Below are 114,363 nucleotides of genomic sequence, written 5' to 3'. Positions count from 1 at the left end.
CCTGAGAACAGCCTGGCTCCATCCTCTCTGCACCCTCCCTTCAGACACTGACAGACATTGGTGAGGTTCCCTCTCAGTCATCTCTTCCAGAGGCAGAAGAGGTCCAGCTCCCACAGCCTTTCCTTGAAACAGAGATGCTCCAGTCCCTTAATGATCTTTGTAGCCCTTGCTGGACCTGCTCCAGGAGCTCCACGTGTCCCTTGTGCTGAGAAGCCCAGATTGGGACACACTGCTTTTATATCTACCAAAAATCTGTTTTGACCCAAAACATTCTCTTTATGATACCTGCTGTCCTTTAGGGCAGCACTGTTGCATAATATAAAAAGAGCTCCCATGGAATTACCAGCCCACACACTTTTTAGCTGCTTGCCAGCCCTTTCTCCTTGTTTTAAAAAGAACTGTGTTCCTTTTTCATCTTGTTCTCTTTTGTGGGAAAAACCCAGGTATGTTCTTACCCACTGTTCTTACCACTGCCTGTAGGACACTGAAAAGCAAACACTTGACATGCTGAAATTAGGAGGAGCAATAGCAAGCTGAAGAATGAAGTGACTTTAAGAAGAAATATGAGGCCTTCCTCTTGGTACCCAATGGGGTGTCACCCCTGTGGGAAATGGGATGGGGTTTTAACTTCTGTCCTCCTCTGTGTGTTTCTACAGCAGAAGATGCAGACAGCTCCGGCAGCTCCTGCTGCAGAGCCCCTGGGAAGCTGCAGGAGTCCTGACTCACTTGCAGGAGCAAAGCAGCCTCACCACTCCTCAGGACCCTCTGTAGCCACTGACTTCTTTGCTGTTTGTGGTCTTCTCCTCAATGTATCTGCCATTTTTATGGGCCATGGCTTGCTTCAAAGACTGATAAACAAAATTCTCAATTTCTATCTTTGTGGGCCCTTAAAACTACTTTTTAATTCTTTTTTCTTTTTTGTTCTGGAGAAACCCCTTTCACATTCTCCTGGAACAGGAATTTCTGCTGTTGTTCCTGCAAGAGAGACTGAGCTGACAACAGGTAATCAGAAGGAGGATTATGGAGTTGCAAAACAACTAGAAAAGAAAACAAAACAGACACAAAAACCAAAGAGGAGAGAGAAAATTTGTTTTAAATCACAATAAAACTATTGCTACAAATGTAGTACATGACATGCATCTGGTGGTACTCAATGAAATATTAATGTTACCTTCTAACATTTTGCAAGGTTTGACTATGGCCATGCTCCAGTTCTGCAGCAGCACAACACGAACACCATCCAGCTGGCTGCCCCATGAGGGACTGCAATCACATACTGCCCATTCTTCAGAAAATTCTGCCCAAATCATTTGTTCCCACAGGTGGATAGTGAGGTTTTTTTGAGGATGCTTGTGCATACACATTCAGAGGATGCAAAAGGAATTGCACTAAGTATAACATATCTGGAGAGCTGATCAAAAGCAAACTTACAGCCAGTTTTTCTCTCTACAGGCAGCTTCAGCCTTGGGCTCTTTCCCAGGGATCATTTAACTCCTGTTGCTTGCCAATTTTGTCCTAAATCTTCTATGTGTTATTTAGATATGCTTTCCTTAGTATTCCAGTAACTTTAAGGTTGTCTATAAATAGCAAAATCACTAGGAACTGCCCTAATTTTAGGGTGACATTTTTACTGATCTGAAAATTTAACAGTAAAATAATTATGAGTGGATGAACAATTTACTAAAACAATGTATATTATGTAAGCATTTACAATCAGTTACCTAGCTGCCCATAGTAGTAGGCACTGTACAACTCTGAATGGTGCCCTGTGCTGCTGTACACTTAGATTTCAGAGCAGTGCCAGAAACCCTGACAGAGAGCTTACAGTCTGAAAAATGTACATGTGCAGGGATGAAGGACTTCATTTTTTGGAGGCATGGTGACAGGTATTCTCTGTTTGCAATGTTTTATTGAAAACCAAAATTTTTTTTTTGTTTTGGTTAATTTTTATTTGGTTTTTTGGTTAATTTTTTATTTGGTTTTGGTTAATTTTTATTTAAATACAGTTTGTCATTTTGACTTTGTCACTCCTGTTCCAACTGGCCAAGAATTAAACATGTAGAAAAGAGAAAAAAAATTAAGAAGCTTGAGGAAGAAGCTAAATTTCAGATCTTATTACTGATACATTTTCTAGGCTTTTGAAGTTTAATGTTGAAGTTTAGTGTAGTCTAATACTTTTTAAATAACTGTTTATATACGACCTACGTGAAAGTTGTTTGGGGCTCCTACACAATAGTTTGAAAGCCATTCTTTTGGGCTAATTTATGAGCAAGTTTTACTACTAAATAGCTTGAACAATACAGCAGCCAGATGGTATTTGATAAAACATTAATGAAACCAGATGGTTTCTAATAAACTATTATGGAAGGCTTTTGAGATGTGCAAGAAACGTTATCTATTCCTAAGTCTTCATTTATCACTGTTGTAAAAGAAATAAAGTTTTGTGGCTGCCATCGAATCTACAATTTCAAGTTAGAAGCACCAAGTTTATGCAAATTCATGCAAATTGTTCTCCATATTATTATTGGAGACATCACAGAATCATCGCATGGTTGGACAGAGGGGAGCCCTGTGCCACAACCTGTGCACTAGAGAAAGGAAGTGTGGCACTACTCCCCCCATGCCAACATGAGAGCTGAAGGCAGAGCTCTGACTGAGCTACAGCAAACAGGTTGTACTGAACACGTCTGTCTCCTTCTGCATCTCACCATGGCACTCTCCAGTGGTCTTTTCAAGGGACTAGAAGGTCCAGAAGTGAACTCTGTTTTCCTCATATTGGTCTGTAAAGGTAGCAGAGTTGAACCTGGTAATACAAGATAGCCTCTAAAGAGTGGCCAAACTCATCTCACAGCAAAATCTTCAGATGGGTAAAGATGTCACCTTCCCATCATCAAGAGCAGAATGCACAGAAGCTCAGAGGAACAGGTAGGGGAGCACACAGAATGGATTTTCTGGATGTTCTGAACTCACACAGCCCCTCCTGGCTCATTGCACCCTCCCACTCATCTCCCCTTCTCAGGACACCATCCCTTGCTAAGCCTGTCACTTGCTGCTGGCACGGTGGCAGGGCTGTGACAGCCGTAACAGCAGGAGAGGGAGAAAGCTGTTGTGTGCAACAGGAAATGTTTCAGAGGACACAATGGTAGAGGCAAAAAGTACAGAGCATCCCAGCAAAATAGGACATGAATTTCAATGTGGAAGAAAAATGAGGCTGGTTAGTTGATTTGAAAGAAATGCAGAAACAAACAAAAACTGTTGCTCAGATCTTTTATTCTTACAAAAGGAAGTGGAGGGAAAAAAAAAAGAAATTAATTCTTTTGCTGGTGATTTGGCTTATGTTGCTGGACACCTTTTAAAAGATTTGCTACCCCAAATATCCTTCTCTTGTAAATAGAAACCCAAAATAGCTTCACACTTTCTTCCTACTTCCTCCACTAAGGTCAGCAGAGCCTTCTCCAGCCAGCATGAGGGTTTTATAAAGGCCTAGCATGCAGCAGCAGAGAGCTCTGGATGACCTCTGGACACCTTAATATACAGGCACAATTTTAGCGAGCGTTTTCTAGCCAGGCTGGATGCAGCCTGAAACAACACATTGATGGCTACAAGGTATTATTGGCCATTAGTACTGCTGTTCATGCTGTGAAAGCATTTTTTAAAGTTTTTAAGATAGAGTTAATTCAAAAAAGCCATTTAAGAAGTTCTCACTGGCAACTAAATTTGGAATGACATCATAGTGTCAACGGTTGAAAAAATAAGGCCAGATTATGCCATCATACAAAAACAATTAAATCTAATACCAAATGCATATAGGATGCAAAAACCTTTTCTGTTTCTGGCAAGAATAACCATTCTGCAATGCTGACATCTTGTGGTGGCATGCTCAGTGATTTTTTAAATGTCATACCTGAGGAATTTCACACAGCCATACTCAAAAAGCATACAGCTATTTTGCTGGGATCTTTTTTCCCTTTCAGATTATCTTTTGTGTTATTACTCACTTATTATGTGCATTACTCATTTTTAAAATTGTGGCTGTGAAGCCACTTGCCTCACTTCACTTATTTAAGAGGTAGCCAGAACTTGTCCCATACCAAGAGCAGTTTGTTCCAGAGGCAAAAGTTTCTGGTTTTCTCCCTCTGCTCTTTCTGCAAGATGATGTTCTCAGGCAGGAGCAATGCAGAAGGATCTACTAACACAGCAGTGATGCACTTGATGCTTCAGCTCAGGAGATGGAGTCTGTGGCTGACAGACCACGCTGAGATTGTGTATTCCTCTGACTCAACATTCTCCCTGCTGGCATCCCAGCTGGTCATGGAGTAACCATGGGCTGGGAATTTTGACTGTGCAGTGCACCTGAAGAGCATTTCCACGAAGACTGAATGCTCAAGGTGGGTGTTCAGTCCTAAATGTCTCTCATTTGCAAGCCAGTTTCTGTGACAGACTTTGAAGCCTCAAAGTTAATTGCTGCATAGCCCCAAAACTGTTTGCTAACAACCTGTGTTTCTGTTTCTTCTAGTCAATTATACGCATCTGAAAATTACCCTGTATCAGCTGGTGCCATTCAGATGGAGAGACTTCTGTTGAAGACTTTTTCTTAAAAACATTTAAATATTCCTGGTGTGGATACCCTCTATTTGGTGTACATGCAACTGCTGGTAGTGTCCTTAAAATTACCAGCAAGTTACACTAGTTTTATTTAAGTCCTACCTCCCCAGTGGATATTTCCATAGCAATGTGGTTCAGTGCAACTTCCTCCCTTATTTCTCAAAATATGCTTTAGCAGGCTCTTGCATTTGAAATGATCACACATTGCCACTCCCTGGAAAAACACATGATAGCTTATGAAACGTGTGCTATTACTGGCCAGATTATTACTGGAGCTAGCAATTCTGCAGCTCAGTGCTGATCCTAAAAAAGAGATCTCCCGAGGATGTGTGGGTACTTTTTCTCAGGCAGGGACTGAATGGAGATTTATAAATTTCATTAGTTCATAAAATTTAAGTTATCACAAATACAGGTACTTAGTTCCGTTCTGGCTATTTGTTCAAATTTCTGTATGCAGGTACAACCCCAGAATGAGGATGTTTTATCATTGAATCAATAAGGATGTCACCTGGGGAAATCAGGAAGGGGTGATAGATTAAAATCAGCTGAAATTCATTGGAAGGTTTGGATGCTGCATGTAGCTAAATGGAAGAAATGGATCTACTTTACTGCTATTTTTCACCCAGAACTGTTCATTTAAAGACATTAAGCTTTCACCTTCCCTTTGTTCTGAAGCCAGGGTGTTAGCCCATTAAGGTCTGCTGATGTGACATTTGTGACTTTACCCCAGCCTCAAATGCTCTCTGTTCAAACCACAGGGGAAGGTACCCAGCCTGTGGCATGGTTCACTTGAAAAAGATATATTTGATATTTATTATCGTGAAAAAAAATACTCTTTGGGTTTTTGCAGACTCATCTGTTTCTCACTGGATCGCTCCTTTGGCATCATGAACAACCAAGTTTTTTCATTGTGTTTTCAGACGGCCGAGATACTGTGACAGCGCCCATTATTTCACACTGTGGTTCACCAACCTGCCCCAGGCTCCACTGACCACACTTCTCATTTTCCACAGTGCTGCCGTTCAAGGTCCCTGGACTGGGGACCTTGACTTGGGAGCTCCCGTTCGGTGCACGGCGGCTTCACAAGGCCCGCAGTGCCAACCCAGAGCTGCAAACTCGCAGCCAAAATCGTGGCAGGGCTGGTGCTTCCAGCGGACACGGCACCGGCCCCGTGCACTGCTGACCACGGGCGAACCGAGCCGGGCTAGAGAGGCTGTCACAAAGATGTCCTTGTCGCTCGTGTCCTAGCACATCGCTGTCACGCAATTACCTGGAGGGAAAGACACCTGCCAGTGTTATCTGCCAGGGTGCAGCCATACAAAACCGTCTGTCCCATCCCAGGGGGAATTCTCCACTCACAGGGCTGCCCCACACGACACCTGCCGCAGGGGCCCTGTGCCGGGCCACGCCTCACGCAGAGGGACACCTGCAGCCCTTCGTTCTAACCCTCACGGCAGGACGGTCAGCGCCCGAGGGAGCTCAGGCAGATGGGCGGGATGGCGAGGGAGGCAGAAGCCGCCCCGAGGGCTCGCAGAGCCGCGGGCAGCGCCCCGGCCCCCGCCCTGCGCTGGGCGGCGGCTCCGCGCCTCAGCATGGCGGAGGCGCCCCGGGAGCGGCTCCCGCCCGCCCGCACGGCCCGGGCACCCGGGCGGGGCCTGCGCTCCCCCCGCCGCGCCCTCCCAGCACAGAGCCCCCGCTGCTGCGGGACCCGCTCGCTGAGCTTCGCCCGCGGCCCCTCGCCTGGGGCGCGGCGGGCTCGTCACGCCTCGCGGGCGGAGTGCGCCGCATCCCCGGTAGCGGCGGCGGGGAGCGCAGGGAATGCCGTGAGTACGGGAGCGGGAGCAGGCCCGGGGCGGCGGCGCGGCCCGGCCCTGCCCGCCTCCCCCGGCCGCTGCCACTCCGCCCTTCCGCGGCGTACGAGCAGCGGCTGCGGCCTCCGTGCCGCGCCCCGCTGTCCCCCCGCCCCGCGGGGAGCGGAATGGCCGCGGTGCCCGTGCGGGGCTCCGAGCGGTGGCACGGCGGGGCCATGCTCCCCTGCCCGAGCCGCTCCCGGAGAGGCGGGCGGGACCCAGCGCCGCGGCAGCGCCGGGCCTTCCCTCAGCCCTGGCAGCCCGCAGGACGGCGGCACGGCCGGGGAAAGGCAGGCGCCGCCTGTCTCCGGGGTGCCCGAGGCTGCGGCACCGGCGTGTGGAGGCACGTGCTGCAGAGCCCTCGAGGAACAAACAGAGGGCTTCAGCCAGGGCTAAAACCTTTGGAGGTGTTTTTGGGGACTACGTGCGTTCAAAACCTGTAACGCATTGTGTGGGCAGCCCAGCTAGGCTTTGTTTATTAGCTCTTACGGGTGTTTGTTTTTGTTTTTTTTTCTTTATAATTTTAAGTATCTGGAGAGAAGGTGAAAGTAACTGTGATGTTCTTAATGAAACATGTAACATGCATGTCGTCACTTCATGCTCCCGTTCCCTTCCGATACGGACTCATACTCCTTTAGGATTCCAAGGCCATTACCACTCCTACACAGTGGTTAATGCCTAACAGCCCTTCTTAAGCTAAGGCTTTAGTCTTAAAAAAGCTTCCTCTTTGGCTTTTAGACATCGCATTTCCTTACAACTTGGGTCTTAGGTTAAATGCAAAAAAAAAACATATTTGAAAGATACAGAATGTAAGAAATATCAGGCAACTATTTGCTTTCTTTTGTACTGACAGAGGCAAACAGCAATTGCTCATTAAATGTCACTTTGGGTTTAATGTCCTACTATACTGAGTTAGGGAGCTGTAAAGTAACGAAGCAGGGATGAGATTTGTTTGTTTAGGTTAACGGTGAAATTGGTTTCATTGCCTTCATTTGTTCTCATTCTTGCCATTAAATTATCCTCCTGTAGTCCAGATTCAGGCTAATTTTAGATTTTGTGGTAGGCAAGGAAGGGACTCTTCTTTTTCATGCCTAGCTATCTGCAAGAGTGAATTCACTCTGATGGGCATTTCCTACCAGCTTGATACCTTCCCTTTTATTTCTGTCAAACCAAGCACAGCTCTATTAAAATTTGCAGAGGAACAAACTCCCAAGGCAGAGCTTTCTTTAAGCTGGGTCTGTAACTACTCCCTGTCCATTGGTTCAGGATGGCACTGAGCCTTGGGCTGTATTAACTCCCTGATGTTTGGGGGCATAATTGCTCTGTGTCTTTGTTCTGGGAAGAAGTGAAGCAAGGTATTTGGAGGCATTGTCAAATTTGTGTTAAAGGTGCTATATCCAAAGATAAACAGGGATTTGGATAGAATATTCTTGATTTGCAGGTACATCTACACCAGCAAAATATGCTCCCTGCAAAGACATTACCAGCACAGCAAAGTGTGGGAGACACTGCCGTAATTTTGAGTGTGAAATCTCCCCCATCTCTCCTGTCTGGTGAGTGTTGCTAGTCCTCAGAAGCACTCTATCCTCTTCCCTGGATGTTCCTTTGGCTAGTCAAGAGCGGTGATGGGAAATGAAGGCAAAACACTATGAACTGGAAGTTTTACAGACCAGTGCAGTGGTTCCTCTCATGAGATTTAGTGAGTTTGTAAGAATATTAGTACCTGGTTTTGCAATTTGTTTTATGATATACTCAGAAATTGGTGGCCTTTTTAATTTTTTTTTTTCCCCAGAGACTATGCCTATGTGAGCTGGCTATGTAGCAAGGGGATCAGGGTGAGTGAGCTGTCATGTAAAATACAAAAATGTTTGTAGAAGGTTTTGCTGGGCAAAGGTAGCTAATGCAGACAGTGAGAATTTTTTTGGTGGTCCTCTACATAACAAATCAGTCACTGTCTGGCTGTTTGCAAAATACAGACACTCCTGCAAAAGAAGTCCTGTGGATAAAGGAAACTAGTTTTGGTTTGAAGTTATATTTGGGCTTTTTTCCTTTTCTGCTGCAGTGGATCTGCACTGCTTTATTCTGTTAAAAGTGTTCTCACTAAGATTAAAACCAGGGAGATTAAGGAGGAGACATAAGAATGTAAAAAATCAGTCTGAGTTCAGTTTAAGAGGTCAGAGAGCAAGAAGTCACTGGAAATATTCCCGGTGCCCACAGCTGAGATTGTGCTGCAGGGTTTGCTGCACTTACAGTGAAAGCCCCAGAAGACTTTTCAGTAAAATGCTATGTGACTTAGACACTGCTTAAATCCTTTTGATGCAGGTATTGTTGGAAAACACCTTTTATTTGTTACACAGACTAGGCTGTAGATGATTCATGAGGAGGTAAATACCTCATCATGAATTAGTAAATACTGTGTGGAATATCTGAAATGGGATTTGGGAAAAACTAATGAAAAGGTTAAGTTTGCTTCTTCAAAAGGGCTTTTTTTGCTAACAATAAAATACTGAGCCTGTGGTCCAAGCACTAATAATCTGTATTCAGGTTATTGTTTTCTGTCAATAATCCTGAGTGCTCACTGCAGTATCAGTTTTTGTTTGAAGTCTGTCCTGCCTTACTCTAGTCTGTGTTTGTAAATGAGAAATCTAAGATCTGTGTGGAGCAAGACAGGTAATTAATCATGGAAGTGTGAATACCCTGCTGAGACGTCTTGTGATCGTAGTTGAACTTTCTGGTCAGTGCCAGCTGGGGGACTTAAAGGAATGCTGCTGGATTTAAAAACTGATTTAATTCTGGAGATATCATTAGCTCAGATAACACAGAGTTGAAAAACTAGAAAGATTCTTTAAAAATATCAAATATTAATTTATTAGAATTGTTTGTTTGGCACCTGTGAATGGTTGTTTTTACCATTTATTCTGTGACTTCAGCCAGACTCCCTTACTGGAAGACATTCCTTGTAAATACAGTAAAATACATTCCCAGGGATAAGGAAAACCTTACTTTATAAGAGATGCTGGTAATTTTTAATTAAAATCATTGCAAAGCAACAGTAAGATAATGTATGTAGTTGTGTAGGGGATATGAATAACAGTTGCACATAATGTATGTTTAATTTAGCTGTAGTTATGCAAATGAAAAATAGAAAATTGGAAAACATTGAAGGTAAAAAAGAGTTCATAAATAAAAAAATTAATTGGAACTTTCCAGGGGTGTAGTTCAGAAACAAAATTTAGTAACAAGGGTGCCAGCTTGGTGCTTTTTATAGAACAGTTGTTATTATCCATCCATGTGTTTATACTCCCTATTAAAAAGATCAAGATAATTTGTGTGAGTAATACCTAATTGCCTTATGTGGAGTAAGTTTTATGTTAGGTAATAAAAGAAGGATCCTGTAGGGAGGCTGAAATCCTTTGCCATTGCTCCAGTGCTCTCCTCATCACAGCTGGTCTCTACGGGGTGCTCATTAGTAGATGCTTTTTCATAGAATTTCAGGTAAGCTGTGTAAGTTTTTCCTCCCTAACAGATTAGTAACCTGTGAATGTCCCTCTTAACTAGAGTTCTTTTATTAGTTACTGAGAAAACTTGCACTGGGACAAGTAATTGGAACTCCTTCCCAGCTCAGAGTGGAGAAGATAAGTTGAAAACACCATGGTGTTCCTTTGTTAATACCAATTCTGTGAAGGACTTCTTAAAAGGACAATGTAAATATTTATACTTTCCAACTGTAGTTGTTTAAAAACAGATGTATTCTTTCAGGCTTTAACTGATTCCCCACGATGTTTGCAAAAGCAACGAAGAATTTCGTGAGAGAAACTGACAGTGGAGGTGACCTGATCCCTGTCTCCCACTTGAACGCCTCAGACAAGCTGCAGCTTTTGAGCTTAGTTACGAAGAGGAGGAAATTCTGGTGCTGGCAGAAGCCCAAGTATCATTTCTTGACAGTCACCCTGAGTGATGTGCTTACTGAAGACAAACCAATAAAACCAGGTAAAGCCATACTTGGGCAGCACTATTGGTGCAGATAAAAACAGTACAATCCCTAACCTGTTCTGTTATTATTCTCAATTATGTTATTAGAGGGCTCCTTTCAGAGAAATGTTCTGAAGGAATCATCCATCCAGGAATGAGACGAATGGATCTTTTCTCACTTGACCATTTATGTTTTAGTTACCATTTATGTAACTAAAACTGGTAGTAATAAATGTTGGTTAAAAAAAGAAGAAAGTTTTGCCTGGGTAGAGTTATTAAATTAAGTGCTGAATGTTGTCAGGCTGTATAGTCCCGCTGTTTAATAACAGTAGCTGTCTTGCAGCTACAGGAATATCCCTAAAATATTATAGGGGGCTGTATGTCATAGTAGTGTGAAACTGTACTGTGCTTCAGGTCAAAAGCAGTGAATAAACAGTGTCTTGTTGATGTTAGTAGCCCAGGGAATGCTTCCAGGCCAGGCCAGATGAGTTTTACCACCCATTCTGTTTGTCTTGCTCAGACTGTTAAAAAAGGTTGACCCTTGTACTTTTTTCTTCATCCAACTATAGCAGTCCCACCCATGTTTTAAGATTATTGAGAAGGAATCCCATATTTCTGGACATGTCATAATTCCATACAGTAAAGTAGATAACTCCCTAACCTAAGATCTTAATTGTAGCTGGCTTGGAAATACAGCTGATTCCAAGTTGGCGCTCTGCTTTTTAGGTATATAAAATTCAGAGTTGTTTTAAACCAGTCAGATTTTTCCATTGGTTTTCAGTGAGCTTTGGGACAGCCCTATGATGAGTTGTGTCAAAATAATGCCAAAATACTAGCACTATTGTACAAGCAGGTCTGCTTTGTAGTTTTCTTTGTAGCTGAAATAAATTTCAATCATTCTTTATAAATATTTCATAGTGTCTGAGTTCAGCACTTCAGTCACCTTATGTTTTCCTAAAATGGCAAAATTTTAAAAGATAAAGATAGTAGGGCAAAGATGATGAAAACATGAAGAGAGCAGATGCAAGAGTTGCAGAGATGTAAATTTTATTATTTACCTCTTCATACTGTTCCTTACCTTTCCTAACTTGTCATATTTTCTGTAAGTATCTGTTCCTCCAATCACTTATGGACAGTTTCAGCACTTCTCTTCACAGAAATTACTGTTATTGCTTTCCTAGTGATTGTGGAGTCTGACTTTGCAAAATATATGGGGAAGTTTGAAGATTTTGTTCAAGGAAGTATTGAAACATCATTTGTGAAGTTCAGCCTGGGAGCTGGAGGGAAAGGTTTTGTGGAAAACCAGTCCTCATTTGGAAACCTGAGGAAGCAGGAGGTTGACTTGCAGCAGCTTATGAAAGATGTCAAGGACAGGTATGTTTCTAATGTGAATGTTGTAGTGGCCAAGAGAGATTACTGAGCTCAAAAGAGTTGGGCCAGCTGTGGTCACTCACCAGTTAATTCTGTAGTGTTGCCACAGTTTGAAAATTATTTTTATTGTAAGCTTTCATATTCATGACAAATCATATATACAAAAATTAAATTCTCCATATTTTGAAATCTTGTTAGACTTTTCTCTTTCTTGTTTTAAAAACATCTCTCTGTTATTTCATTTTACATTTTTGCATGAATTACTACCTGGGACAAGAGCCAAATCCTCCCTTCTTTGGGGGACTGTACTGAGGTAACAATCTGGAAAAAAAATCAGTTCTCTGTGTTACTGGGGCATTGAATATAGAAATTGAATTCAGAACTGCTAATGTTCTTGTAAGCAGGCTTTGTAAGTTTGTGTGTGTGAGTGACCATGTTAGAAAATGAGATTATTTGAAGTTAAAGGAATAGCAGAGGTGAGCAAGCATAGTCAAGGCATATTCTACCAGCTGAATAAAATATAAATATGTTGCTTCCTGTTATACACTGTATTAACTGAGGGGAACCATGTTCTTTATTTTCCGAGATATGCAACACTTCTCGCTTCCTGTCCTACTCTGAAATGGGATCTATTTAATGTTGCAGTGGGAGTGTCATGTACCAAAGCCTGTTTGGCAACCAGCTGCCAAGTCAGGGGTCTGCTCTCTATTGCAGGTCGAGGCTCAGTGGGAGATGAGGGTGCTTTATTTGTGACAGCATTGTACTCTAGATCTGTAGCAGAGGCTGTAATGAATTTAAATAGCCTTTGCTGATGCTCTGAGGATAAAGATGATAGGTTTTTGCTATCAGTGCAGAAGTTGTCAGAAGCAATGTAAATTTGCTTTAGATACACTGATGTTCTAGAAATAATCGATTCTCCATTTTCATGGGAACAAATGGCTGGTGTTTCTTTTATTGTGAGCATTCACAAGTCAACAAATTTATTTTAATAAGGCACCTTGCTCTCTTTGTTCTAAGTGCTTTATTAAAAGCAGAAAATACTGGGCCAAATGTGTGTACCAAGCCAGTAAAATTAATCTGCATCTAATACCAAGACAATAGTATTAGTCAAGATTTAGAGTCTTGTTTGTAGCACTAGGTAGAGTCTTATGGAGAAACAAACTACAGTAACTTTGGTTTAGGATCAGTAAGCTTTTGCTTGAAGTTACCGACTCTGTTCACAAAAAGAATCCTCCCACAGCAAATCAGCACATCTTGGAGTTCCAATCCTTTATGTAACTAAATACTCAAAAATACATTACCTTCTTTTGAGTGTTGAAAATCAGTAGCTCTACACTGATCTGTGTGTGACTGTTAACTGAAGTTGATGTGCATGCTACTTTATGCAAGGCAGTAGGTCTTAGTTCATACAAAAGATGCTCATAGCTTATTAAAGCTTATGATGTACAGTGTGTAATTGAAACTGAGTCATTTTACCTTCTGCCAGGTCACTGAAAATGATGAGGAGAGCAGAATTTTTATTTTTTTCTCCAGTGTAATGCAGAGGCTCACTGGAAATCGTTGGCAATGCCTTATAGATGAAATTCTACTTACTCGTTCATAAATATTCTATGATTTATGATTGATTGTGTCCAAGTTTCAAACTTTCATCTCGTTCATGAGTACTGTGTGAAATTCAGGAGTGCTGATGCCTACAAGTTAGTGATTTTTGGATGCAAAACATTACAGTATTTACAAGAGAATGTTTACCTGTCAGGCCTTGTGAATTGAAAGGCAGCAAACTGATCTTGATGTCATTTAACAACATGTGGTGCTTTTGCTTGTTTGATCAATCATTGTTTCATTTATTATTTCTACATATATAACCTAATTAAATTGCATTTTTTAAATGTTCTTCTATTAGGCTGATTAAGTCAAAGCTGCAGATTAGTAGCAGTAAAATCTAAAAAGTCAAAGCTGATGTGCCTTTTAAAATAAGTTACGTGAGTCTTCAGTGTTGAGCAAGCTGAAAGTGCTCAGTGGCAGGAAATCAGTTTCCTGTCACTTCTTAAGTGAACCTTCTGAAGGAGAATCCTACTGATCTCCTGATTAGATTCCAGGTGCTGCATTTGCTCCTTTTTCTGAAAAAGAGTGAAAGCTGAATGATGTGGGATGAGATGCTTCCTGGTTTGCAGAAGCAGTGACATTGTAAATGCAGAACACAATAATTAACATAATAAGTAATACCTAAAATAAAGTTAAACAATAGTTTTAGGTATACAAACTTGGCATACTTGCCTTTACATTATTTTTGATTTTGTATTACATAGTGCTTGCTAGTTCACAGAGCACTGTAACATGCTGATACATGACTTGGGGCAGAGTCCTGTGCCTTTAGCTCAATTGGTTTGCTATGGATTTAAGATATTATATTCCATCTTCTATTTTAAGGTTTTCAGTACTGTTTGCCATAAGGTCCTCTTAGAGTAGTTGATGAAGTATGGGCTGGATGAGCCACTTTTCAGTGGTGCCCAGAGACAGAGCAGAAAGCAGTAGGCACCATCTGGGACACAGGAGGCTCTGTCTGAACATGAGGAAACTCTTTTTCACTGTGAGGGTGGCTGAGCACAGGTTGCCTGAGGAGGCTGTGGAGTTCCCCACCTTGGAGACATGATCCTAGGCAGACTGCTCCAGTGGCCTTGCTAAAGCAGGGAGGCTAGACCAGATGACTGTCCAACCTCACCCATTCTGTCTTCTTCCCAACCTCAACCATTCTTCTTCTTCCCTCCAGTAAAAAGATTTATGAGGATATTATGATCTCTGTACTTCTCATATATTAACAAATTTGCTTGTTTGTTTTTTACCATTTCACTAAAAGTCATGGAAGGTTATTGAATGAGAAATTCTGAGAGAACAGGGATAGCAGTCAGTTCACGTCAGCTGCAGAAAAAATTGCCTATCACACTTCCATCATTTTGTGTGAATGATTCCTAACTCTGTCATTAGCATATTAGGAAAAGAGTTGTCTTTTTAACAGCATGCTCTGGCATGCTGAAAGATACTTTCATACTGTTGCATACTTCATTTTAGTTGAATTAGTGAAACTGCATGGTATTGTCCATCCTGAGACAAAAATAAATGTCTATTCTTAATCTGAGTACAGTGGAAATTCAGACTATTTTGTGATATATTGTTTAAAACTCCTTGAGCATTTATGAGCATGATGAGAAAACCATTCAGTTTTCTACGTAAGCTGCTACATGAGATAACATGAAGTCACAAAGTGTTGTGAGACAGGATTGAATAAAAGCAATTGTGTGTGCCTGTGATTTAAAAAATAAGGAGCATGTCAGATAGAAAATAGAGAAAATACCTTGCAGTCTGAGATGTTTCTGTTATTCTTAAGGAAGATGTTCTGTGAAGTACGTGTCAGGTTATTCTGTAGGGAAAATAGTGAAATGCTATCAGTGAAGCTGACTATTGCAGATGCTGTGTTCTGTAAGAAGTAGGTCAGAGAGGTTATATTTGAAGTGGGTTAACAAAAGAAATATGCATCTGTGCTTGGTGGAAAATGGCAGAGTGAGATTTTACTCTCTGACACTCGTCTCTATTAGAGCAGGAACAAAGCTGGGTGAAGGCTCTCACTTGCAAAAAGCACTATTTGTATGGCAGACATCAGACTACAGCACATTATAAATGAAGTGGAGAAGAAGCTGTGAGCATGAGCTGCCTGTGTCTCTGCAGCTGGGAGAGGAGGTGTGTTGAGGTGACATTGCCCAGTACAGGACTGAAAAGGTTTTTTACTTGTAAGTAGTTTGGACCAGTGAAAATTTGTGCAGAGAGGCAGCAGTGCTGATTTCAATGTGAGGATGGAGAGTACGCACAACAATACCCATTCTCCTTGGTAATTGTAGGAAATTGACAAGTACCTTGCTTTGAGGATTTGTGGGTGGGTTACTGAGCTGGTTAGACAGGATTTGATGGGAAATGGTCCTGTGGCCTCTCCTTTGTGGGAAATTAAGTCAAATTCCATGCCCAAAGGATAGACCCTCGGTCTCAGCGCTGGAGTTTAGAGCAGGCTCGTGCTCTCTACTTTAGCTGTGAGAGCCTGCTATGTTGCCAGGTGTCTGGTTTTTCTTGTCTTTATTTGGTTTCTACTTTTCTCTTTTCTTTTCTGACTCCAGTCTGCAGCAAATTGCCTTTATGCCTCTATTGTCCACTGCTTTCCTAATGTAAGAAGAAAAATACTGAATGAAGGTGAAAGAAGTCTTTGCATTATGAGAGAAAAGAAGTGTTTAATCTAGTTAAATGTGGAGTGAGACCAAAACTCAAAGAAATTCTTTTATTTACATGTTTGACCTGTAAAGCTTCCAGCATAGTAAATCATTAACCTCAGGAAGGTTGTTTATGCAGAACAAATAATCAAGCAAAACCCCTAATTTGTATTTTTAAAATAATTTTTATTTATACAGGCTTTTACTCTGTGTGTTGATAATGGGACTTGGCAGACCAACATCTCATTATATTTTCTGTAGTGTTATTTTTGAGTGCTTCAACTCAGCTCCTTGGGGTGGTAATGGCAATGGTGATGTAGTACAAATGGCACAGGTTTGGTGGGGGCTCTCGTATAGTACAGAGTGAAAGAGATGGTAAGAGCCATGGTTGTAGAACAGAAGTAAAAGCTCTGAAACATGACCTGTAAAATAAAAAAAAATCAATGCAATTTATGTGCCTTGCATGCATGTGTTCTCAGGGATTTAACTTGGTCATCTTGTGTTACTCAGATATTTTCTTATATTCAGCGTTATGCTGGCAAGTAAATTCAGTTCTTGCAAAAATACAGTCATAGACTCAGCAGCCATTGCCCTGCAATACTTGAAGGCCTGCTCTGATTATCAAACTTTAACCCTGTTGTGGATTGCTCTTGATGACTGTTTTCAGTGATAATTTAGATAAGATACTTGCTTACCTCGTGTTATCATCTCCTGTTTGAGTTGCTGAGGAGAGCAGAATATTTTGCCTTCAACAGGCTGTGCCCCAGTAATAACTCATGATGTGCCCACATGCAACCCCAGAGTTCTGTTTTACGATGGAAAGTTCAGTGCCAGAAGTCTAGAGGCGAGCACTTTACTGTGCTGTCCTCAAAGAGCAGCTTTCTGTTGCTGTGGGCAAGGCTGTGTGTTTGAAAGCTCTGAATTTAGAGCTCACTGAACTTACTGGGCAGAGGAGAACAGTTCTGACAGCTTTACAATGGGACACATCCCACTGAAGTCATTTGAACCTTGGGGCTGTGACAGTGGCTGGCACACATTCAGCTCTGTGCAGGGGATCCCAGGTCACCTCTGGGCACTGCCTTGGGGGTGTGCTGCTGCAGCAGGTAGCTCTGTGTCCCTGTGTGTCCCTGTGTGTCCCTGTCACTCCATAGCCCTCAGTGCTGCAGCAGCTCCTCCAGCGTTGCCTCCAGGATTTGTTCACTGCCCCTCTCTGCAAGTTAACATCTTCTGACTCTGCTGCTGCTTCTGCATCTGGGCCTCAAAGCCAGGACTGTGACAGGGTTGGAGCCAGTCCTGCCTCAGGCAGAATACTGTAGAAGCAGGTGGAAGAAAAAGTCTCTTGAATTTGTTTGGCAATTCATTTGCATAGGTCATGTTCTTTAGGTTTCTTCAATTAACACTTATTCAGAAATAGCAAATCTTTATTTAATAGGTGTTTTTCTACCTTTGTTTGAGGGGCTTTTTTTCTTGTAAATTTTGGAGATATCCAGTAAGTTTGTCATCCTCTTAAACAGTCAAAAAATACATGTGAAAGCAAATGACAAATTATTTTTGTGCTTCTTCATTGTTATTTTTCCCCTGTGGCTCCCTAGGTCAAATGTTAAAACTGCAAGTTCTTAGTGCATTCACTTGTATTTTCAGGATGCTTAGCACACCACTTTGAAAACATAAATAATTATTGTGAAGTATATGATAGGCTTGATAGACTGTAACTAATGGCCCTGGTTTGGCAGACAGCTCTGGGAATGGTGAGGTTTGTGGTTGCTTCATGTTTCTTGAATTTTTGCTTAATCCAAAGGTTCATTGCATTCCAAGCATAAAGCATGACTTTGCACCAAATGAAAAAAGGTTATATTAATAATCTCAGGAATGTTTGGGGCTGCTGCATTGCTTCAGAGGTATTTTCTTTCCCTTGTCTAAACAATCAACTTTAAGGTTTTCAGACAGTTCATTCCAACTGATTGAACTTTCATATAAGCATGTAACTCTCCAAAGATCAAAAATTGCCTGAGGACGTTTTAAATTCAATAAAAACCCCAGCTGACTTCAGACTTACACAGACTGTATAAATTCAGAGCTCCAGAATCTAATAAATCTAAAACTTTTTAATTAAAACTGGAGATATCTCGATTTAAATGAATTGGAGTCAGACATGTCTTTCTGTCACATTTTTGGGAAATTGCCACTTAGCTCGATGAATAGCCATTTAGAATAAAAGGGAGGAGAAAAGACTGAATAATTTGAGTCAGGGATAGCAGTCCTTTAATCTTCCAACAGTTTTGCTAGATTACCTGTTCATAAAAAATAAAATATCTCATCTGAGGACCTCCAGTGAATATTTTGCAAAAGTGTAATATAATTGACACATTTTAATCAATTAAATACAATTAAGAAATTGCTTTAACTGTTACCAGAAAGTCTGTTAACACCCCAAAAGACAAGGTGGGGTAGATTTTGTAACATTTTCTTAGAAAACTAACCTCCTGTAATGTTTCTGGAGTTCACTTTCTGTCTTCTGCTCATTCTAAGAAGAACCTAACGTTAGAACCGTTTCCAGCAGCATTTAACCAGATGCTGAATTGTGCTGTGGAGTAGGGATGGTTTATTAAGTTGGTGCCTGAGCTAAGTTTTGAGCTCCCCCCCGCCAAGTTAGTTTTTCTTTTGACTGTGGCAGTCCTGATCACCAATTTTGAATTTTGCGTCTATACCAATGAATAACACAGGACTTGGAAGCAGGTGGGTCAATGAAGTCTTCTGTTTCCTTATTCAGCCCTTTGAAGCAGTGGGGTCAGTGTTGATCCCACTCAGCCTGTTTGGGGTTTAGGTGAGGGCTGAAACAGATCCATAGCAAGCAGTGGAGGTTGGCACCGGGGCATTGCTGTCCTTGTGTCCCCCAGCCAGCACCCCCTGCCATGGCCATGGCAATGTCAGTGCGAGCTCACAGTAGGAGAGGATTCAGTCCAGTGTCCAAGAGCCTGACTGGTTGGTTTTGTATTACCCAGGAAACTTAAAGTTGCCTTTGCTTCCCTCTTGCTTTTTTCTTTGCTTAGAAAGTATCCAGACAACTTCCATTTTTGGTCAGAGTAGGGAATCAAGAATTCAGTATATATTCAATATGTATGTGAGGATTTACTGGGGAAAACAAATATTCACTGCTGCCAAATAACAAAAGAGGACATCATAATTTTGAGGAGGCTGCTCATACAGAAACCATTGTCATTTTTGCAATAAAACCTTCTTCAAGCAATTTAGAAAATGTGGTTGGTCTTGTTTTTTGGGGTTTTTCTTTCACAATTATAGTATCGTTAATGGTGTTTTTTTCTTTTTCAGAACAATAGATCTAAATAGTAGTTTGCTGCAACAAGTAATAGAAAGAAAACGTGAAGTGTTGTGCATCTTGAGAGAAAAGATAATCACAACTCAGAAGTGTACAATATCTGAACATATCCAGACAGAAGAAAAAGTCAGTGGTGTGATGGGATGCACTGCAAAAACAATAAGGGTAAAAGTTCCTAAAAATCTGCAAGGAATAGAATGTTTGCATATTATCTGAGAAGAAGTTATTTCTCCAAATGGACTTGAGAGTAATTTTCGTGCTTTTTTAATGTGCTGAACAAACTGCAGTGCTTGGTTGTAAAAATTCTGTATGGTAAAATGCTTTTTCCACTGCCTTTCTGGCAAAAGGTGCCGTATTTTTGTATGAGCCTGGAATGTAGTTTCCATCAATACTATCAAATTGTGATTCCATTTCTCTGTAGATTCCTGCCTACAGCAGAACATGAAGCAAACCTAAAACAATTCATTGCAATTGAATAGCAAAATGCATTGCTGAATCACATTTATTTTAAAAGCCAAGTAATCATTCATCACAAATGGTTGCAGTGTCTACTGAGTTTTCATATTTATTGGGAAACTATTTGTTTTTGATCATGGGAGTAGAGATTAACTGCATTATGAGGCTATCTGAAAAATTGCCTGTGAATTGAGAAGGAATTACTGAAGTCAAAACATGCTCATTCACTGCAAGTTGTTGTTTGTTTTTTTTTTTAAGCAGGAAATCACTTCTGTGTGCAGTGAGTCTCCAGTTGCAGGGATCCAGGAATTGCAGTGTAACAACCCCCTTTGCAAGTGCCACCTTCCTGGTACCAGCATCCAGCTGGGCAAAAGAAATGTCACAGTAGAATTGGGCAAGGCAGGACACTGAAGTGGGTGCCCATTTCCCATTTCCATGACATGGGGCTTCATCTGTGACAGAATCTATGCCTGGAGCTCAACTTTGTGCTAGGACAGGGTAGCTAAGAGCATGAGAACTGCTCTTGCCACTGTGTTTCTACCTCATTCTTCATCTTGTTCCTTTCTTAGATGCCAGATGGAAGGTGTAACACTTTGATGAGACATCATGAAGAATAAAGGATATTCTCCCTCTGTATTTTTCACCTTAATTACATGTTTAAGCTATGCAGTAGCTGAATCAGATAAATGGTGAATAAATCTGTCTTGTAGGTTTCAGTAAGTGAGAATGGAAGTCTGATGAAGGATTCTAGTGTGATCCTTGAAATTCCTCCTGCAACCACTATTGCCTATGGTGTAATTGAACTGTTTATAAAGCACAATGGCCAGTTTGGTAAGTGAAAAACTCTTTTTTTGTGGCCCACAGTTCAACTGTGGACAAAGCTGTTTGTCAGACAATGATTTTTGTGTTTCCCTGTGTGTGAAGGTGATTATGTTGTATGGTGTCCTTTGCCTTGATAGTTATTTGTGCTAGAAATGCAGATTTAGTAAGTTTAAAACTTCGATATGGTAATGCTTTTTCAGTGGCTTGAATACACTGTAAACTCAGAGTGACTTAGGTTTCAGGGAACCACAGGAGATTGTGTAGCTTGAGCCTCTGCTTAAGACAAGGCCAACTTTTGAACTTTGATCTAAGTTCAGTTAGATCAGATTGCTCATATCCTTATCTATTATAAAGTTTTGATTTATCTTCAGAGACAGATTCCATCACTCCTCTGGACAGCCTGTTACCATGTTTGACCACCATGGTAGTGAAGTTATTTTCCTCAGTATCTGCTGTTTGCTAGATAGCTCCAGTCTGTGAATGTGCAGCTTGTTCTCAAGAGTCCAAAACTGGACATAGCACTCTGAATGCACTTTCCCAAGTTGAAAATTCAGTTCCATCAATCCACCAGCTACAGTCTTGTCAGTGCAGCCCAGTATGCAGCTGTTCTGGTTTAGGGCAAATTTGGGAGCAAACTTCAATAACTGCAAGGGCAAGCTACTGATCCTCTTGGATTTATTGTCCGTGTCTTTCACTGCAATTTTGCTTCCAGCCAGCTGGCCCTTGGCCTGGGCTATTCCCTTTGCCTGTTGCAGAGAGTGACCTGACTGTAAATCAGATATCAACCAGGAGTGTTTAGACAACAGTCATGTTAAAAACAGAATCCTACATTCGGGACTGGAATTTAAACTTCTCTAGCTTACACTTTCATCTAAAGATTGCCCTCAGAGTGGTTGCAGAAATGCCCTTGTAGTGTTGTCTGGTCATGCTTTACTTACGTCAAGTCGAATATTTTTCAGGTTAAAAAAATGTTGAAATTGGCTTTGGGGGGAGTTGTATCTCTGCTCTGCACAATCACTTGGATTTTTCTTTCTTGTCTATCCTCATTTAAACTCATGGACCTAAAGGAGGTTTCAGAGGATGTTATGCAAGGAGGAATAAAATCAGATAGTAGAGGTGGAAGATGGGAAGGACTGATGTGGAGAGAAACAGGAGATACATTGAAGAAATAATTGGAGTAGAGTTGAGATTTAAATCCAGGATGTGCTTTACTTGGATGAGAAATGCTGAAGATTAACTCTCCATCATACTCCTTCTGATATAAAGAAGTCTGTAGGCTCAAGAATAGAAGTAAATATTATGTAACCTGTAAAAAGTTTCTGAAAAGTGGAATTGCTCTGATGTAGCCCGAACACAGAGATAGTAGCAGAGGATGTTGACGTCATGGTTATAATGGAGCTGTAATTCAGAGTAATGAGGTGCAATTAAGGCTGTCTGACTGCATAGGTATATAACTGATAGCCTACTTAGATGATTTCTACATGAAATTATGATGTCCTGCTAGCTAAGAATACATAGGTCTTGTTAATGATCTGTATTTCTCTGTTTTTTCTACTTCTGCTGCTTTTTCCACTTTTTTTTCATATTTAATATTAACATCTTTTAAGCTTCAACACCAGTTTGTTTCATGTTTTGTCTTAAACAATCTATGTCCTGCCTCTTTTCTTTTTTAATTTGTGCTATTTTCCCTTGCCGGAATGGCATTGAGAAGGTAAAGGAGAGGAACTGACAATAAAATTAGGGCTTTGCCAGCGAGAGTAAGTATGGTGGAGCCTAAACTTCAGCTTGTTAATGTCTGAGAGCAGGGATCAGTGTCTGTTTATGGGAAAGAAAAAGCCTTTGAAGTTAAATCCAAGGAGTAATGTAGTCCTTTCTCGTGAGACTGAAAGTGACCAATAGCAGGTGTAACCTAGTGGGATTCTCTTGTTAGATAATTATGGAGTAAGATGCATGTAAGCTTTTTCTTGTTCCTTTTTCTTTTCCACTGCCAGTACCTGACTTACTCTGTTAGGAAGAATGGTATATATTTCTTCTAAATGTTTTGACTTGTGCAACTAGACGTATTTGGATATTTTTATAAATAAAATAAATTTTAAAAAAATTAAAAGGATCTAATACTTTTCTGATCCATTTACCATTGTGTTTTCCTGTAATCATTCTGTTTGATTTCTACAGGCTAATTTTTCACTCCATGTAAAAGCTGTTTCTGCTTAAGGCTTTGCAGTTTTGTGTCTCTAAAGTTGTGTTGAAGTGCCTCTTGTTCATACTTTACAAATCGGGGGATATAAAAGCACCCAGCTGGTTTGATTTGTTCTGTTCATGGCTATATGTGTGGGGTTTGCTTTTTCTTAAATGTCTGTAAATTAAGCAGTCCCAATATATCCACTTTTCCACATAAAGGAGTCTCTTTGATTGTTTTTGTAGATCATCTCTGGTTTTCTTGCATTTTTGTTAACATTTCTGAGTAACTAACAAGCTCTAACTGCACTGTTGGATGTTTGTCATTGATGAATGTAATAGAATTCAATACAGAATTTATTAACAGTCCTCTTATACAGAATTTTGAGTCCTGTGTTTTCCTGTGAATTGAGTTCTGCTACAAGATTAAACAACATGATCTGAAAAGTTCTATTTCCCTTATTAGCATCCTTTTGCCTCAGGAGGGGAGGCAGTGTATTAGCACAGTTTTCCTCCTCAGGGTTCTTGTGAGAGGCTTGTTCTTTTCAATGACAGTAACATGAATGAGTTGGCCTTGCGGTACCTCAGCTGCTGTCCAGAGTCTTGTTGCTTTGGGAAGTTCTTAGCTTGTGTTAATCACTTTCTGCTCCTCTGTAGCTCCTTCTTCTCCATGAAGGGTTATGCAAGCATAAAGGTCTGTCATCTTTCTTTCTCTATGGGCAGGGATTTCTTTGTCTGCTTTCCCTTTGAAAAAGCTTTTTGCTGATGGAGTGCTCTCCATGCTTTCTCATCTGCTTTGAATGTCCTTAATTTAGTAAGACAGACTCTTACAACTGCAGAAAGGTTATATTTAGGTTTTGTTCCTGGTACATCTGAGCACTGTGCTTGATTAGTTACATTTTTTTCACTTTGCTGTCAGGTATTACTTTAAAATTGAGTTTCTCTTGCTAGCTTGCCTCTGTTTTCCTCAGACCCACTGCAAAGTGCCATAGGTACACATTCAAGTCTTGCATTTGAGCCAATAAAAAATGATCAGAATCTGCACAGGGCTTTGACTGTATTCTGCATCTTTAGGGCACGGTGTTGGACACATGAGCCCAGAATTTGATACTCCAGATTTCTCAGTATAACTCTTACAAAGGCTCCTTGTACCTTCCAGGAAGCCCTTAACTTCTGGCTGGGGGCACTGGGATGGCAGGATAAGGGCAGTCCTGTTTGGGTGAGTTTGGCCAGTGCTTGTCACAAAGATGAGGCAGAAAGAGTAATCCAGCCAGGGTGTGTTATTTCCTCTGTGATGTTACTGAAGAGAGACAGTTACTGCAGAGTGATTCTCTTAGGAAACATCCCTGGGTGATGTCCTTTAGAGGCTCTCAGAAGTCTCCTGTTGTCCACTTACCTGGAGGACTTGAGAATGGACCTGTGGCTTGGCTGAGAAAGAGGAGTCTGTCAGTGCCATGACCAACAGAAGCTCTGTGAAGGACTCTCAAGAGTTTTTACAAGTCTCAGAGAGTACTTTCATGTGTCACCTTCATGAGTGGATCCCCTTGCCTGCATTACAGCGTGTCTCTTAGAGGTAGAAAAAGTACAGAGTGGGGAATGAGAAGCTGGAGAGCAGTGCTGTGGAAAGGGACCAGGGGGTACTGGGCAGGGCAAGGTGAATCTGACTCCCAGTGCCCTGGCAGCCAGGAGGGCCAATGCTGTCCTGGGTGTGTGAGGCACAGAATCCCCAGCTGGGCAAGGGAGGGGATTGTCCCACTCTGCTCTGAGCTGGGGCAGCCTCACCTCATGTGCTGGGGGCAGTTTTGGGTGCCACAATGTAAAAAAACTCCTGGAGAGTACCCAAAGGAGGGCAGTGAAGATGGTGAAGGGCCTTGAGGGGAAGCTGTATGAGGGGCAGCTGAGGACACTTGGGCTGATCAGCCAAGTGCCCTGAAGGGACACTTCAGGGCACTTGGCTGATCAGAGAAGAGGAGACTGAGGGGAGACCTCACTGCAGTTACAACTTCCTTGTGAGGGGAGAAGGGGGCAGATGCTGATCTCTTCTCTGTGGTGACCAGAAACAAGGAATGGCCTGAAGCTGACTCAGGGAAGGTTTAGGTTGGATATCAGGAAAAGGTTCTTTACCCAGAGAGTGGCTGGGCACTGGAATGGGCTCCCCAGAGAAGTGGTCACAGCACAAACCTGACAGAGTTCAAGAAGCATTTGAACAGCACTCTCAGGCACATGGTGTGACTCTTGGGGATGGTGCTGTGTGGGACCAGGAGTTGGATGTGATGGTCTTTGAGGGCCCCTTCCAACTCAGCTTATTCTGTGATTCTGTGAAAACATCAAGAATTCCTGCCTGCATCTCCTGTCTGCAGCATTCTGGTTTACAGTGTCAGCAGGAAGTTTTCATGTTATTTTCTGTCTGCATTAATTTAGTTCACAGGAGCTGGTGTCATGTTCTGTAGGAGGCAGCTGCACCACAGGTCTTGTCTGTACACACTGTACCAAACATCAGGGCTGCAGGAATGCTCAATAATTCACATGCACAGCAACCCCTGGCATTCTCTCCATCTGGGAGAGACAAGACATGGAGAAATAACATGCAAGAACACTAGAAAAGACAAGCTATCATCTCATTCAGTAATTGCTCGTCTATTTTATTAATTATTGTTTTTGATTGAATTTCTAATTCCAGAGTTCTGTCTGCTAGATGAACAGCAAGGAGGTTTTGAAAAAGAAAGTACAGAAGGCTCAGCTTCTCCCCATTCAGTTCAATTCAGAGATGCTTCGTTCCTCTATCAGCCAGATGCTGTTGATAATGAGATGTACTCTGGGGCTAAAAACCTCGTTCCCAGTGATGCTTCTATAACTATATTGAAACAAGGTATTACCAGAAATGCTTTGCATGATTATATTACAGTGCATTAAATAACCTGATAGGCAGAAATAATCTGGTACAATAGTAAGTAAGAAATCTTGTTAGTTCATTTTAATAGCTCTTATCAGGAACTCTTGGGGGAATGCACTGAAAGAGTATAAAAAAATCAGTTTGCAGTGAGTGTATGCAGTGGACTCTTTCTGTGAAGTTTCTGAATCCATCTGTCATAAATACCATCTTACAAAGCCAGATGGCTCTTTTGCATTCCAGATAACCTCTGCAAGTTTAGTGATGATACATGCTTTCATTCAGAAGGGGTCACTGAAAATAGTTTCTCATTATTTGAAAAATACTCTCAGTAAAGCTTCTCAGTTACAGGTTAAGTCTCAGAAATAGACATCTCCCTTGCCTTCACTTAGCCTCATTATTTTCTGAGAAGCATTGTAACTGAGAAAATCAAAATGTGGTTTAAATGGAGATTTGCAAATGGGTATAATGGCCCAGGTACAAGTTTTTATTGTAGGAATGTGGAAAGAAGAGGCAGGAATGTTACTGGTGGAATGGAATGGAAAAAGGGAAAACCAGTCAAGGTCTCAGAACACGCTGTGCTTTTCCTCAGTTCTTGGTGGAGTTCTTACAGCTGGTTCTCCTGATGAATATCATCCTCTTGTCTCTAAGTTTCCCCCTTGATAAATAAACAATATGTAAAAAACACTTGTGAAAGAATGGTATGCCCTGTTCTATTTTTTGTTTTAGTTTGACAGACCTATTTGCTTTTCTTGCTTAAAAGGCTTGGAGATTTCTTAAATTAATTTAACCTCTGCTGTCTCTTGGAAAATGAAGAAGCTAAAAAAAATTGGTTTTACTAAAGAATTTGGAAGTACATTTCATTTTATGTTATTTGTATAGACAAATTCATACCATTGCATCAGATAAACAAAATATCTGCCTGTGGCTGGGCTTTTTTTTCCCCAGTGAAGTAATTTTTTAGTTATAAAGGACATCTTTAAACAGAGTGTGTTTCTTGACTGGAGTGACGTGAAGGAAAATTTCTTTTAAACAAATTTGAGAACACTTATATGCCCACATTTTTGGAATGTGGAAAAAAGAGCCATTCCAACCTTCCAGTTGGCATTATTGATTTGAAAGCTTCATTTTTTTTTAGCAACATGGTAATTTGATGTCACAGAAGATTTAATTTCAGTATCATAGTTGAATTGTGAGAAAATGAATGCAGAGCATTCCCTTGTACTTAATGAGTACTCTTCATTCTGCCATATAAATGAACATTCTCTGGAGATAAACTTCAAAGCGGAAGACTTAAGATGTAGTTAGTTTGTTAACATTAAAGTATTGAATTTCAAAATATTAAAAATACTGTACACCAAAATCTTGATTCTTGGAAGCTGTTCTTCTTTCTTAATGTTTGCATTGAGGTTTCATTAGCTACTTAGGAAATAAAATCAGATCTGTTCAAACCTTACCTTATAACTTGTACTGGTGAAAATCAGGATGTCAGGGATGTCAAGGTGTGGTGACAGATGAGCTTGTGAAACACACAGCAAAATGTTATCTGGTTTTACTGGCATTTTTGTAGAAATACTTAGTTTTATTTTCCACTGCTTTCTTGGGAAAGATCTGTCACGGTTGAAGACCCAGTTCCAGCCCTTTGTGAAGCTTCCTGAAGACAAGCAAAGAGCTTTATATAAAACCCTTTGTGAACTCTTGCTCCATGAAGAAATGGTGACTGCCCTGGGGGACATGGTAAGATCAAGAACCTTTGTATTTCTTCCTAAAAGTAATTTCAGAATAGTACTAGCATTCCCTTTTGCTTGGATTTTTCTCTTTTCAAGAAGTTTTGCTTATTCTTTTGCTTTCAGTTCGATGATATCTGCACAGGAGACAAGCCAGATCTGGAGGAGTTAAAACTTGAAGAACAAAGAGACCTCCTTGACTTCTTGCAGCTCTTAGGGTGCAGTTTAAAGAGTGAGCTGTTGTTGCAGAAATATCGGCCTCAGGATGAAGAACTTTTCTCAGCTGCTCACCTTCTTATCAGTGCTATATCTGGTATGTTGTGAAAAGCCCTTTTAAAAATTGTATTTTCCTTTTAGAAGCTCCCTCCATGTTAAAGCTTTTATGGCTTTCTTTGAGCAGTTGGTGAGCTGCATGAACATAAATTTTTCTGTTCCCTTTTTATGAGTTTGGTATACTATGCTTAGCATTCCTGGCTGTGAATTAAATTCAGCCCTCAATCACTGACAGATTTTGTGTGTAAATTGCACATTCCCCCAAGACTGCTCAACTTTGCTTCTGCTGAGTGTGAGCATTTGCAGTTTGGCAAGCTAATTTCTGTACTTATTGCCTGCCAGAGTCCTTCCTGCTTAAAGGCTGAGAATTACAAATTAGGTGTTGTCTCCTGTGTAACAATGTATGTATATTGTTCAAGTGCAAACTAAATTTAGCAAAAATGAGTTTAACACAGAGACACTGCATTTAGAGGGCAGCTGCTGAAACAGGAGATTAAACATAAATGTCAAACAAATGCCATCCTCACAATCTAGTTAGCCCCACAGTGTTAATTAAAAGCTACCTGCAAAGTCCAAGACAGACTTCCCTGGATTTTTCTCTTCTGTCTTGTATGTAAAGAATTCCTTGACATTAAGATAACGAAGGAAAGTCCTGTGTAAATTGTGGCACTGTGCAGCAGAATGTCAGTGTGCATCCATATATGCACAGGACCCAGGTGGGAGAGCTTAACTCATTTGTGGAGAGAGAAAAGAAATGGAAAACAGAAACCTGCTGATGTGGTATCAATTGTCAGATGCCATTAACAGCAGGGCACAGTTAATTGAGTGTGTTGCATTATCACCTGACTTTGGACATAATGTCTGCTACTAAAGTCCAGACATAAGTGTAGCTGGATCTAGATTCAAAAGCTGTCTTATGCTTGTTGCATGTGGTAGGAATTACAGCCTTTTTGTTCCAGAGTTGAAGGGCACCACAGGGATCAGCTAGTCCATCTCTCAAGACAGACTCAGCTATGCCATTCCTCTCAAATTGGGCTTTGCAGAAGTTAGCATCACCTATGGATTTGGGAGCGTAGGTTCTTGATTTATTCAAGGCTTAAGTCATTCATCCAGCCTCCAGACTCAGAGTTAAACACTGAGGAGATACTTAGGGAGAGGCAAGGTGAGGGGGAGGAAACCCCCTTTCCTACAAATGCCTTTTCTCAAGGACAGAGATAGTCAGACCCTCTGCCCATCCCATTCTGTTCTGCTGGCAGGAAGGGGCTGGATCAGCCTCTTCCAAACATCCAGCTGAGGAGGACCTGCTAGCTCCCTGATGAGGCTCCTGTTCCAGCAGCCGGCCTGGTGCAGGGCTGCTCACTGGAAATGACCTTGTCTGTGCATGTGTCCTCCACAGAGCTGCCTGCTGACACCCTTGTCCTGCTGCGTGCCTGCTGCGATCTTCAGGTTGTTCCAGCCTTGTGTTGTTTGGTGAGTAATGGAGATGAGATGTGCTCGTGGGCACAGCAGCAGGAGTGGCTGTGTCCTCTGCCATTTTTCTCCCCAATAAAGGAGGAGATGTCAAGCTCCAGTGGGAATTTCAGCTGTAGGCAGTGCTTAGCCAAGGTCAGAATCTGACGTGGCAAATGCAGCACGTAATTTACTGCACGTGGCTATCTAACTTCTGATCATTGCTGTATTTGGGAGATTTCATGGTTCAGGAGCAAAAGAAAATTGTGGCTTAAGCTCTGTTTTTCTAATAGTCTCACTGTTTTAAAGTCTCAGTAACAGTAAATCATCTATCCTTGGGAAACAAATTTTGCTTTGATAGCAACAGTGCTTGAGCCTTGGCAAACCCTGAAGTCTCAAAACTCTGAGGCCATTTATTGTAACAGCTGAAGGAATGGTGCAGGGCATTAGAGTAATGCAGCACCTCTCCTGTGAGGAAAGAGTAAGAGAATTGGATTTGTTTAGCCTGGAGAAGAGAAGGCTTCGGGGTGACCTAATTGTAGCCTCCCAGTACCTGAAGGAAACTTACAAAAAAGATGGAGAGAGACTTTTTACAAGAGCAGGTAGTGACAGGACAAGAAGGACCGGATTCAAACTGAAGGAGGGTAGGTTTAGATGGGAAGAAGCTCTTTACTAGCAAAGTGGTGAGGCACTGGAACAGGTTGCCCAAAGAAGTTGTGGATGCCCCAGCCCTGGAAGTGTTAAAGGCCAGGTTGGATGGGGCTTTGAATAATCTGGTCTAGTGAAAAGTGTCCTTGCCTGTGGCAGGGGGGATTGGAACTGAATGATCTTTTAAGGTCCCTTCCAACCCAAAACATTTTCTATGATTCTGTGATTTTTCTAAGCTTTTAAAGTCACTTTAAAAAACAATAGTAAAATCCTTTAAATATGTAGGAGCAGGGGGAGTTCTTTTGTTTGCTCAGAGTGGTAGGTAAGTGTGATGTGCAGTGAGAGAAGTGGAACTCAGGGAATGACACAGTAGGAGAGATGTTTCCCCTTAAATTGTGTCATGGAGCTTTGGTTGTGGATCAGTACGTCGTACTTGTCAGGGCTAATAGCAAAGGGAATCTTGACCTTTTGCTGCTGCCTTGTCAGCTCTCCTGTGGTTTTATATGAAACTGAGCTGTGCAGTGGCAGGAACAGCAGTGCCTGGAAAATGTTTTAATGTCTCTGTCTTTTGCTGTCTCTCATGAATGCAGCCTAACGTCGCTTCAGCCGATGGCACTGTGGCGCTGAGCAGTCCTTTGGTGGCCACTCTGGCTGACAGAGGAAGATTTGAGGTCGTGCAAAGGCTGTTTGCTTCATCAAACATCAATCTGGAAATGACAGAGTCTTCTGTAAGAGCTGTAACCATGAAAGAACCAAGATTCTTCCCACTTGTTCTTTATGTTGCATTGTATGGATTTCATGCTTTAGGTGGGAATGTATAGGAGCTGTACTGAGTATCCAGTTTTTGCTGTAGCCTGTTGCTTCTTTTGTAGCTCTGTAATTTTGCTATGTTTGGGATCAGCAGTAGAGCTCTTCTGTTGGTACTTAAGGCAGCACAGCCAGGAATTAGGGTGACCAGGGGACTCTGCAGATTCAGTGAAAAATACATAAATAAGGGATGAAGGGGAGAAATTAAAAAAGAGAGCCATGGGAGAGAAACTGAACATAGCTGCTCTGGTAGGTGTCAGATCTGCAGGGCAGTGAAAGCCTGATTGCTTGCATTAATATGCATGGGAGAAAGCAGCTAAGTACAAACTCTTTTTGTAAGCAAGCAAACAGGCAGACCCTGGAAACCCAGGGTTCTGCAATGCAGCAACTGCTTTTCTCCTTAAGCTTGGGTGTGCAGAATGCCTTCACTCTGGAGCAAGTGCAATGGAGGGCTCTTAAAAGGTACTCGATTAGATTCTCTTAATTATTGACTTTTATGGATATGAACTGCACACTGCAGGAAATAACAAAGCCTCTTTTTCAACCACCAAGACCCACTTTAGGGATTCATACCTCTGTACAGCATTCTGTTTTCTGGTATGTTTTTACTTGTGTTAGCAAGTTTCAGCTGCATTCTGAACTTTGGCATGGCAATCCCTTCTGGTGTGTGCACATGAAGGGTCCCTGCTGCACACCACAGAAATGATCATTTTACCCATATGACATTTTCAATGCAGGTATTTTGCTTGTTTCTTTGACTAACAGAAAAGTATTAGTAAAGCACTGTGTGCTTGAACTATTTTGCCTGTTTTTTCATCATAATTTTTTATAATCATGGATGGTACAGAAATGCAGCAGAGATCACTGTAAATGTGGGCTTGGGAAGATGTTCCAAGTAGGTGGAGTATCAGTTGAGATGGCTGAGAGACAAACAAGCAGGCACCTGTGTGGGGGTGATCAGTAACCAGGCCCTGCAGCGTAGCTGGTGGGTAGGAGTTCTGCTCACTTTCCTGCTCTATTCCCACATGGCCTTGAGCAGATTGTCTAAGCAGCCTTTAAAAAGTCACGTCAGTTCAGCTTTCCCTGAGGACATGGACTTTGCAGAAAAGCACCACGGTGCCTTCCCACTGCCTGAGAGCTCAGGATAGCTCTGCACGCTGGGCCGTGGGTGGTTCTGCAGCTCATCTGTTCAGTGAAGCTGATGGTGTTGCCTGAACTTTGTGCTGGTGTAGAAGGAAAGATCCTTGAGGAGCTGAAGCGTGGAACTCTGCTTCTGGGAGCCGTGTGTAAGTGGGACAGTTGTCTTTTACCTATCACTACTAAAAGTCACCTCTGTAATGAGTTTATGAAAACTTTCTATTAAATGCTATAGAAAAAATCAATAGAGTAACTTACATGTCATTTCCATTGTTTTTCTTTTGGGGACTACATCTTTGACAAACAAGTGACTCCAGGCTAGCCTCACAGGGAAAATGCTTTTTCAAGCTTAGATGTGGTCTTCCCTAGCAAAGGAGGTGGTAAAAGACCCATAGAATGCTTCAGAGGAGGCTGAAGCTTGTCTGATGAAGGGTGTGATTTCACACCCTGATTTAACCTCCCCAGAATAGTGCTTCCCTTTGCCTTGCCCAGGAGGAAGGTTGGAGAATCCATACCTTTGCAATACAGGAGGAGGTCAGCAGCCTTTCAAGAGTATGTGCTACCTGCAGAGGCCAGCAGGCTCTGCCTTGCAGCCAGTTCCCAGTTCCTTCCAGCTGCCCAAATCCCTGGGCTTTGTCCACTGGCCCATTCCAGTGTGGGCCCAGGAGATCAACTCCCTTTGAGCTGCAGTGCTCCGAAAATCAGGTGCCCAGCTTCAGCAATGATGACATTCCCAGGGTGGCTCAAGAGTCCCCAAGGTCTCCCTGTGCATGGAAAGGGGATTTGGCACATTCATGAACAGGGAGATAAACAAGACTAACTGAAAAGCTGCTTTTATGTAGGTGGAGCACCAAAATCCAAAGATAAAAGGCAGATTCAAAGACTGGTCCTTGATAGATTATGTGGCTCAAATGCAGACTATGACCAAAAAAAATCAGAAAAAAGCCAATTACATTTTTTCAATATTAAATCTTTATTATATACAAAAATATTTTGTTGGGAATTAACAGAATTTCATCATTTGTACATTAACATTTTTATGTTTGGCTGTGTTTATTGTGAAAATACTAGCTGTGAAAAAGACAAGGTGGGGGGGGTCTTAGAAAACAAGTCACAATTTAAAAACATCCCACATAGTAGCTGACTTTATCAGTATGAAGTCACAATGCTAACAAGTCCCATATCCTAGGCCTGCTCTACAGTACTGTATTCAAATAATTAGGTACTAAATAATTTCCAGGTTTATATTAAAAAATTCAGCTAATTCAGGTTAAGATTTTTCTTGTAGGAAGTTTTCAGCTAAAGAAACTATTTTTTACAGGAGAGCAGTTTTGAAAGTTTTACAAATTCAAATCCAGGTTAATTTAATATACTGTAGAGATAAAAAACAAAACAGAAAACCATGAGAGCTTCCAACTGGCAAAACCAGTTGTGAGAAAAGCAAGGTAAGGAAATTCCTGGTGACAGAGCTCTAATACACATTTAAACCCAAACACAAGCAAGATCCTACAGTTCTTAGCCCGGTGTGAGGGTGGAAAGCAGCAACTTTCTTGTGTTTTAAACCCCACAGAAGCAGTTCCCCTCCCTACACCACAGTGCACAAATGTTACACATGGGCAAACATGGGGAGTGGGGAAGGGATGCTCAACATGCATTTTCCTAGGGGGAAACAATATATTTCAACAGTTATCTCCACACATAATTGTGTACAAGACCTAAACCCACAAAAATCAATCAAAACCTTTTTTTTGCCTGTACAAAGCAGCACTGTTCATTTTGCTTTATGCTATGGATCATGTGAAAGGTCAGGTAACAGAGAGACTGCGTTTTTGGAAGAGGCTCTGCTGTATTCAGGTAAATGTTGGCTGCTTGTGGAGTAACCAACAGCTGGCTCAGCCATGGGAACAACCAAAATTGCATGGAAAAGTATTAGCATGGAGCTACCGACATAAAAAAGAAGAGGCTAAATGGGAGAAAGTGTTTCCAGGACTACTTTAACTCTGTTACCTGACCACTGTCCTAGCAGCAAAAAGAACTCCATACCCAATGAGCATAAGAAACAGTTCCAAATACCAAGAAAAAAATGACTCCAAGTGTCACTTATTCTATAAAATATAAATATTGCTGAACCCCTGCTAAATAAATTCCATTTGTAGGTGAAGCTACATCACAGCTGTCACCAAGCTGGGGTTTGTTTTTAGGCCTGTACCAGTAAATCCCAGCTACAGTACCAGCAAATGAACTGAGAATTCAGCAGCTGGCAATGTAACTGTGGAACGGTATCCCACTGCAGAGAATTCAGGTAATTCAGTAGACACTGCCTGAATTATTTGCAGCATTACCATGAAGCTTTATATATGTATATATATGGGTGTTTGTGTGTGTGGGCACAAGCACGCTTTTTTAATATGATCAGAAGCCAAAGCTGCCTGTAAAAATAACCAAAACTGATTATTTTACAAGTGTTTTCTATTTTTACTTTTAGGATCTGTCTTGGGCCTAAAACCAGTGAGTTATACAAGTCCTAAATACTGATGTTTTTGTTAAAATACTATTTCCTCTATAAGACACAAATTGAGAATCCCGGACAATTTCCACCAGCAAGCCTGTTAAACATATGTGAAAACTAGGAAGTACAGGCCAAAAAAGAAGAAACCCAGGGAAAATAAAAAGAAGGGCCAGGACTTCAGCACTGTCAGTCACAACAGTCCACCAGAGAAAGTAAATTAAAGTAGCCTTAAGGATAGAACCCCTTTCAGTGGCCCAGGAGAGGTTTTTATTGCAGGGAGAGGAGGGTGCTGGGAGCTGAGGGGTATTTAAGGCAAGAGGCCCAGCAGACTGCGAGTCTTTGATCCAGTACCCACCACACAGACACCAATAAAATGATCTCACCACTTCTGCAAAGGAGCATCATGAAGTTTGGCAATAACCATGTGGTACTTGAACTCTTTGGAATTTGGGTGAGGCAGGGAACCCCGCAGGAAGCAAACAGCCTGTACAGATGTGCAGGACATGGGACAGAGCCCCAGCCGTTGGTTATCCGAGAGCTGCACCCACAGGCACAATGGACAACGGGGCAGCTGCTGCAGGAGGCACTATCCATGCACTGGGACACGGCCTCAAGGTTCAGTGGGAGCAGAGAAGCAACCTACAGGAAGCCTGGCTGGGAAACCATGGGAGAGGTGAAGGGAGTTTATATTCACAAGATTGGCTCACGTGTAAGGACAGGTAAGAACCCAGTTCCTGATCTCTGGAGCACTCTGCTTCATTGCTCTCCACTGGTCCTTGAGCATTACAGAGGCCCACTGGGCTCAAGGGGGTACCTAGCCAGGGATTTTCTGTGTTTCAAAGAGAAAGAAGTTTCCTATTTCTTAGCTGAATCACCCTCTTCAAAAAACAAAACCAAACCCAGGTGACTTCCTGAGCACTGAGCTGCAGGCAATTTGTAAGCAAGTCACTTACTTAGGTATGATTTTAGAAGATGCAGCGAGTAGAGAGGATGAAGGAAGAAACGTCACAATTTGAGCTCAGCCAAGATGTGACAGTTTATATAAACAGAAATTCAAAAGCAATGAGCTGATCTGCCATCCTGCTCCACAAAGCTTTTGTACAACTAAGTACACAGAGCTGCCCTGAGCCGAGAACACGGCACAAGTCACAGATACTGCCTTGGTTATGAACTTGATTTTCCTTGCCTACAAAGATCTGTGATTCTGCTCTGTGTTTACCTTCGTTGCAAAGGGTTGCAGAACATTTTGAAAGACCTTTATAAATCTATGCAAGATGATGTATTCCATTATAATTATCCCACTAAACTTGGACTGCATCTTGATGCAGAACCTAAAGCAGACCTGCTATAACACTTAGAGACAGCAGGTCATCACCTGGGTACACAATGCACCACAGTATTTACAGGAGAGTTGAGACTGGTGCACGCTTAAGTGAATTTTTGGTGAATTCAGGGAAATAACTTACAGGTCTTGGCATACTCACTGTACTTCTATGTATAACTTTTCATTCACAGGGCAACTACAGTGTTTCTTCTATAAGTCTCTATATGTACAGAATTTTACAGCACCTCATGCACTGTCCAAAACAAATAGAAATTACAGATAAATATAGGGTTTTTTTTAGATTGAAATATCTGTATATTTAGAAAAATATACATTAGTAAACACAATAAACCAGGTAGAGAAGTGTACCAGTTCTAAAGTCTTACATGCAGGTAACATTTCTGGATTAAGTCGTGGTAGCTTAGTAATGTGATAACCAACATGAGCATTTTTTGTTTTACCATCCACATACATATACACAGACAACTATTTGATAATTTACTTTTCCTAAACTACTTAAATATTTATCTTGTGATACATACCACATATCTTAAACATTTAGCAGCATCTTCACCTCGCTCAGACACACCTATTGTACTCTTTAACAGTCAATGTAAAGTTTTCCTGTTAGTATCTGGAAAATGAATGTTTAGTACAGAATGAGATAACATGAAATCCCAGTTATTTTAACTCCTCCAAAATACTCCAAACAGGTGTTTTATGAAATGTTTTTGCTTGCTCAAAATGAGCCTCTCATAGTGTCTTCTTCCCTAATTGCACAATGTACAACAGCTGATGCAGCACACCCTGGCAGGTACGGACCATCACAGCTGTGGATGGGACTGAAACAACACCAGCATTTCAAGAACCTCCAAGAACATTCTTTTCAAAAAATAGTAACTATTTTTCTCATTCCAGTCATTCTACCAGGTGGGGACAAACTAAGCAAAGTATCTGATGAAAATCTGACTATGCCAAAACCCAAAACTACCACAAAGAAACAAAGCAATCTCCCTCCCCCTCTCACCATTAAACAATCCAATGTGAACACTCAAGATTTAACACACAGATGCACAGGGTGTGCTGTTTGGGTTTGGGTTTTTTTCCCCCCCAACCTGGCACACACACAACCAAATCAGACCTGCAGATACTTCCACACCATCTTTGTGCCACCCCAAGCAAGTCACCTTCTCTTACTGCTTCAGAACTGCACTGCAGAATTGCTCACTGCCATCTACATCACCACCACCACCACCCAAAGCTCAGCCACAACACTCCACCACCTGACTTAAACCCACAGAGTGAACCTGAAGCAAACATTCAAGCTTTAGGCTTTAGCAAATATGTGACTATTCTGGAGATTGCTAACTAGGGAGACTCTCTTGATAGTATTCTCCCTGGGATGGAAACAGAATGAGAAGAGAGAAGCTTTCCTGACTACACCTTGGTGGCTGTGTTTCATGTGTTTGGTTCAGTAAATTTACAGAAAAAAGATGAAAATAAGTGATGCTTGCAATATGAAGTACTGAGGTGTGTAAACTGAAGAATCTTTTCATTCCATTCATTGGGGAAGAGTGAAGTCAGCCCACTTTTGGCATCAGAAATAAGGGTATATTTCTAACTCATAATGAAAAGGCATCTTATCTGTCCAGACAGCATATCTTATTTACAGCATATGGAGGACTCCCATGACACAGTACACAAACACAGCTCAGCCATGTTCAGCACAGAGTGCCAAAAGCAAACCACTGAAATAGCCAAGCAACAGCCCTGCTGTCATTTGCTGCTACACACCACACTCCAGCCACTTCTCAAGGCAGCCTCTGAGCAACAGGATCACAGAACGTGTCTCCTGGGAAAGAAAACTACAAGTCCCATGCTGGTGCCACAACTGAGAGCTCTGCCAAACTTAAAAAAAAAAAAAAAAAAACAGAGAAAACACACCCTGGAAAGCATAACAATAAAAAAGCAGTGGTACAAATTTTCCTTGGAGAATTTCATATTCCCTCTGAAAAACATTTTGAAATCTCAGTATTAAGAGCCAAGAAGACCTCCTATGTTACACACAAGTTTAACTAACATTTCCCACACACACACACTGGGATTTCAAGCCTCCTCTGTCCCTCTTTCCCCACAACAACCAACTTTACAGGCTGTGTAAAAACCATCTGTTGCATACGGGTGTTTTGAGTTTTTTTCAAACAGTTTTCCTCTACTGCATCCACTCAATTTTTTCTTTATCTTGTGCACATAAAAGTCTTTTGAGAGCCACAGGAAGCAATGCTGTTTTACAGTGCCTAAGCCTGTCTTCCTCCAGAAATAGTTCTGAGGAAGATGTCTTTTGAGAGCATTCCGGGTCACACTTTGGTGTTGAAAAGGAATCCAGAGCCAGGTGCCTGTCACCAGATGGAAGAGGAATTAAACAGATGACTTCAGTTTAGACACCTAACCCAGTATGTGATGGTGAATGTGGCTATATACAACAGCTGACAGTGTCATATAAAACATGGTCACAAAAAGAGCTCATCTGAGCAAGAAGCTGTATTTTCCTTCTGTTCCCATTAATTTACATCAGCTTAAGTTTTGATCAATGAACCTGAACCTAACCTAATATGAATTATATCAATGAGTGTACTGAGGGGAGAATTGTCACTGAAAAGGAAATACACTGTAAACGAAAAAACCTATAAACAACATTGCTTTTTAGCAGTAAGCTTCCAATTCACAAGCTATCTAATGAAAAATGCAATTAAAAGCAATGTAAGAAAAAGCACAGAAATGCCATTACACAACACTCAAAATACAGCAATTAATCACACACAAATATTTAAAAGATAATTTAGAACCCAGCTAGAAATCACAGGAAATGAAGCCACAGATCACTACACAAATACAGAACAATGGCCTAAGAAAAGAAAATGTCTTTTTTTGTCTTTTTTTAAGCAATGTGTTTTCACAAGTATGAATAAATAGTCCTAAACATTAAGTGTCACCTACAAGGCTCCACATTATCAGGTTCTCTCTCAAGCTACTTCACCATTATTCAAATTGCACTGAATTACCTTGCGTATGACTTTCTAATGTCAGTACTTCAACTGTGATGGGCTAACAGGTTGGCTCCCAAGAAAGCATAATAAGCAGCTTGCAAGGTATTGCTCTATGTTATTTTAGGAGACAGATAGAAGGGAATCTACACAAAAGTTATCTAAATCAAGAGATATCAAGAATTTTTGAAACATCAGGAATGCACCAACATTAAGCTGAAAGCAGCTGGAGCAAAGGACCTGTGTTTTTGTTACTGCTTTTAATATTTAAAATTCTGCTCCCATGAAATTATTATTTTTTGAAGAAGAAAAAAACCTAAAAGAAATTAGTGTTCTTTCCTAATAAGAGCTATAGACTTTTGATCAGTTAAACACTGACATTAACAAATTTTACAAAAATTGTTTCAAGTATCCTTTTTTAATCACAGTGAAAATGTAAGACCAAGATGTAAATGTTGAAGTGAATGAAAGTTTCTTAGATGAAAAAGGCAAAGATACGAAATCAAAACATAGAAAAATGCTTAAACGCATTTCCTTCATGTGATATGAATAGAAAGGTTATCTGTAAAAAGTTAGAAAAATTAAAATAAATTACATATTTAAGTACACTTTCTCTTCAACATTTTTATAAAAATTCAGAACAGTGTACTTTTGAATATACACAGAGTAAAAATGCACAGGTGCTGTAGGTTATCATCAGTATCTACACGTCACGTTTGCTGTTGCTGACTTTATTTGTTACTGAAGCTCCCTCTGGAACACTCAGTAGACCCAGCTGATGGGGACCCACTGGGGCTCCAGCCTCAGTCTCTCGATGGCCGTCTGCAGCTTCTCAAAGGCTTTGTCCAGGTTGTCATTTACAATGGTCAGGTCAAAGTAGTGGTTGTACGCTCGCTGGATCCGGGCACTCTCATCCACTGTTTTTTTCAGATCAGTGTCCTGTGCAAGAGATTTTTAAGGATTAGCGAATCTAAATCTTACTAAAGATTTAAAGATAAGACTTGGCAAATCCTTAGAGATGCAGAAGAAGATCCCTTCAGTATATACTGCAACTGACTATTTAAAGCTAGATACCATATACATTTTAAAAATAAGGAAAGTTTTCATTTATAATGCATTCACACAGAAATTGAGCTAAAATACATTGAAAGGGCTCAGAAAGTTCTGAGTGGTGTCAGTAACGTTAAATATGGCAAGCAAATGTTTGCCAATCTTACAATTTTGAAGAAAATCAATAGAAGCACGTGAACTTGGGCTGCTGTGCACGGGGAGCAGTTAATCACTTTGTAAGGGCAAGTGATGATCCAACCAGAATAAAATTAATGCTTTAGGAATGACTGAGTCAATCAGTTTTGTAAATATATTTGTGTCCCTTTTATTTCCACAGAAGACACCAAAAATCCAAGATTTTAAATTAGGATGAAATGAAAGACAATTTCTAGCAGAATAAAGCTCTAGAATACTTTACGGCTCTTAGAGACAACATTTTAGCCTAGCTCATCTGACATCAGTCCCTCATTTGTAAACTACTGCTACATTACTGTAGTCCTGACCTGAGCTGCAAAATATGCAGGAAATTTATATTCCTACATGATGAAGCCTTCATAAAGTGCCTCTGAGCACGTTTTTGTGTTCTGCTAGTCCTACATTCTTTAAAAATTCCTCTCAATTTTTGTGCAACATCAGTTTTTTGGAACTCATTATGAGATTTGTCTCCCTTTACAGTAATTATTTCAGTATTTGCAAGTCCTTATACAGCTGTCAATATAAAAACCAAAATGAAAAACTAAGTTTGTCAATAGCCTTTCCTTCACAGTGAATGAAGGAAACAAGTAAATGTATGAACCCAAGAGCCAGCCTTTTTGTAATGGAATGGGTTAGGATGCTAGAAGTAATACAGCCAGGTCTAACAAACTGTAATACTTTAAATGACATTTGTTTTTCATTTGTTCAGGAAGCACAAGAATATGAAATAGCAAGTCATACTCCATATACATGTGCAGGGATGCGATGCAGAATCCATAAAAACACATAAATGCATATCTGAAATTTAACGAACCTCTCTATTACTTGTAAGAAGTAATACAGACCCAAAGACATCCCTTAGGGAATCAAATATTAGGAAGTGCAGGAAATTATTTTTACACTTGTCTGGATAGTTTAAACCTTGCCTTCTTGTATATGCACCATAAAATTCAGGGTTCATTTGGAGCAGGAAAGAGGGATGACTGACTGAGCATCCACAGAGATACTAGAATGCATAATAACTAGAAGCCATGACTAAAAATTATACACTCATTTAAGTGGAAATACTAAACCACCACCACCACCCCCCCCCCCCCCCATTTTATAGCTTTGAGTGCCCTGTCAGCGTTTATTCAAGATATTCCTATGAAGCTGCAGCACTGTCATTATGAGCCATCAGCAAAACACAGCTTTTTTTCTGTTGGGGAGCTGAACTGCTTCATCTGGCTTTTTTTTCTTTGCTCCTGAAGCTGGCAAAGTTCATGCCCACACAGAGTATTTATACTTAGCTGCATTGGAGGAATCGTCTTATTTCCCTCTGCTACACACAGTGTCTCAAGGAAAGGAGGGAAGATCTAATGAACAAAACATACCACTTCACTTTATATGACAAATCCAAGGAACAACAGGGGAAGCTGTTCAACACTTCCTATTCTGGCAGCTGTCAGCCACTCTCAGTGCAGCACATGATGCTGCAGCAGTGAAAACAAGGACAACCTGCATTCCTGGGGTTTTTTCTGGGTTTTTTTTTTGCAGGGGGGGGTTGATGGTTTGTTGGTTAGTGAGATTTTTTTGCTTTTTCCTTTTTTGACACAAGCTGCAATATCTTTCCCAAGCATTACAGATTCCATTTTTAAAGCACACACATATTATAGGACAAACAGGAACAAAAATTTCGGTGGGGAGGGAGATGGGAAAGTCAAGGAAAGACATCTGCATAAAAGAACAATTGCAACCACGAAATATCTACCATTTGCTGCAAATAATCAAAGGTGACAGTTCCCAAAGTACACATTACAAGTAATTTTTGTAATCAACACTTCTCTGTAAGAGGTCTATTTTTAAGAAAGAAGCAATCTCCCTTATACATAACATTTGATTAACTTCTACTAAGTAATCAGCAAAAGTCTTGCCTAGCTTTTCTAAGAGACATTTGTTTCAGAACAAATTCCACCTAAAATGAATAATAAAGAATTTTTAAAAGATCTAAGAACATCTTGTTCAAAGAAAACTAAATAGGAAATGATCTGCTTACAGTGAGAAGTTTGGTTGTAATTCCAGCATCTACCACAGCCTTGTGCATAGCTCGCAAAGTCTCTAACTCTGGAGCAGCAATAAACACCACATAGGGCATGAATTCTGAAGTCCTCAGAATTTTTAGAGCCTAGAGGCAAAGAAAAAGAAAAAAAATTAAGAAACCACCAAAGTTTGAGAGTGACTCACCACATCTCCTCCTTACTTAAGGGACACAACAAAACTCAGCATGCTGCCCATGATGATGGGCAGCAATACATAAGTGAAGATTCTTATTTCTATTTTGGAAATTCCTACATTATCTTTTGAAATGCTGAGCATCATTCTTTCCTTGGCTAAAAAGATTATTTATCACTCTGCAAGACTCCTCTTTCATGCAAAATTTAAGTTGGGTATTTTCCATCTTTCTAATCCATTCCAAGTAAGTGCCACAAACACAGAAATCCAGCTGATAATTGTAACTTTGAAACCAGATAAGAAGCCTTCAAATTTGAAGGCATCTCTCTTCACCTCTTCAACATTATAATCCCACACATGTTATAATAATAACATTATAAATCATATACCTGTGGATTTACATCCAAGATGCAGGTCCTTCCTGTCTGAACAACTTCAAGGATGGAATCAATTTTGGTGCCATAAAGATTTCCTTCATATTCTCCATGCTCTAAGTATCTGCCAGCTTTAATATCCGTCTCCATTTCAGCTCGTGACACAAATCTGTACGCTTGCCCGTCTTTTTCATCATCCCTTGGCTTCCGTGAAGTAACTAAACAAAAAATTAAAAATATAAATTGAATGTTTTCATTTTATATTTGGAATATAAATATGAAACTGGACTGCCTATTAAGTAGGGAGACTATAATACACATTGTTATACAGTTGTAATTGTTCCATGTACATGTTTATTCTTCATTCTAGATATATTTTAGAACTGAGCACAGCCCCTCCTGTTCCCTTTATTTATACTGTTTCCTATGTGGTGCTTACCCACCCATTTGCCTGTTTCTTTTGCCTACTCCTTCACACCATATACAATACTCATTCATGCAATCTTTTTAAGTAATCACTTAATAAAATACTTATTTAAGTGACTTGGAAATCAAATGGAAGTTTAACTCCCAAATGCCAAATGTACTTCTGAAAATAGCTGAGCACAACAAGATCCGCCCCATCCCACCCCCAAAACCTTTGCTCTCTGTATTTGTCCTGTTGTTCAGGGTAGAATTACATGAACTAGCTATAAAGAAAGTTAGTTTAAATATCAGAAGCAGCCCAGCCACCATAGCAGAATCCTAGTGGAAGCCAGCTAATGCTGCTTTCCAGACAACTTCCCTTTTAAAGCAAGGTAAATTCCCTGCAGAAAAATTAAAGCCAGTATTTGAGTAAATCATTATCAGCTATCTTGGGTATTGGCTACACTGTGCAGTACAGACATTACTTAAGCAAAAAAAAAAAAATAAGAATTTAAAAAAGTAAAATAAAATATAAGATTATATTATTATTGACTTTGCTGCCCTATCCCCATATTAACTACCTGCTACTTATATTTAATTAGATTTGAACTCTAGAACATATTAAACCTGAAGTCAGTGCATTTCTTTGGTAATACTTCTATCATCACTTGGTGCAACTTGCTGAGACAAGTGGAAAGCAATCCTTCCCTTCCAGTAATTCCTATTCTCTTCAATCTTATAGAAAACACAAATGCCAGGAAAAATGATCATCTGAAGCTGTTAAGAATAAACAAATTACTAGAACATCTAGTTTTAGTCAAGATTTTATGGAAAGATTAAAGCTATAGTGGTTAATACAATACATTAAGAAGAATTACATATCAGTTTGCAATTAATTTTGGAGAGTAAGCTTTAACATCTTACAGCTAAGAGATGATTTAACAGTTCAGTTATTCACACTGAAGAAAACCACAGCACCACGTGCTGGATTAGAACTCAACACCAAGAACATGCTTCTCCCCGTAGAGCACTGGATCAATTTCATCCATTTCCCACCTCCCAAAACACATCCTACACAAATCTGTTTATGAATAATCTGGAGAATTTTCTTCTAATCAAAGACCAACTAAGTTTACTGATTCTCCCACTTAAAATCTGAAGTAGAAAAAAAGGTTCTACATACAATAAACTGGGTATTGCATGTGCATGATTAGACTAGCAGATTGGGGAAAGTTTACTTTTATGCCTTTGAAGAATGTTCAACAACTGTGCTGCATTACTTACATATATTCAAGCATCTATATAGCATTTTAGAGAAATAAGTAATTCTGAAGGCTTTTTTGAAATAGAGTAAGAATTTTAGAAGCAATAAAAAGCCTCTTACTATTTCGCCAATATAAAATAATGGAATTCCCAAGAGAAGATTCCTTTTTAAAAGTAACACAGAGAAGTCAACCTTGTTATCAGGCCCATCAAACAATTTTAAGGGCCCTGGCCAGTTTTGATGCTAGAGATTCAGCAAATGAGAGAGACTGGTTCTCTCATCTTGCACAATGCATCTTTCAGACCTGTCCCTCCCTCCTATTATTATCAGATCTATTTCTTGCCCACTGGAAACAGAAGGGAACAGACTGTTTTCGAAATTCTGAAAAGTACATGTCAGGAGAATAATAATGTAGCTAGAGTGGGCTTCTCTGATCAGCAGCCAAACAGGAGGGAGGGGTTAAAAAAAAAGGTTAATGAGCAAAGCATCTGAAAGAAAGGCAAGAAAACATGCTTCAGGTAAAATAAGTTTTTTTCTGCTATTTATAGGGGGGGAAATAAAAGATCATGTGCTTAAGGCTAGATATATTAAAATACAGTTATACAAATCTTGGAGATCACAAACACTTCAGTTTTATTGGATGTTTGCTGCTTTTCTCTACATTTCTAAACTAAGCAACAATTTATAATGCCTAGTCCACAGGTGGAAAACTAAAAGGCAGACCTGAGAAACTCCACTGGCCGTTCATTACAGAAGGCTACTGGGAACTTATGGAATGACTTCAGTAATGGATGGCGACTGACACTGAGGAAACCCAGACTGAAATACTGCACAGACAAAAACTGGTATTCTGCAGCATCAGTACCATTTGAGTGCTAGTTACAAATGTTTTCATGGTCATATGTTAGTTCAGTTTTCTGAAAACAGGAAGAGCCTTTTGTTTTCCCACTCTATACAATTTTTATGCTCTGACAAAATGACTCCAACACTGAATCACAAGGATGAACATCACATACTTTCCAGTTAATCAAAGGATGATATTACGTTCGGAATCCTGAGAACTTACATGGCACTGTAGTTCCAAATCGAGTAGGATTCAGCACAATAAACCTGTTCTTCAAACTCCTTCGCCCCACTCCTTGGGCCCCAATCAAGACCAGGGTTTTCCTCTGAAAAGGAGGCATTTTGGCTACTTCCTCATATATCTGGATTTCATGGCGATCAAATTCTATATTGAGAAACGTACAAAAAACTTTAATACGCACTCAGGGCTGTAAGAAAAAAAAAATTAAGTAGTCCTGTTTATCAACAGACCCCATTTGAATACAAACAGTGCTCAGAGGGCAGTAAGCTTGACACAAGACTTCTAGCTTTAAATTGGTTTGGGAATAAAATAGTTATTTCTCCATGGACAACATAAGGTCAGGTTCTCTCTTTTACTTCCAAGGAGAAAGTCTGTGTTTGATCAGAAGGGGAAAACTGTGACTGACAATTAGTGAACTTCCACAGAATCATGGGATGGTTGAGGTTGGAAGGTACCTCTGGAAGGCATCTGGTCCACCCCAATACCCAGGACCACATGCAGACACTTGTTGATTATCTCTAGGGAGGACAACTCCACAACCTCTGTGGATAACCTGTGCCATTGCTCAGTCACCCTCACAGTGGAAAAGGTGTTTTCTGATGTTCAGAGCCTGTGTTGCTTGTTGGCTCTTGCCCTGTCACTGGGCTACTCTGCAAACAGCCCACCCAGCTCCATCCTCTTTGCACCCTCCCTTCAGGTATTTGTACACATTGGTGAGAGCTGCCCTGAGCCTCCTCTTCTCCAGATTGAATATTCCCAGCTGTCTCAACTTTTTCTCATGGGTGAGATGCTCCAGTCCTTTCAACATCTTTGAATGTCCACATCTCCCTTGCACTGTGGAGGTGCCCACTCTTAGGTGTGGCCTCACCAATGCTGAACAGAAGCAAAAAATCACATCCCCTCAGGCCACTGGCAACAAACATTTCACTGTTTTTTCTTAACATCCAGTTTTTCTCTGATTTCCACCCACCAAATGATGTACTCAGCACAGCCATGTCTGCACTGGTCGCTATTGTTTTTAAACCATAAAAACTATCTATCAAACTTATAATCTATCAAACTTATAATCAAATATTTTACTGCAAATCTTTAGCTTTGGATACACTACACTCTGTGAGTTTTGACACCTAAAGAACATTGACTTTCATGTAGTATTAAGAGATACCTGCATTTCTTGTAGTGAGATACATCATCTTTTTCTTTTTTTTGCTGCTGATTGTTCCACAGAAAGGCCCTAAAAATAAAAAACTAGATGAACTCACAATTTCTGTTAATTTCTAAAACTTATTTATATGAATACATGATATTTTAGATTAATACATTTATAAGGACTATTCTAGAATTGTATATATCCTAGGGCAAGAAATTACATCTATTTACAAACCCATCAAATGGTACAGGAACAACTGAACACATAAAAAAATATTTTCCTAGAAATGAAAGCAGTTGAAAAATTCATGTTTAGCTTATTAACTTTCCGTGCATACCATATACAAAATTTTTAAAAAGTGCACACTGCCTGTCCCACCTCATTCAGCTTTTCATCACCAGGTGGCAAAACTGATTCATATATCTTTGAACACTAAACAGAGACTTCACCCTTTGTCCTTCAGCAAAAGCCAAAATACGAAATTCAGCATTTCACAATAATCTGTGTAATCTCACACAGCAGTTTTTCTATGATTTATGAAGGTGGGAAAAGCAAAACAAATGGAGTCAGAGCAAAATCTACTCCTGAAATTTATTAAATCTCACCTGAGTTGTCCCAGTCCCTCCTAACAAAAGCCTTCCTCTTCTCTTCCAGGAACTGGCTAGGAATTAGACCTGCACTTCCTCCTTCTTTGACATGACTAGCCTGGGAGAGGAAAAAAAAAAACCAAACAAATAATTATATTTAACTTGCAAGAAGCATTTTTCTCATCAAGATGGTGTTGACTGACTTCCTCATTGCCAGTTTCTCAGTGGTGAGTGTTGATACATTTACTACTGAGACTTAAAACTTCAGAGTCAGATGTAAATATTAAAATTCTCTTTTACAGGAATAGTGTCTTGATATTGAGTATTAAAATTTAGAAAACGTAAGTAAAATAGATGCAAGTTCCATCACTGGTTCTCATTATGTTAGTAAGCTCCTCCAGACATAAAACATTGGCATAAAATTCCCAAGTGGAATTCCCTGGCTCCAGACACTGAAGTCTCAGGTGACAAAAGTCAAGATTGCTAGTATACAGTATACTTATTTTATATTCTTGAGCTGCTCCAAACAGGCTTCAGTACAGTTTATTAACTGTCATTTCCCAGTGAATGCCAGTAACACATCCCTAATCATGCCTTCAAGCTTTCTGCACTAAGCAACTACATATTTAAAATCTTAGTAACTTAAGCATTCCCAGTAATGAATTGGCTAAAATACTCTATAAAATCATTTCATGGCAAGCTCAATTCTCAACAAGCTTAACACACACAAACACAGTTATGAAGTGTCTAATTCTCCATAAATCTTTTGCTTGCAATAAATCCTTCTTTTGCTAACAGGAGATGTTTGCTTTTCAACTTGTATGCTTTTATCTATGACTAACTGATTTTTTACAGTATGAAGTTTTCATTAACAGTCCAGCATTTCTAGAAAGCATGAGGAAAAACTAAACTTCTTTTTCCTGGGGCATGATCTGCATAGCAATACACTATATTGATTTAACACATTTCAATTTTGCCAGATTGAGTGTTGAAGATTTATTTCTCCTGGACTCCCACAAGTTACAACTGGAGAGACTGAAAGGCAATACAGAAGTCAGCATGAGAGCTAAACATCAAATTCCTCCAGAGTTTTGGAGTGTCTACTTCTGAAACTAATTAAGTTGGCAGCAATAAATTCTCAGCCTTTCCTCACACTTTTTATTGTCTTTCTTTCTGTTATTACTGTCACTGAGAAGCAACGAAATTCAGCAGCTGCTTAGGTATGTTGGAATCTTTCTGTTGCTCTTAAAGAAGTCATAAATCTTGTTCTCAGGTAGTCTGGCTCTCTTCTGCTTGTTACCTTGCAAAGGGTGAGCAATGTGGGGGTCGAAAGGGAAATTAATAATGCTATACTCTTTGCCAGTTTTGAGGATCTCAGTTGAGAAAAGGGTCTTAGAAGTTCACAAAAGAGTCTTAAAAGTTCACTTGTCCCATTTTCAGAGGCACTGATAATGTTTAATTCTGTGAATAGTGTCTTGTAAAAAATAAACATAGCATAAGCACTGGATTACATTTCTACTGCAGGACTGAATGTAGAAATACCACCTTAAAGCAGGATGAGCTGTTAATACTTGAAACAGTGCCAAACACTGTGACTATGAGCATGCATGATGCACAGCTCACAGACACTGACCACTGTAGAAATAAAACATACAGCCTCTCCAGACAGCTATTCTCACCCCCTTCAAATCCACAGGATTAATTTCTCTCTCTGCATCTCTGAGCACTCAGGAAGGGGTCCACGTCTTCCACAGCTGCTGTCAGGGAAGGCTTACCAGAATTATAGTCAAACTAAGACTTTTTTTCTAGAAATTGTCCACCTAAATTTATTTGTGGGAATGTCCAGGCTTATGATACAAGAACAAAGACAAATAAACACAACTAATAGTAAAATAAGTGTTACATATACAATTTAAAACATTACTATTCCTTTAGTATTTCAACTTCATATCTTTATATTAGCTTGAAATTGGATTGAAATATAAATTTTTTTCATGTATCTACTGTTAAATGGAAGTAGATCATAATTTAAAGAGTTTATTAGTAAGGCACCTACTGATGCTTTTCAGTTTTTTATTTTACTTATTTTAATCTTTTTACCAACCTGCCACCAATTCGGATCTTCCCGGTTTACAATCTGAAGAATTTCTCCTTTAGAAAATTTCAAACCTGCTTCTTTGCATGGGATGAGGTTGTCATTATATGGATTATAATCAAAATGACACTTCACAAAAACCTGAAATATGTAAAAAGTAACAAAGCTTAAGCATTATAAAATACATTCTGACTAATCTATCTGTCAAACTGAAGTAATGTCTTTACCTACAGCATAAAAACCTTGACATGATCCAAGCTGCATTTGGCATGTAAAACACAATCTAGGGGGAAAAAGTTATTCACCAACTGGGACAGAATAATCAATGGTGCAAGCCTTGGCTGAAGTAGCTTCATGATAAAAATTAAAAAACTCTGTTCCATTTGGACATGGTATTACAAAATGCTCATTTTTGCATTTCAGTGTATACAACTCAATTAGAATTCTAACTTTTAACTACTTAAAAATACAAACAAATTATTGGAATGTGAGCACTGTATTTAAGGCTTGTAGAATCTTAACAATTACTTTTAAATCATTGAGTTCATGGCAAAAATAACAGGAGATGCAGCTGCTTAAGACTCAAATTTGATGCAGGGGAAGAAACAGTAGTTTGCATGACTGAACTGAAAACAGCTTTGACTCTCTTTGTACCAGGCTGGGGAGCAAAGGAAGCCCTGCACCTGCCTCAGTAGAGCACATTCCCTCAGCCTCTATTCAGTGGAAGTCACATTAAGACCCACTACTTGGAGGAGCATCTTATAGGGTGTTTCAAAGGACTGATTCAGCTCAGGAAGTCACTTCTGCCATGGAGAAATTGACAGCCTACAGCAACAACAAAAGGATAAGGAACAGCCACCATCCAAGTTCCCACTGAAGTCAGAGAGTTCAAAAGCCTGTCTGTTGAATTAAATATGTTTCTGAATTCTGTTAAACTGATTATTTTGACACTAACCACATTATAAACACACACACACACTTCACTGCATGAAGTGTGACTGTGGTCAGGTCATCAGAGATCACCTAAGGTCAAAGAAATGTGCTTTATATGTAGCGTACAAATGCCTAACAATTTTAAACACTAATTTAAGTTTTTCAGGCAGGCATATTAGGTGAACAAACTCATTTCTAAAATGTAATTAAAGGTAAATACTGGTATCTAAATTTTACTCTTCCTCCTAGCATTATATTCATATGTCTAATCCAGAATCTTAGAGAATCTTACACAATAAAGTACTAAGCAGAAGTTCTTTTCACAGAATCATCAGAAATGTGCTACTGACCTGTTGAGGAATGACAGTGTCTCTGTAGCTGGGGAGAATTTTCAAAGTGACACTTCCACTGATGTTTTTCAGCAGTTCTTGCAGTTCTTTTGGGTTGTTTCCAACCTCGTGGCCATTCACCTCTTTAATAATGTCCCCTACATGCAGAAGACCTTGCCGATCTATCATTCCTCCATGAAGAATTCGGGCTATTACCAGATCGTTGTTCTCCACTCTGAATGTGACTCCCTGAAAGAGGTACAGGTCACTCAGTTTACCACTGTTGGAACTTCAGTTTCATTTTACCATTACCTCAAGCACAAATACACAGCTGTGGGATATTCCACTCACTCCAATGAAAACAGTTACAGCTACTACAGTGTTAGAGCTCCTGATATAGAGAAGCATCAGGTGACAGAAGTGCTTTCACACAAGATTTTCATAAGACTGAAAAATTACTGCTGTTTTGATTGCATGCAATCCTTTCATCTCATATCAAGATGTTGTGTTAGTCAGTTTTGCCAGCAGTCATTCAGGCCAGTGACTGCCTAATCACTGTCCCATTACTTCTTAGAGAGAATGGGAAGGAGTACATGAAAGTATCTTCCTATTTCAACCTCTCAATACTGAGCTTATCACCCATTAAATTACACAACATAATGAAAACACTTAAAACATAATGCAAGAAATCAGATATGTGCAAACATTTTCACTAGCATTTTAAAGACACACTCACCCTCAATTACTTACCAGTGGCTCTCCTGCTCTTTTGTGAATTCCAAGGATACGAATAGCATCTACTGGAACAACCTGGTTGTTCACAGAAGAATTATTGACTTCTGGGCTAGAAGGAGGGGAATCATAACATTTTGAAGCCACAATATCATGTGCTTCCAAGAGTGACTGCAAAGGAACAGAAAAAAATCTTTTTTATAGTCATGAAATAACTGTTTGTGAAAGGATTTAGTGCTGAATAACCACTGAATCTGTCCTTTTGGGATCAGGTCATAATACCATTACTTCACATGAAATAAAGCAAAAACGGACACAATAAATGCTCACATGAACTGATAAGCCTATTGCCTTGGCAAATACCCTATCTTGTACAGAAAAATGCTGCTTCTTAAGGAAATATAGGAGAAATGTAACTAAACTGGGAGGAATGTGTGATGTTACAAGGGAAGAAGACACAAAAAGGAGTACCTAAAATAGTCTTCCACCTAATGAGACAGTATCTGAGCAAATGGTTACAGTAAATGAACAGCCCACTGCAAAAAAATGACGATAACTCATCATTGGATACTTGTGTTTAATGCAATAAAATTTTCCTCCACAGTAATTTGGATAATGACAAGTATGCAAGGATTTCTAGCTATTTGCAGAATGAGTGCTTCCTGCTTGCATAAAGCCAAGGCAGAATTCTAGTAACAAATGAATCCAAGCTTACAGAGTTTACTTTCTGGAAGACAGGAGCTCAGACCTTAGAGTTAACAGTGTTTTCTCCAGTCCATATACGTCAATACAAGGTAGAAGGAAGAGATCCAAATGAATATAATCATGTTTGGAAGACAATGTAATTTAGGCATGATTTTTTCATAAAAAATATCTTAGGATAAAGAAAAGTGTGTACAGCAACACATACAGGTAAAGCAAGATCAAACTTGTGCACTAAGACAGTGGAGACTTTCAGACTTTCTGTCTTTCTGTCACCCTCTAGTGTAAGGTGTCCCTGCCCATGGTGGGGGATCTGGAACAAGATGATCTTAAAGGTCCCTTCCAACCCAAACCATTCTGCAGTTCTATGAGAGGAACAGGGACACCTGATAGCCATCATACACAGTAGTCCAAAGCATCCTACAGCACAGGGAGTCACGCTGACAGATACACAGAGAGCAGCAGCAAGCAGAAGAGATGCCTACTGGGCCTCCAACTACACAGCTTTGTTTCCAACGGTAACTGGTCAGATATGGTCTAAAGGCAGGTTACTGACTGTGTCACAGAAGTAGCTAAAAAAAAAGACACCATGGGACTATGACTGATACTGACATGCACATGCCAGAGGAAGACAGCAAACTACCAGAAAGCAGAGTAGGCGAGCAGGTAAGAGTCATGATTTGCTATGCAGTCTGCTCCATCCTTCTGTAAGCCACCTCTAAGCTAAAGGCTGTGCAACCACATTAGGTTAGTGCTAAGCTCAGCATGCAAGCCCTCAAAATGTCACAAACCTGAACAGTCATTTTAATCTGCCCATTACACGATGAACCTGCTGATATTTCAACTTGAGGTTAGAAGGAAGTATTAATTCACCGATTTTGCCCCTTCCATTAAGACTGTAAAGACAGCTGCTTATTGTGGCTGCTCTGATACTGTGGACACAAACCAAATCAAATTAAATAGGAAAAACAATCATTTATTTAAATCAAGCAGCTGTCAGATGGTAGCAATTTCTAATTCTTCACTGTCCAAGATACATCCAATCCAGAAACCAGGAGAATAGATCTCTCTGCCAATGTTTGCAAGCAACATATTTTTGGCTCTTTCTGCATTTCCAAAATGAAACTAATTTGCATCAGCAACACATTTTTACAGATTAGCAATCATAAAACCAGGTAGATGCAGTGGTTTGAAACTTCCAGTTTTCTTCTGGTCACATGCTAGAACAAATTGTCCCTGAAGCTTCTGACCACAACTCACTATACTTCTCATAAAGCCTCACACAGCTGCCTGGACAGGTCTCTGCCCTTTAATGGTAATGCAATTTATAGATTATAATCTGATCCAAAAAGCCTACTAAGATAACAGTCTGTGTCATCCTTTTCAAATTAAAATGCTCCATAAAATTCTTCAGTTCTTAAATCTGATCCCATTTCACATTCTGATCCTTTTTAACCACTCAGTTTTATGGATAAGCATGAATTCATACAACTGCTACTTAACCATCTCTCAGTCAAAGGATCTTTTTCCTATTTCCTTTTACACAATGCCTGAGTCACAGAAGGACTATCAGGGACTGCTCACAACTTTAAAGTGTTTTCTTTAAGAAAAGTAGTTCATGGGTTTCCTGGAGGCACAGTTAACTTATTACTGTCCCACACCTAACTCTCAGGTCTGAAACTCAAGAATCTGTACCAGTTTTATGAGCCTGTTTCCAGCCAGCCAGGTCATGACCTACAGTCCTGAAGAACACTTAAGTACACGCACCTGGCAACGGGGCCTTGCGTCTGTGCCACTGCCAGACTACTTGCCAACATTTTGTGTCTTATTTGGGGAACATGGCTGAGGGAACTGAGAAATACAGTTACATGAACTTCTCTTGTTTCTTTCTTGTGATACCCAAAAAAGTGATATCCTGTGCTCCTGCAACTCCAGAGCTCCACTGGAATCTGACCTTTCCATACTGGTGCTGGAACACGTATAAAACCACTGCCAAAGTCTGCAAAACAACAAGGACTGATCAACAACCATAGAACGGTTCAAAGTTTCCTCCATACAAAATTTCCTCCTGTAAACAGGATCAGCTGATTATCCAAGACTGGATAGCTGTAGAAAGGTTCTCATGAAAAAATGCCAATATTGTCAAAAAAAGGCATTTAGGAGAACTGCTACAAATCATAAGAAGTAATACACAGTCCAGTGGAAACACAGACCTGTGACAGACAGTATGGTCTCTTTATGCAAGACACTGTCAAAAAACAATTCATAAACTTAGAAGATATTGATCTCTTTACAGTAGTTTTCTGTGGCTGCATATATTTTGACAGGTAAAAAATATTTTAAAACATAATTGAAAATTCAGTAAACAGAGAACCATTAAACACGCAAGGCTCCCTGCAGTACTGAAGTCAAGCTCAAACTCAACATTTGTTTCTCATTAAAAAAATTCTCAACACAATCAAAACATGTTATGAAGCACTGCCCTAAATAAAAGAATGACCATTTCTCCAATTCTGATCCAAAAGAACAATTAAATTACAAACTGGGGGCTGTGGTGGGAGGGAATACACAAGAGTAGAATGACTCTATAGTCTTCAATTCAGGCCTACTTTCCTAACATTTTAGGCCTAGAAGTATCTAAAATATTTCCTTTCCTCTCTCATGCACTAAATGTGTGCTAGTCTTCCCTGATAACCTTGTTTAAATATTAGAACTTAATAAATAGACTAGAGACTCCTAATGTTCATGTGAAAAGAACACATTTTAAAGGCTCTCCTGGAAAAGTGAGGGAATCATTTATGACCCTAGAAAAATCAGAAGGGATGATAAGAACACAGGAATATGTAGGGAAAATAACCCTATATATTAATATCTGTCTAGGAGACAATTTAAGATCACGTTTTCTAAATGAAACGTTTTAAAGGTATGATCAGCCCTTAAAAAGCTAACTAGTAGAACACAATACTGGCTGCTTTTCAGATTAAGTATTTTACTGCCAGCAGAATCTATTTAGGATGAATGGTTTAGCTAATTCTTGAAAGGTGAAAGTAACAGAACAAGCTCTTCCAAGAGGAAGTAGAAGTGATTCTTCTGCATGTTTAACCACTCCAACAGTATGAAAATTTTTAACTGCTGTTTCTTTCCTCAAGGCAACCTCTCTTACCACTCCTGTGTTCTGCTCTCCAGCTACTGCCTGGTAAGATTTGCTACAGCATTTTCCATGTGCAGCACGTGCCAGCTGGCTCTCCAACACATACTGACCTACTGGCCAGCCATCAATACTATGAAACTCATTAGAACTTTCACACTTTGACCTCTAAAAAGTTCAGTTAAAACTAAAAGGGGTAAAGAGTGGAAGGGATGAAAAAACAAGGAAACAAGAGGAGAAAAGAAAGGGAATAATAATACAGCCAGGCATGCACCTGTACTCCAGAGTTAGTCCTTCCCAAATGCTCTTCTACAAAAATGTGTAGAAAAAATGAAGTCCTGTAATTTGGTATTTCTAGCACTAAATGACACATGCAAACAAACTACTGCACTGATGCCTTGTATATCCACATTTTATACTTGTATGCCAAGGCAGGTTACAACTGTAAGGTGAGACTGTGATAAAGTGGAACCATTCATTTGTAAAATACAGTCAGCCTCTAAACCAATTACACAGTCGTGTTCATAGAACTTTTAAAGAGTCAGGTTGGATTGTTTGTACTTTTATAGAACTGGAGAAAGGATGCAAATTACTTTTTCTATAAATGCAATTGACATTGTATTTTTACTCTTTCCCTTCATGCAGGATTTGGAATATGCCTACTTGCACCAAATAAGGCAGAAATGATAGCACTTATTTATTGAGTATTTAGGTAATTTTCTGTTTCCTTTTTGCAGAAGAAGACACACAGCTTTCCCAAGCCTTAAAAAAAGATACCATATCTACATTTTGGTCTGCAATTTGACCCAGAAGTACTTCTAGAATGGTCTTAACTATGATATCAGTTCAATAAAAAATAGTACTTTGACCTCAGCTGATTTTGTTGCTTGCACATGGGTAATGGAAGTGCAAAATTAAGGGCTGAAAATTCTCCCTAATTTTTGGCTTCAGAAATGAATCACAGCAGATATACTTTGAAGAAGTAAGTAGCAAGGTGCTTTTGCCCATACACAGCAGCCAAAACTGCTCATTGTTTCTGCAAATGAGACTGAATGCCTCACAACAGGCACACAGAAAATAAATTTTAAAAATACAAATTAAAACTTCTTCAGACTTTTTTTTTAATGAATTCCAATTCTGACAGAGTGATGAATAGGCCAGTTCCCCAGGGCAGCATTTAACTATCTTAACCACCTATTTTCTCTTCCTTTCACACTTTTTTGTCCTTTTTATACAATCCAGACTTTGCAGCAAACAAAGTTGCACTGCATTTTTCTTACATGCCCATGACTCACCCAACACTACAGGGAAAGAAGCAGCATATAAGCAATAACCATGACATGAATATTTAAACTAGGTTCCAAGGAAGAGTCAACAAACTGCAAAACTAAGTGTGACGCTGATACTAAACAAATCAGAAGTTTCCATAAAACCCAGAGTGACTGGACAAAATGGATCATGGGAAAGCATCAACATGCTTAATAAAGGAAGTTATGCTTCTCAAATCTAGTCAGATTCCTTGGAAGAGTCACCAACAAGCATGGCAACAAGGCAGTTAGAGTTGTTAATGTAGAACAACTTCCATAGCCCTTTGGCAGAAGTCTTTCAGAAAAACAAAACTATAACAGGATAAGCAGTAAGGCTTTCAAATGGAAGAAAATATTGGTTAAAGACAGAAAAATCGGTGCCAGGAATATGGTATTTTTAGTCTTCAGAATTCATGTCATCAGGTGATTTCCACAGGCATCTGGGCTCAGTTCTACACCTGCCAATATACTGACATGTCAGATAAATGGCCTAGGAAATGGGGATGAGAAGTGAAATGACAGTTTGCTGATGCTGATGAACTACTCAAGGACTAAACAACTGCCTGTAACCTGCAGAGGCACCTTATTTGCAATACACTGAGAACAAGGCAAATTAATTCAACACAGACTACAAAAGAAAACACAATCCTAGCTTAATGTATTAACTGAAAGACTCAGAAATGGTATCTCAAAGATGTAAACAATACAAAACCAAACTGAGCCTAACAAGCAATCCACCTCTACTCTCCCTGAGCCTAGAGGTACCTCTTCCTTACTGACCGGGTGGTCAAACACTGGAACAGGCTCCTAAAGAGGTGGCTGATGCCCCATGTCTGTCAGTGTTTAACAAGCATTTGGACAAAACCCTTAATAACAGCCTTTAATTTTCAGCCAGCTCTGAATTGGTAAGGCAGCTGGAGTGGATGATCACTGTAGGTCCCTTCTAACTGAACTGCTCTGTTCTATTCATCAGCTGTTAAATAGGCAAACCAAATACTAGGAACTTTTAGGCCATGAGTAGGAAATGCAATGTAAATTATGACACTATTTTAGAAATCCATGCTGCATACAGCTTTGCTTCCCTTCATTTTATTTATATGACACAGAGAGACACAATGAGGTCTCTCAAACCACAAGTAACATGGAAAAGCTGATTAAGAAAAACTGTTCACTTTCTTCCTACACAAGAGGACGGGAATATTAAGTGAAATTGACAGGAGACAGTCTCAAAACCAAAAGAGCACAGTCTCCACTCAGATGGGGGATGCCGTGAATGACAGATTTTCATATGGGTTGAAAAAAACAACTGAATAAGCTCATGGAAGAGAACCACAGGTGGATGGCACTACTTCTCACTCAGAAGTCTTAGCAACAATCACTATATCTTCACCACACATTTTGGAAGGTATCATTGTTGGCTTGTTCTAGCCTTACAGCCTTCACTAGACACCTACTGCAGAGATAGGGAAGGAAAACAGAAGAGATGTTTGCTAAATGAACCTTCAACATACAATTAGGAAGCACTAAAACTGAACAAAACTGTAAAGCTAAGATAGCATATATGCAGTTCCATGTGTGCTCCTTATATATCAAGCAACAGAAAAGGTACAAGAAAGAGCATAAATACTGACACTCCAGTTCACCAGCTATTTTGGAACTTTCACATTACATGTTTAAGTTGCTCAAGCCTGAACTAATGAAGTATCTGACACCAGCAGCACATTCTGCCTCTCTGTAGATCTGACCACAGAACAGGAATAAATGCTGGGTTTGCCTTAGTGTTGGCTATTCACCCAGTAATTCTTAGATGATTCTTAGTCACCCAAAAATTCTTATTTGATCTGTCTCCTACAGGCCATCTCCAGTTTCCACCCCAAAGATCCTTTTCCCAAGCTTGTCTCTGGCCTTTGCCATCTCTCTCCAGAGATCATTGCTACTGAGCCTTTCAAAGTGCAGCACTTCAATTGTTATGCCCTTTTCATCTTTTGATTCATCATCCTCTTTGACTTTCAGCTTTATTTTCTCTCTCTAACACAATGGAGCATTGTCAGGTCTGTCAGTGCACAGGTGGCCCTCAGTTCTAGTCCTTGTGCATTTTAACTATCAATTCCTCCAAACTCATCCAGTCCTTTTCAAGTACCAATTTTTTCTATGGGATCAAAGACTGATGTGCAGGTTTATGCACCAGTAAGTCTCCAATCATAGTTTTTCATCACTCTGCTTTTCTTTCTTTTCTTTCTTTTGCTTTTTCATCACTTGCCTTTCTGGACAAGTAAGAGCACAAGGGACACCAACACAGGAGAGGCAGAGGAATTGTCAGTACTCAGAAAAGCCACTGCCCCAAAAGCTGAGTTCTTGAAGCGATTCCTTTCCCAATAGGACACAGTACAACCAAAAGCATTTTCACTGTTTATCCATGTTAAACAGTAATATATCTCACTGCTATGTTTGTAAAACATGTAATGAAAAACCTGGGGGGAAAGTGTGTTTAAACTCATCTATCCCAAAAATGCCTATGACTTCATAGCTGTCTGCCAAAAGAAACCCACTTATACTATGGCAAAAAGTTGTTTATGTTCTTCTACAGAATACCTTTAGCTTAGTAGCAGTCCACTAAAGTAGCAAAGTCCACTGAACCCTACCTAGAAAGGCCAGAATCTACAAAGGATTTTCAAACCTTGATCTTTGAGGTTCAGTACAGAAGCTAGTCATAGAAACAGCAAAATGGAAAAACATCTGCTTTTGACAAGCACATGTCAACACTTCCCTTAAGCAGAGCAACAGTGAGAGGGCTGCAGAGTCTCAGCTTCAGCTGCAGTGCAGATCAGCTCACAGAAGAATCACGTTCATTCAACTCTGCAAACCATACATCTTACATACGAGTATGAGTGCAAACAGCTGAACTGAAATGGACAATGTTCATGATCAGGAACTGAGATCACCTGAAAATGTTATGGATGAAGCAAGCCTTTGGGGAATTTTTATGGGAACTCCACTCATACAGGAAGTAAAAGCTTGTCCAAGATTTATAACAGAAACTCCAGTTAGAATTTAATACAGTGAGTAAAGGTGTTTTTGAAATTATATCAAAAAATAAAATCATGTTTATTTTTAACATGGCTTCTGATTTACCTTTTATTTGAAGTAAAATCCTACATATTACATTTTATTATAGTTCAGGTTTTGTTTCATTGTTATTCCTAAATCTGTATGTGGACACTGATACAGTAAGTTGGTAACATACAGTAAAAAGGTGGCACCTGAAAATGAGGCTCCTTGAGTATTCCAACCAATTCTGCAACATTTTCATCCTTATTTACTAAGGGACTGATGTCTTCAAGAATTTCATTCACCAGCTCCAGGTTGTTGTCACTGACAGCCTCAAGTTTAGAATCTTCCAGTCGCTCGTGAGCCTGTAAGATTAAATACACGAGACTATAATGTAAATAAGTTTCGAGTGGTTCAAATCTATAAACTTTTCAAGTAATTTCTCAGTGCAACATTCAGCAGCAAAGTCAGAAAAATTATATATAGGATAACCTGATTAACTGCTGAAGGATTTTGCATGCTCAACTACAGGATCCAATAAACTTTATAAGCAGCACATACCAGAGAGGCTTTTAAGTGCATATTTCCTCTATGCTATACACACCAAGCACTGCTCTATCAACAGTACAGCACCTCAGGACCTTCCCTGCTTTGGAACCCTGGACAAGTACACCTTCTAGAAGCAGGGCATAAAAGGAACTATGGGATCTTTTCAGAGTCTGCAAGAAAAACATTTACCTCAGACTCCTCCCATTCAAACACCTTCTGAACAGCACATTCTACCTGCTAAAATCTGCCTAACTGAAGGAAATGCTAAAGAAAAGTTGAGGTCAAAGGCAGCCAGCAGTATCCTGGGCTGCATTAAAAGTGTTACTGGAATAGTGAGTGTTACTCAGCACTAGTGAGGCCACACCTGGAACACTCTGGACATTCTGGAAAGAGCTCAGTGAAGGGCCACAAATATGATGAAGGGTCTGGAGCACCTCACATTTCAGGAAAGGTTCATCAAGCTGGGACTGTTCTGCCCAGAAAAGAGAAGGCTCAGGGAAATTTCATCAATGTGTATAAAAGGTATACTATGCAAAGAGAACAGGGACAGCCTGTTTCCAGTGGTGAATGGTGACAGGACAGCAGGCAGTGGGCATAAAATGAAACTAAGGAAGCTCTGTCTGAACATCAGGATACACTTTTTCCAGTGTGAGGGTGACTGAGCTCAGAGCAGATGGGATTTTCCCTCCTTGGAGATACTCAAAAGCTGTCTGGATGTGGTCCTGAGCAACCATCTCCAGGCGGCCCTGCTTGAGTAGGGAGAGTTGGACCAAATGCCCTCCAGAGGTCCCTTACAGCCTCAGCCATCCTGTGATTCTTTGATAACATTTCATCTATTTCTAGAGCTATTCCTGCAGACATAATCATTTCCTGAACTCTGCAGATACTGAAATTCATTGAAAGGTAGGTGCTTTGAGCAGGAAGAGAAGCATCTCTGAATGCTTAATTTATTTATTACAGACAGGGCTCTATCACAGAACTAGGGAATAAGAGGAGGCAAAAAATAACACAGATTCTCAATTAAAAGTTATTTTCAACACTGTAGCAACAAGAAATTTACAAAGGAGCAATTACTTTGGCATACAGAAGCCAAATACATAATAGATATAATTCAGAGTCAGCTAAATATACTTCCCACAGATAAAATTTGAAGGTATGTGAGCACTTCTGCTCTCTTATTACTGCTTTAAAACTGACAATAAAATAAAATTTTGGTAAAAGCAGAGAACTTTGCTTCCTAAATCATCTAAGTATTAAATTGTACTTCATATCTATAAAATGCTATTTCTGCAGGCCTGATGGCCAAACTCTGGAAAGGTTAACTTAACAGAAGGGCATTTCAAACATTCCCCAACACCAACACACACAAACCAAACAACTGTAATTACAAAGTTATAGGAAACTCGGCACCTACACACATTCTCCTTTATAAGGGAATGCTATTTTGTACAGAGCACATACAGTAAACAATATCCTTCTTTTACAATTTAGTTCTTTTACAGCAAGTAAAAACATAAATCTAGTGATTTTTAGATATAACCCAACTGCAAAACCTTTTTAAGATTAGAGAATATGCGTTACCTTTTTTCTCACTCCTTGTTTTCAAAAAACCACCACTAACACTAAGTGATATAATCTAAATACAAATTTTCTCACCCTCCACTCCAGAATCAAGGCCATGTATATACTGGGGAACATAAAGTTTTATCAGTAAACAATCTCTGATCCTGTAATATGTTGAGGAGTAACAGGATATGGAATGGTATGAATAAGTTAAAAACCAAACAAATAGGAATAACTAACTTGGATATTGCAATTTTTTTTTTCATTTCAACAGAACATTTCAGAAATACTGATGCTGACTTTAACCTTTCTGTGCATTCAGTATATATCATACCTGCCAAATGTTCAAATAGTAAGGCTTTTACCTCCAACAATCTGACATCTTAAATACTGGACTAAATGCTTTTAGATTACTCCCAAGATGTTTCCTTCGCCTGGGGTGGGCATTCACCTGGTCTCCTGTAGGCTGTGATATAATGCTAAAAGCAGTAGTGTAACAGCAGAAAGAAGATAAAGTTTTGAGGTTTGAGAGAATAGTTAACAATCCAGGAGAAGAGAATTTTGATACCATAGCTCCGCAGCAAAACTGAGGAAAATTCATGCTTGTTTAAAGTTCAACAGTTATTTTCCAAAAAGCATATTAATTCTAAAGACTAGTTAGGATTGAACACAAACATCAGCATAAGAAAGATATGGAGTTGGGGCTGTTAAGTCTGGAAAAGAGAAGACTCTGTGAAGACCTTATAGCAGTCCTTCAATACTTAAAGGGAGGAACTTACAAGAAAGATGGGAACAAATTTTTAGTAGGGCCTTTAGCAATAGGGCAGGGCATCATGATTTTAAACTAAAAGAAGGTAGATTGGGACTAGATATAAGGAAGAAAAGTTGTAGGATGGTTGTGGTAAAACACTGCAATAGGTTGCCCAGAAAGGTTGTAAACACTCCATCCCTGGAAACAATCAAGGTCAGGCTGGACGGGGCGCTGAGCAACCTGATCTAGTTGAAGATGTCCCTGGCTCATTGTAAGGGGGTTAGACAAGGTGACCTTTAAAGGCCACTTCTAACCAAAACTACTCTATGATTTTATAAACACCAGTGACAGGAAAAAACATTTTACAATGATAACAGTTCTCCTTTCCTCTACCACCTACTGAAAAGTGGAAAGGTTCAGTGAAAGAACCCTATCCAAAAAAACCCCTGTAATTTCTACCTTATTACCTTTATTCTATACAGGAAAAGTGTGAAATGAATGTAACCCAGTTTTAAAAGATCAGCCAAAATGCACTGCGAAATACTGCAAACTAACTACTATACTTATTGTTCACCTTCATTTATTTAAGGACCAAAAGGAGAAAACAAGTTTGTATAGCTTTTGGCACATTTCCCCAAGTTTCTTATTGTCCTTTTTGGTGTACTTTACATAATGATTAGTCTTAATAACTGGCTAATAAAGGAAAATGAAAAAGCTTTTGCATTTCTGGCCTGCTTTGAAATGATTCTGCTGTAACAATGTAACCATCTCAGAGAACTGAGATGACTGAGAACTGAGAACCAGCTCTTCTAATAGAAAAGCAAGTTTATGTATTTTTAGGGACAAATATGTGAATTACATACTCTTCACCAAATGTGTTTTGCTCTTATCCTTATTTAGCACTGCTTGTTAAGACTGAGGATTTTTCCAAAATAATTACTAAGAAAATATGAGTGCAGTCACACCATGTGAAAACAATTAAAACCTTTAAGCATTCTAGATAAAGCATGTGTATAGTTAAGAATCTGTTTCTGTTACAAGCACTTTTTTTACATCTGCTAGTCATTAAATTCCACCTAATTGTTAGTGGCCATTAAAGCACAAATTCTTTATAAGAAAAAAAGGCTTTGCAGTGAACATTTTCTTCGTGATAAATATTAAAGATGACTTATGCAGCAGACACTTAAAGTTGTTCCCATTGTCAGTAAAAAAATGCTTTTACTTACTCTAGTAAATTTAGTACACAAATCTTTCTCTCTGCAGTCATCTCACCAGCAGATAACACACTTCCATTACTTCTAAGTTTATTACTGTGCCATGTCTTCAACTTAAAACCAATTTTTTTAACAGCTAAACAGAAGTAGATTCTTACATGAATTCTCATGAGAAGTTTTCCTTTCCAGATTTTTATACTGAACAAAATCCATTGGCAACAATCCTTTAGCTTTACAGAGGATTTCATGCCTGCCCAGAGGGCACTGCTTTCAGATGTCTATTCCTATTAAAGAGACAGCTGTATTTAAGTTAACTGGGTTTTCCTCATGAAAGGAGCTTATTTTTATGAAGTAAGATTAAGAACATATATAAGTGATGTGCAGTATTTGTCTGCATTTCCTACTGGTAAGGCCAGCTACATTTTAATTAAAGAGTCCAAAGATTTTTTTGCAAATATCACCTTACATATTTATAATTGATTGCTACCACCCATACATAAAAGATTTTTGTAATCCAAGAACAAAAACTTAGGATAATCCATGTTTTAGAGAGCTGACAATCAAAGATAAAATTATTAGTCTGAGATCCAGGAAAGGGCATGGAGAGAATATTTTCCTGGCATATCAGAAAGTAGTTTTGAGCTAAAGATGAAAAGAAAACATTTTTATGCCACAGGATAATGAAGGTGACTGCTCTCACTTTTCATCTCTGGCAAAACCACTAAAAGTCAGAAGGCATATGGGTTATGCACACAACAGCGGTTACAAGACTACATTAAAATCAACTGCTTCTAATTCCAAATATTATGATTTTTCCTCATAAATAATGTAACCACATTATTTCTCTAATCTTTGAATTTTTTATCTTCCTCTAGATTTTTCCATATAACTATTAACCAGCATGCAGAGAAGTTATGAACTCTTCACCTTCAAGCCTGTCTTCAAGTCTTTTAATAAGATGAACCAACAACGCGTTGTGGATACCTCAATCCACACTCAATGTTCACAAAATAATGTAAGAGTTAAAACATTTCCAGATTCTACTCAAAGCAGCAAATTTAAATACCTTAGCAAGCGATCTTACGATGGGGTTTTCCATAATTCCTTTAAGAAAAATCAGGTCTATTTCTTCAGCACCTGTCGATGTCGGCAGATCGGTAAGGTTGTCTAAGACCTGCTGCATGGCTGCTGACAAAACAAAAACAAAAAGTAAATACTGACCAAAACAGGCTTCCATAAGGAGCAAAAGCTCTAGGAAACACCACAACATTAACTTTAAAGATGTTAAGCAGTCAAATACATTTACTGAGAATAAAGGGACAGAACAGAAAAAGAACTTTGTGTGTGTGTCTGAAAATGAAATACAGGTTGCATCCAACTGAATCCAGGCCCAGCACATTCCTTCCAAGATTTGCTACTAAGGATTGAAAAAACAAGTATAAACTATGTATAAAGTATGCATAATCTTCCAAATACAATAAAATCAAGTCCTTCAGTACTCTTTTTATTTCATAATTTTCAGAAGTTTTCAGCCCTCATACCTACAGCAACCCACAAGTTTTACAATGCCTGGAGAGGCAGATTCACTGTTGTAAAAATGACCACACAGTTCCAAACCAATTTTTTTAAATCAAAAATTTGCTTCCAAGGCAGCTCTTACTGTGGGAACACTTGTGTCCACCCCAGCAGTCCTTCACAGCCAGTCCTGACCCACTGCACTCTAGCACTAAGTGCACTAACACCAGCCTGGTCCCACAGCACACTGCAGTGGGAAGCACACCCTACAATGAGAAATGCATCATGCCTGCCCAGTACCCTCAGACTTGCTGAGAGAACCACTCTTGGCTGAGAGTCAACAATGCTGCCTCAAGAAATGTCAGGAAATGCCACCATCCCAGCTGTCTGATCCCCTGAAGTCATCAAGGTGAGTTAAGAGAATTTGTTCTTGTTCTTAACTTTACTCTTTTAAACTCCTGCCAAGCTATATATGCATGCTCAAATAGACACACACACAGAGGTGTATTAACAAAATCTCCTGCTGAGATCCCCAACAAGCCCAGAAGCCTTGGAATAACCACTGTCTTCTGCAATGCTCTGCATGTTGCAGAGTAGTATATATCAAGAAAATTAGAAAAGCCTATATATGCCTCTTCTCCCACACAGGAATTAACCTTTAAATTTCCTCACTGCTTTATAATGAAAGCTATTATGAAACTGCACAGTAACAGAACAAACTGCATTTCTCAACACCTACTTTCTGATTCTAATTCTTCCTAGAAAATTCCATCAGAAGAAAAAAATTTCAGGCCATTCTTTCTGTTGAGTGGAACTGACTTTTTAACAAGTAAATCAACTCACATGCAACATTTTAACTACAGCAGTGCATGTCAAAAGACCTGTACTATGTTAAATCTTTTAACTACACTTTTCGTTTCAAAAAAAGTGAATTTTCTGTGAAACCATGAGTAGGAGGGAAAATAACACTTTATGTTTTCAGATTTTGAAGCAGCATTATTTCTATTTTGTAACAGACAAAGTCCTGTCAGCAACCATACATTATATAAAGTCACAAAATTACCATGCAAACAGTCCACAACTTCCCCAGACTAGGTAGGTCCTACATCCTGACTAGTTCAGCTGCAGATGAAACTGCCTTCTTCATATTTTCTCAATTCCTAGTTTCAGACTCGTGACTTTTAAAGTAGTCATAAGCTGTACTATCTGCAGAAGTGGGCAGATGTTTCTGGCCAATTTATGTCATAGGTGCTGCATAATAATGCAAGTGTTAGAATAAGAAGCTTTCTTTACATTTTTAACAGTTATGCAAATTCTTTTTTAAGGAATTTCAGGTTAGCACTTTTTCTCCTACAAATAATTGGAGAAAATGCAAAGCTTCCTTGAAGCCAAAGTATGCATCTCAACTACCAGCTGCAATTCCAGCATCTTTGGTCATATTATCTCCATGACATTATCCTGTTTCTTACTTAAGCTTTTCAGAATTCTGCCTTAGATCAAATTTTAAAAAATAGTCCCTAATAGTCCCTTTATCATCAAAAAGAAAATGTTAATAGCAATGTTAAGCTTCAGAAAAATGTCTTCATGCAAGTAGTCAGGGTATTTTCAAATTAATATTTTATTCAATAAAGGTTCCACAAACATCTAGCATCAGAACTACTTAAGTATATTTCAGCATTTTTAGAAAACAGCAACCAGCTTTATCAACATGCAGAGATCAAAATATTCACAAAGGCAGACTTGCATTCCAGGTCATCAAAACCAAAACCAGCTGTTCTCAGAAACAGCTTCCTACAGTCGTGTGTTGGCTGTCTCATGGCACAGCCATCACAGCAAGAGTTTCTTAGCTATAAATAGTGTTGTCTCAATATTAGAAAGCAAACCAAAAATGCAGGATAAGGCACCTTTACCCATGCTGTATTGTTTATGTTTAAACACAGTATGAGGCTCAATATTGCCTCAGTGTAGATAGTTCCCCATCTTAAAGGGAAAATTTTTCTAAGTAGTTGAATAAAAAATAATACCTTCAAGTATCCCTGTGTTTTAGTCAGTTACAATGTTAAGCAAAAAAATTTTAGACTGAGAGAAAGGTTAAGCTTCAACAGTCTTTGCACCTGTTACCTAGCACAGGGTAGGCAGAGGAGCATTTATATGCCTCACCATGTTTCACTGCTTTACACTCACCTGGCAAAATATTCAGAACATGATCGAATGTTATTTGCCAAAAAAAAATATCAAGTGCATATTCCAACAGGAATTATGTCTGCTGGTTTATTCAAAAAGAATAGACCACAAATATATGGATACTTTTTTTGATGGACTAGACAAAGCATTTTAATCTCAGTGTTTTGTGTGTATTATACAAGTCATGAGCCTCTTTCAAATATAGTTCCTGTTGACTGTGAAAAGCTGGTCTTTGTTCACATGTGAAAATAGCTTTGAAAGTCTAAGCAATATACTGACTACATATGCCTTAGATATTCATACATGTACTTCAAAAAAATTTGATTTATCTAAAGACTAAGGGCAGAAGTGGGAGGAGGGGAAGACACTTTGGGAAATGTATTATGGAACCGTTTCTGCTGTATCTATTCAAGAGGCTATCATTTACTCATTTCTAGGGTCTATTAGACAACAAACAACAGGAGATACTTTGTTTCCAGGCTTAATTATAATGATCTTTCAGAATAATGTAGATTCACATGGAATTTCAAGTAGCACTCATTTAAACAATTTCACTTTTTTCTTTTCAGGGATAAAGCCACCTTAGCACTTTTGAAAAAGCATCTTCTTCTCTTATTCCTGAGCAGCAGGAATGAAAGCAGAAGATGAAAGTACTTAGGTAGGAAAGTTTTACTTAAAAGATCAGCTCCTACCAAGCAAGAAACAGATGGAACTGAGGAGTTTTGAGGCTACCAAATCTAAATATCCCATCAAGAATTTCCTTTTGAGGTTCACATCTCTTTTGAGGTGAATCTGCCCCTGAAATGTTGATAGAACTTACTGAGGGGTAGAAAGTGCTGTAGAACTTACATTCAAGTCAGGCATACTGAAGAACTAAGGACTACATGAACAAACTGCATAAACCAGGTTGTCAGAAGTCCTTATTATTATTGTGTACTTTGGTGTACAATAAAGAGAAAATGTGTGCTTTTCCAGTGGAAAACTAATTGGGCCTCTCTTCCCTCTCTTGTCCCATTTTTACAGGAAAATAATAAGACTCTAGTGACTTTCGAGCTCTACCATTCACCTCCCTCTCTCTGAAGACAAGACTGTTTCTATATTCAATGACCCATCTGGGGAAAATGTTAAACTCATCACAACACATAAGGATTTGTTTTAGTGAGGACACCATGAGACAGGCATGGCTGACTACAGTGGTTAACAAAACCAATGAGGAACACACATGTATTACAAGAAACCCACTGACAACAGCCTCCAGACACGCCAGGAGGAACTGGGTGGCAGAAACAAACTCTCAGTTGAGGCGAGGTGCTGAAATACAGGGATTCTTAGGAAAGGGTGACAACAGAACTGAGTCTGAGCTGGGACTCCTAAGAAAAATGAGATTACAACTCCAGCCCCCGGCTTTCGTGACAGGGAATACACACAGAATTAATTTCCACAGTCAATTTTCAAAGAACATCTTCATAACCGCAGCAAGTTTAAAGCCTCAAGCAAGACTCAGCAGGAACATTCTGGTCTGCTGTGTACATGCACTGAGCAATTTATTCCTACTATACATATGACCCCACATTCAGGCAAACTAGTTTGTCATTTGAACCCCATTTCAAAAAGGGAAAGGGGCCAAAGAGATGTTAATTGATCTCTGTGGCAAACAGCATGCATCCTGAGGTGTGGGAATACAGAAATCCCACTTCCTAATGCAAAATTTACTAACCAGAATTAAATCCTCCTAATTCCCACATAGTTCTTCAGACAACCAAAGGATGTTTCAAAGGTTTAATCTACACATCGTACCTTACAATAGTAAGTTCAGATCAAACAGATGTAAAAGATACCCTGATAACTCCTTTCTTCTTGTAATTGTAAGAAAGAGGCAAGTTTTCACCAAGCTCTCAGCTGTGATCCTTCTACCAAATTTGATTTTTATTCTTTCTTTCAGTGCCTAATTCTTGACTGCATTAATTCTATGTAGAGGAAAGAGGAAGCATACATTTAAATAAATTTTCCAGATTTGCAGACAGAAGACAAATGTGTCACTCACTGGGGAAAATTAAAGCTTTTCAGAATGAATATTTTGCACAATTTTTTTTAGCTCAGCTTCATTTTATTAGTCTCCAAGCTTACAAAATAACAGGAATGAAAAGAAAATTATGTATAATATATTTAAATAAACATGCATATTTATTTCCACATGGCCTACTCATCTGGATAGAAAGTTATAATAAATACCTCAAGGACTACTGGAGAGGCAGGTACTCCACACAAAGTCTAGAAAGTTAGATTAAAATCTTGTCACATACATAAACTTCAGAAATAGTCTCTTGTGTAATTTAAAACCTTTTCAAGAGGGATATATTGAAGTTTCACAAGCCACACAATAAGCTCAGACAAAAGATTAATTTTTAACTTCGCCAGCCCTTAACCAATGACAACTCTGTAATTTTTTTCCCATTTCTGTCTAAGGTTTTTAAATAATGATCATTATGCTTAAATAAAAGGCAAAGGAAAAAACAAAGCTATTTTGTCTTGGCCACTTCTCTCCCCACTCACAAATTATAGCATTTTTGGCAGTCTAGAACACAGAAAAGGAGTACCTATGAACAAGTTAACATTCTGAGAATATTTCATGAGTTCATTCACAAACAGGCTATTGACCAAGACGATATGAAAGGCTGACAAAGCTGTCTTACTACTGCTAGAGTACATTTCAGAAGCCATATTTTCAGATAGAAGTCTCTAGGGAAGCACTATGCAGTGAGCACATGCAACATTATGTTTGTGTTTTCCCAGCCAGCAGCTGCATGCACTGAGCAGGATCACTCTCAGCAGCAGCTCCAGAGCAGCGAGTGCTACAGGAGTGGTGGAGCTCTGCAGTTCCACCCCAGGCTCCTCTGCAAATCAGGCACCTGCTCCACAGCCACTGCTGACTGCAGCAGGGTGCAATGACAGTCCTTCAAACACCCAGTCACACACCTTGCATCTCTATCTGACAGACACTGCCAAGCAGGGAGCGCTGGGCCAGCCCTGGACAGCCACCTGAACTCAGACATTCCTGGGCAGGGTTCCATTGTAACATCACTCAGGCACCTCTCCTAAACGGGACCCCTTCCTCAGGCTGCAAACATAGCAGATCTCCTCTAAAAACACAGAAAGATCGATTAATGAAGAAACCTGTTGTCTGCAGCATGAACACTTTACTGACTGCAGAATCATACATGGCAATGAATTTTTAAAGGAAGAAGGAGAAGTCTAATTGATAAGAATGAATGTTCCTCTGGATATTCAAATTCTGCCCACTAAATTTCTGCACATTGAAAAGAAAGAACGTAAGTGCTTAGAAAAGTTTATTAATTTTTTTTACTTCATTTTCTCCAAGTCTACTGCCAAGCCAAGATGGAACTATTTTAACATACCTATAAATAGAGGCTCAAGCAGTCCCTACCCTTATCAAACCTGGCTCAACTATATCTTTCATGCCCATGTTTCATGACTGTGAAGGTCACAAAAGCTATAGGGAAGAGCCAACAATCCTTTCCCAGCTTGAACACTGCAGACATACTTCTTTCAGGCTGCGAAGATTGTCTAAAAAAAGACGAAGCACAAATTTTCTGATGAACAGATGGACCTCACAGCTGCATCTTTAGAAAAAATAAATGCACTATTTAAAAGTAATCTCAGCAAAGATAAAAAGGGAACAAAACATCAAAACTCCAAAACTAGCATATTAAAAAGCTTAAGTCTTATTTAAAATACATATATCATGACCAACAGCAAGACATTGAGGATAGATACACTAAAATCTAGTTTTAAGGAAATTATGTCAGACTTCTCTTTCTTAAAGGATTGCCAAGAAAAATATTTCATAAAGTACAAAGGCAATTAACTTCATGCTAACTAAGCTTGATGCTTTGAAGATAAGCCTATGTAAGTGTTAGGTATTACCAAGTTTTCTGACCTTTTTTAATTAGAGGAAGAATGATGCAAGCTTCAGGCACAGAAATTATTAACTGAGGAAGGACACACACGCACACAACAGACAAGAATACAGAAAAAAAAATCTTTAAGCACCATACAGCACAAAGCAGAGCATGTACGAGCAAGTCAACTAAAAGTTTTTTAAAAGGTTGAATTTAAAATTTTATTTGTCTGTTTTTACTTTTTCTCTATGGATATTAGGAAAGTATACACTGATGTCACGCAAAGAGTACTGTACGTTAAATGAGTACTAGGACATGCCCCAGGAGAATTTTCAATTTTGGTGAAGAAAGACTGTACTACCCTTAGTTCTTCAACTACCTTGGTAGTTCAGGTACTGGAGAAATATATTTGAACAGATTTTTAAATGAAGGCAAAACATTCAGTGGATCAGCAGTCTAAGATTCTACTTTGTAGTCAAAAGTTACAGGAGAAATTCAACAAAGTTTCAGAATGCATCCTGCACTGCACTCAAGTTATACAAGAGGCTGAGCTTATTGCACACATCCATCATTCTCCCCGGTATTTTGCAAACAGTAGCTGGATGAAGAAACCTGCATTCTCTGCAGACCTCTGGTAATTAATGCCAGTTTTTATGAAGTCTAAAATGCCAGCAAAAGAGATACAACAACCTAAGTACACCTTTTGAAGTATTGCTTTCTCTAATGCGCACTCTTCCAAATGAATCAAAAGCTTTGTATCTGCATTTCTGCCACAGTACTCAGTATTATTTATTTGTTGCAGTACTACAGAGCCTGAAGAAAGCAGGACTGAAAAAATGCTAATATAAGTAAAGAAGACAGTTATATAGCAAGGAAGAAGTCATGTGTAACAAACAAACAAACCCAAACAAATGTAAGAATCAGTTTACTGTACCACTTTTCTTGGTGAAACACTTGATGGAAAGCCATGCAGAACCACCTATTGCTTTATCCTATTCACAAATTCAGCCTAAGGACAGCTGGAAATCAATTAAGATTTCTTCCTCAATTAAATCTCTTCTTCACAAAAGTAAAAAAATTAGACCTGAAGAGAAAATAATGAACACCCTTCCAAAGGGATAGCAGACTTCCACTCCAAGAACATGCTTTCATCTTGTTGCTGGTCTCCAATCAACACTGTCATAGTGGATACGGCAAGCTGCATGTTGTGTCCCACTTCTGAGACCAGGAACCCCAGGAGCAACTGGCCCAAGCTTGGCCATCAAGCATCTTTTTCCAGCCATTTGCACTTTCATCTAGGAACACTGGATAGGCATTTTTTCAAAGAAAGGTAAAAGTCACAAGGCTTGTAATGTACTCTATTGTCAGTGTAAATGAAACGGTTCAGAACATTAGTTACAGAGCTGTTCCATAGCGTGCTTTGTGCACGTCTGCAAAAAAGACAAGGTACTTCAAATAAACAAAATTAGATACTCCACTGTGTAGCAAAGTAACAACACTGCACCTCCAGAGATCTGTGATGCATCTTATTACCAGAGATGATGTTGGTTTCACTGCAGTTTGCATCCCAGGGGTGTCTGCATCCTTGTGTCTGAAAGCACCTGATCACTCAACAGAGTATCAGGAGGATATCATTAAAAACAATCCACACTTCAGATACCTGGGCATTTCCTTAACCTTGGTTAATCGAAAATCTAGATTAAACAATTGTTTCTGCTCCCTGTTCTTAATCCAATGTTTTTAACATCTAGAAAGCACAATGTCTCAGTTTCCATTATTGGACAAGAGTCTCGTGAGTGCCTTGCCTGACACCATTAATACTTCCCTCTCTAGTGATAGGGAGAGATAATGAGATCTATTTTGACCTTCTTACAGTTACATCATACTGTCAGCTCAATCTACTGGTCTGTCACAAAACAGTACAAAGGTACACTTTAAACATCACTCTCCTCCAAAATTAAAAACTGTAACTGAACAAAAAGTCCTCTTTCTTCAGTGAAAATACTTCACATATATTTTGTCCCACTGCTATTACTCCAGGCTTCAAATTAGTTTTTGGCACTTTGTTTTTGTGTTTTGGCACTTTTGCTTTAGTGAAAATGCTTAGACAAGGAAATGCACCAGAAACCACATATCATCCAGATACTACTGTTGCTTTTAACACTACTTCCTTTTACAGCTTCAAGCGTAGGAGACACTCAGGAATTCTAACAAATAAGAATTTTATAATGAAGTTTTGATATCAAGTGAAATAACACTGTCATGACATATTCTCAGAGTTATTTTATAACAGCAGAATGCTTTTTTAAATGAAAGCATCCAAACTCAGCACTTTCAAAATCTGATTGCTCCATTATGATGTAGCTGTAAAAAACTACACCTCTGCCCTTTTACCAGTCACACCCATATGTTAACATTTCATGCATTCACTGTTTCAAGCCTCTGCTACTGTGAAGTATTTATTGAATTATCCCTTCCAAGTTAATACACTGAAGTATTTAAATTAGAGCTGTACCAGTGCAGACATAAAATTATTTTTGAGGTTCCACTATGGATGCTACACAAGCATTTAAAAGTTGCTCAAAAAAATTATATGGAGAAAACAGAAATACATGACAGCTTCTTGGAGCACAAAATAGGTTAAAGCACTTTAGAAAATATTTAGACTATGTCAACATATTCTTTAATAAAAAAGGAAAAAGATATTTAATTACACTATTATTATACCTAGCCCATTTTTCTATTGAAAGAAAAAGAACCACTATGAAATGCTTCCATAGGGAAGTGTTCACTTAATTTCACTCAATTTTCTACTGCATCCCAGCCTGAAGAAAAAAAATTTAGCACAGGAGTGAATCTGCAAACAGGAGTGAATCTGCAAAATTTATAACATTTAAATTAAATTATCTCTGTCCCAGGACCTCAGTTTTCAATTTTACATGATCACCTAATACATTTTCCAAAAATTTCACTTGAAGTTCATCCCTAAACTCTAATGCTCCCACTTCCACTAAACTAATCTCTCTCATGCACACACCCTAATTTCTGCCCAACAAACTTATTTGGAAGCAGTAAATGCAATTCACTAAATGAATAATGGTCTAGTTCAGGGTGACTTGCAACAGAAAAACAAAAAAACCCCATTTACTTCACTACCTTTGTCATATGACACAGTTCTTGCTTATTTTAAGAATACAGCTAAAGCTTTACCCACAAAGAAAATTTCCATAACACAGTTGGAATGTTAGTAGTGATATAGTGGATAGAAAATGGCTTTTTCAAACTTGTTTGCCAAATAACACAGCTTTATCTTTTTAAATAGTGAAAAATACCACATAAAAACTTTGTGTTTTAATAAAGAAATGGCAAAATATGGCCATGTTAAAGGCTTACTTGACCTTCAGGAATGCTCAAAATACATCTCCATCACTCCTAGTGAAGAGACTCCACTCTAAACCTTTCTTTCAGTTCGATGCAGTCAAGATTTACACAATTGCCTATTCATTACCCTCAACAGTTATGTTTCTTTAGTCCTTAGAAGGCTGTGTTCAAGAACCCTGGAAAAGGAATAAAAAGATCAGCTTGACACTTGTATTTTGAAGGGAACTGAAAAACTTCATGGAGTAAGTCACACTGCCCTTAGTCATGTGTTTTACCTCCTGGACTACTTCCCCACGTTATGTTACCAGGATTTATTCACAATTGCCAATGTTTAATGAAAAGTGGGAAATCTAATTTCAATTTAAGAATATCTAGGCACAATAACATCAGGAAAAATTTATTTCTAGTGGTCTTGGGGCAGCTTGGATTAAGAACTACATGCTTTTAAGGAAACTGCCACTTTGAATGCTCTCTTTGAATGTTTGCCACCTTCATTTTAAAGTTAAAGTTACTGCTGTAAACCCTGAAGACAGTGTTCTGTCTTGTATAAGGTGGGCACAGGCAGTGAAACAGCAAAGGCTGTCTTCAAAACTGTATGTCAGGCATACTGACATGTTTGAAATTTTCTACTCCATTTCCTCAGAACACCAAGTTGGATTTCATTAAGTTTTGCTAAGAACTTCTGAATTTTCAGTCATGTACCCCACCACTCCAACTCAAGCAAAACCAGAGATCTTTCAAGTAAATTTTGCACATTTTTCAGTTAAAATGTCTTGGTTTAGTTTTTTTTTGGCTGGGGGGGGAAGGGTTGGTTGTTTGTTTGTTTGTTTTCAAAAGAAGCACTGGCAAATGCAAAGACAGCCAAACTTTTCTTCTTGAACAGTTCACACCACTGCAAAATTCAGTGAAGAATAATATCTGTCAGGGCTTTTCATCCTTTTCTGAAACAGGCAAATTGCTGTAAATCTGAAAGGTTTGAATCGACAACTTTTACTGATATGACATCATCTTTTATAATGGCTTCTCTTGTGAAAGTTCCATGATGGAACTTGCTTTCTGACTGCATCTGAGCCATGAGAAAGCCTACAGAGGGGGGAAAAAATTGTGAGATAATGATTTTCTCGACTTCAAACTGCAATTGCTGTTTCTTAAAAGCAGTTCATACACATCCTCATATGCTAACTGTCTTCAAACCTCTTTATGCTGAAACAATAAAAGCCACATTATCTTAATTTTCACTCAAGTCCTTTGTTCTTTTGTTTCCGCACTTCTTAGGTGTCTCAGAGAAAGGAGTTGGGAGAAGAGAGGAGGGTACTAGTACAAACAAGTACTAGTACAACACTTGTTGGGTTTTGACTATAAAACCTCTCAGATCTGCACAAATTTTAAGACCCAGTCACCTGGGTAGCAGCAGTCAGGACCACTTCTAATGCCATCCACAGAAAAGAAGAGGATTCCCAAAATAGCCTATTGAAGTCCTCCATGTACAATCAGAAATGGTAGGTTAGGGATCATGAGTCTCTGTCCTCAGCCTTGGAATTTCACTACAATCGATAAATAATAATTCCATGTTAGAGCTTTTCCCCAAGAAGGTTTTATGAAGTCCAGGTCCTGACCTGGAAAAGAGCAATTGCTTTACCAGCCACCATCAGTGTGGCACTTGAGAGGACTGTCTCATCACACCAAATGAGTTCTCAGAGCAGTCAGTCCCATCCATGGTTGTTTCTGCTTATCTTACTCCCCACTGAATTCCTCTTTCCCTGAAGAGTACTGGGCTTGAAAACAATATAAAAAAGAGAGCAATGTAACCTCCTATGGATAAATTGGTTCTTTGGATACAACTAGTTTTAAGATTGTGGAATAATTTAACATGAAATTACCTTCAAGTTCCCAAGAAAACTTGAAAGGGCTAAGATGTCTTTTTACATAACTTTCTGGGTGTTACAAGGTCAAAATCACATTGTTGCCAGTATTTTTGAATGTTATTTAAAAAAAACCCAAGTCCTATCTCAGCAGACAGGTTATACAGCACGCAAGGTAGCAAAAAATAGATGGAGTAGTCATTGTCTCCACAAACTTGACACATAAGTGAAATGGCCCCATTCCTCCTCAAGATTTTGAAAGGTCTGAAACAACATAGTCTAGGGATGCATTTTCAGAAGTATAAATTCCTCTTTGCAGAAAGAATATCAACCTGTTTACTTATTTTTTCAAATAATTATCTCTATTTCTTTCACTTTTCACTATACTTTTCTTTAAGTTGTGCCCAACACCAAATGGAACTTTGATCCTGTTTCAATTTCTCAGAAACCCTATCAACACAGCCCCTAGAAGACCTGCACACATTCCACTTGTCGTGTGAGAGAAGAAAAGTCCTAGACTCAGGACAGAACCTGGCTGACAGTTGATAATTGAGAGCAGCTGATAATTTTAAGCAGCCCAGGCTTGCACTTCCCTAAGTCAACAGATCCCGATTCCTCAGCTACATGTATCCTAAGAGTCAGCTACACTTGTGTGCAAAGTTTTAAAGACTGCTGGCCTGCAAGGACACATGCTGGACTTTAGCTTGCTTTTTGGTCCAGTGAGGAAGGAAAAACAGCTTGAAGAAACAGATCTAATAAAGTAAACCACATGCAGGTAGACTCCCAAACACCTGTCCCTGGACAGATCCAGTGGCACACAAAAAAAGACGTTGGCCGAGCACCCTGGTAAGCACTTACTGGATTGCTGATCCAGCCTACTGGCATTAGTTTGTACATTGAGACATCCTTTAGAAACATCAGATCGTTGGGCCCAAACTTCCTTCGGAATAATGTTTGTAACAAACCTCAGCAGTACTAACTCCATATTGCTTGGAAAGGGACCTTTCTATCTTCATTAATACCCTTTCCACAAATCAAACTTACTGATGGCACCGAGTATTCCTCTACACTAACCTGCCATACAGCAATCCCATTTGATCCTGTAAGAAGGAATTTGTGTTCAATGACTGAAGCATTTGAAACATGAAAGAAGCTTTCTCAGCTGCAGAAAATCCGGCAGATATTCTGTTTTTCCAAAGACAGTGTCAGGATTTAAATACCACATCACTTCTCAGCGTAAGTTTTCAGACCCAGACAAGCCAACTTTCACGCAGAAGGAATCAACACTTGTTTTTTAATACCAGAGAGACTGCTTTGAATCAGCTCCTGCCAGTAGTTCAAAAAAGAAGTCAAGTCTCTGCACTGAAAAAATCTTTTCACAAATTAATTACCATGCCTCTGTCCAGAACAATGGACATCAAGAGCTATGAAGGATAAAGATTCAATCAGGCATGCATTATGTTGGCTCAATATGGGATTAAATTATGGCTGAAAGGGTAGAAAATTAAATAGTCTCATGGCAATTTTTTGATATACACTCTAAGTACTTGAAATTCACTATACAGTTACATAAATTTCACATGTGCTCAAAACTGTGATCTTCCTGTGCTTAATAAATGAATTGTTAGCATGTCAAACAAGTTAAAACAGAGGACTCCAAGAAGACCTGCAATTTCCTGGTCTCGTGTACCAACCAGAATCTTAAACATGAACAGAAAAACATTCTCATCCATGCCAAATACCAGCAGGATGCTGCAGAACCCTTCCTCTAAAGGATTTTTACCAGACTTACACTGTTCATCAGTTTTCCTAATTCTTTAAATAAAGTCCATCACTCTGCAGGCAGTTCTTGTTCCAGAGAGATACCTGAACCTGAACAGGTATCTTTTTGTGAGAAAGGAACACTTACACAGTGCTTTATCACAGTGCACACATCAGATCTCTCATTTTAAATTATCAGGAAGACTATCTTAAGTTCAAGACTTAATAAAATTAATAAATCAGTATAGTAATTCTATCAGTCTCAGTTCTGAGGCTTTCCAAGAACAGGTGGATACAGATTTTTCTGTATGACAGATACAGAAAAACAATGCAAAGATTGATGAAATGATAAGTTTATAGCACAGCACAAATCTGCTTCATGCAGCAGAGTTGGAAGACTCCACCATAAATTTGAAGCATGGAAATATCACTGCAACTGCATCCCAGTCATTCTTGCTTCACTGAACATTTTTACTTGAATCTACTGTGCTAACAGCACAGCAAAGCCATACAATACACAATGTCCTATGACTTTCAAGATTCCATAAAGACACACACATAACAGCATCCCAAACATATTCACAGCACTTCCAACGTCATCTACAAATAATCCTCTATAAAAACTCGCTGACTTTAATTCTCTGAAGACTTTTGTTGGATTATATTTTTGGAGGGGTAGAAAATATATTCCAGTGAGTTTAATCACCACCAAAACGTACAAATTCAAGATCATCTCAAATGTCAGATTATCTCTCATGGGTTTTTTGCAGTCATCATACCAGCCATCAGAACACAGGCCTGTGCACATACCCCAACATCAGAGTTCAAATCATTTAGCCAAAGACCCTACCATACACAGAGGAGTTGGTCATCTCTCCAACACCCATATAAAAGTAAAATTTTGGTTGAGTCCTGAACACCTATGTAATAGTAAATTATTTGAAAATGTATCTAATAAAAGGGAAAAATGGCTGGAAAGTAGGCAACACATTATAATGAACTTAGAAAAACTAGATACAGCAAAGGAGTAGCTCAGTAGGAAAAACAAAAAAATGTGAAATGTCTTCTATATTCCAGCTAATGGCCCAGGAAACCACACCTCATCTGTCATTTCTGTACGCAATCTAGCACTACCACATGGTGCTTACACCGTGCTGGAAGGGGTAGCGTTTAAATGGAACTGTCACCTGCTCCACCTGTCTTCATGTACACAGACTGGCACTTCTGCCCGGAAGATAACACGGTGCTTATTCATTGATGCCAAAGAGAGGCAGGTTCCCAATGCTGAGTCCCTCACTGTGCCTCTCTTTCAGCCTGCTGCCTGTAAAAAAGTTTGTTAGACAATATTCCAGAGAAGTAGAATTTGCAAAAATATTACTGAAAAGGATTTAAGTGTAAACTTAGCTGAAAGCAGGTAACCAGCCCCAGTGACTTCCAAGTTAATGCATCAGTTAAAGTTGGTTTGGGAATTATGTAAAAAAAAAAGAATAAAATGGAAGTGACCTACTTGAATGAAAGACTCATTCAGAGGTTTATATGTTCAGATCCCTCAAAACAGGCTGACAAGAGGTATTTGCATATATTTCATTAAGTACAAACTGTGAAATGTCACACAGTATAATTCTTGATTAATCCATTAGGTTCATACAGACTCGAGATTTTTCCACTATCATTTTATTCACTGCCTATTTCTGTTTACACAAGAAAGTACCCCTTCTGTTTCCTAAGTATACCCAAATGTTCAAGAATCAGAGTAGATACTAAAACCAAAATGGCAGCTTAGCTGCAAAAAAAGAATTAGTAGCTTGAATAAAAGCAACCTGTGCTATAGACATTCAGAGATCTTCCTAACATTTTGGAAGTCTAATTTAAAATAGGATGGCCAAGATCTCAAGAGTCTCCTTATGAGTCTTCACTTCTTTAGCCTTTCTTCATCCTTTTAATTCACTCAGAAGCTGCCAATGAACTCTAAAAACTACATAACAGAAGCTTTAGCAGGATTCTAATTTTGGTCACAGATAACTAAGTAGAGCAATTCTAGATAATATTAGCTGAGATTTATGATGCATTCACTATCTTCAGATGCACAAGAGTATTTTTGGGCATCACTTGGAAAGACAATATTCAATGTACAGCTGGTAAATTTTATTCCTTTTTTTCTCCTATTTCTATACAAGAAGCATATTCATGCTGCACTTTTTTTTTTTTTTTCCAAAGGATCTATTTCTTCAGCAAGAGAAAACACAAGTCTGGTCAAGCCTCACTTTCTACATATCAAGATGATGAAATTACAGCCGGTTTTGAGAGTAGAAGTTAGATAAACCTTTGTCACTTCTCTGAGCAAGATGTACCAATAGAGGAAGACCTGCCCTCTTGGTGCAACTCGGGATAAGAAAGGTCAGTCAATTTTTTCTCAACTCCACATATGTTGTGTTATATCTTTTCCATTTCTTGTTGCATTATTACTAAAATAAATAAATAAAAAAGCCTTTACATAATTGTTTGTTTTACCTACCACTATGAAAATCTCTTCTCCAAAGAAGCAAGACCATCTATAGAAGCCTAGATCAAGTTCTTGGTAATGGAACTGTTCTTATTTTTTTACACTTCCCAATTTCTGTCAAGCCTGAGAGCTTCCACATTCCACTCAGACCAAACTAGGGATTTGTCAGTGATTACACTTCCTATTAAAATATAATAAGAAAGTCACCTTGAAAAAGTATTTTTTAAAATCTTTCTAGAGAACTGTCTTGGGACATTGCTTCGTTATTGCCTCTTTAAACGACACAACGATCAAACATGAGAACTGTGACTTTTACCAATGAGTGAGAAGATGACAGACTGGAAAGTAAAGGGGAAAGAGCTCTTTTCATCTCTCTGAATCCTTGGCACCACATTTCCAGCAGGTAGTACAAACTATTCCTATAACACTAAGCCTTTAGTTTGTATGGAAATCACTGCTTGGATTCTAAGATCTCCTATCAAGCTGATTTTGATTGAAAACACATCTCCAGTTCACTGCTAACACAGGATGATCTAGAACACCTGACTCCATTCCTCCTCCTTACATCACAAGACTGAACCTAGAAGCTTTAAAGCCCTTGCTTATTGCTGTAAAACTGGAAGTGTTTTCCAAGTGGTACCAAATCTAAAAAACTGCTAGCTACCTGTAGAATGACTGAAGTGAGTGAGGGAAAGATGAGCCAGCTGCTTCAGCTTGTTCCCAGTTCTGCATGTAGATATAGGACAATGTGAAGGAGGATGTTAGGAAGGATGTTTTTTAATCACAGCAATTGAGACAGTGATGTTTCCTTATTATCAATGCATTTCCACAGATCAGTTGAACATGCTTCCAGGTACAGGATACCATACTGTCAGACTAACTTGAAAGAGCATTTCTATTGCTAATTGAGAACTCTCCCCTTTAGCTTCAGACGACCACCTTTTATCAGCTCACATACGTAAGTTCAAAGGACTCAGTGACCAAACAATCCAAAATTCAAGCTATTAGAATGTTCTTCCTTTAGTCCCAACACACTTTATCTTTCTGTGTTTATTAAAACCCCACACTAAAGGCAGAAAACCCTTAAAGCCACACCAAGATATTTGCCAAGGCTAGGTTCACCTTATTCAAGGTGCCTGTGTGGAAGCCAGCATCAGAAGGAACATGTCACAGGGCAGCAGTCAGATTTCTAGAGAGCAGGTGAATATGTAACAGGCCTGCAAGCTCCAGTGTTTGGAGGCTAAACATCTATTTCTGTTGTTTCACCTGGACACATCATTAGGCAGAATGGAGCAATGGCCCACCAAAGACCAACCTATGGATATCCTGGTCAGTCTGACATGCTTCCTAAACTAAAAGATGGGTAATCATTAATCTGCTGCAAACTTGCCACCAGCTCTGTTACCAAAACAAGAACTAGTACTGGTTCAATCTTCACAGAAGGCTACAATGCTGCACGTATCATATCTCAGTTATCAAGCACTTCAGTGAAAATCTATTGTCAATTATTTAAAGAAACTAAACAGTAATCCAATCCAAGGATAAGAGTTTCTCATGTTTAATCAAACAGGTCTCCAGTGCACACTAGCAATTTATGTATGAATACAGTCCATTAAGGAGTTGAAACCAGCTTTGAAATTGAAGCATCTTGAATGGTAAAAGCACCCAAACCAAATTACAAAAATAATCCACAACCTAATTTAATTTAAAAAATCTTCAGGTTAAATGTTAGCCAGATTCTGGGAGATTACCTAGAGAAAATGTCATGTATGTGTACTTTGTATTTATGCTTTCCTAGACAGTTTATGGATGTTGGGCTTTCTGTTTACAGACAAGCGTTCTTTTTTTTAAGATACATATGTATGCATACATATACACCCACATACATCTTAACACACACATATAAAATACTGCATTTTATTAAAAATTCCTTCTTTTTCTGTATGTTTCCATTTATGTATGGAGTTGCATGCACGCACACAAACAAAATAAAACATATGTATTTTTAAAAGACAGACTGCAACTTCCAATCCATTACTGGCATCAACCCTGTCCAGTTCAAATGGGTAATATCCTAACACAGAGGAAGATCACACCAAGCAAGAGAAAGATCCTGATCTTTCCTGATCCAGGGTCTTTCTTCAGTGCAATATTAGAGAGTAGGAATCTTCTTCTAACAGGTAGCCACACTCACAGCTGCTAACATGTGCCTGGTATTTCAGGTCATCCTCTTGCATTTATACTGGCTCCCTAATGACTTGCAGAAGAGCAAGAGAAAAAAAAGAGTGGCAAATGCATAATCTCTTCTCTACTCAGAGATGGACTTCCTGGAGCCCTTCAAGTCTTACGCCTTTAGCATTATCAATCATTCTGGTGTCTTAGTTTTCAATCCCCTCTGCAAAGCTGTAAGATCATTTTGGAAGCTGCTAATTTGCAGGCCCAGGGCAATTACATAAGATGTTATTTTAGTCATGAACAACACACTAAATTTTGGAATCTGCTGCTGTTGCACATTAGCACAATGAATTCTTCATTGGTTTTTGGGTAATGATGTCTAGGCACTTGGGGACCATGCTATGCTTCTTTATGCCTATCTGTAAGCTGAATTTAAGGTTATCCAGACACTAACTCTTCTGGCCCCAGCATCTTCTCATTAAGACACATCCATGTCTTCTGTCTTCTTGAAAATCTGCTCAGGGATAACACTAATAGGAGCTCCTGACAGATTCTGCACGGTTTCAGATGCTGCACTGCATGTTAGAAAAACGAGCTTGATGGAACTTCAGTCTGACCCAACGACAGAACTTACTATTTGAAAACCTACTGTATTCAATGGGACCCAAGTACTTTCAGGTTTGCAATGGACTTACATGTTACTTTGCTAGGCTGTAGGACTTCACTGACAACACAGGTAACAAGTTTTTACCCTTTAACATTGTACTACTTTTGCATTAGTACACAATACTCCCGCACTTGGATACCAGATGCCAACTACAGAACTAAAATTACTGCCTCTACAGATATCCGGGCTGGTCCTGTATTCAACACAAACAGGAAGTCATATTCTGAGACCTCAAAACACCAAAGATTTCCTTCTATTTCAAAACAGCACTGTATTATTAGAAGATTAATTTGCAAATTAATCTCTGTAGTCTTCTCTCATCTACTGCTTTAAGTGCATTGCTGCTTCTTAAAGTAAGTAAAATCCAAATACAAACAGGTCATTTATATAAATGCATTTGCATCCAGTCGTGGTTCACTATCATCTATCCAGAGATTTGCCCTTCCTGCTGAAGTTCATGAAAAAAATAGGAAAAACATTTTCCTGACTATCTCCCCTGACTAACTCTGCTCCTCTGTTTATTTCACACTAACTGGCTTTCTGTCCAAACATTTTGTAACAGAGGTAAAAGTAGTAACTTGCTTTATTCATGAAGCTTACTGCCAAACTACTGGAAAGATTTCAAACCCAGAACTCTGGAAATACAGATTTAACAAAAACATTGCTCTAGCTAGACTTGGTTAAATGTCACAGTTGAAAGATTTAGTGTGCTTACTCTCTGCTTATTAAGTCAATATTTCCAGTATTTCCAAATTAAGAAACTCTACAACTCAGACTAACTGAACACAGCATGAGCTGTATGAAGTTGAGGAGCAGAACAGATACCTACCTGAAGGAAATTAAGTTATAGATGAAAAAAAGTTAATGTCATCCCCTCAAATGCAAGTATTCTTAACTTTCTCAGTCTAGTTATAAGGAAGAATAGTAAGCCTTAAAAGTGATCTAAATTTTGAAGTAATTACAGAAAAATAAAACTCAATGTATTAACTCACCCTGGAGGAAAAAACAGAGTAATCTAATTCAAACTAGTCTATGGCTGTCCAGAGAGATTACCTCCTGGAAGTACAGTAATTATATTTGTAAAGTAAAATCATTTATGCCTGGGGTAGGGAAGCCCAAGGGATTTTATTTTTTTATTATTATTTGAAATGTATAAAAGCTTTATAGTGACATCCATAGTGAGGAAAGTGCTTTGTGCACAAAAGTACACATTCTGTGTAATGGGTTCATCAGAAGTGGTGAACAGATAACTGGGGTGACTGTATCACACCAGATGTCACATATGAACAGATATACAATTGCACTTTTCCATATAGGGCCCATACATTCTAAGCTAAGTAGCAGACTTCTGAAACTTATTACACATGCATTTTTTGCCAAATTTGTAATTAGACTAATTCTTACAACTCTTAAAAAAGGATTCTTAATGGTTTCACTAAATATTCCTCTATGTAGTTTTTTTGCTAGTACTTTACAAATAAAATTACTTCGAAAAATCCAACCAAACACTACATTCTTAGGAGCTCAAACTTACTTCAAGTGTCTTAATTTAACAACTCCAGTTAACAGCAAGACCCAACAGCACCATTCTGACAGTCACACTGTCATATAAAATACTTGTGGTTTTTGGAGAAACAAGGCGTGTGGTCAAACAAGGGCTAACTTAGGTCTTGTCTACAAAAGAGAGCCCTACCAGGAGCCAAAAGTTCACGGTTTGAACAGTTAAAGACAGCTAAAGTAAAATACTAGAAACTTGAAGTCATCTATGAAGCAGTTATCTCAGAAATTTCAAATTACACAATGCACCTTGAGACCTTCCACTTTATGATGAGTCCATCTGCTGAACAGTTCACCCTTCTCTTTTCCATTTCCTATTCATTAATGCCAATGAAGTTCTTCCTTCTGAAGGCCACGGCTGCTTTCCTGAACAGCATGGAATCTGATGTAAGACAGAGAACTGTGTGCTAAACTTGTTAAGAACTACACGTTTCTTTCTGCTGCTGTTTAGTTAGTCTGTGCTGTTTGCAGAGCTATTTGCCAAGATTTGACACAGTTAAATGCGCACACTTCAATTCATAGCTAATAAATTCCATTCAGCAGTAAACCTGCCTGCTTCCAGGCGTCAGCACAAAAAATCCCAGCAGAGACTGCAGCAATCTCCCCATTTAATAGACTGCTGGATGGGACAGTCCTTTTTTGACCCAGCTACCAGAGCAAGATTCCTAACTGAATCAATTTTTGGCAACATTGGCAACAGCAGATTAATCTTTTCTTTAAAAGCCACTTATTTGTTAAGAAGCACCAGCTTATTTATCAGTGTGCTCAGCAAAGCACGCAGCCATCCGCACGACAGGAGCTGGCTTCTGTCACTCAGCCGGCGCGGCGGCCCCGACGGCCCCCAGCCCATCCCGGCGCCGCTGTCCCTCTGTGGCCACTGGAGAGCGCGCTTGAGCCGCCTTTCCGAGCCGACCCGGCGCGTTCGGGCTCCGCATTTCAACTTGCAAATCATTCCATACAAAACCCTTTTCTGCCCCTTTTTAACAACAGCCAAAGCCTCTTACATTCTCACCAGTGTATACACCCAGTTAACCTCCCATTCCAATAGCAGGATTTCTAACAATGTCTGGATCCCTAAGCCTTACCCGTTGTGTGTGTGTGTGTGTGGCAGACGCAAAGACCAATGGATGGATGGATTTTTTTTTCCTATAAAATTATATGTAAAACTCAAGACACGATTCAACTCTCCAGTGCTCCCATACCCCTTTCTCTTTGTGTATTTATAGCCTGTCCTCAAAACTGCCCAAACGTTTCTCCCCTGCAGCAACAGGAACATGAAACAGATGTGAGGGCTCTCAACCATCAGTGAGAGCAATTCAAGCACAGTCATTACTGCCCTGTGACCAGGTAATGTTACAGCAGTGCTGATTAAAACCCAGCAACACAAGTTACCAGTTTATCTTGCTTCTCAAAGCACAATGACTTAAAGGTAGTGTGTCCATTTGATCCCTCCTGCGACAAGACACCTGTGAGATTATTGCAGAGCTAATGATGGACAACTCCTCTCACACAACAGGTTTACACCAAGGTTGAATTTTATCCATGCAGCAAGTGGGCCACCCCACGTAAAGCTATGAAAGAATAAAACAAAATTCACAGAACTGAAACCAAGTGTTTCACTTGATAAATAAGCTGCAGTTGAACACTGCCTTAAATACCACACATAGCAATGTACACCCAGAGTTTGTCCTCAGGGAAGAGCATGTAAAACAAATGCCAACTGCAACAAGTTCCTGGAAGTTGTTAAAATACTACAAAGAATAAATCTGTATAAAGGAGCTTCACTGATCAGAAGTGACTGAATCAAGCACTGCTCATCCCATTTTGCTGTTCCATACCAAATGTAGCGTAAGCAGCAGAGCCGTGCCGGTAGATCTGAGAAGAGAGACTGACTGTCTGTCCGATTTGAGTTCAGATGATTGAATGCCCGACTGCCACACACTCCATGAACATGAAGTTTCACTTACCAACTTCTCCCTGCCTGCATGCTCTCTACCAAAGAATGCGTAAACTGAACTTTCAGTTGTTAATTACAGCTCCTTCTAATGATCTGAAGAATGCGTGAGAAGCTGTAAGCAGTACTATGACTACAGCAAAATTAATAACATTCAAGCAATTTCTGTGCAGCAGCCCTGTCCTTTGCAACAGCACAACAAATCACAATACAGTAAGCCAGAATAACTTGGAAAGGAGAAATTAACTTTTCTCTCACTTCATTTACTAGAACATAGTCTGTCTTCCCAGTCTGAGAACTTCTGCTGCATAAGCAGTTTCATCTTGCCAAAAAGATCTCTGTAAACTTCAACAGAGGATCAGAAAAGGAATGGGATGGAATTTTAATAAGATATGTAAAGGCTGACTTACCAACTGGCCCACTGACTTGTTAAAAAATAAATCAACATCACATAAAAAGTTGTTGACACATTTTACATGCAAAGCCTTTGACATGATCCTTGCAGTCAGATCTCTGAACAATTAATGAATGAATATGGAATAAAATATTTTTTAAAAAATTTATCATGGAATGGAATAACACGGCCAGAATGACTGATACATCTTTCTTTTATTCTCCTGCTAATTTACTTGAGGGGTCCCCTACCTTGTGTTACTAGTCTTAAGAAAAAACTTCATCCAATCTTTTTACCCTCAGTCTATTTACCCTCAATCTACTTTCCTCCATCCTGTGTTTGGATATTTTAAAAGGTATCACTTAAACTTTTCATCAATGCATATTTGACCAGTGGGTGGAGATAATTAGAAAATTAAACCCAAACTATTTGAGCAGCCACTCTTAATACAGAAGCAATATTTGAATGCCACAGCTCTTTCAGTAAGAGCCTTAAGAGTGAACTATCTTAAAATAAAAATTTAAACATTTTCTTACATCCTAATTTTCATTATTTTAAGAGTATCTCGATAAAATGTTTGCAATCAAAATGTAAAGGCTTAAGCTTATTTCAAATCAACAATTGTCTCCACCTACTGGAAAAGTGAATTTAACTGAAACAGTAATTTGATCCTTTGGGATTTGGGTAAGCAGAAGCTGCAAGAGGAGCAATGTTTTTGTGTTACATACAAAGAATTTGTGTGTGTGTGTCATGTGTCATCATGTTTTGTGTCCCTCTCCCCCAAAAACAAGTTTGTAGAAACCACATTCTCTGCAGTAAGCATGGATTACACTGAGTCCCTGCTCTCAAACAATTCTTTGTCAGAATGTAAAACTAATCAATACTCTTAAAAATCATGTAGAGGTAATTTATCAAATTTGTTCCTAGTAAATCTGAAATGTCATCTGATTTCAGTATCTTTCTAATTGCCACCATGGTTTCATGAGACCTGGGCACTAGAATGAGTTCTTTAAATAACTGATGTGTAAAACCCATGGAATAGTTGCTAATATGAAATATTGTTACGTTACAAAACACTGTATGAAACACCTTTTTCTTTTAAGCCACAGACATTGAAAATAATTAGAACATGATGATAAGAGTAGATAACATCCCATTTTTCAATTCTTCTTGTTATTATTTATCAAAGGTCGTGAAATTACTGTAACTTCAAAGACTCTAATTAACCCAAAATAAGAATGTAAGTGTTCACATATGGAAGAACCCCATCCTAACTTCTCTTTCTATCTTCTTTTTGGTCTCTATTATTCTTGTAAGAGTGACATCTGCCATAACTACATAATTCAGGTGTGCTTTATTCTGAAAAAAAGCAATTTTAAGCCCCAGGATAGCACATTACCAACACCATGCTTTGTTGCACTACAGTACTGCTGTAGTATAAGCTGAGATCCACCTGCAGATGCTTATAATGACCACAGAACCATACAAGCCCTGTAACAGAATCTGTGAGCAGCACATCTGTATTTCAGCCTGTCTCTCACATGTCACACCCAACTAAACTCACTCCTCTCCAGCACCCTCTACGAGCTCCTTCTCTTGTGGGGGACAGCAAAACCACTCTTCCCTCTCACAGACTTGTTCTTAACCCTGCCAGCATATTCTGTGTCATATTTCCACACAAATAAGTCCAATAGTGTTTGTACCGCTCCAGTTGCAGGATGCTTCTAAAAATTCATGTTTTTACCACAAGTGCAAGGCCAAGCCTTCCAGGTTTTATCCATTTTTAGTTTAAGCACACAACATGATGGAGCATTTTATTTTAACATATGTGAGCTTCTCCTCCTTTCAGATCTTGAGAGTCTTATTCCTTCCACATCTGCACAGAGACTGTCACAATCCCAAGTGCATACCTGTCTCTTGAGCAAAAAGAAATTCCTCCCGCTCCTTCAGCATGAGAAAAGATTGACTGATCAGTGTCCTAAACAGAGGATCAAAGGGCACTCACAAGCCTGGGACAGTCACACTCAGTGAGAACTTTAAATCACTCAGCAAAAAGTATGGGTTTAAAGCAGGACACTGAACTTCTAGAAAATGGCATTCAACCTACAGTTTCGACAAACAAATACCTTTAGAACAACACAAGAATTCAGAGACTGAGTCACTCTACAAAGACACTCCTACTAAAGAGTCTTTTGCTTGTCATTTTCGTATTAGAAAGTTTTCTGCAGATCACTGACCTCTGTTTCTGCACACAAAAATACCAAACACATGGACTTAACAGCAAGCTGGATCTTGATGCTGACCAAAGATACCCAGTGTCTGAGGATAATGCTCTGATCACATCCTTAACAACTTAAAATAAAGCCAAATTATTTGATCAATTACTTGGTTTTCCTGCTTTTACTATGGTTAAATATCAACTAAAAATGCCAAAACTAGTAAGTCATACTGCCAAGATTTCTTATCCTTTCTGCCTCCCTGAGGTTTACAAAACCTTTCCTTTTCCTGTTTTTACAAAAAAAAAAAAAGGTAAACAAAGATCAGATTAAAATTTTATGCTCTAAATAAGAAATGTCCTAAAAGTCAGGGTTCTTGCAGATATTCATCCCATTAGTGTTTAAGAATCTTTTGTATTATTCAGGTACATTTTCATTACTTCCTTTCTTATTTTTCTTTTATTAAAAAAAAAAAGTAAAAAGAAACCATCATGATTTAATAGCTTCTACTATTTTTTGAAAGGGAAAAAGGGCACAAGAAAGAGGCAGCTCAAAAAAAGGTCCAATTGCACATATGTTGCAACAGCTTTTCAATCATTTTAGAGATTTGAGAGTATGCAGTTGGCCCACTAATAGAGCAGCAGAACGGATACCATTCCACAGAGCTAGTACAGCATATTTGTCAATAATTTCCATATTAATTAGTTCTCAACAAGACAAGCTGAAAGAGCAGTGATCCATAAGATCTAAAATAAATGCAAGCATCCTGAATTCAAGGAATATACACCCTTTTGGTTAGGTGTCAAATATTCCATTAAAAAAAAAAAAAGAATAAACAAAAAACTCCAAAACCTAAACAACAAAATAAAAACCTAGCAGTGCTACCAGCATTGTGATGCCATACCTCAGTACTGCAGATTTTTCACAGCAACAGAGATCTCAGGTAATCTATCCAGTGCAATACTTTGAGAACAAATTAAGGACAGAAGAGCATCAATTCCAAGCATTTCAAGGGAGGGAAGAGGAAACTAAAGATTTCTCTGAAGGGTCATTTAAAAACCCCATTTAAATGAGCTCAAACTAGACTTCAATTGTCAGCACTTCATTTAAATGAGAATTTTCTCTATGTCCTTTTCAGGAAGAATTTTTTGGCAGATGTTGTATGGTCCGGTCAAAGTGTTAAAAGCCAACCACCTCAGCAGAAATAAAAGGAAACGTTATGATGCTAGTGTCAAAAGCACCAGCCAGTTTAACAGACACTATCTGTTCAGAAGCAGCATGCTAAGATTTGAAAGCCTCCTCTAGTCCGACATCTATTTATAGGTGCCCAGTCTCCATACAATTTCTCACAGCCTCTTCTCTTCTCAAAGCCAAATGGAAGAAGTTTAATGGATATAATCCTGGGCCTTGTGCTGCAAGATGGCCAGAAGATCTGCAAGTCTCCTCCAGCAAACCCCTGTGCAGGGAGACCAGGTGTTAGGAGAGAGACTGGTCGAACCTACGCAGGAGTCAAACACATAGGATAAACCTTCCCTCTCCATTTTAGGAACACACGCATTTTTCCTCAGCCAGCAAGTTGACAGTAAAGAACCACATCAGCATCAGAGCTTCAGCAAAAGATACCAGCCTGCTTCCTCCTCAACACCAAGCAACAGCCTAAACCAGCTGCCTTTCAAGCCAAGACAGAAGCTACTCAAGCCAGCTCTGACCCCCGAACAGCAGCAATGTCATCCAAGCACCCTCCCACCTACAATGCTACTACTGTACATTGCACCCTCCTCAAAGAAACTCAGAGGCTGCTGGCTTTTTTTCCGTGCAGCCTCTACCACCCAGCACCCATGCACGTTTTTTTAAAGCACTGATCCAGGTCGGCTCTCCTTCATCTCCACCAGATGTAACATCGCAGGAAGGGTGCAGATATTTTCCTGCATAGGGAGCACAACGCCACAGGCTGAACTCTGGTCCAAGCTCCGCACATCCATCCCTACTGCCTCCTCTCCTACACCTACATCCACTTGCCTGTAGTACTCGTACAACGACCGAGGAGATGACAGCACTGCTGGAAACTCCTGCCCACCTGATCACAACCACATTTTCGCCCCTTTCCCCAGTCAGAGGCAGACGGAAGGGGAGGGTTGACTTCCTCAGGTAGAAAATAGGCAGGGAAAGGCCGGGGCAGAGATCAGGAGAGGAAGAATCACCCCAAAGGGAGAGCAGATAATCCCCGAGAGGCGAGGCTGCGGAGGAGCATAAACGCGGAGGGAGGGACAGCGAACTGGGGGGATAATCCGGCAGAGAAGGGGGGAGATAATCCCCTCGGAGGGGGGGAGGTGGAGGATCCCGGAGAGGGAGGGGCGGGAAACCTGATAATCTCCAGGAGGAGAGAAAATACCGGGAAAGAGGGTGGGGGGAAGGGGGTGGGCGGGTGGATAATCCGGAGCGGCAGATGAAGCGCGAGTCTCCCGGGGACGCATCCGGAGGCGGGAGGAGGAGGGTTAATCCCCGCTCTAGGGGCAAAAATCCCTCTTCCCGGACTCCGGCGCTGCCATGTTCGCTCCCCTGCAGGCCCGCCCGGCCCCGCTACCTGCGGACGGCTCTTCCCGCCTCACGCCACACGCACACGCGGCGCCCCCGCTCCCGCCGCCGGGTCGAGGGGCTCGGCCGGGATGGCAGCGGGACCCCGCCTCCCACCACCATTTCCCCGCCGGCTGGGAGGGACGGGAGAAGCGAGTAGCCGGGCGGGCGAACCGTCCCTCCCCCCCTGCGCACGCGACCTCCCTGCCGGTACGGGAACTCACCGGCCGGCACCGACTCCCGCTGCTCCCCGTCCCCTCCTCCCTCAGCGGGCGCCGCTCGGCCCCATGGACGATCCCGGGCGCGCGGGGCTGCCGGAGGGACGGCGCGAGCCGGAGGTGCCGCCGCCGCTGCTCTGCGCCCGCCTCGGCGCGCGCCGCCGGCGTGGCTGTAGCACGCGCTCCCGCCGCCGCTCCTCTGCCCCGCCCACCCCCGGCCTGCGCGAGCGCGCGCGCGCGCGCGCGGCCTCCGCGGCAGTGGCGCGCGAGCGCCTCCCCCGCCCGGAGGGAGCGCGCTCGCGCCTTTGCCTCAGCCCCCCCCGCCCTTCTCTCCGTGAGTGTGAGTGAGGGAGTGAGTGTGAGAGTGAGTGAGAGTTGAGAGTGTGAGGGGGCGAGAGGGGTCGGCGAGGGTGAGAGAGCGAGCGCGAGTGCGTGGGAGTGCGCGTGACTGCGCGTGTCACCGCGTGTGCAAGCGCGCGCGTGTGCGAGGCGGCGGTGGGGGGGGCGGGGCCGTGCGGGGACACGCGCGCGTTCGTGTCGCGGCACGCGCGTGTGAGGGCCGCCGTGGGTGGGTGCTGAGCGAGTGAGGCGGCAGCGAGCGAGGGTGCGAGGCGTCCTCTCGCCGTGTCCCCGCCGCTGCCCCCGGACGGCATTCGGGCTCCCCCCGACTCGTGCCCGGGACCCGGTCCCGATTCGGGCTCGCCCCGGTCCCGAGTCCCACGAGGGGACACGTGGCGCTGCCTGCTCAGTCGCCGAGTGCGAGAAATGCCAGCCGAGAAATCTCACATTTCACTGGGGAAAGAGAAAGTGGGGAGTTTCCCCTGATGCCAATAACCTGCAAGACCACTCAAATGGAAATAACACTGGGAAAGCCATTTCCCCGCACTTCTGGTCACTGTTCAAACATTTCGTGTGTTTTGAGCAATGATTACAGAGCAGCTCTTGCTTTTTTTTTTTTTTTTTTCCCCAGGAGAGACTCTCACCTTTGGATACTCATGGATTTAGGAAAATTTGGGTTGCACACAGTCAGTCCTGCATGCAGAATTCTCACTAACTAAAGATGGACTTTTTTGGTTTTCACCTAAGGGTAAAATTTGCTCCAGAAACGAAATGCTCATATCCAAAACAATCTGTCATTCCTCAACTTGTTTTCATTCCTCCTCATACCGACTTTTCCTGGAAATTTTTGAATCCAAGCATATACTTCAATTGCAATCTGTATAATTATGCTGTTTTAAGAATACCCGGTAGCCCAGTGTGACATAAGGTAAACCTGCATAACAAGCTGTCTGCAATTCATGCTGGCTTTTTCTTTGGGACCCAGTGGAGAAAAGGGAAAGCCAGAGCTATGAGGGGGCAGAGTTCTAACAGAAAATCCACTCGTTACCCATTTTTATCTTAATGGGTTCAGATTCTGCTCTCCTACCAGATAATGACTAAACTGATTTCTATGCCACCAACAACATCAAAAAAGCAGCTGATATTTATGATGGGCATAATTGCAGAAACTGTGGAACAGCAGCCAGCCGGTGAAAAACCTCTCTCAGATTTTCCAATAAAGTTGCATCAAGTAAATGAGGTCTTGTGCACCTCATCTTAGGAAAAATGTGTGTAAAATTCCTTTAGGAATTATTTTTACTTACTCTTCAAATTACAGTAGCTACCCTGTGCTGAGAGCTTCATAGGCATGTGGAATTATACATCCCCAGGTCCAAAGAGCTTACAGCCCTCCTGCAATTTCTCAGTAAAAAGTCCAAATTGAACATATTTTTGGTAAATTGCTTCACAAACAGTTATCTTTTCCTTGTTAAACTGAAAGGAAACTTAAAATGGCATGAAGGATTCTAGGCAACATAATGACCTGAACCACCCTTTTGGTGTTTGAACCCCTGCAGCTACAATGGAAAAACTGACAGGCATAAAAAATCCTCATTCCCCAAAAAATAACTTTAGGTCATTTTCTCTCCTTTGCCTGTAATTTAGTTTTTTGGTGATGTTCTAATTGAGCCAGAGCCACAAAACCCATAAGTGCCATCTCATCCTGTATTTCGCAACTCAACATCTTGTTGACTTCTTCTCTCACAGTCTCTGCATTTGTGAAAACTGAACATTATTCTATTAAGGAGAAAGGATTGTAGCAATTTATGCTGACATCTTTCATGATATCCTGACTTTACCTTCCTGGCCAATGAAAGAAAATTGCTTCACTGCAAAACAGAGGTTCCTTATTACAGTTCAGCTCAGAGCTTGAATCCAAACCTGTGAAATACAAGAGCCCATTTTTGGCTGCAACATAAATATCTAAACACAAAGTAATTTGACTGCTCCACAGTCTTGAGTGTCTTCCATTCTGGCCTCTGCAGCTGCTATTTGGCTATTAAAGCCCTCTAGGGAATGTGTCCCAAATGCTCACACACCATTTTTTGCCCACTATTTAATCCATTTGATCCATTAGGGTCAAGGAAGAAATAGAGATGTATTGTTTTAGAGAAGAACTTAGAAATTGATGTTTACCCTCTGTCAGGAATTACCATATCCTTTGGGCTTTTTGCTACTTATATTTGCATGCTGCTCATCGCAGAATTCCCCCGTACAAGGATGGTCCTTAGGACCCTGCTGGTGCTGTTCAATCGGAGAGCTTTGAACCATTCCCGCAGCGCAAAAACGACAGTAAATCTCTTTTGTCCATTTAATGGGCAATTACTGCACTTCAGCCAAGCCTCACCCTGTTCCCAGTTTGTGGTAGAGAAGGCAGGACCTGGCCAGGGCTAACTTATGTCCCAGCAATTTCTGGCTGGTGATCATGGTCAGCCAGGCATAGGTTAGAAGAGTGCCAAACCCGACTTTCTTGATGCCAGGGATTATCTCAGTCTCTGTCTAACCACAGGATTCAGGCAGCGTAAGGACTGTATGGTAGGGCAGCCCCAGCCCTGACACTTTTGTGCTGATTGATTTGCATTCACTGGAACTGGAGTTTATGACTCCTCAGAGCTTTGAACTCAGCCTTTGATGATACAGATCTCACTTGAGCGCTTTTGCTGTTAAATCTTCTGCTCCTTTTTGTAAAACTTCAGGGACCAGGGTGCCTAACATTCTGTCTGTTCTCTTCTGATGCTACAAGCAACAAGGTAGCGGTCTTTCTCCAGGGTCTTTTGGTTTTGCTAGAGCTCTTACCCTGAATTTAGAGGAGTTAGAGGAGCAGACATTCCAGTTTACAGGATGTGGAAAGGAGGATGTGGTTTTCAGTCCTGTTATAGTTCTGGATGTACACAAAAACAAAAACCTGTAATTACCACAGCACTGCCACAATAGTGGAGAGGTTATCTGCTGGCTGGTGTCAACTGTGCTGAAATTTTCTTTGTCTTATTCTCTGCAGAACTCTGGGTTTGAATTCCAAATTCTCTATCACTGTTCTGATGACTATTTTAATGACAAAATGAGCAGTTGTACCCACAGATGGGGTACTTCTTACAGTTCATTCCCCTGTCCATGCTTATTGTGGCAAACTGGTGTTGAGTGAAGGTCTTTGGGGTGGTGTATTTTTTTTAAAGGAGGTTTTAAGCTGATTGCTGGCACACTCAGTAAGTCCAGTGTTCTGCACACTTTGGTGAAGCAGTGTCTAATTTGGATAATCATTTATTATGATCGGTCTCAAGAGAGACCTAACTTTAGACTACTTCTTTATTTGATAAGCACCAAAATATGCTGTCTTCATAATCTGAAAAAATTAAGACAATGAAATGTCAGTTTCTTTGCTGTATTTATCACTATTTGGAGATCTTATGAAAATGACTTATGTATAACTTGTTTATGGATGGTATTTACATACCATCCAAAATATTTTTTACTAAGTTTTTTTGTAGCAAAGAAACAATCTAGGGAATTTTTAATTATCATTATCATTATTCTTATTTATTTTTGTATGTAGTTTGTTTTCATTTCTGCATGCAAGACATCATAGAACTTTTTTTTTTTAAATCCATCAAATACAGCAAAATTTCTAAGAGATTATACCATTTTCCAAGCTATGAGTTGCTCCAGAGTAACTCATTAAAAGATCACATAGGTAATTACAAATATTGATGGTAAAATAAAACCAGGTTTCTTTCAGGAGCTGGTGATCAAACCCACAATATTTAGGAGAATATCGATTTATATGGAAAGGTGGTATGAAAGAATAAAAGAAAACAGTACCTACAGAGTTAAAAGGCTACATGTGTAATTCCTGTGCTATTTTGATCACTGAGGTCTGTATACATGTGGAATTCAACTCCATAGAAGGAGATAATGAAGACAAATAGTATGGCTTTATTTTTAAAAGGGGTGGATAATTTCATGGCAGCTTACAGCATTGGTAACTGGGCAGGCTAAGATAATAAGGCTAATCAAATCTCATGCTTCACAGCACTTGCTCCCTGCGGGGTCAGGAAAAATCTTTCCACTGTATACAACACTATACAATTAGCAAGGTTATTATTGGGGAGCAGAGGTACAGCCTTCTAAAGCAACAAGCTTTTGCCATTATCAGAGAACAGAGGCTGTACTTGACCCAACAGAAAAGAAGCATTATTTTCTTGTGCCACTTCTGCTTCTCTACACTGACAGAGTTTTGTAATTATAATTCTTTTTAAAAAAAATTCCTGGAACATGATTACCTAAGGGCATTACTGTCTGAAATCTGTCAAATACTCTTCCACCTGTGACTGCTTGCCCAATTCAAAAATAGTTGCCACTGACTGGACTCAGGAATCATATTGATTACGCTGTTGTGGGTTGCAAGTGCGCATTTCCTTCTCATTAGGTCAGTAACGTTACAGAATTTGCATCTTTGCAGCAGTGTAGGCAGAAAGACGTAGTCCCAAATGATGATGGGTTTTTAGCTAGGAGCTGAAATGACATATTTTTTGAATATTTAGTTTGGGAAGTACCCTTCATTTTCTTTAATTGCCTGAACATATTGTTGTAGGTGTTCTGTGTGTATACTTGTATTTTATTTCCCATCAGTGTGTGCATCGGAGAAATTATATTAGATGCAATTGAAAATATTTAGCTATTTTTTCTGCAAAATTTATTTCTTTGTATGATACTCTTTATGAGTTGGTGGGGTTTTTTCCTCCCAAGGTGGAGGAAGCATGACAGCAGAACAGCATTCTTTAAAAACCCATGTTATGAAAACAAGTCTCTTTTTATGAGCTATACCTCAAACACAAAGACAGTTATTTCAGAAGTGCTAATTATTTTCAGGTGACCTATACTTTTTCCCTGTGCACAACTTATATGTATTCTCAACTCTCAGCCCACACACTGTTCAGAGCAGGGAAAAAATCCACCAAAACACAACCTCATCCCCATCTTGAAATTTGGGCTAAATGAAGAAAATCTAAAAACGTAAGAGCTTGCATAAAAACCATTTCAAGACTTCTTCACAGGTGCAAAAGTGCTTATCTTTCTTATATAAAGAATATCCAACTCCTTTCTTTCACTAGAATGTGTGGCCATGAGCTGTAGAAGGCTCAGCTAAATGAAATTGAATCAAAAATAAAATTGTTGTTTCCTCCTTGAGTCTCAGTAACAAGTTCACTAAAGGTTCTACTGTCTACAGTATCCTCCTGAATACAGTTAGGCATAAATAGAGCTGAACCATGACAATGTTCTGTTACTGAGTAATGGGTGATTTTGTGATGGCAGACACAGCTGTTTTAGGTGCTCAATGCCTTTTTTCCTTCATTCTTCACTAGCAAGGTCTCCCAGGCTTCTGTGCGAGGAAAAAGAGAAGTACCAGCAGTAGATGAATATCATGAGAGGGATTACTTGCAAGAACTCAGCTCATGCAACCCAGATGGTTTGAACCTGAAAGAGCTGAGTGGGCTGGCTGGTGTCTTTACAAGGCTGCTCTCTGCAATGTTTGAAAAGTAATAGAGATCAAAGAAGGTCCTTGACAACCAAAGAAAAGACAAATTTGCACCCATCTTCAGAAAAGTCCAAGAGGGAGATTTGGGAAACTACTGGAGGGCCGGACTCATTTAGGTAACTGGTAAAGTCCAGGAGCAAGTCGTCTCGGAACACATTTCTAAACACATGGAGAAGGTGACCAGAAACAGCATGGATTTACAAAGAGTAAATTATGTCTAACTGGCCTGAAACATTTCTATGGTTAAATGGCCGGATTTGTGGACGTCAAAACCTAAGCAAGGCAGAAAAACCTTAATAAACTACAGCAAGACTTCTGACACTGACTCTGACAATGTCCTTTTACCCAAATTCACAGGTTTCAGTCTGGATGAGTGGACAACGGGATGGATTGGATGGTCGGGCCAAGAGGGCAGTGGTTAGTGGACCATGAGGACAGTAGCAAGAACAACAAGTACAGCATCACAAGGGTCTGTTCTGGAACATGTCCTGTTTCACATCATTGACAATGACCTAGAGGAAATGTCACAGTGATGGTTGCTCAGTGGATTTACACATGAGAGCAGGTTGGGGTACAATTAAAATGCTGAGTGGGAGGGCTGCCCTCCAGGAAGACCTTTGCATGCTGAAGGAATGGGCCAACACAAACCTCATGAAATTCAGCAAGGACAAAAGCCGAGTCCTGTATCAGAGGTAGACCAACCGTTTGCACTGATTCAGGCTGGGGGAAAATGTGTCTGCATGGTTGGACAGCAGCTGTTCTGAAAAGGCCCAGGGGTGTTGGTAGACAGCAATCTGAACATGAGCCAGCGGTGTCCTCTGGCAGCAAAAAAGATCAACAGAAACCAAGGCTTTATTAATGTAAGAGGAAAGTCTGCAAATTATTGCCCCATTATCTTTGCTAGACTACCTTTAAATACTGCACCCACCTGGGGCACTTTGGGACCCCCACTAGAGGAAAGACATTGAATGAAGTGAATCGAGTTCAGCAGAGGGCTACCAAGATGGTTGGAGGCTGGAGCACTTGGCCAGTGAGGAGAAGCTGAGGGATCTGGGCTTGTTCAGTCTGGAGAAAGGATGGCTTTGAGGGGGACATGACACTAGTCTGGCAGTGCCTGCAAGGAGGTTACTGGGGAGATGGAGCCAGGCTCCTCAGTGGTGCATGACTGAAGGATAAGAAAAAATAGATAAAATGAAACCAAGAGGAATTCATTCTGTAGACAAAACCTGTTTCACAACAGGAAGCAGTAGAAGTGGTTGCCAAAATAAGTCATACATTCTCCATCCTTGGAGGCTTTAAAGACTCAGCTGGATAAAAGTGTCGAGTAACATGGTGTGCTCTCACACTTGTGCTTTCTTGGACCATCAGGTTGAGCTAGAGACCCCCTGAGCTCCCTTCCTATCTGAATTACTCAATGATACAATGACTCAAATAGTTCACAGAAACTATTTCTACCGTGAATAAAGTTCTGGTACATATGGGGTTTTCAATACAATGATAAATCTTAAATTATACTGGGAGCATGTACCAGAATCCAAGCCACAGCTGCCCAGCTGTGCAGTAACAAGCTGGCTGGAGTTCCATACTCCCCACTGTTTGCTCTCCTCCTGGCCTCACCAACTGTGCACTTTTGGTTGCTCTGCTTTAGGAAGAAAGCTTGCATACTTGGAGTCTTTTTTGGACATGAGAAAATGTCTTAGTTTTTCCATTTCCATAGCCTCATTCCCAGAAAAGGGGGCCCCCAAAGTGAAAGAGAAAAATGACAAGATTATGAAAATAATGCTTATGAGATGTCTTGACAAGATACTCATATCTGAAAATAATTTCTTGGAAGAAAATGTAGAAATTCTCCTATTTTGCCATCTTGCCTTCAGTCCAGGCACACAAAAATGAAATTCCAGAAAAACAGAATACAGACATTCTCATTTTCCCAAAGGATTCCTTTACATTGCTAAAATGATGTCATTTTACACACTCTTAAAAGTTAATTTACACTATGTGATAGCTGTAAAGGGACTGTAGTTTAAAGAAAAATCAAGTCCCAAGAAATTTTTGTCACATTCAATAAAATCAGAGTACCAATGAAGAGGATTTTAATTAAAAACTTCAAATAAACTCCAGGGAATCAAATCATTTGTGAACCTAACCATATCAGAAAAGCCACAGCTCAGCAGCCTACATGAGTAGACTCAGCTTATTTCCTAACAGTGTTCTACTTACACAAAATGTTGCCAGAAAGGCTCTGTATCCTCATGCTTCAAGGCCAAATTAATAGTCAGCTGAGTGCAGAAAGAGCCATCCCTTACAATAGAGAAATTAATTTTAAATTAGCAGCTTCTACTGAAAAGTGCTCTTCCCTAAATTGTTGTTGCTCTGTAGCTACAAAAACACCTGTAGCCCTGGCTACAAAAGACAGCTCTTTCCCCAAACCCTTTGTCTGCAAATCTTCTCAAGATAAAATACACTGCTATTCATGCCTCCAGCTCAGTGGGATGCCAGCAAAAAATTGTCTCCAGTGAAAATCTAGTAGAAGATAAACAGTGTCAGTAGGAAGCACTGCTGCCTGTTCCCTTCTATCTGCCATAGCAAATTCATTTCACAGAACCCACAGGTCAGTCAGGCAACGATGACAGCAGCATCAGAAGACACTTTGCTGTCTGAATGGGAGAATAAAGACCAAGTACTGAAGAACAAAATATGAGGTGCTTTTAAAAGATACATGGATTGGAAAGGAGAACAAAGAGGAAAATAACTGCTGATTAGGTATTTTTCTTTTTAGAAAGGACTCATTTTACTTAGAACCATATTTGTAGATCAAATTCTTGTGACAAATATGATACCATGGGAAGAGCAGTTCAGGAATTGTTCTGCCAGTATTGATCTTACATAACTTCCATTTCCTCTTTAATTTTCAAATGCTTGTAAGACTATAATATGTAATTTTAAGAAATGGAGCCAATCCTAAAAGTCCTAAAAGTATTTGAAAGAAATCTAATTATGGGCACTACAGCAAACCAGGCTTTTTAAAAAACAATTTACTCTGGCGCATGTAACATAATATCTCCATTTAAAGACTAATTACTTGTACTGCATGATCTAAACAGACCCCAAATTTGTATTTTTTGTTCCTGCAGTTAATTTCTTTCACAAAATTGCTTATCATTTGAGAAAAGTTGGCTTGTAGGACTAATGGCATCTTTTTGTTCTGAATTTTATGTCCAGTCAAAACACCATTTTTGCTGTGGAGTGGATTTTGTAAAGCCAAGGGAAAGTATGGCCTCCTGAACCTCTCTGTGCAATTTACTTTGGTGAATGGGGATGGTTAGCATACAGATGTATGGAGTTGTAAAATACAAATCTATCTGTGGGAGCTACAGAAAAAAAACTCTTATTTACTTTGCATCCGACAAATTTCTGGCAAAGGAGGCAAATAAGAGCAAGCTGACTAATATGGGGCTGCACCTGCCAAAGGGGAAGTACAGGCTAGTTACTTCATGCTTCTCACAGGACAAAGGCTGTTGGCAGGATTGATTTTCTGTTCATTGTCTACAGGGTTCTCATTTTTGTTTTGACTTTCAATTTTAGGAGACCCCTTCCTAGGTGTTCTATAGCATTTTTATGCCTTTCAAAATCTATGTACATATCACAGGGCTTCTTCTCTAGTTCTTTAATATTTTACTAAGAATCTAATAGTGGAAGTTCAGGATTCTTTTTCAAAGCAAAATTTAGAAGCATCAATGTCTGGAATACACAGCTGAGTTAGTCCTGTCAGATAAGGGTAAAAATCCCTTATTTTTTCTATTAACAGACTGCCATGGATTTTTAATAGCACTTTTTCTATCTGGTTAAGATTTTTAGCAGCACTTTTTCCTATCTGGTTACTCATTAAAGAAAAAAACCCCAAAGCAAACAAAAATTAAATAAGCCTTTGATCAAAATTGGAAGTTGGCAGCAGTACTTTCCCAGGCATAAGATTACTCAAAACAAAGGTAAATAATAGTGGTAGGTGCCTGCAACCTCTTGGGGTATTGGACTTCCACCTTCTACGATCCTAATTACTTCATGAACTCTCATACATGTTTTTCAGCTATACTATTTGTCTATTAGTCAAACACTGGAATCTGGAAGGGGGAAGGGAGAAGGAAAGAGGACATGCCATTGATATTCAACAGTGCACAGCTGTTTCAGAAAAAAAATTGAGCGAAGAAGTAAAGTATTCAGCTCTAGGCTGAATTTTTGAAGGTGGTGTACACAGAATTTGGCCAGGTCACAAGGCCATGTGATTTCTTCTAATCACAAGCTGATTGTTGTTTCAGGTTTCTGAATTTTTATCTCATCTAGATTCCTATCTGTGTCTGAAGAATGCAAGACAAGGCTCAAAGGTAGGACAGAAGTGACTTATAGCAAAGCCAGGTACTACCATTCTACAGACACATCCACTCTCAAATCACCAGTACCATTGCTTACAAGAGTTCATGTTTACACTCTCTACTACTGGTAAAGCCAGTGGTTGAGGTTGTGTGACAGATAAAATGCTCGTTCCTCAAGCTGGAAATTAATTGGGTTTAATTAAATGCAAAGCAGTCAATGTCAAAATCAGGCTGACAATGCCAAACTCCAAATGAAGGTATCAGCTCCTAAAGAATATTGAAATAAGTTCTTAGAAGTTTGAGTCCATCCAAGGTTCACATTCTTTCCCCAATGGTGAAGGCTGACCTCTGCCACTTAGAGCAAACAGAGCCCTTTTCTGTGCCCTTCAACAGTCTCAGGAGTAAGACCAACTTTAGGAAGAAAGGAGTGTCAAATCATCATAGGGAGTATGACATAAATTATCCCTTCCAGGGTAAGAGAAGTGTTTCTATCTGGAACCAAAAGCCAGCACGGAGCTGTCAGTCCCCACTGGGGATCCACCCTGTTGCCACAATATGCAGCTGTCTTCTCTCTTCCACTCAGAGAAGCAGAAGGGAGCATATGGTTTTGTACATTTATCTTCTGTGGCATGACCTTTTTACCTCTGCATAAGGGAAAAGGAATGTTGAGAAAATTCTACCTTTTTAGTGCTGTATTAATCACCAAGTGCACATTTGCAATCATCTAAACTAAACACTTGAGTTTGATTTCTATTTAACAGAAATTTTAGCCCAGCAAATATGATCTCTGATTATCACTTACATTTCCAGGGTACTATTTTAAAATGACAGCTTTGAAATATCATTATTGAGTGCACTAGAAGCCCTCTCCTTTTATAGAAATCTATTTTTCCATAAATAGGAGTATAAATTCATTGAAATAGATTTCATTAAAATGCATGTTTATTGATAAATATTACAGAACCAAATTACTATAGGAATAGCACACAATAAGGCATGTATTACTTGACCATTAGTACAGTTTTGAGTAGCTGAACTGTCCCAGTCTGGAGCTTTTTGAAGCACAGTAGGTGCATTTTAATAGGCCATTGAAACATGGCATCTTGTGTCTTTCTGCAGTATATTATGGAGTGCATTTCACTGAGAACATATTGACTGCTTTTGGCCTAAAAAATGGATGAGAACACTGTGTTCCATACATGTTAGGAGAACTGGCAAATTGTGGCATTTCTCCCTGATGACACAGAACTTCATGGGAAGTTGTGAGTCATATGAGGTAGGAATCTTGCCTAAACTAAGACATTTTTGACACTGCAGGCAGCCTGCATGGTGTCCAACTGTCTCTCCAGAAGGTGCCAGCCTCTTCTAGATCTTCCTTCATCTTCACTGTCATTTCTACACAGATGTCTCACATACTTGGTGTCATCTGGTGGACTTCATATGCCTACTTGTTGGCATCTGAACGGCTGCCATTACAACCTCTACCTCCCATAATAACCCAGCTAGACTAGCACAGAAATACTTCAGCCATGAGCTAGGGATAGAGAGACATATGGATAGACAGCTGGATAGGTAAGCTCTCTCCAGACTTTCCATGGAGCTTTGCTGTTGAGGTATTCTTGTTCTTCCCAGATGATGGGAAATCAGTAACAGAGCAGCTGAGTCAGCTGAGCCAGCTGATGCATTTCTCACCAAGAGCTTCTGCAGCCACAAAGATTAGTTCCTGCAAGGCCTTCTCCCTGAGCTCTTTGGCTTTTCTTCAGAAGGGGCAGAACTAAGAAGAACTGCCTACTAACACCTCACAAATCTTCTCAAGTATCTCAAGTGTCCTCTCTGTGGATATCTAACAATGATAGCAGTTTCAACCCAATGCATTGAGATTTCCTCATCCAGTCATGAGATGGGAAAAGAAGGGAAAAACTAAATATTAAGCCAGAACAGATTAATTTAGAAATGTTCTAAATGTGCCCACTACTCTATTGGTCTCAATATTTATTTTTTGTTTGTTTGTTTAGTGTATTAACTTTTAGATGTTTATATTTGTGTCTAGTACTTTATCAGATCTTAATGAGCATATAACAATAAATTATCCCAAACTTGTATGCTGTGATAACTTAAAAGTATGGCAAGGCTTTTGAGTTTTCTAGTGCATTAAAAAAAGATTACATTAGTGCTTCAAAAATAGAGTGAAGTAAATAAGTTCTGACAGTATAAAGAAATGTTGGAGAGAATAGAATCAAGTTTGTAAAAGAGCATCTCTGTTTATTCAGAGCAGAGTTTGATGTGCTAACTGTTAAACATTAATGTATTATCTTGATGGATTTTGTACCTACACACTATAACATCACAGATGAAAAAGCTTTAAAAATAGCTCACTGTAATATGTGCTTCGTTTATTAAAAATGTATGGGCAAAATAGATTGCATTTTTCATCGTCTTCACATTCTTGTCATTGTTCTCACAGTGAAAATCACAAATTCTGTTTTGAAGCTGAAAATGAATTGCAGTTGTCATTAAATGTGGGTGTTTACAGATGTTATTAATTGACAAAATAGTACACTGTTCTCAGCAAGAGAATGCTCCATTTATACTCTAGAGAGCTGAAAGCTGTCCAAAAAAGGAGAGAAGAGCACTTAGAAGCTTTTGAGACATGAAGAACATGGCACATGGACATTATCTGTTTCTTGCCTTTTTTATTGATAACCTGCAATAGTTTTTACTGTGTTTCAAATGTCTTTTATCAAGTTTCACCAATAACTTTGGCAGCCAAAACATGGTTCTAATCCTTCTGTTTTTATCATACCTCTTATGAAATCTTGAAAACTGGCAATATTCAAGCTAGATAAGATGAACAGCATCCAAAAGCTTCTACACCCTGTGTTCCCCTTCTAATTCTGCTAGAGGCCTAATCCATGGAGTCACAGACTCACAGAGGCACAAAATTTCCATCAGCTTTCATTAAATTCAGTAGGATATTCAAACTCCATCCATTTTTCAGGATCAGGAAATTAATTTCCACCAGAAATATCTTATGTAAAATATATCTGCTCTAAAAGAATCTTTCCTATTTAAGAAGTATTTTCTCTGAAATTTTTTTAACTGCTTTGCATCAGTGGAAATCAAAATTAAATGAGTTTTAAATTATGATAGGAAACTATGAGTTTTAAATTATGGAAGGCAAGACTGACCTGTAATTATCTTGCTCCTTCCAAAATAATCTGAATCTTAATAACACACAATTGACTGATCTTTCAGGAATCAAAATACTGGTGATTAAGACAGACATTCCAGTTAAACAACTATGTATGTAGATTCTGGTAGGTAATAAAAATGGGCAAAGCACAGAATGAACAATGCCTATGTTTAATTTTCAAATTAACCTGTTAAAATTTTTCAAAATGTTTCTGTAGTTTTAATAGGAAAATATAGCATGAGTGTTGTGGTCAAAACATTAACTTTTAATTCCCTAGTATGGTATCCTAAGCCAGCATATTTTAGTAGTAATATTACTTATTCTCTATAGATTTCAGTAGCACCAAATAGCATTACTCTGACAAAAACATATACCAAGATGTCCCTCACAATTTTTTCTAATATGTGTTTTTGTTGTGTCTTAATACTTTTTGGAAGACAAATATAAAGGCAAAAAGTGGTCTATGTAAAAATAACCAAATGAGTAAAAAAAAATGATACTTCAGCTGAGATGTATAGCTCATATCTGCACTGCTTCACACTGCAGAACCACTTTCCAGCATCATGGTGTTTTATAAATATGTGTTTGACAGCTCAGTAGCAAAGTATATTCCCACTTTGGGTGGAACATTGCAATTCTGCAGGATGTTGATTCATTGTGAGTTAGTCCAGTTGGCAAGTTAATTAATGTCAGTCAAAAAGAAGAGTTATAAATATCTCCATACACTCTGCTCTTCCTTTTGCTTCTTCAGCCCTACTACATATGATGGTTTTGACCCAGGCATGATCGTTAGGTTAGCTTGAATTGTACCTTGCTTAAGTTGATCTTTTGAACAGTTTACCCTTGCTTTAACACAGCAGCTCCTTGCTAAAGGACACCTCAAAGCAGAACCCTTTGAGACTCAGCAGGAGCTTACAGGCAGATGGTGAGTGCTTTTGTGCTGAAAAATGCTTGAAAACAATCACACAACAGACTGCTTAGACTAAGATTCTACCTTAGTCACACCATATTTCTTACAGGATTTTTCAAAAATATTTTCCAAATTGGGGGTCTGCTGAACATTGTCAGGAAATGAGTCTATTGGGTTTGCAAAACGCTGGAAAAGAAATGTGATTGCACCAGAGCAGAGTATTCTTCTCAGATAAGATGCCAGCAGCACAGTGCTTGTAGGGCTGGAGAGGGAGGAGCCCTGCAATCATGTTTGTGCAGCAGCAGCACTGCAAACATCTTCTATTTTCATTTGACAGTTTGCAGGTCTTTGATCCATACCAGCATCTGCAGATGACATGTGCATGGTTCTGTGCCCCCGAGGGAGTAGGTGCCAGCTGAGAGCTCTACAACTGCACCCCTGAGCTCAGCCAGCTTGGGCTTTGCTTCAGCTTTGCTGAAAGTGACCATTGAAGTCTTCCTACATCCTGTCTGAGAACCCACAGTGAGCTTTTTTAGCTGGGTTCTTTCAACTGAGACTTTCCACAAATTGTTTTCTTCCTGGTACCCCTGTCTTGTTGTAATGGAAAATACCAGGTGCTGCTCATGTCCCTGTAAACCAGCCAGAGACACCCAGGCAAGGGATGTGAGCATGTGGTGAGAAAGACTGGTGCATGGCCCGAGCATTTCCCATCAGGTGCCTTCCAGCTCTCTGTTTACTGCTGCAAATCCTCTCCTAGCAAGCCATGTCTGCCCCCACACTGACTTTAGGAGCTCAGGTGTTTATCACAGAGCACACTGCTTATCACAGAGCACAGCCTCCCACTCTCTGGGCCAAGTTCAGGAAAAACAGACATTTCAATGCCTCAGCTTAATTACACACATTATTTATTGGCTCCCACATCTTTCCATTGATTGTTATGTCAGAACCTAATTTAACAGTAGTGGAGTGGCAAGGAACAGAGGGCACCCAGGGGCTTAAGGCACTTGCATTTTTTTCCTAAAATATCCTGAATCATGCTGATATTTTCTCTTTAAGGAGCAGGAGAATATACACTAAAATCATAACTAAACATTTTGACACATGATGTCAAGGAGAGTTTTGCCATCAGCTCTTTACACAGCATGATTGAACCGTAGCTGGACAGCTGCTAACAGGGTAAAAAGCTGTCCATATGTTAATACATTTTCATGGCATCCAGATATATAAATTTACAAGCCCAGGAAAGGGCAGCCTTGCTAATTTGAGTTGTAATATGTCTTTTCTAAATTGACGGAAATGTTTCTCTGTCTGCTACTCTTTAATATGGGGTAGATCATGTCATCTGCCAGAAGGATTTCTAGTCCTATATTCCACTGCTTATTTGAAATATTTATGTCTCATAATAAGTTGGAAAGAGCTTTGTCAGTAGAGAAACACAAGAAGCAGAAACATACAAGTCTAAAGATGCAAATTCCAAGGAAAAGCCTAGATTTCTTCTGAAGGGATCAGCACAGAGCAGCTGAAGTCAAATTGTTAGAAATTTGAATGAATGAAGAGTTTCTCTTGCTCTGGTCCTGCAACCAGGGCATTAGATGCATAACCTTCCCACTTGAAAAAATTCAGATTCTTCCATGTCCTGAGGTTAAGATTCTTTCATTTGTAGATAGAATATTGTGTCATTTTTTGGTTCCTTACAGGAAGATGAGTCATTAGGAGAAATGAACATGGAGAATGCTTGACACTCTGGCAAGAGGAGGATAGGAAAAACAAATATGGGTGAGGACATGGGAGGAGAAGGCAGAAGAGATGACTAGAGTGTTGATATTGCCTGCAACTGACAGCCTCAGAAAAACTAATTAGGGCTGAAGAAGCTGAAGAATTCCATATGAGAAAATAGAGTTTGAATATTAATAGACTCTTCTCTATTATTTTCCAATTTTAAATCCATTAAAATTGAAGGGGCTTAAAGTTTGGGAAAACACGTTTCATTTATTCTTGTGACATGATGAGAAATGCCAGGATTAGAAGATAATGGTTTTTGCAAGGGTCCAAACCCATGTGTATACTGGGGTTAGCACACAGCTAATGCAAAACTGAAGGTTGCACTTACATAATTCCCTCTTTAAGGGTTTCCATGAAATTTAACGGTAAACCAGGATCTGTTTCTGAATAAGGTTGGCAATGTCACTCAGTATTTGCCATCAGACAAGGAAAAAGCTTTGTACACTATATTTTTCATTTGTTTTGCTATTATGCTGTTTTAAGAATGATTTACCATTGCTTGGCTCTGTGATTCATTTGATTGCTTTCCCTCATTTCAAGATGAATTGTGGTTTTTCATCTGTTTGCTGTCATGTCTCATTTCACTGAAACACACATATTGCGCCTATTGCCATGCAAATATGTGCTATATAAATAAAATGTATTATTATGATTACCAGAGTAAAAGAACCCATAGTCATCTGTTACAGAGTGTGCTCTTTGCCAGACTGGGTGCTCGTGCTCACAGTCCCTTTCTCCATTTCTGCTGGCAGAGCTCTGGTGAGACAGCTTTTCTGAGCCCTACTGGCTGGGAAGCATCAGGAGGACCAGAGGAAATGGGAGAAACGGGGCAGATTAATCACTAATACTTCCACAGAACTACAACTTGCTTTCCTGAGGCACAAAACAGCGATGAGAATCCAGCTGTGAGTTTTGAGCTCATCAGACCTCAGGGAATGGAGTTGGCAGTTGAGCATTTGGGTGAGAAGCCTCCCAGGAGCACCCGTAGCCACAGTCTGACAACCGTATTCCCTCGTCTCTCTCCTGCACTTACCTGCTGGTTGCTCTCCTGCCTCATCTGCCTCCCTGAGGAGTAAAAGCAGCAAGTGCAGAAACACGAAAGCATCCCCCCCATCTGCCTTTGCCCAGCTTTTCTTCAGTCAGGCAGTGCATGGAAGAGCACACATGGCAATATGTGAAGCAGTTCTGGGGTGGGTATTGCTTGACAGGGCTATAGGTCCTCCCAGTCTTACTAATAGCACTGCTATAATGCAGTGAGGGTGTTTGTTTGAGTGTTTGAATTGTAAACTGAACTCCTGGAGATATGAATGTGACAGCCAGCCATTTCTTGCTTTGCTCAGAAGGATGAGGATGCCTGACATGTTCGCTTCAGAATGACATCTGCTTGCAGATAAGAAACTTCAAGGAATGTATTTTGGAGTGCTGTCTCCATGGGTGTGTTGGGGGGAGGAGGAAGAGATCTTACATTCTATTAATCAAGTTATTCTGCTATAAACCAGAATATATTTTTGTGCTAAATTAGTCCAAAAAAATTAAATGTCTTTCCTGGATGCCTGGGTGGAAAGGGCTGATCTTTATCAGTTCCAGGGCTGATCTATATCGGCTCCAAACACGCAGTGATTCATGATATTCTCTGGACTCCTGAGAGAGCCTAGTTAGCCTGCCTTGGTTACATCTTGGTGCTGCTGCCACTTTCCCTGCTGGCATGTAATGTACCTACAGGCACTAGATTTCCTAATTACTTGTGTTCTTACTGCAAGCCAAGACTGGCTATATTTTATAATGTTCCTAAGGGAATGAATATATTTGGCCTGTTGAAGCTGAATGCTCTCTGGATTCTTAAAGGTTTTCTTATCATTTATCCCAGGCACCACCTGGGGTGTCCTGCAATCTGCTTCTATTGGATTTCTAATGACTGCATGCAGGGACCATACCAGGGAGTATGGTATGGTCCACTTACATTACAGGGGTACCTCAGAGTGGAAAGAAAAGCCTGGCCAGGTGTAGGGCACAGGGAGAAGGAAACTGCCAGACTGCAGTAGCTCTCCATGACATGGAAATGTTGTAAGGTTTAGGACAGGACACACAGAGGATTTTAAAGGATTTTTATTGTTCTGGACAAGGGAGCATGGAAGGCAGGACAGCTGTATAAAGAGGCAGATTTCATGTAATACAGTCTCAGGGGAATTGTTGACTCTGAAAGAGGAATTAGGAGCAGGCAGGGCAAGAGGTGGCTGAAGTATCTGGAAAAAAGTGCAGCTTGAGAACAGAGACTACAATGTATGCATGCAGTGCCCTTTAACCTTGACCTATAGAGACATACTCCACACCACAGTCTCCCCTTTCCTTGCAGGACTCTAACAGCTGCTGGTGGCACTGTCAGGCAGAGAGAAAACTATCCTGAGTCCTGGCTGTGGTATCACATGTCGTGTCAGCAGCAGTGGCAACTAGTAACATGCAACGTGTTTGCAGAGTGAATGCAATGCAGAGAACTCTCTTGAGTGTATTGGAGACTGACAAGAAGTGTATGGTGCAGATAAATCAGAAGACAAATGACTTCAAATACCTTTGTCGTGGTGCAAAGGGGCATGGGGAGCTGTACATCTGATGTGGGCCTGAAGAAAGCTGAGCCCACGAGGTACTGCAGTGTGGACACAACTGGGTGAAGCCAATTGGCACGGTGAACTTGAGCGCCTGTGCTCACTGCTCCAAGCACCATGGCTGAGTCACTCCCCACTGAGCTGGTCTCCCTGCTGAGGCTGGCAGGCAGCAGAGCCGGGAATTGGGGAAGAAACAATCCAGCTTCTTCAGAATTTGGTTATGATGTCGGTACTACCTTGGTTCTCCACCCTAACACCTCTGCAGCTCAGGGGTGGAAAATTTCCAGCACTGAGATCCTCTGCTCTTTTGGTGCATTTCTGTTCTGACATCTGCTGAATCCTTGAAGAAACATCTTATGATAAGCTGCAGCAGAAATATTAGTGTATTTTTAATAGTGACAGTTTTTATTACCTGGCAAGTGATCCAAATCCACCTCTGTATTTGTGCAGGAGGGTCAGAGAAGAAAGCTGCCAGCTGACTTCCTTGACATCTCTGTTCTTAGTTAACATGTCCCAGTGTCCCCCAATGTCAGCCTTGTCCCCATTTTCACAAGTGATCCTCTTTTAAATCCAGCTTTTCATAGCCACTGTCAAGGGTTGTTATAACTCCAGTGGTTGACTTGTATCAGCTCCACAGCACCTGCTGCACTTTCCACCTTCCCCATCTCCATGCTGGGCCTCCCAGCAATCAGGGGACAGTGACTTTTTGCTGGCAATCTCTGCTCAGCAAGGAAGGAGCATCCCCAGGGATGCCTGTCTTGCTGGAGTGGTGCTTGATTCACGGCAGGAGCATTCTGCAAACGTACTGAATTTCACTGATTTGCCAAAGGAGAACAGTAGAAATAGTTTTGAACTCATTCTGATAAAAAACTTTTCCCTCATAAGTAAAATCCAGGTTTTTTCTCTGAGAAATACCACTACTTGCTTTGATGGGACCTTTAAATACAACAATACAACATTTGATGTGTGGTAAAAACTATCAGAGAACAAAAAACCAATGGTTCTGGATTTGTTGCTGATCTAGACAAACTGACGCTGACTCATGGCCAGCTCATGTGGAACACAATCATAAAAAGTTACAATTTCAGTTGTTTTCTGGTTAAGTGAAAAGCCTGGAAGAGTTGTTCATGTTCACTGAGGTGTACAATGTCAAGGGACAGATCAGCAGGCTCCCAGCTGCTGAGCACATGTGAGGCATTTATGCTGCTCTGAAGTAACACTTCCTGTCTCAGAAAAAACCCTTACATGCCCTTACAGGAATTGTCTGGGGACTCAGTTTCTCTGATTTAACTGTTTCTAACAAAAAAACGGTATTTTTCATTTTTGCTATCAAAGAATTGAAAGAAACATCAACAAGAAATATTGAGATAGTCCCAGAAACAGCCCCTAAGTAGAAAAGCTGAGCAAGGAGGATTTGTAGAAACTGCCTGATACAGACAATGCAAACACCCCTCCAAATGGCTGTGTCACTTCAGAGCTGAGCCTCCAGAGCCAGATGCCTCGAGCTTGATGGAAGTGGATGAACTGTGAGAGCAAAGCTTGGGCTTGCTTCTGTGCTTGGGCTTCACTGCCAGGAAACCAGGATGCTTCCTCCAAGCTGGAGGCAGAGGATGAGACAAAATTGCAGACAGCTGTAGGTAAGCAGGGAATGTCAGGGAGCAAAAATGCAGCAATGATAAATGAAAATGACTGTGTGGGCGCACCTTCCAACCAGCTCAACTGCTGTGAAACATGGGATCTTGGGGAAGATAAGGGGGTTTAGGCAAGGGAAACAGCTAGTTAGTCTTGGCCTGAAAAAAGGGGAAGAAGTGCCTTCCTCTGTCACTTCACAGAAAATCCTGCCTCTTGATGAAAGTGGTTATTTGACAGTGTGAAGTGCCTTCCAAGATTTCCATTTTATTATCTGTATGACTGAAGCGTCTTTCTTACCTACAAATGTGAAAGAAGAAGGGGAAAATTTATCTGGAGTTGTTGAACTTTTATTTACCACTGAATCTTAGAGACAACTTCAAAACTGCTGTGTTCTGACTTCCATGACAACTTGCTCAAGAGCTAGGATATCCATCATGAAATACATGTTCTAAAAAAAGTCCTATGCAGAATTTCAGCTACTTCAGCTGAGTAATTCAGACTATCTATATCTCAGTAACATCTGGTATATGTGTTTGTTGCTCAGCTTTAGTTTGTAAATATGTTTGCTCTTAGCAGCATTTGTTAATATAATTTTCCTTGTATGGGTGGATTATTTTTCACTGTGTGGCACTGTTAGGAATTTCCTATTTGTAACAACATATCTTGGCAGTTCTGTCAAAATACAAACAATCATTAAAAGCTAATAGGTAACCAGTATTAAATTGCACTGAATGTTGGTATGTTCTAGATTTAAGTAATCCTGAGTAGAGGCTATTGATTTTACTGATCTGTGAATGTTCAGCACTTCTGAGACCTGGGTCTTTAAAGTGGTGTTGTTTTTATTACTGTCCAAACTAATAACCTTAATGCCTAAAAATTGTTCTTTCCTCTCTTGAAAATAACAATCACGTTCTTACTGTGACTCTTACACTGCCTGCCAGAAGACCAGAGCAAATGACTGCAATTTCTAGCATACCAAAATTTAAAAATAGCATGATAAGACTGGTCTGTACATCATCTGTCTTTATCACATCAGAAATTGAAACTTCCTGGCAATTTGAGAAAAAGCCATTAATACTCATAGCCTTTTATTAGCCAAGCCAGATTTGTTTTAATTTTCTTTTGGCAATAGCAGTAGCTCCTTGAGACAGCACAAGCAGCTACACCTGAGCAGAATCCAAAAAGGACATCTTGCTCCCACCACAGCAATGTTAACTCTTGCATTGTGGCTGTGAGAGAGCTGCCAGTGCTTTGGTGGCAGGGCAGTTCTCTGGACAGACACACAGACAAAACTGACTGTCACTTGCAGTACAACCCTTATTTTACTCAATATAACTCAGTGAGGAGGTTCACCTCACCTGCACCACAAGCCATTCCTGAAGAGCTTCTCGTGCTTTTCAGAGGCAGACACTCCTGGTTTGTTTTGCTGGGAAAGGAGACACAATGCAATGTCCAAATATGGGATTTATTTGTGCTATGAAATCAGGTATTTGTAGAGACATCTGTAATATCATGAGGTAATAATTGGACTTAATATGACTCTGATGAAGCCCATTTCTAGGTGATTTATTTTGAGATCTGAAGGGTGTCCCCCATAACATGATTTTCATTCTGCTTGCCAAAGCTGTGTGCTTGCAAAATCATTCAGACCCTCCCTTCTGGAGTCAGTTCACCTGAACTGTTGGATGATAGTGACTCCCCTGACATTTTCCTCCTGAAGGTGATGGCAGAGCTACCTTTC

At 39.9% G+C, this 114,363-nt stretch overlaps 2 protein-coding genes across 5 annotated transcripts; one reads left to right on the top strand and one right to left on the bottom strand.

The window, feature by feature from the left end:
- Nucleotides 1-6,348: 6,348 nt before the first annotated feature.
- GSDME (gasdermin E) lies at nucleotides 6,349-48,126 on the top strand. 4 transcript variants are annotated; one of them, XR_010784006.1, is made up of 13 exons: nucleotides 7,897-8,008; nucleotides 10,215-10,445; nucleotides 11,609-11,801; nucleotides 19,382-19,553; nucleotides 20,555-20,675; nucleotides 25,525-25,713; nucleotides 27,344-27,471; nucleotides 27,588-27,774; nucleotides 29,131-29,204; nucleotides 30,422-31,100; nucleotides 44,847-44,996; nucleotides 47,040-47,199; nucleotides 47,953-48,126. XR_010784006.1 is itself a non-coding variant. In XM_066554671.1 (10 exons), the coding sequence occupies exons 2-10, from the start codon at nucleotides 10,235-10,237 to the stop codon at nucleotides 30,650-30,652; spliced, it is 1,506 nt and encodes a 501-aa protein (XP_066410768.1). In that variant the 5' UTR covers nucleotides 6,349-6,428; nucleotides 10,215-10,234; the 3' UTR covers nucleotides 30,653-32,032. The 4 variants fall into 4 exon arrangements, 2 of the variants coding, with proteins under 2 accessions (XP_066410768.1, XP_066410759.1); XR_010784005.1 differs by lacking the exon at nucleotides 44,847-44,996; XM_066554671.1 differs by lacking the exons at nucleotides 7,897-8,008; nucleotides 44,847-44,996; nucleotides 47,040-47,199; nucleotides 47,953-48,126 and adding an exon at nucleotides 6,349-6,428 and having other exon boundaries at nucleotides 30,422-32,032.
- Nucleotides 32,725-92,354, bottom strand: PALS2 (protein associated with LIN7 2, MAGUK p55 family member). The gene is made up of 12 exons (XM_066554649.1): nucleotides 92,231-92,354; nucleotides 64,410-64,528; nucleotides 59,479-59,631; nucleotides 51,080-51,232; nucleotides 50,351-50,578; nucleotides 49,077-49,208; nucleotides 46,991-47,090; nucleotides 46,401-46,469; nucleotides 45,218-45,379; nucleotides 42,498-42,700; nucleotides 41,933-42,061; nucleotides 32,725-39,591 (listed from the first exon to the last, which is right to left on the bottom strand). The coding sequence occupies exons 2-12, from the start codon at nucleotides 64,524-64,526 to the stop codon at nucleotides 39,415-39,417; spliced, it is 1,623 nt and encodes a 540-aa protein (XP_066410746.1). The 5' UTR covers nucleotides 64,527-64,528; nucleotides 92,231-92,354; the 3' UTR covers nucleotides 32,725-39,414.
- Between the last annotated feature and the right edge of the window lie 22,009 nt (nucleotides 92,355-114,363).

This window comes from Molothrus aeneus, chromosome 1 (assembly GCF_037042795.1).
Source record: "Molothrus aeneus isolate 106 chromosome 1, BPBGC_Maene_1.0, whole genome shotgun sequence".
Classification (NCBI taxonomy): domain Eukaryota; kingdom Metazoa; phylum Chordata; class Aves; order Passeriformes; family Icteridae; genus Molothrus; species Molothrus aeneus.
The sequence above is the reverse complement of the archived record's forward strand: the minus strand, read 5'-3'. Positions and strand labels throughout refer to the sequence as shown.

What these genes read in the sequence shown, in the direction of transcription:
- PALS2 (XM_066554649.1), bottom strand. Translation starts at nt 64,526, where the DNA reads ATGCAGCAGGTCTTAGACAACCTTACCGATCTGCCGACATCGACAGGT. An exon ending in TCGTAAGATCGCTTGCTAAG is followed by an intron (nt 59,632 to 64,409) that starts GTATTTAAATTT and finishes TTAATCTTACAG; the next exon opens with GCTCACGAGCGACTGGAAGA. An exon ending in TCTCACTACAAGAAATGCAG is followed by an intron (nt 45,380 to 46,400) that starts GTATCTCTTAAT and finishes TTCTCAATATAG; the next exon opens with AATTTGATCGCCATGAAATC.
- GSDME (XM_066554671.1), top strand. Translation starts at nt 10,235, where the DNA reads ATGTTTGCAAAAGCAACGAAGAATTTCGTGAGAGAAACTGACAGTGGA. An exon ending in AAAGCACAATGGCCAGTTTG is followed by an intron (nt 20,676 to 25,524) that starts GTAAGTGAAAAA and finishes TTCTAATTCCAG; the next exon opens with AGTTCTGTCTGCTAGATGAA. An exon ending in TGACTGCCCTGGGGGACATG is followed by an intron (nt 27,472 to 27,587) that starts GTAAGATCAAGA and finishes TTTTGCTTTCAG; the next exon opens with TTCGATGATATCTGCACAGG.